Source organism: Eretmochelys imbricata, chromosome 4 (assembly GCF_965152235.1).
Source record: "Eretmochelys imbricata isolate rEreImb1 chromosome 4, rEreImb1.hap1, whole genome shotgun sequence".
Taxonomy (NCBI): domain Eukaryota; kingdom Metazoa; phylum Chordata; order Testudines; family Cheloniidae; genus Eretmochelys; species Eretmochelys imbricata.
Window position 1 is genome coordinate 32784507 of NC_135575.1, and position 144179 is coordinate 32928685.

The 144179-nt window shown below is 41.8% G+C and overlaps 1 protein-coding gene across 1 annotated transcript; it reads right to left on the reverse strand.

Moving 5' to 3' along the window:
- Positions 1-37542: 37542 nt before the first annotated feature.
- TACR3 (tachykinin receptor 3) lies at positions 37543-104132 on the reverse strand. Its single transcript, XM_077814397.1, has 5 exons — positions 103657-104132; positions 77420-77608; positions 76377-76527; positions 39183-39379; positions 37543-37858 (listed from the first exon to the last, which is right to left on the reverse strand). Exons 1-5 carry the CDS (start codon positions 104130-104132, stop codon positions 37543-37545), a joined length of 1329 nt encoding a protein of 442 aa, XP_077670523.1.
- Between the last annotated feature and the right edge of the window lie 40047 nt (positions 104133-144179).

A 144179-nucleotide genomic window follows, 5' to 3' on the forward strand; every position in this document is an offset into this window, starting at 1 on the left:
GAGCTGGGGGTTGAGCACCCCTTGGCAATTTGAAAAGTTGGCACCTGTGGGACTTAGGGTTTTTCTGCACTTGAAATGCTACAGTGGCTCAGCTGCAAAGCTGCACCTTCCCCGCTGTAATGCTTCAGTGTAGACACTTTGTACAGTGATGGGAGGGGTTCTTCCGTCACTGTAGTTAATCCACCTCCCCGAGCTCGGTAGTGAGGTTGACAGAAGAATTATTCCAGATCCCTGAGAGACATAGCTGTGCCAATGTAACTTTTCAGTGTTGACCAGCCCTTAAAGAAGGCAGATTGTATGCTACATCCTTGGAGGATGCTATACAGTACAGGGTACATAATTTTAAATATAAAATGTAATAGCTAAAATATGTTTTCAGGGCTCAGTATTGCAAACGTAACCGCTCTGTGGACACAAACATTTTATTTTGTAAAATATTATATTCTTTAAACAGGAATTTTAATAGAAGGCATCCTTCACCCAGGAGGCATAAATTTATCAGCTGACACTGCCTTTAAACACAACTTCTTCAGCACTAGTGTTTGAAACGCTGTTACCTTGAACTGGAGAAGGAATCAGGTCATCTGTGTTTACGTACCGTATGGGACATCAGGCACCTTGCCTTCTATTAAAAAGAGATTCAAAGTTGTCAGCGAGTCAATGACCCGTTAGCATGGAACTAATAAATGCCACTTCTAACAGCTGTGTGAAAGAGCCCAAAACAGGGAAACAAGTATGGGTGATTTTCCCCTCGGGTTACAATAGACATATATATTCGTCATGAGAGGAAATTGGTGAATTGAACACACAGCGTTGGTGGAGGTCTGAAAAGGTGGTTAAAATGAGAGGAAATGCAGTTATAGAATGCAGCAGAGGAGATTTAAACCAAAGAAAATAAGACATAAAAACAGCTCTTGGTGACCAGATCTGCTTCAAGGAGCTAAAGACAGAAATATTCTTCAGTTTTGCTTGATTCCTTGATCACAGTGAGAAAAAGAGAAACTGATTGTGTTGCTCTCGGCTTCTTCTTGGTGGACTTGGAAGTCATCCTAAATGTGGGCAACCATTTCTGTGAAATAAGATAAAAAATTCTTTTCAATAGATGGAGCTGTGTTCTTGAGGTGAGTGGAGGCAAAACCAATTTCTAGGCCAGAAGTTCTGCCAGGTATAACTTTGCTGTCTCTGTGGCAGAGGAGATGGAGGCTTTCTTTGCCTCCTTTTCAGCAGTTGAATAGAAATTCCTTATATCAGAACCTATTGTCAGTCACAGGTATCTATAGCAGGAGTCAAGGAGTGGATATAATGCCTCATTAATTCTTCTACTCTTTGGCTTCTTAGTTCGGTAGAGTTTTCTATAAGTAAATTATGAAGTTTGTCAGGGTGCAAGAGTTTTCAGGGGCAGAACATGATGGTGGTTTCTGTTCTTGCAGCAGTGAGAGCAGAGGTGAAAGTAAGCCGGTACGTCCCGGTATGGCGTACTGGCAAGAGCCGGTGCACCGTACTGTGGCAGCCCGGCTTCCCCAGGGGGCAATCTAAAGGGACTGGGGCTCCCAGCAGTGGCTGGAGCCCCAGGCCCTTTAAATAGCCCCTGGAGCCCCGGGCTGCTACTGCTACCCCAGTGGGGGAGGGAAGGGGAGGGGCACTTACCTTACAGGGTGGGCTGGGGCTGGCTCTGACCCCCTCAGCCCCCCCCTTCTGCCCTAGGCCCTGCCCCTTCCGGGGGCTGGAACTGGCCTCAGTGTACCGGTAAATCACTCTATTTACTTTCACCCCTGAGAGAGTTATTTCCAGAGGAAAAGGGTTTTTTCTTCTGTCCACATTCAGCCAGAGGATCCAGTCCATGGACAGGGTAGTAGAATATGTGATTCTGGAGATTACTTGTGAGAAACACAAGGATAGGAGGTTTTGGACTATCATATTAAAGGCATCACAGGAGTGGATTTCGGAGTCGCCTAAAACAATGAGTTTTCTGAACTTCATAACCATGTCTCTATCAGCTCCTCTAGGAGGTCTTTGGTGTCAAAAGGTTCACAAGATGCTCAAGTTAGCCTTGTCTTTGGATTCACAGAATAAGTGGATTCACTCAAAGGATTTTGATTTGAATGCAATTCTCTTATGTTTGCGGCTGAAAGGCAATAGAATGGCTACTCTACTTCCAGATTTTTCCTCTCTACGTTTGTGTTTGTGGTGAATTGAGTTTGGGGAGTAGTAGGAACAGGAGTGCTGGAACAATTTATATAGTGGGGGTGCTGAGAGCCATTGAACCAAACAGTAAACCTTGCATATCATGGAAACCACTTCAAGCCAGGAGGTGTTGCAGCACCCCTAGTTCCAGCACCTATGCGTAGGGGTGTGTGTGAGGTGAGCTAACACCAACTTTGTAGTCGGGTGTCTGTGATGCTGACCAGTTCAATTAACTGATCAGTGATAAAGTCTCATGAGGTTGAAGTCCCGGTGTTTGTAGGGCTTATGAGGTAGGTGTTTGCACAAAATTAGATATAACTGTTTATAGGAATCTATTTTCCAGACACTGTTATGATGGTAATGAAGAGGGAGCAGGTGAATGGCCACTTTAATTGGCAGTGGTAGTGACCTGTTGGTGTGCCAAATATATAGAGAGTTGAAAGACTGTTCAACTCCCCAGTGGACTGACGTAGGTGAGAGGCTGGGGAAGATCTGAGGTCTTACATAAACACTGACAGCATGGAGGTTAGACTTTTATTCAACTTCTGTACAAGCCCATCTGATTGTGAGTGATATGGGGAAGTTGGTTTATTTATTTTGATCTAGGCACAAATGTCTTTGAAGTTATGGCCTTGGTACGATACTACTGGCAAAAACAAACCAAAAAACCCAACCTCAAACAGGACATTCACCACAGTACCAGCTGCTTGGTCAGAGATAGAGAAAATTCCTGCTCAACAAGTAAAATAAACAGCCGGTACTTGTTCTCTTCTGGGGATGTAAGGCAGCATTTCTGGCATATTGAGTGCTATTCTCTCTCAGGCATGCTGTAACCTTTCCCTGCCTTCTAACTGCACAGCTGCAGCATCTGTTCACTTTCCAAGAATTTTCCAAATCTGTCTGACTAGCTTGAAGGGAAAGTTCTACTGATATTTACCTTAAAGAAAACCCTTTCCTCTAAAAGAGATACATATTCCGTTTCCTGTTTACTAGTGAACTATGAGTTAACAGAATAATTTATTACATCTCTATTACTATTAAAAATGCTTTAATGTAACAATTGCACATGAATAACAATTATGTTTGTTTAATTTTGGGTGCCTCAGTTTTTGGGTGCCCAGTTTTAAAAATCAGGCTGCTTTAAATTGCTCTAAGTTGGGTATCCAAACATTAAGGCCTGGTCTACACCAGAAAATTAGATTGGTTCAACTATGTTAATTGGGGTGTGAAAAATCCACACCTCCTGAGCAGCAGAGTTAAACTGACCTACATCCTGGCATAGATAGTGCTAGGTCAATGGAAGAATTCTTCTGAAGAAAACCTAGCTACAGCCTCTTGGGGAGGTGGATTAACTACCATCCATCAACCTAGGTAACGTCTACACTGAAGTGCTACAGCAGCACAGCTGTGCCACTGTAGTAGTTTAAGTGTAGACAAGCCCTAAAGCATGCAAAATTAGTGAGCACTTTTGATGCTCTGGGATTTAATTGCTGCTTCAGACCCACTCTAGTTCTTAGACTGAAAAGCAGGTCCAACTCTGATTTAGCAGATAAATACCCTGCTTCAGCTCCTCCCCCACCATGCCCCCATGACTAGAAAGGTGTTAACTAACCACTTCACTTTGAATGGTCCCTTGAGGCCATCAGCAGTTACCCTTTTCCTGAGCTGATTGTTTTCTTACAGCTTCCACATAAGATAAATGGTTAATAACCTGTCTTTTGTAACAATTTTTGTTTTCTGCATCTCTTTAGCTTGCCTTAGTACACCCTCTATATGATGTACTATGATTGCCAACACAGTTACTGCGTTTGACCTCTGTCCCTTCTGCACAATTTTCATAGGAATCCTCTCCCCCATATTTACTGTATTCCCCCCCACTTTACAAACAGCTGCTTCATGCCCTTATAACACCTTAAGGAAGGGAGATGTATGTCTTGGTCCTGAATATCTGACTCTCTCAGGTAGACTCCCTCTCTTAAATGCAATCAGTACAGCTGTTGTTGGCTTGTTTTCTCCTTCTCATTTACTAATTAATCACTCACTTTATCTTCTCCTGTGCTTTTAATAATCTGGTCATTGGTCAGTTCTAATGACACACCATATATTACCTCCTTTAGTTCAGTCAAATACTTTGGATACTGGCAACTTATATTAACTTCCCCAAGCATTTTAGTTTTTAGGACTTCATCAGCTTTTTCCTTGTTTTTACATTCACTAAAAGATCAGTATCTTGCAGCCTCCTGCCTCTTATAGTATTCCCTATGGGTTTATTAATCTACTCAACTACTTGAACAGGGTTAAGATTACCTAATCTTATTTCTTTAGCTAGGGATTTTACAATTACAACATTTTGCTTTATTTCCTTTCCTCAGCTTTGCTTTTTTGCTGATAACATCATTACCTGATTCTGTTTCTACTCTTTTCTTTTTTCCCTACTTTATATCCACTCTCCCTTTCTAATAGACTCTTCTTCAGTTTCTAGAGTGACTTCATTTGGGATAAAAAAAAATCCTCCATCTTGCACTAGCTTGGCCAGTCGCATGGCATGGTATGGAGTGTCTTTCTGCTCCAAACTTCCTCTGATTAAACCAATGGTTCAGCTCATTCCCAGCTGAGTTTCATCATTAATTAAGCCAGGCCTACCCTTCAGGAGCAGCCTTAATTGAGCTCTCCTGCTCCAGTTTACCCTTTTGTCACTGTTTGGGGAATACACCCAATCACAGGAACATAAATCCCACCAAAGAAGAACTGAAGGAGTGAAAAAACAGTTAAGAAGAGAACCAGGAGAAGACAGAGCCACAAAAGCCTAGGGGTGATAGGATTTCAAGAAGAGTATGTCTGACAGTGTCAAAAGCAGCTAATAGGCCAAGAAAGATAGATTTGGTTGCACTAGACCTTGGGTTAACCTAGAGTTTTGAAAAAGTAAAATTCAGTTAATCAGGACTGATTTGTATTCATTATACTTGAACTCAAGTAGTTTGTACTTACAAGCTCTAAGCTTCCATGGTTCTTAAATTCTGAATCACTGCCTTTAATAACCCCCCGCCCCTCCCCAAAAAAAAAAAACAGAATAAAACAAACCAGATTCAGATTCTCTAGCTGGAGCATTTATACTTGTATCCAGTGTTTAATTTGAAATGAAAGAGGTGCTAGGCTCAAACAATTTTTTTAATTTCATAACTGATGCAGCAGAGGTGCCAGGGCTATGAATTGCCAAGCCCAGAGGTGCCAGGGCTCAGTCCTGGCAAGCCCTGGCACAAATTAAGCACTGATTGTATCACAAACTTGTATTCAGTATAGAGGTATTGTCAACAGTTCACATTTGACTATAGTTCAACTCCTACAGGTGTAGTATCCCTACACTGGATATGATAGTCCTGTTGGGTGCTGGGAAGTGAAGCTGTATTCAGAAGACCATCAAAGGCTGTGTTTCTCAGAAGAAGGGATATTTAGAATTCACTGTGATGCTTTGTGGTCTTTAATTCCCCCAAAGGTTTCCAAGGTTAATGGATTGAATTTAGCAGATATTCAGGAGGCCATGTGCTCAGTTTTTCTGGATGGGATTGTTTTGGTGAGGAATATCCAAGAGGATTAAAGTTGTTTGGAGTTTGTGTTTAGCTTGCTGCAGCAAGCTGGTTTGAATTTTAAATCATCCAAATGTAACTTGAAGTCCCAGGTGCAGTATTCAGACCATGTAATTTCTGCAGAGGGTGGGTCCACAAAGCCGAGATAGATGCCCCAACACAGATGGCCTAATCTCTGAAAATGGTAACAACAGGGAGAAACTTTTTGGTTTCTTGTCCCTTATCACAGGAGATTTATTTCTGGTTTTGCTTCAATAGCAGAGCCTATATGAGCCAGAAAGAAAAGGGAACATGGTATGAATTAATAGCAACTTGCCAGAAAGTTTTCAAATTATTTAAGACAAGGCTGTAATTTCACTTTTACTATCATAACCAGAGCTACAAAGTTTATGCAGAAATGTATTAGAAAAGAGATCCAAGGGTAGGTACAGAAGCACCTTTGGATGTTATGGGCCAGTTCACTGATAAACAGTTAGGTGTAATAGCCCAGGTATAGCTAACCTGCTATAAAGTTAATAAGAACATAATTATATAGTACCAAGTCTTAAGATCTGGAAGCTAGAAGGCAGAATTTGCCCCCTTCTCCAAGAGGAGTTAAAACCATAGCCTAATACAGATTCTATGGGGACGTAAGTTCAGGGAAAGCAGCCTGATCCAAGGTTCCCCCATGCAAATTAGTATCTGCTGCTTTACTGGGTGTAGATAATGTCCAACCACTGAGGAAAGTTAATCCTGTCCTTACACTCCCTCATTATTGCAGGCCATTGCTGTAGCCCTGTGACACAGTCACCTTACCCTTCTTAGCACCTGGTGTTCCATGCCTTATTTTCCTCTTGCTTGGTGCCAGCCCTTTCATCTGCTGCTCTCGGATGGGCAGATTCCTGTATGTTCAAATCATAAAGTCCAAACAAAACAAAAAGTTCCACAAAACTAAGTTTTCCCAGCAGCTTCAGGCTGGCTCTTGAGCCCAATTCCAAGATCAACAGTCCTCCTGCCTTTTGTGCTGGGGGTGTGTGTGGGTTTCATACCACCTTCCTCAGCACAGCAAGCTTGAAGGGGAACTCAGGCTCTCCATCTACTCCGGGTTCCAGTCTAGGGACCCTATCACAGCCTATTTCTCCAACAGTCCTTTCCTGACTGGTCTCCTTCCTGCTCCCTAAAGGTCTCTCTCTCCTCAGATTCAGCAGGCTACATCTTACAGTAAACCTGGCCCTCGAACTTCTATCATGTAATCCTGGTACATGAGCCAACCACCACCCCAAACTCAAATCCATTGCCATGACAAGGCATTGGTGGGACTGAACCCAACTCCTTTAAAGAGTCATATAAAAAGCGCCTTTGTCTCCACTTTAGAAAATTGTATAGGAATGGAAAATTTGGGGATTGGAAAATCTAACTTGTTTGAAACAAAATAAAAATGATCAGTATTTTGCAGCTTGGCTGCTTTTTATCAGCCAGGCTGATTTGGATACCGAGACAGCTAAATCACCTAATAAAATGTTCCTTGTACCTTATTGTGAAAAATCAAATCTAACTTTGTTTTCCCTGGCTCTGCAACTTGCCTGTAACATTATTTCCATGGTTATATGATTGAAACAATACTTGGCTTATGTTCAGTGATTGTTTCTGTGCAGCTATACAATTTATTGCTTTACTTGTCTTTTTTTAAAGCTCTAAAATTTTTCTAAAGGATAATAATCTGACCTTTAGATTTCACTAAAATATACAGTATTCATTGCAAATTATGTGTAGGATCCAAAAGCTACAAGCCAAAATTCTGAGGCTAATTCGACCACCTGGAGAAACCTGTGCTGGTTCAAGGAGAGAATGTGAAAACGATTTTGGTTTCTCATTACCTTCTAAGGGAAGTAATTCACAACAGTAGATTGGTTTCAGAGTATTAGCCGTGTTAGTCTGTATCTGCAAAAAGAAAAGGAGTACTTGTGGCACATTAGAGACTAACAAATTTATTATAGCATAAACTTTCGTGAGCTGCAGCTCACTTCATCGGTATGCATCTGATGAAGTGAGCTGTAGCTCACGAAAGCTTATGCTATAATAAATTTGTTAGTCTCTAAGGTGCCACAAGTACTCCTTTTCTTTCAACAGTAGATTGTTTCCTATTCATGGAGAACAAGCATCACCCTCCTATCCTGTCAGTTCATGTTGTGAACTCAGCCTTTCCTCATATTTATACCTGCTACTTCTACTTCTCTTTGTTAGGGCTACCAGAATCCCAGGTCAGCCTCTCAAGATGCTGGATGATGAGCTGGAAATGAGATGGCTGATAAAGCAGCTAAACAGGCTCTAAGAAATGAGAAGGTGGATATTAAGATACTTGTAAGTATATAAGAATTTAAAAGTGTGGTCATGAAGGAGCTTGCAAGGTATGGCAAGAACTGTGTCCTAAGGAAACAAAAGGACAAAGGTTCTATGATGTATACCAGGGGTCGGCAACATTTCAGAAGTGGTGTGCCGAGTCTTCATTTATTCACTCTAACTTAAGGTTTTGCATGCCAGTAATACATTTTAATGTTTTTAAAAGGTCTCTTTCTGGAAGTCTATAATATATAACTAAACTATTGTTGTATGTAAAGTAAATAAGGTTTTTTAAATGTTTAAAATTAAATTAAAATGCAGATCTTATCAGTTTAGTGTGATCCTTGCCCTTGCTTTTCCTTGCTGAGTTTTCCAACGTCTGGCATGTATTTGGATATTTTAAGCTGCACACAAGCTTCTGAGTGATCAGTTGTTAACTGGCTCCAAGGGGGACAGAGGACAGATTTCATGTGTGAAAATACCTGTTCACACAGGTATGTGGATCTAAATGCTGAAAGCATTGCAAACGCAATTTTCTTCAGACAGTTAAATTTCACTGGCAGGGACGTCCAGCAGGTCAGAATAGAGGCCCCATGATCTCTCTCGGTAGCTTCAAGTGCACTCCACAGATCTCCAAACTTTGATGCCCACAGTTCTGAGCTTTTTAACTGAATGAGCTGTATTTCGAAATCTTCAACACCCATCCACTGAAATACAGACAAATTCAAGTCGGTTTCATTGAACTTTTCAGGTTTAATTAGAAAAGAAAGCATTGGGCCAAATCTCTGGAAATCTCGAAATCTGTCAGAAAATTCTGATTCCAGTTCTTGTATGTACAGTCTTTTCTCAACGTCAAATGCAGTGCGCTGTTCCACGGGGTGTGATAGTGATGTAAGTAGCAAATCAGGACTTTAAAATATCCCAGTACAGTGGAGCTGGAACCATTTTTAAGGTGGGGGTGCTGAGCTGCACCCCCTCTTGCCCCTGTCTGCACCCCTCATTGCCCCAGGCAGGGGCCAGTGAGCCACAGCTGGGGGCAGCTGCAGAGCCCCGGGCCAGCAGCCAGGACCCCAGGCGAGGAGCAGAGCCCCCCTGACCAGTGGCCAGGACCTGGGCTGGCAGCGGGCTGAGTGGGGCTGGTGGACGGAACCCCAGCTGGCAGGGGGACGGTGGCCGGTACCCCAGGCCAGCAGCGGAGCCCCTGGGACTGGTGGTCAGGACCCGGGCAGTGTGAGTATCACTGAAAATCCGCTTGCATGCCGCCTTTGGCACGCGTGCCATCGGTTGCCTACCCCGATGTATACTCACAGACTGAAGATGATACTGTATTATACTCCTTAGTCAGGATAGAAAAGTGAAGTAGTCATTGTTAGACTGTTAACAGGTAATTGTGCCTTAAATTAAATTATTAAAAAGACATAAAGACAGGCTGTGTACAAAACCAGAGAAACCGCTGATCATGGTCAATGGCACTGTGGGCAATGTTCTATGGAAAGAAAGTTTCTTTGTGAAAAAACTGAGTCGACTTGGAATCAAAGATTTTTCCCTAAAGGGACTCATGAGAATGTCAAGAAAATGGAATAATGCAAAAAAAGCCTTGCTGTGTTTCCTAAAGGATACTAGGCTGAGTGAAAGGATATATTTAAAAAATGTAACTGAAAATGAATGAAGAAAGTGGCGGTCATAGCCTCATATGTTGAGGCTGCTGTGCCCAAAGACAAACAAGGGTAGTATATGCAGTCAGTGAAGGACTCTGTAGGCACTATCTGGCACTAGGGAGTGGAGACACCAGTAGGGTCAAGGAGGAAGCCCAGGGGAAGAGTTTGTCTTGGGATTCTCTTCTGAACAGAGAAGTCTGGGAGGAGGCCAAGAGAGAGGCAGCCACTGGAGTGGAGCAGGCTCTGGTGAGAATCTCTAACAAAAGGGCAGTAACTGAAACTCCAGGTAGAGACCCCTGAGCAGCATTCAATCAGGGAATAGAGTAGGGGAAAGTTGAGAGGGATGTAAAGTCAAGCCCAGAAAGGGTGGAAGTGGGTTTTTGTTTATATTTTATGGCTTGGGATACTGTCTGGAGACTCCACGGAAGCGTCTGGAGAGTCCTGGCCCTGAAAGAAGGGTGAACCTAGAGAGGATGTTGGGGAGAAGGCCTGAGACAGGCTGGGTAGAAAGAAGTCCAGAGAGGTAGCAGCAAGGAGTCTGGTGTACGGAACCTTGACTGCCTGTCTTAGGGTACCTGAACTGCAACTCAGGGGAGTAGGATGGCCAAGGTTTCCCTATTAGTCACTGGTAAGGTGGTATAAGGCCCTGAGAAGCCCCTTAACATAACAGGGATAATGGCAATTTAGAGCCTCGAGAGAGGCATGGGAAGACCCCTGGGCCCAAAGTTGGGGCTAAAGAGTTTTGTGAGGACATTAGACTGTTGGACTTTGTCTCTCTGGAAGGGGAGAGACTTTAAAGTGACCTGCCCTGGGGGGCTGAGTCATGAGAGGAGACAGACCACTGTCAGACTGGAGTGTTGTCATCAGGAGAGGAGAGAGAAGAGCCTGTTATATAACACCCAGCCATGAGAATGCACTCTAGTGGTGAGTCCTCACCTCCCCTTCCCTCTTTCAGTGGGGGTCCCTCAAGGTGCCCTCTGGGGCAGAGGTGAGGGAACTCCTTTTCTGCCTCTACAGCCTGTCTCTGGGTGATGTCATCAGCATACATGACTTTGACTACTATCTTAGCTGATATCTTGCAAATCTACTTCTCCAACAAGCATATTGCGTTTCTCCCATGCTGCCCATCACAAGCAGGAGCCGCCCCTCCCCACAGTCAAAATCAATGTAGCCATCACTTTATCCTCCTAGACCCACCCCAAAGTCTCACCTATCCAATGATTCATACAGGAAACCCCCACAACAGCTAGGCAGGTGGCAAGCTGAGATCAGTGCTACTAACTGGCTAAGAATTGTGCACAACTCACTATATCTTTGGCCCTGTCTCTTCATCCCACAGCCAGGCCCACTTGTTTGTCTCATTCACCATGTCTTATCTTTTAGTCTGTTAGCTCTTTGGAGCAGGGACTTTGGATGTTACAGTACAAATGTTAAATAACTGTGTAATGTCTCCAACAGTGGCTCTGTAGTTCAGATTCAGGGAAAGTTGCTGGAAAGGAAGGGATCACAATGTGTATGTGGCTCAAGGGGTTAGAGCAGTGTCTGGTCACAGGTTGAAATCTCGTGTGTTCCGTGGTAGCTGTCTCAGATTCCGAATGTCCTCACTGGTGGCTGGTCTACCTTCCTCAGTGGCTCATCTCTCCTCAGTGTTAACCTACATCCTCCCTCTGCCAAGTAGACCTAGGCCCCACCTCCGTAGCTCAGGGTGTTAGAGCAGTGGTGTATGGGTGGGGATAGACTGGGGCTCCTCCCACTTCTCGCCCTTATCTGTCCACAGGAAGACAGTTGGTGAGTAATTGCTGCTTTCCTCATCACAGCCTGAATCACAATCTGAGCAGGGGGAAATCCCCCTTACTCCCCTGTGTGGCTGAGAAAGAGCTGTGACAATCTAGTCCTTGGATAACATTGCCATGAATTAGTGCAAGTAGCACCTGGATGCTGGTTGGGTCTAGTGTAGGAACATAAAACAGAGTGATTGGAAGGTAATGGGTTCCGTCACATAGCTGCAGAAGTTCTTTCCCTAGCAGCAAAGACACATTTAAACAAGAAAACTAAAAACTTCAACATTTCTTGAAGAGTTTCAAGTCATAAGCTTTACAAAGTCACTACCTAAGGCCCTGAAACTTCCTTTGACTGCTGAAGGATATGATAGCTTTGCTGAGGCATATCACCTGCGTTTTTAAACTCAATGGCTGTTTCTGCTTTAGCTTATTTATCCCTAAAATATCCTACTGTTGCGAACACCAGTCCAGCAGTAGTAGCAGCCGTGGGAGTGTTAGGTCTAGATGACATAGTGGCTAGGGACATAGGAATTACCATACTGGATCAGACCAGTGGTCCATCTACTCTAGCATCTTTTATCTGACCACAGCCAACACCAGATGTTTCAGAGGAAAAGATTCTGCAATACGAAGGTTTCTATTGAAACCTCCCCCTGCCTCCTGGTGGTTAGAAGTTGGCTTATGACCCAAATCTTGGGGGTTTATATCTCTTCCAGAGTTCTTGGTTTTTTGTTTTATATTTACTATGATAAAGTGGATTTCCTTATCTATATAAATGTCCAATCCTTTCTGACTCCTGCTAAGCCCTTGTCACTGCATCTGCACTGCTATGATAGCAACACTGCAAAATCTTAGGAAAATGAATCTAGTGTAGACAAGGCCAGAGAACTTGCTGCATTGCTCACTGCACCTCAGAGATCGGATTGGTCTAGTTTGTGGTGGCTCAGTGAGCCAGTTCTTTTGTGTGGTGACTCCAGAATCGGAACTGTCATTTAAAGGAAAAAAAAAAAGTTCTAGCTAGGACCAGATCCCTGGATCTGAGTGAGCTGTGATCCATGCAGGGTAGGGAGAAAGGTGACTCTCAGATTAGGGACCTTTCTGGTAGCTGCAGATTGTTGGGACACTGAATTCCAGGTCTATCTCCTCCTGCCTTCAGTCCATTCAGAAATGTCAACTACACCTGGAGGGGGAAGCAGGACATGCCGAGGGCCTGTGTTAGCTTTATGCTACCTAAGATTTCCCTTTGTCAGAACAGCCCTCCAACCCTGAAAGTTTCTGTGATTAGAAATTTATTAGAATCGTAAAGTGAATGTCCTTTGGCTGCATTTGCATCATTTCTGCATTCACTTTCTGCACGAGTTCACTGCCAGCAATGTCACCCAAAACCAGCATGTCTGAAATGAATATAATTGAAGGATGTTTATGCAGAGTGAATTCTGAGCTCATAATCATGAGTGTTTATAGTGGAAGTTTGTTTCTATGAATTCTGTTAATCTACGCAGGGAACAGAAGCATATCACATGAGCTGTGTGTCCAAGCAAAACAGGTCAGATTTAGAATAAAGAACCCGGGCACCAAATTGCTTGCAAAAGATCTGATGGAAAGCACAATGAGGTCAGAGAGTGTCTGTTTCAAAGACCACTGAGGTCAATGGAAAGATACAGGCAAGCTAAAAAGCAAAAACTATTCACAAACTATTTTTGCAAATAATTGTGATTAATGAATACATTTGAGGAAATTACAATAATCATTGTTTTATTATGGAGCCCAGAGACCCCAACATAGATTGGGTTCCCATTGTGCTAGGTGCTATACAAATACATGGCAAGAGACTCTCCCTGCCTTAACGATCTTAAAATCTAACTTTTCAGGACAAACAAAAGGTGGCAAGTGTTACGGAGTGTTAACTGCTCTTTGGAAGCACTAGACCTGAGAGCACTAAAAAATACATTTGCAGTACATGTTGGTGGGTGGACAACTTAATGAGCATTCACGTTTGGGCCTGGGAACTGGACATCTGCTTCTGACACCTGTATTTATGCCTATTCCCATCTATCTGGCTTCAATAAAAGCTGTTTGGCAGGTGTATATGTGAGTGTGGTGTGTGTGTGTGAGAGAGAGAGTGAACTTTTGACATGGATTATTTATTTATATAGCTCATCAAAGACTTAGTGCTTTTATTCAGAATGAGAGAGACTCATCATTAATCTTCTTTGAGACAGGCAGTGATTATCTTCTTAACTTTTCCTTTTTTTTAATGGTCTTTTAGATAAAACTGAATGCTCAGATATTTCTAAAGTTTCCAATGAAAAGAAATTAAATGGAAAGCCCTAGTGCACTCTGGAAGGAATACCTACATTAGGATGCATAACTAAGATCCTCATCAACTGTTTGCAACATTGCTATTCAACACTGAAATTCTTTGTTTGTCAAGTGCTACAGTATTTTTTGCACTGCAAGGGCTTGGTCCTCCTCTTCAAGACCATTAACAGGCCAGGACACAGCTACATCAGTGAACCTATGTCCATCCTCCTTTGGAACAAGGTCTCACCAAGCTTTGGACCAGAGCTGGAAAATAAATGTTCCTCGTTCCAGGAACTTGGCTGTGGAACAAAGGGAAATAAGAGTAATCCAGTCTGCCCACTTTCAGGGTGCAGGTAACCCTCCTTTTTAGCAGTCTTCATATAATAACTAGGTCAATGAAGTAGTATAAAAGGAAGGGGATTATATGTGCAGACACACAAACAATTCATAGTCTTACCAGAGAAGGGAAGGAGCCTCAGGAAGTATACTAGGGACCTCACAATTCAGATCTAATTTACATGGGAAAATGCTTGCACAGCATGGTGACAGGATTTTCTATCACACCCAACATACCCAAGGGATTTTCAAAAGTAAAGCAAACATTTGATTATTCACATTGGGCTGAAACATGGGTCTGACCCAGTGCATCATTTTCAGATAAGAGTGAGTTAATCACATATGCCAGTTCCATGTCTGCATCCAACCCTGTGTTCAACTGGTGGGAATGTTGGTGTTGCTTTGAGAATGTTTGTGCCTGCTTCTGGGTTGGTTGCTTCATTAGAGATGGTCCAGAAGGAGATGGCATATGGGAGCATACTGCCTTCCTCTTAAAGGCCCTTACAGCATGGTTTTACCAGATTTAAGTGCCAGCGGTCTTGGTCCCAGCCAAGCCTAGTTACTAGGGAGGCACACTATAGCAGGGATCAGCTGATTCCCTATAAAGAGCAGCAGGAAGAAGAAAAAGGGTACAAGAGGATACCTATTTGTTGGTCAGAATTCTTCCTCTATCCCAATGCTGAGTGCTCTTAGTGCCTCGTTAGTAGAACTGGTCGAGAATTGGAACTTCAATTCCATGGGAAATTCTGACATTTCCAATAAAAACCCCAAACAAACAAATAAAAACCTAGTCCAAATCTGGAAAACCCCCCAAATTTTCCATGAAAAGAAAATTCTGTAAAATTTTGCTTTGGAATTGTTGAAATATTTTGTTTAGACTTTAATACTTAATATTTTAATCAAATATGAAATATATACACAATTTAAAAATATAATATAAATCTTTAAATGAATCAACACAATAAAGTCAAAATGAAATGTTTCAACTTTTTCCCATAAGAAAGTTTTGCTGAAATTGACAAGCTTCCACAAAGTGTTTCTAGTTTGACAAAATTGCATTTTTTTGGACAGAAAACTGTTTTGTCAATTTTTTTTGACAAGCTCTACTCAGTCAGCAAGAGACAGCACTCTAGCATGCTCTTCTGCAAATACACCAACGAACTTGTAATGCTATCCACGCTGACACATTTCCATAGACTACAGAATGCAGTATTATCATTGAGATAAGATTATGTCCCCCCTGTAGGATGGAACAAAACATTTCACTCCATGTGCTTTGAACAAGAAGGTAACACTTGCAAATGGAATAAAGAGAGATTAATATCCTTAAACACACAATGGCTGATCCTCAGCTTGCAAAACTGTCAGAGCTCCAAAACAGTAATGAAAGATAAGATAGTTGCACGAATGCATACTATATATAGGCATTCATCTTTGAAAATCTTGGCATAAGTAAAATTCAGAAGTGACAACATGATAAAATACCACAGACATCACTTTTGAAATTTTCTTAGTCCTAGATTTTAAAAAATGAGTGCCTAAAGTGAGGTTCCTAAATAACTGACCTGACATTCAATAGCACAGAGCATCCAACAGTTCTCATTGACTTTTGAAAAAGAAAGAAAGAAATGGGGGTGGGGGGAAGAGACACACCTTTCAGTAGATTAGTAACATGAATTCTTTGAAAACCTTTTCTCGTCAGGGACACCTGTTGGGGTTGTTTGCTAATAAAGCTGGTTGCATTATTCTTTTTCCCTGTTCCTGAATTGCTCACAGATAATTTTTTATTTTTTAAAAAAAGTATTTATTTATAAATATTTGCTGAATGCTTTATGCAAACACATTTCAGGCTAGTTTTTTGTGTGTGAACTGTTCACTTCAACAATTCATTATTTGCTATTCATAATAGGTGATGACTGGTCACCTAAGTAACATGGTATTGTTTCTGTTCCCCGATTAGATGATTGAAATTTTTTAAATAGAAGAATAGTAATGATGATAGCAAAGAACTAAGAAGCCATTTTTATTGTGAATTTTCAGACAATAACTTCTGCTAAAAATCCAGATGCTCCTGCAGTTAATGAATACTTTCATGAGTAAACTGATGGTCATTTGAATGCTTCTGAACAAGTAAATAGTAAGGCCCTATGATGAAGCAGAGAAACTGCCAGCAAGCACAGGAAGAGTTAAAGAGAGCCGTTGGACCCAGTTAACCCCATCTCTTTATATGTGCAACCAATGCCAGGCCTGGAGGGGACAGACAAAGGAGGGAGCCTGGCTCCGGTCAGGGCTGAATGTTAGGGAGACAGCTAGCTCCTGTCTCTTCATCTGGTAGGAAGGGTCACTAGCCTGCCAGCTAAGGCAGCCACCAAGGAGTAAGTATTGTCTCCTCGGCCAAGAGAGACTAGGGAAGAGACTGGCAACAGGTAACTGGATGACTGAAGCACAGAGACATTGTGGGGTTCAGCCTCACCAAACTTACAGCTGTCCTGTCCGAAGGAGCCTGGGACTGTGGCAGGGTGCCACCCAAGTTCCAACGGGGGGTGCTACTGGAGGCAAGCCATCCCAGTGAATTGGATTATGGGGCCATGTCCAAAACTGAAGAGAGAGTGGTAGGAAGTAGCACTGGGAAGTGGATTTAGATTCCCTGCTTGGAGGGTCCCCTGTTCAGGGGTTGACTCACACGGGTCCCTAGGCTGGGACTTAGTGGAGAGGGAAGCCCTGGGTTCCCATACTCCACCACCTAAAAGACTGAGGCACCTCAATCAGGGAAGCAAAGGGCTGGAGATCGGGTGAGCCTACCACTGGCTGCCTGGCCCTACAAGCATTCTGTTAGACCGTCTAAATAGTGGTGCAATTAATTTGCCACATTTGCAAACTCTTAGTGGATCACTTTTGGAATTATTTGGGAAACTATTTGTCAATCTAACGCATTCCCTTTTGTGCTTGTATCTGTGCTAGAACAGGGCTCTGAAGCTGGACAATTGTGTTAAATGATTGCCATGTTCAAATGAGATTTTTCTCCCAAGGGAAATTAACTTCTGTTCATTTGCTTTCTATTCATAGCTTTTTCCAAATGTGAAATATAATTCAACTAAAATGTTGCTTTGATACACAGTGCTTCATTTTTATGCTGTTTGTTCAAAGGGAAATGAACAATAGGTGTCGATTGTTCTCTTTTTGTAATTAAAAAGAGTGGTGCTAATCACAAATTAGTGTACTGCATTGTAATTCAGCTTTCGTGACCTTGAATATCAATGACTCAGTTTTCCACAGACACACACACAAAAAAGTGTAAATCTTGTTTAGTCTTTTAGGGCTAGACATTCAAAAGGCAGTGCCACTTTTATGTAACTTTTGCCCCATATTTGTATACCTATATGTATTTGTAAGTTGTTGCACAAGGATGCTATTGAATGCTAATCAATTGCACAACATGCTCAAGATACTTCAAAACTGGACAGGGAGCTATAAATCTAAGCCAGCAAATAACATCTTTAAAGAGTGCATAGCTTCCTCTCAATCTTTCCATATGTACCCTACCTAACAGGTCTCTTTCTTTCTTCTGTCCTATCTGATTTTATGAGGAGAGTCAAAAAGAAGTCATGGAAAATCATATAAGTTATTTTTGCAGAAAGTGTGACTGACAGTTAAGTAGACCAGTAAAACAAATAAAATAAATAAATTCAATATTTAAAAGTGTGTATCAGTAAGACACCAGCACAAAAGTAACAATTTTATTACTCTTAAAAAAAAGTTTTTCAATTCATATTTCATGTGTCATCATGTCCTTTCACAACAGATAGCGCTCTGCTCACTTTGTGCACACTGCACACCCAAACGCAATGGAAGCGAATTCGGGCCTGGAACATGCAGACCTTGCATGGCATAGATCCTAAAGATGTCAACATGATCTTTTCCCTGTGCAAGGACTAAAGTAATGAAATTTAAAGCTGGTGAATTCTTTTGGTGAAACCATTTTGCAGATTTGGTATCACCAGGGCTGGCTCTAGGATTTTTGCCCCCACTTTTTTTTGTGGCCCCCAACTCTGCTCCTTCCCAACCCCTTCCCCAAATCCCCGGCCCCACGTCCTCCCCAGGCATGCCGCATTTCCCCCCACATTGCTTTCTGCCGCTCCCCCCCGCAACAGCTCCCCCCCGCTCCGCCTGCTCCCCTGAACACACTGCTGCTTCGCTTCTCACCCCTCCCTCTCAGGCGAGGGAGAGGCAGCACGTTCAGGGGAGCAGGCGAAGGCGGAGCGGAGGCGAGCTGGGGCGGCGGGGGCACATTTCTAGAGGCACCATGGCCGGCGCCAGAATGCCACCCGTAGAAATGTGCTGCCCCGAGCACCTGCTTGTTTTGCTGGTGCCTAGAGCCGGCCCTGGGTATCACCAAAATGTTTCACAAATTTGTTTTGGTTTTGCCAGATTATTTGTGCGTGTGTGTTTTTGGGGGGAGGTCCAGAATCCAGAAAAGTCAATGTTTTGTTTTGATGTTTTCAGAATGAACCATTTTGATTTTTCAGTTTAAAATTACTTTTCAATTTGAAACGTCCTTAAATTTTATTTTTAAATATTCGTAAACATTAAGTGCTCCATCTAAACAAAACACTTTGTTCAACCCAAAACTACTCTTTTAAAATACATTTTGATACACAAAACATTTGGAAAAAACCTGTTTTTGGTTCAACCCAAAACATTTTTTTAGAATTACCAGAGGAACAAAAAAGCTATTTGAACAACTCTAAAGGTGATGCATTGAACAGTATAAGCAATCTTTCCCCAGATTTTTAAATCTTATTTCAAATTATTTTTTTTTTAAAATATGGGCATTGATTATTTCTCAACAAGCTTATCCTCTCTTCTGTTTGTTTATTATTCTATCAAATAATTGCACTTAATTAGAGTACTTTAGTTTTTGTTGTATGCCTATTAGCCCCTCGGAAAACAAGCGTAATAATAATATCTATAAATAGGACAAATGTTCTTCAGTTACACGTCATATATTTATCAGGCAGCTAAACTGCAGTCTATGGCTTTTAAGTAGAGGTGAAAGTAAGCCGGTCCAGTCCAGTCTGGCATACCGGCAAGAGCCAGGACTCCGTGCCAGACTGGACCGGCTTCCCCGGCTGTGATTTAAATGGCCCAGTGCTCCTGCCACTGCAGGGAGCCCCAGGCCCTTTAAATCACCTCCGGAGCTCTGGCAGCGGGTCTTGGGCAGTGCTTTAAAGGGCCCGGGGCTCCCCGCAGTGGCAGGACCCCCGGGCCTACTAAAGCACCGCCGGAGCCCGGCTGCCGGAGCCGGGCTCAGGCTGGGATTTAAAGGTCCAGAGCCCCGGGGCCTTTAAATCGCCTCTTCTGGTTGAGGCTACGCTCCCACTCAGGACTCCGGCGTACCAGTAAATCCTTTAAGTTACTTTCACCCCTGCTTTTAAGCCGTGTAACACTTTAAGGAAAAAGTAAACCAATGAGGTTAAAGCTACTAATGGCTTAGCTGAGAGAGCAGCACTTTATCATCCATAGAATCCTTGAAGGGGGAAAAAAGCAGAAGTTAATCATCTTAAAAGTGTAAAATTATATCCATGGAAACTAATTACTTTTATTATCCCAGGAAGGGGAATTAATGATGAGGTGGAAATCAGATTTCTATAGCTTAAAGGGCAAAACACAGACAAAAATGACCTTTATAGTTTTGAAAACTGAAGGTGAACAGTAATTTGCAGGTGAATGGTATTGCTGAGTCATACTGGGAACTTTTGCTCCAAATACTTGTTTGAATTTGAAATGCAATGGTGTCAGTGGGAGTTTTGCTTGAATAAAGACTGAAGAAAGGTGGCTGGATTTTGCTGTAACTGAATGTGTGCCTTTACGATTATTTATATCTGATGCTAGAGAGCTTTTTAATCTAGCAGACAAAGGCATAACAAGATCCAATGGCTGGATGTTGAATTTAGGCTATGTCTACACTATAACCTTAAATCGACCTATGTTAGGTCAACTTACAGCCACCACATTAATTACTGTGGTGGCTGATGTCCACACTACCCTCCGTCTATTGGTGGTGCAGGTCCTCACCAGGAGCACTTCCACTGACTGAAGACGGGCAGTGTGGGGGACTGAGAGCCATAGCTCTCAGCTCTGCACACTCCTCACTGGGAGCCCAGCTGCTCCACAGGGCTTCTTGCCTCCATGCTCCCAGCTGAGACCAGGGGAGGGAAGCTGTCGCGGGCTTCTCGCCTCTGGCAGGGAGATCCATGCCCCGGAGTCCAATTGGCTGCTGTGCTCCCAGCAGGGAGCTGGGACCCCAGGCAGCAGCCCAAGCCAGGAGCCTGGGTGCCAGCCTGGCTTGGAGCGGAGACCTGGCAACAGCCTGGCTGGGGAGCCTGTAACTGGCTTTCTTGTTGGCAAGAATGACCACCAATAGCCAATGTAAGAAACACAGTGTCTACACAGACATAAGTCCTAGCACCTCTCATCGAGGTGGTTTTATTATGTCGGCGGGAGGAGCATTGCAGTGTGAATACCTCCACTGTTTTGTCAACAAAAGCTGCCTTTTGTTGACAAAACTGTGTAGTGTAGACAAGGCCTTAGAAAAATTCAAAGTAGAAATAAGAGATGTATTTTCAAAAGTGACTATAGTTAACCATTAAACAGCATATGAAGAGATGTGCTAAATTCTCTGTGCCTTGGAGTTTTTAAAGCAAGATTGGGTATCTTTCTAAAAGTCTAGTTCAAAGCAAGATATTGGGCTCAGTGTTGAAATCAGTTGGGTGAAATTCTATGGCCTGTGTTATACAGGAGGTCAGGCTAGATTATCAGCATGGTCCCTTTGGCTTTAAAGACCGATAAATGTATAAATATTACTGTGATGGGGTGTCTGCCCCACACTGGCCCATACAGTGAGTCAACAGTGTGCCCTTGTTGCCAAGAAGACCAATGGCATTTTGGGATGTATAAGTAGGGGCATTGCCAGCAGATCGAGGGACGTGATCGTTTCCTTCTATTCGACACTGGTGAGGCCTCATCTGGAGTACTGTGTCCAGTTTTGGGCCCCACACTACAAGAAGGATGTGGAAAAATTGGAAAACATCCAGCGGAGGGCAACAAAAATGATGAGGGGACTGGAACACATGACTTATGAGGAGAGGCTGAGGGAACTGGGGATGTTTAGTCTTCAGAAGAGAAGAATGAGGGGGGATTTGATAGCTGCTTTCAACTACCTGAAAGGGGGTTCCAAAGAGGATGGCTCTAGACTGTTCTCAGTGGTAGCAGATGACAGAACAAGGAGTAATGGTCTCAAGTTTCAGTGAGGGAGATTTAGGTTGGATATTAGGAAAAACTTTTTCACTATGAGGGTGGTGAAACACTGGAATGCGTTACCTAGGGAGGTGGTGAAATCTCCTTCCCTAGAAGTTTTTAAGGTCAGGCTTGACAAAGCCCTGGCTGGGATGATTTAGTCGGGGATCGGCCCTGCTTTGAGCAGGGGGTTGGACTAGATGACCTCCTGAGGTCCCTTCCAACCCTGATATTCTGTGATTCTATACAGGGTAATAGAGCCCTATGGAGGCTGCACAGGAGGCAGCCAATTAGAGAGGGGCTGTCAGGAGCAGCCACTCAGGTCCGGGGAGACCCATATAAGAAGGACTGTAGGGCAGAGCAACTTCAGTTGCTCCCTGGAGCTTGAGGATGGAGGACTGGCTGCCTTGCAGGAGGAAGAAAGCTAGCACCTTGGACAGAGCAGTGCTGGGCAGGATCAGGGGAGTGAGGGCGTGCTCCTGGCTGGCTGCTAAGACCGGCATGCTGAGGCCCAGAGATAAGGGTGGAGAAGGAGCTGGTGCTGTGGGGAAGTGGCTGAGGGAATAGACTGAGAGGTTGGAGGGGATGAAGCATGTGGATGCCATCTACAGGGTCCCTGGGCTGGGACCCGGAGTAATGAGTGGGTCTGGGTTCCCCTCCTTCCCCCCACTCACTACTGAGGAAGTGGCTGGACCATCAGACCGCAGTACTGTGCTAGTGATGGCAGGTGAGACACCACCGGGAGTTGGTGTACTGACCTGTGGAGCTGATTCGCAAGAGGACCAGCAGGAGGTGCTAGCATGGTGAGTTGCACCCTGTCACAATTACAAATGCATATATTTTAAAAAACAAACTGAAGTTTCTTTTTTTACCTGCCAAAACCTGAGGTCAGAGTTCTTTTTTTCAGTCCTTGGACTCAGACCCTGGCAGCTAAGAATGAAGAAACAAATCTCTAGTATTTAGTGTGCAAATGTATATGTTGCGTCCTAGATCCTCAGCCATGGCTCTGTCCTCCCTCTCCCCTCCATTTGCTTATGGGTAGAGAGGGGAGCATCAGGCATAGAAGTCCTGTTCTCTCCAGCATGCTCAGAGGTGATGTCTGGAAGCCTGAATGCTGCCATTGATTGCGATGGGGCTGGCCCTTACTCCTTTCTACTCCATTTGGGCAAGGGACAAGCTATCCTAGTTACTTTATCAGAGGGATACTGGGACAGATTGTGACTATTAGGCACTGGCCTGTGCTGGGGTTGGTGCAGGGCAGCGCCTCCCCATGGTATATCAAGGGATTACACCCACAGTTACACCCCTTAGGACTGAACATCATGCTACTTCCCTTGCATTCAGCCAATTATGTTGCCTGGTGCAGAGTGGAAAAAGGACATGGCCCCTACCTCCTTGCCCCATTTGGGGTGGCTAGTGCCTATGAGGATGTTGTCAGGGAGCAGTCTCTATCTTCAGTACCTGCAGCTGGATGCAACCCCTATGCCTAGAGGATGTACAGAAGAAGGGATAATGATACTTCATTTCCCATACACATTTGTGATGGCTGGTCTCTTGATTGACACACAAGGGACCTCCAGACATAAAATCACAAATTGTTACAGCTTAAGCTAAAGAGTCAAGGTGTGATGGGGCACCTGCCCCACTCTGTGCTCTAAAGGGTTATTAGAGCCCTAGGGAGGCTGCAGGAGGCAGCCAATCAGAGAAGGGCTGAAGGGAGCAGCCAATCAGGGCCAAGCAGGCCCATATTAAAAAAGGAGCTGCAAGGCAGAAGAAGACAGTTTTCTGCTGGAAGCCCAGGGAGGAAGGACTGTGTATCTGGAGGGCTGAGAGAACTGCCAGAACCCTGGACAGAGCAGTGCTTCTAGCAGGGATGGGGGGAGCAATAGAAAGTTCCTGGTGGCTGCTGGGGTTTGTAGGCTGAAGCCCTTAGGCAAGGGTAAAGAGGATGCTGGGGCCACGAGAAAGTGGCCAGACAATTTGCTGCAGTAACCACTAAAGGAAGTGGCTGAACAGCGGATTAAAGGTCCCCCAGAAGGGAGGAGCACAGTGTGTGTCACGGCCAGTGGGCTGTGTCGCTGAAGAGGATGCCACGGTCCTTGGAGAGTTGTGGGTCCTAGAGCAGTAGTGACGGTGGCGAGGCACCACCCGAAGAGTGCACACTAACATGCAGAGCTAATTCCCATGACAACCGGCAGGAGGTGCCAGAGTGGTGAGTGAACCCGTTACACAAGGCTTTGTAGCTAGGGTCTGTAACAACTCATATCCTCTGTGGATCATCAGACATTCACCAGCGGGTTACACGTTCACTTGGGGCCTGGTCTGACCTAAAGTTAATAGATTTGAGCATTATTAGCAACTAATTAAGTCAGGGTAACTCCAGAAAGACACAGTGTAGGCAGATGCAACACAGCTCTGAGGGTGTGGCCTTAATCTTGACAATAGCACAAAGTGGAGTGGGAAAGTAGCCATCAAGGGATTACCTGTCAGCAGGTTGCAACTTACTAAATATATCCTGTAACAATTCAGTTTCTTGTTAGTGTAACCATCCCTTCATCTTAACAAGGAATTCTGGTTAGTTAGTTCTGAGTTAAAATGATTTTTTTCTTCTTAAAGCTGTTACTTCCTTTACTCCATTAATTAGCTTTTAATATGCAGAAACCCCAGCTTCTCACACTTGTTCAATTTATTACAGAGAAGACAGAGATCTTTATTAACTCAGGGTTGAGCATCAGTTAGGCTTATCTTCTTGTTATACTGGTTCCTTTGCCATCAAAGACTGCCACCAGCATGGCTGGGGAAGCTGATGTTCAAGAAGTTTGGTTGTCCCAATGGATATGAAAGCTAAAGTCACTTAACTACACTGAAATAATCTGTCCACAGAAAGATTGGTGCCTAAATTCAACTAAGGGTTTCAACAAAGACTCTTCACTAATGGTTAGGTTGAGCTTTTAGATTCAGCCCTGAATACAGGGCGATCTATAGCTACACTACCCCAGTAGGAGCTCTGAGAAGGAAATATGCCCCTGAGAACCAGGATTCCTCCCCTCTTTCCTTTGTGCTGTAGGGCAAAGGTAAGAGATTACACCACTTTTCATTATGTGGCTACTTTGTCTTCCAGTGCAGGCCAGCTCTGCCTTTCCCTGTCCCCTCTCCACCCACTCGGTTATGGGGGAAAGAGAGTGTTTGGAACACAGGCTGAAAACAGAATCTGAGATGGTCCTACATGGCTGCACAAGTGGTGGGAGGCAGGGGCCTTACGTGTGTATTTGTACTGGGAAAAGCTGTGTATAAACGTCCAGTGAGAGGAGTTGGGTAACAGTTGGCATATAACTTAGTGGAGATGTTATTTCATTGTTGTCGAAAATATTTGTTCAAAAACTGCTAATGAAAACTCAGGCCAGTGCCAACGAGAGCTTTTGTTTTGCTACAAGTGTAGCTGTGTAATCTATCACTTCCTCTGGAGTTTGACAGAGTCAAGGGACTTCATTTCAAAGCATGTGTCACACAACTATTATTGTGACATTTCACCTAATCAATGATTGCTTCTAGTTACTGCATGGGCTGACTAACATCAACCCAAAAAAAAAATAGCCTTGAAAATGTGCTAAATTAAAGAAACATCATTTGTAACAGGAACCTCGGGGGGTGGGGTGACGGGGGAACCTTCAGGAATGATGCAACGCTCCTCCCTGACCCCCTCTTCTTAATATACCCTCTCACTATTCTGATTAAATTTAAGTACAGGTTACTTTCCATCAGATCATGTCCAAAAATACTTTACTACGTACTTTCCTTTGAGTTATTGGTTTTAACTCTCTTTCCTTGTAAAACATCATCTTAGAAGAAAGAGACACTTTACCACATTACTAAAAAACCACTTGCTAGGATTTTAATGTTTCAGCCAGTCAGACAAGACAATCTATGGAGGTGATAGCTTTTTATGACTCCATTGAGACAATGAGGCAAATGCTTCAGCTGAATTACACCGGCGATTTTTGTCACACAGTGTTACACATATCAAGCAAGTCAACACAATCAGTTCCAGATGCTGGTTCTCTCCTTCACTCTCTGAAGGGAGATGTAATGGGTAGGGTAGATGGCTCATTGTCCGGATCCTTGAGACGCGGGCCCCACCTTTGGTTCAGACTCAGTAGTGAGGCAGAGCGTCAGGCAGATATTTGATCCCTGCCAGTTCTGTTTGAGGGTTGGCTGGGTGATAACATGCAGCCAAATCTTGAGTCCAGCACCCTTGCTAAGTAGCCAGGTCAAGTGCTAGGTATATGTGTACTGGGGACATAGAGAGGAATCCTCCATGTTATGTGACAATGGCAAAGCATCACAGATATTCTTGTTTGTTTGTTGAAAAAGGGGTCTTGTGAAAAATTTTCAAATACATTTAAAAAAATATCAAAACCTTTTGAGGAGAAACACAGCAATGTTTGGTATTTTTGAAATTTTTAATTTTGAAATTGTGGCAAAATGCTCACCCCCAGGGCCAGATTAAGACCTTTAGAGGCCCTAAGCACTGAAAAGATTATGGTGGTTCCCCCCCCGCCATATGTAATTCAAAATAAAAACAATACTATATTGTAAAATTTTTATTTTGTGAAATGACACAAAACTTACATGTATGCTGAAATTAAAATAGCTTCTTTCTAGATTTTCTGATTGCAAAATCTTATCGCAAAATTTGGGATAAGTTCATCGAAGGTGACTCGACGAAGCACGTCTGCTTCCATACACAATAGGGAAAGTGAATCAAGTCTGTCCTGACACACTGTTGTTCTCTGAGGGTTTTTTATTCTTTTCAGCTGAGAAAAAGAGTGTTCTGCGGAGCAGTTAGTAATCATCAATGTTAGAAAAATACGTAGGGCCTTGTGAATATTGTTCGTCAGATAAGTCCATATCGTTTAGAAAAGAAAATCTACTTGATATTTTTTTGTACACTTCCTCTCCTTTTCATATGAGCTTCAAGTGTATCAAGTATATCGTAATAAGTAGATACGTGAAATTTGTCTCTAGGATTCAGTGCTGTGTCTGTTGCACTGGTATCATTTGCTTGTTTTTTCCTGATTCGCTTGCAGGACTGGGCTGCTTTGTCGTTAGTATCAGGCAAGATATCTTTTGATATGTCTTCAGATCTTTCAAAATCATTCCTCAAAGTGTGTAAGTGGTCTGCCAATGACTGACATTGGTCTGCACATGTTTTCAAATCCAATCCTTTTTCTTGGAGAGCTTGGCTTGTGTGGTAAAAGTGTTGTAAAATTTCATTCCACATGGTCAACATGAATACAAACTCTAGTTCTTGCATCTTGTTTGCAGTGTTTCTGCCTCTCGTATAGTTTCTCCCTTTTCTGATTGGTCTTCAGCTATACTTTCTAATGCATCCACAATCTTTGAGCAGGACTCCAGAATTGCACTTGTTGCCACTGCATGTGCCTCCCAGTGAGTATTAGAAAGAGATTTCAACACACGATCATTGCCCAAATATGTTTTAAGAACTGCCCATCGGTGTGTTGAGGCAGAGAAAAAGGTATAAAGTAACTGGACTCTTGAGAAAAAAACTTACTGCCACCGGACAACAAACATCACTGCGGCCAACAAGATTAAGAGTGTGCAGCATATGATATGAATATGGCATATTTGTTCTGTTCTAAAAGCTTCTTCTGAATTCCTTAATAATGCCCTGACATGATGGCAGCATTGTCATAAGATTGACCTCTGCACTTTGAGAAATCTATTTTGCAAACTTGGCACAGATAACACAGTACTTGATTTGCCATTTCTTCACCAATGTGGCTTTTCAAATTGAGGAATGTTATAAATCGCTCAACTGGTTTTCCATCTGTGGGAGACACATATCTTAGTACAATACTCAACTGATCAATATGTGAAAGATCAGGTTTAGAGTCGACAGATAAACTGAAGTACCCAGCAGTATTTATTTCATCCACAATAGCTTAACGAACTTTGTCACTCATTAGACCAATGAGTTCATCACATATTGTCTTGGATAAGTATGATGGGTTACCTTTGCCAGCATTCCCATATTTTGAGATATGGCCTGCTAAAAATGGGTCAAATTGAGCCACAAGCTCTAACAATCCCAAGAAATTTCCATTCTGCAATGATCCAAATGTGTCATTTGGTCCTTGGAAATGCAGACCACATTCAGCTAATGTTTGAATAACAGCTATAACACACTGCAAGACATGTTGCCAGTATTCACGCTCCCCTTTAATTTGTTCTTCCAATTTTTGTGTCAATCCAAAGCCTTGTCTTCGATTTAAATATGTCAACATTGAATCTCTGTGAGTAGTGCTATTGTCATGTTGTTCAATTAAAACAGTATTCCACCAGTCATTAAATCTATTTGCAGCAAACTGGGATGTTGAAGGTTTATATGCAAAAAGTTTGCAAACTAAACAGTACACAGACCCTGTTGATGGTGAATACAGTAGCCATTCTCGAGTGTATTTCTCACCATTCGCTTTCATGCCGAAAAATATTTTGTGGACAATATCTTGTTTGTTTTTTGTCATTGGTAAAAGTCTGACATGATTTCTCAAATGGCCCAGTGTGGTGTTGACCGTCATTTGGTCCACGATCTATCCAGTAAGCTACATCATTGGTACTGAAATCAACCCACATACCAGGATCTTTTCTTCTATTATTTACAGCATGAGCAGGTTCACTCTCTGACACATCCACACCTTCTAGAACAATGTCTGTTTTACTACCAGGAGTAGGATGATCAGTTACAGTCTCTGACACATCCACATGTTCTGGAATGATGTTTGACCCTTCTTCTATTGGTGAAACAGTCTCTGAAACACCTACAGGTTTTGGAACTATGTCTGTGCTACTGAGAGAAGATGTTGTTTCTGATGGATTCGCTTTGAAAAATTATGCCGGCTTCGGAAGATTTTGGAGAATTTCACTAGTTTTTTTGTTTCTTTTCTTCCGCCAGTTTACATTTCTGTGCTCCACTCAGTTGGTTACGTTTCATCCTGCCCCTTATCTCAGTTATCTGAACTTAAAAAAAAAAAATTACACAACGTATACTATTTTGTGTGTGTGTGTGTATATATATATGTGTGTGTGTGTATATATATGAAAGGGGGAAAAAAAACGAATCAAGTATGTATAACTCAGAAGAATATATCAATAATAAAACAAATTTATTGCAATACATGACAGGATCTTATTTCCTCACATTACTTCGATCTACGTTAGTAGGACGCCCCCCTGGTTTAGGTGGGGATAAGTAATAAAAAGAGAACAGAAAAACGGGGGAAGAGTGTGTCGTGGAGTGTAAGGAAGTCTAACAAAGTTTTGATTCATCCCATCCCTACTTTGATGCTTTTTTTTTTAAATATCAAATTTTTTCCAACCTCTCCCCCCCCTTTTTTGTGTGCGCCCCCTGCTTTGCTGGTGCCCTAAGCAGGTGCTTAGTCTGCCTATTGGGTAATCCAGCCCTGCTCACCCCAGAAATGGATGGGAGCAACAATGTAGCAGCAGATCCTCCTACCACACCTGCATCCTGCTGCTGTGCAGGGTGTTCCTATGGAACAGGGCATTGAATCCCCCCCCCTTAAATCCTGCTCTGCCCCCCATGCTTCTGTGTTTCTTTCTTCATTTCTTTCATGGTTCTTTCTCACTTGCTTCTTTCCCTGGACTCCCTTTTCCCCTTTTGATTTCTCCTTCTAGTCTCTCAGCCCCAGGCTCATTCTCCTTTACACTCATCCAAGATTACCTTGTTCTGTAGGATTTGGAATACTCCTGTGCTCTTATTAATGCTACCTAGCTGGAGGGATCAGTCAGCAGCTCTTAGCACTTATACAGTGATGAATATTTTTCTATGAAAATTTTCATTTCCAAAAATGTAGTTTAGCCTCTCTTCCCTCCCTACCCCGCACTTTCTCTCACTTTTAATCCTTAATAATAACCCTCAATCTAGGGCTGGCAAGCCAGGGAGGAAGACATACCTTGGAAGCTCTCCGGGAGGACCAGAGCTAAACTTGCAGTGAGTTGGTGAGCCACAACACCAGTGGTTGGGACAAGGGCTTGAAGCCCAGAAGGTGACGTTCCCCAGAGATGCGCAGCGATTGAACGGGATATGGACTGGAGTAGGAAGTGGCCCAGGGAAGCTGACTGGAGGCTGACACCATATGAAGACAGATGAACAGCCGAATCATCCTTACGAGGTCCTGAGTCAGAAGCTGGTGGAGTAGGGTGGGCCTAGGTTTCCCTACCCCATCCAAACCGTAGCCACTGGGCAGGACAGGTGCCATATTGGACTGTGTCCACTAGACAGGAACCCCTGCACCGTCCTGATCACAAAGCTGTATTGTATGTTGGAGTTCTCAGAGGATGCAGGATGCATCCGCATATGAAATTTTTGACTCTTGTAGTGTCACATCTACTGTGAATTCAGGATGGCTTGGCAAACCAACTGGGCAAGTTGTTCATCTTGGATCAGGAGTGGTCTGTCAACACAATGATACTAAGGTCAATATTTCAATTAGGAGGAATCCCTTTTGTGGAATTATTTGCAACCTGTCAGAACAGGAAATGCTGCCTGCTCTGGGGCAGGCCACAGCCCCGAAAACATCTCGCATGCATTTCTCTGTCCCAGGAACAAGGGCCTACTCTATGCTTCTCCTCTGGTTCTGCTGATTCCCAAGGTCATTTCCAAGCTGAAGCAAGAGCAAGGCAAAATGATATTCATTGTGTCAGCCTGAGCAAGGCAGCCAGACTTGCACAGATTGTCCGTCAGGGAACTCTTACCTTGTCTTTAGGCAAGGGCTTGATATCCTAGAATCATGGGGCAGATGTTGCACCTGAATCTTCAGTTGTTACACCTCATGGTCTGGTTCTTCAGTGGCTAAACCTAGTGGAGGGACACTGTTTGTCCAGAAAGGCCACTTAATAATAGGGAACTAATCCGCAAGGGCTACTTACCTTAGTGGAAGTATTTCTCTATCTGAGCAGCTAGCTATGGTATATTTCCTATGCAATCTATGATTCAAAAGATTTTGGACTATTACACTTGAGAGTCAGGTTTGGTGATCAGTTCTATCAAAGTGCACCTGGCTGCAATTTGTTTTGTTCTCATGTAATGGGTAGGATGGTATTCTCTAACCCTGTGTTCACATCTATCAGAGGTCCTACTCCACAGTGGGATTTGAACTTCGTTTTGTCAGCCTTTATGGATCCCCCTTTCAAACCATTAGCCACCTATTGGTTGCTTCACCTTTCAGGAAAGGTGGCCTTTCTAATAGCCATCTCTTCAGCAAGAGGAGTAGGGGAACTACATGCTCTAGTTACAGACCCTCCATACACTTTATATATATATAAAATTTTTTTTACAAGGACAAGGTGCAGCTTAGGCAGCATCCTAAGTTTCTCTTCAAAGTAGTATCTGACTTCCACCTCAGCCAATCTATCTGTATACTGGTCTTCTTTCCAAAATCACATGATCATAAAGATATCCAATAGCTCCATGCTTTGGATGTTCACTAAGCATTAGTTTTGTTTTTGTTTTTAATCTGGAAAGAACAAAGCCTTGTTGGATCTCTTCCCAGCTGTTGGTCTCCTGAATGGAACAAATGAGAGGACATTCTGTAACCACATATTTTCCAAGTAGATCACCAGCTGTATTGTCACGTACTACAAAATCACGGGTATTCAACAAGAGCACACTCAGCCTCTGTAGCATATGTGGGTCATGTCCCTATCATGGACATCCGAGGAGCAGCAACATGGTCTTCAGTCCGCACCTATCATAGACATGAATGAGGATACTACAGTCTGTCCCTATATTAACTATTTACCTAACATTGTCTCCATTCATAGAATCACAAAAATGTAGGACTGGAAGGGACCTCAGTTGGTCATCTAGTCCAGTCCCCTGCACTGATGCAGGACTAAGTATTATCTAGACTAACCCTGACAGGTGTTTGTCTAACCTGCTCTTTAAAACCTCCAATGACAAAGATTCCATAACCTCCCTAGGTAATTTGTTCCAGTGTTTAACTACCCTGATAGTTAGGAAGTTTTCCCTAATGTCTAACCTCAAACTCCCTTGCTTCAATTTAAGCCTATTACTTCTTGTCCTGTCCTCAGGGGCTAGGGAGACAAATTTATTGCCCTACTCTTTATAACAAATGTTTATGTACTTAAAAGACTGTTATGTCCCCTCTCAGCGTTCTCTTCTCCAGACCAAAAAAAATGGGTTTGTTTACAACTTTTCCTGTAGGCCATGTTTTCTAGACCTATAATAATTTTTTGTTGCTCTCCTCTGGACTTTGTCCAATATGTCCACTTCTTTCCCAAAGTGTGGTGCCCAGAACTGTACACAGTGCTCCAGTTGAGACTTTATCAGTGCCGAGTAGAGTGGAAGAATTACTATTTGTATCTTGCTAATACCTACCATAAAAGGAAAAAAGCCAACATCATTTTGGGAACAGTTTTACATTGTTGACTCGTTGAGTTTGTGATCCACTGTCACTCCCAAATTATTTTTCTGAAGTATTCCTTCCAAGGCAGTCATTTCCCATTTTGCACTTGTGCAACTGATTATTCCTTCCTAAGGGAGAACTTTGCATTTGTCCTTTATTGAATTTTATCCTGTTTATTTCAGACCATTTCTCTGGTTTGTCATGATCATTTTAAATTCTAATCCTGTCCTCCTAAGCACTTGCAACCCCTCCCAGCTTGGTATCACCCACAAAATTTATAAGTGTACACTCTATGCCATTATCCAACCCATTTATGAAAATATTGAATAGAACTAGACCCAGGACAGGTCCCTGTGGGACCCCACTTAATATGCTCTTCCAGCTTGATTGTGAACCATTGATAACTACTCGGAGTACGGTTTTCCAACTAGTTGTGCACCCCCCTTCTAGTTGGTTCATCTTGGCTATATTTCCCTAGTTTGTTTATGAGAAGATCATGTGAGACTGTATCAAAAGCTTTACTAAAGTCAAGATATACCACATCTACTGCTTGTCCCAATCACAAGGCTTATTTACCACATTCTCTGTCTTCAGGATCATTTGCATTGTTCTTGCTATCATCAGCATTTGAAAAGTGTATATAGAGTAGGAGGAAACCTGGCACATTTCTGACGTTGGATTGTCACAAGCCACTTCTAAAATTCTACATCTGTCTTTTTTAAGCTTAAAATAAGAGAGGGAAAAACAAAATAAGCTCACCACAGTCACACAGTTTAAAGTATACAGCATATATTCATATACTGATTTTTATTAATACAATGCCTATTTTTGTAAGAGCCACACTTTAAAAAAGACAGTTTATTCAACAACCATACATTTTCTATACATAACTTCCTTATAGACAGAAATTGTACATGAACAACGAGAGACTTTACAATACACACATATAATATACAAGCACAAAGTTACTATGCTCAGCTTTTTGTAGCCAGTCTGAACTCCCCCAGCTGAGTTGTGTTAGTATATCTTCATACTTGTGTGGATTTAGAACCTTAAATCAGGACATTTGAGGCAAAAAATGAAAATGGACATTTTGTGTGCATCACATTACATATACTGAACTAGGAGAAGGGTGGGGTTTTTTTTGTTTGTTTGTTTTTAAATTCTGCTGAAAAACAGGGCCTGTTCATAAATACAGGGACTTGGCATGTATGAGCAGTGACTTAAGGTCTGGTCCAGAAATCAGTGGGACTTTTTCCTTTGATGTCAATGGGCTTTGGATCCTGCCCTTGCTGAGAAGGGCATATGTGACACTGGAATTGCAAGTTACTATATTTTTATAATTTTCTAATATAAAAGAGTAATGGTTTCTTTAAATGACTTCTGCATTCACCTTTGGAGTGAAGTTCTTGAGATTAATGCAAAAGATGTCTTAATAGGGGGTCACAATAATGCAAAATTTCTCCATCTTGTACACATTTCTGCCCCGCACACTACAGCTCTGAGTTGGCTTGTTTTGTGTGACCGAGTCAAGGCTCATTGTTGACTCATTTAGTCTGTGATCCACTATAACTCCCAAATTCTTTTTTCTGCAGTAGTCCTTCCAAGGCCATCATTTCCCATTTTGTATTCACGTTACCTAGTTTCTCGTCTGTCACAAAAGACTCTGGCTGGTGATGTGACAAAATGGGTCACAAATTCATGAAAGCAAACCTATATTGCAGTATGCACATTTTTATGCATCTTGAAATATGATTTCACTTAAACCTTGTTGCCGCTCTGCCAAACAAAGCCATTTAAACATATTGAGATTTTTATAAAGTCAGCTCTCATATCCTAGACATTTTACAAAATTTTAATATTCATTGCACAAATTCTAACCATTGCCCTAAAATACCCCAAATCAATCTCCCATGTCCAGCTTTACCCACCCATAAGATCACCCTTTCCCCTAATGCCTGCAGAAAGAGAGAGGCATTGCAGTGTGCCTGAAAAGTTAATAAATGTCCAGAGCTGTGGCAATTCTAGGATTTGGTAAAAGATCTGTTTATAGAGCAACAGGAACTCTATCAGCAGGAATTTTTCATTTAAAGAGAGATTGTGAGAGAATTAGATGCATTTTAGAAATGAATTTTACTTTTTAAATCCTGAATTTCTAGTGTATATGAATACCTGGCAGAAGCTGAGCACATATCAAACATCTGTAGCATGTTTTGCTCCTAAAGAACCTCTGAGCCAGATTCTTATCTCAATTATTCCGGTTTAAATCCTGAATAACGCCACTGCAATCAGTGTAGTTATCCTAGACCTCAGTGGAGTAACTGAGATCAGAATTTGGCCTTCTATTCTTAAGGGATAGTTTGGTGATGGGTTTTCTTCCATTGGGGAAATTGTCACCTTTTTATCCTAGGAAAAACGGCACAAATATTTTTTTCATTGTTTTGTTTATCTGTTTTAGGTAAAAGAAAACATTACAGCATGGCATACTGACCTTTCTGCTTTGAATTTTTTCTTCTTTATTTGTGTATATTAGTTAAAAATCTCTAGGAGAAATCTTGACCCAAATGCCAAAGCTTCCATTGACTTCCGTGGAGCCAGGACTTCTCCCTTAGCTACCAGAACAGTGAGCTATAGTACATTCACCTAAGCTAATCCAAAAAATACACCTCAGAAAGATATTTGTTGTTACTGCCACATCTGAGATGACGATTCTGGTTAAACTCAGTAGCAATATTCTCATTTTAATTAAATATCATATAATGTATTCTATTAAGAAGCTGATGGTTCCATTATAATCTTTTTTAAAGACGTTTTCAGCTGTAGACTTTTCCTGACATTTACAATTTATCTTGTACAATTACACAATTGAAAACAAATAGTATTTTTTTAAAGTTACCAAACATACTTGTACAAATAAAAAATATATAAAGTACACCTATTCATGTTTATAAACAAACTCCAAAGTTTTCTGAAGTGTAATATCCATTGTGTCCTTTCTCTGAATTATTGTATTCTGCTTCAGCATAAGATCGTATTTATTCTTAATCATACTTCTGTGTCACAAAACCCTTTAGTCTTTTATTAAAAAAACTTCTGGTCTTGCGTGATAGAAGTGCTGTATGATTAAAAATAGATACTATGTATATTATAGAAAAGATTCTGTATATTATAGAAAAGAACTGTATTTGTTCCAGTTCACCCCAGATGTGTATTAGGTGGATATGGATCTAAACTCTGTCATACACTAATACTTCTGGACTATACAACCATTCTTGTTAAAGAAAAATGGGAAAATTCTGATATTAAAACCATTAAGGGGTTATGTTGGTGGTTAAGTGTGTTGGTAATGTGGCAGTTAGCCTGAACAGTGATAATACTGGATTCTCTAATGATTTCCTAACATGCTGTTGTCTCATCCACCTTGTCTAAGTATCAGAAGTTTTAGAAATTTCCCTTGCTGCCCAGCGACAATAGGAGTGCCACGTTAAAGATTCAGGATTGGCAAATTTATGGTCTGATCTCCAAGGTTCAGAGTGTCTCTTAAATGGTGCTGAGTGCCCTCAACCCCTGTTGGGCAAAATCCTGAAACTTTTACTCAGTTCTTATTCAAGCAATTAGACTTTGCAGTCTTCAGTGGCAGTTTGCCTGACTAAGGACAGGGTAAAAACTGGATACAGATTTCAAGATTTGGCCCAGTGACTTCAGTGGAAAATGAAGGTGAACAGAAGCTCTCAAGAGGTGCTCAGCTCCTTGGGCTTTTACCACAGTAGGTAATTATTAAAAAGAATACTTTTTAATCTAATATAAAAATATAGGATGCTTAGATTTTTGTTTCATATTCACAGACAAGCTTCCAAAAATGTGATCACAAGATTTCTACATGCACCCATAAGAATGCACATTATTGAAGGAAATGTATATTTGGAAAACTATGGTCTATGAGGACAAATTTCAAAACACTGGGATCTTGTTTTTTACCTCTACAATTTGCAGGTGCAAGTGGCTGCAGGCTCCCTGTACAAAATTTGTTAGTACAATCTAACTGGAGCTATCAGGTATTTAGACATTGAAATGATTTATTCTATTTTGTGGGTGCAGAAAGAGAGCCCCAATAAAGGCTGGATTCCAAAGTAAGCCCTTAGAGTTCAATGAACAGCACTGCAATTCTCTGAAGCACCATGGAGATCTTGATGATGGATATTTTTTTCATATGCCATAAACCTCACACACACATCTCAAATGACTGTTGGAATCACGTTCCCAGTGTAAAGAGCCCTACCCAAATGGATTAGGATTAAGCTACCATTCATCCGTGACTCAGGCTTTAATATGGAGTTCAAGTTTTGGGTTTGGAGTCAATTATGCCAAAATCCTGTGAACTGTTTTTAGGACAAAATGATGGAAAAAACTGGCAAGATGACATGATCTGAAAGGAGTTCTCTTTTATCTTGAATCAAAATATAATACGTTGGGTCAAAATCTTGCAAGAAAAAGCTGCTTGTGTGAGAGAATGGCCATATCTGAACCTGCACTGAAATACATCCTTTATAGTTTGGGATTCAACCCAAACCAAAACTGAGTTTGTATCTGGGGACAGAGCAAGCAAACTATTATTTATTACAATCACTGTTTTGCTTTTGCAGGAAAACAGATATCTGACCATAAGCTTCAGTTGTCTGAATTTAATTATGTATACTAGTTGGCCGACAGTCAAAATGAATACAAATGCAGTTATGTATTTTTATGTCTGTCTAGTAAGGCATTATTTTAGCAGTGCCTCACTGAGGAAGTGGCTCTTCCTACTTCAGCGGGTGAGCACTGATCCATGTTTAACAAAGATCTCTTGATACAGACTATGTTTTGTGACCTTCACTTTGAGGTTGCAGTCTGGTGTAGCTACTGAAAGACACTGCAACTGTGGGTCAAGTAAGTCCTACTTGCAGCACACAGGGTGGTTGGTATTCCTGCATGTGCAAGGGCCAGATCAAAGCCTATGAACCACTTAAGCCCTATTTGGGGTTTGAGTTAGTCTTAAGTGTATTTAAGTGGTGCACAGAGCTGAATTCCATCCACCTTGACTTCAATAGGATCACCCACATGAGTTTGTGTAACAGCAGACTGGATTTGGAACTTATCAGGACTTGATACAAAAGGAATTTTTAACCCAATCTTATGTAACTTTCCTCCTGTAGAATTCACAAATAATATAAAAATTCAGTACAGTTTGAACTGTAGTTATTTTGAAGCTGCCTGGTTACATTTCAGTCAGTAAAACTTAAATATCAGCAAGTCAGCTATAGGTCTGCATGTGATCCTAATACAGGAGCAAGACTTTTATGTTGTATTGTTTTAAATAATTCTTACAAACATTTCTATGTACAAGATGCCACTGTGTTTTTCCTACTCATGTAAACAGACGTCTTATAGTTCCTCTTTTTTTCCAAAGTACAAACGTAAGCAGGGCCAGTAAGTCGTATGGTATTTACAACCAGGTTCATTGACTGAATCTTGACTGCCATCCTGTAGCTTTGATATGGTTCTAAGATAGAATAGCATTGTCTCTTTCATGTATAATACTGCTCTTTTCACACTCATCACAAATTTACCCAGCGCCTTAAGAATACTCATCCACTGATGTATAGGGTGAGCTGATAAAACTCGAGGTTGTAGAGGTGGTTTTGGAATTCCTGCGTGAACAGCCATTAAAGCTTGTGTCCCGCGAAGCAGCTCTTTTCTTACGGGTGGACTTGGAATGATCTCCATCATTGGGGTCAAACACTACTGTTGTGCTAGACTCCATTCTGGATACTGTGTACAAGCTACTTTGTCTGGTGGGATGAAACCTGGCTGCCTTGAGCTCCAGCTCATCATAGCTGGACACCTCAATAAATGGGCACCAACGGAATGCTCTCTTGAAACCGGCTCGGAATCTGAAAGGAAAGATACTTCTTTGAAAGCATTCATAGGCAATGCGTAGGGGGTCATGCAGGGTGAAGTGCTCCTCCCCCACATATTTCTGCTCAGCCTTCCAGTGGAGAGGGAGAGAGGTTCTGTACTTCTACTGCACCTGCCCCCTGGCACCTGTTCCTGGCGGCCAGGTCTGGGCAGGGTGCAGAAGGGGAGGGACAGAGTCATGTCTCATGCTGGCTGAGTGTGGCCACTCCAGGTCACTGCCTCTGTGCAGCGCAGCAGCTGCCTGAGAGACAGCCTGGCTGGAAGGTGGCAGCTGCCTGCCTCCTCTGCTACCCACCCGGGTTTCTGGCTTGCTCAGCTCCTGTCCCTGGTAGCCTGACCTGGGCGGGAGTGGAAGGGGTAGGCTGCTGCCTCCCTAGCCAGGTTCTCTCTCAAGCTCTTGATGGCTTTAATTCAGTAATACTAATGGAATCATTGAAAAATTAGCAGGTATCAGCTGTGAAGAGGTGTAATGGCACATATTCTGAATAGTATTTATTTAGACCCTGATCCTGCAATCTGATCCAGGCAAGGTGACTCATGCCCATAAAGAGTCCCTTAAACCCTTAAACAGAGTGGCCTGATTTTTCAAAAGGGTAAGCACCCACAAATCCCATGGAAGTCAACTGCAAATGCAGCCCCCTTGAAAATAAGAACCTAGGAGTGTATGTGACTTTTTTCCCCCCAGTATCTCCAACTACATATGCTTCAGTACTGAGTAATAAGGCTATGAACATTCATTTTATCATCCGATTCAGACTGCAAGGTATAATAAAAATATTGTGATGTGATCAATAATACTATTAATAAAAGCTTTATTTTACATTGCATTCTGACCCCCACCTCGTAAAGTCATGCTATACATATCTTTGGAGTAATGATTAGTTAGTGGTGTATGCCGCAATCTATATGTTTGCTAACAGCAAAGCAACCTTAATTTACATTTGGTGTATTTTAAACAATTAGGGCCTGGTTCTGCAAGCCCTGACAAGTGCAACTTCCATTGATATTCTTACGTGTTCTGCATGTGGAACGTGGCAGGCGGACTAAGCCCCCCCTCCACCCCAAGGCTAAATTTTGCTCTTACATTTGTCAATGCCACAAGTGTTTATTGGAAGAATAGTATTAGCATGGAACAGAAACCTGAAGGAGGCTTTTACCTCACATGAGATATATATATTTTTTTCTCTCATTGGGAATCTTTACTAATGAAGTGAAAATTACTCTGTCTCTTTCACATTCAAATCATTTATGTTCTGGCTAAGCTCTCACACACCCAATAGTTTCATAATTCTCTCTTACCTCTTATTAAGGCAGCAGTAGATAATGGGATTGTACATTGTGGAGCTCATGGCTAGCCAAAAGCTGGCTAGGTAGATTTGCTGAATATATTTCCACCGATTTAAGTGTTGGTAGATCCCAGTAACTATGAAATAAATGTGGTAGGGCAACCAGCAGATTGCAAATGTCAACACAACGACAATCATCATTTTTACCACCTGAAAGAAGGAAGCAATAAGGCCATTTTATAATATATGTTATCTTGTGTCGCACCTAGTACAAAGGTGTCCACATCACAAGCACCACTGCGGCTAGCACCAATTGGACCTCTTCTTGATCATCTCCCTATTAAAGTTAGTGAAGTTGTAGCAGGGATGAACATTTTTTAACAGCATTTTTGTTTTTAATCTGAATTTCCTGTGTCTCCATTTTTCTCTGGAGAACAGCATCCTCCTCAATAATTGAACTTGTACCAAAAATTGAAAAAAAATTAGTGACTGAAGCTTGGACTTGTTCAATATTATCATTTCCCTAGGTCATTAGCCATAGACTACGGTTATCCTATTTTCCATTTAGCCGCCCCTGCATGGCCTTTATTGCCCCAAAGTCCGTTATAGAGAAGAGACTCCTCTCTAACTGCTAAACAACTATATCCCTAGGTCCTTGATGGGAGTTGAGTGATCAGTGACCCTCAGGGAATGCCCACCAGAAGCAATCTCCATTCTTAATTTAGTTTCAGATGGCGTACATCCAGAAGTATGACAGGCTGGTGATCTTCATCATCTTCCCTGGTTTTGTGTGGCATCACAGTCCCCAAATCACAATAAAAGACAAATGAAGAGAAGCTTTGGTCAGTGTGAAAGGCAAGGAGAGAAAGTCTTGCAAGACAGAGGAAGTAAGCATTAAACAAAAGTGTTTCTAGCTGCCATCTTGCCTGCTTCAGCTACAGATATTGCTAGACCAGTCATTCTCAACACACAATGTCAGAAATAAGCATGGTAGATTTTATTTTGTGTGTATAAAATGAAAACTAGCCTGATTAGACTTATACTGTACATCTGTTGGCCATGTATATGTATGCATGTTACAAGCAGAACTGGTATTACCACCTATATTTAGGGTTGCCTGTCACTTCCCATTATAAAAACCCTGTTTCCAGTTGCTTTCAACTTTTTGCCAAACTTTAAGCACAAGAGCTGAAATTTTCCATGTCAAGTATCTCTCTCATGCTGTTTTTTTTTTTTTTTTTTTTAAAAGCTTTAGCTAAACCTGTTCAACCTTAATCTGGCCCTGTGGTACATATGGATGATGGTACAGATTGTAATTACATGAATACATGCTCATGTTTTTCACACACAAATTACTTTTCATTAAATTTCTGCTACCAGATTCAGTGGGCTAATAGAAATATTGTGTTTGAAACAATCATAGTTCAGACTGGGTTATATTTCACTCTTTTTTTTTTTTTGTGGACATACTTTCCAGCTGTTCATCAGTGATGAAACTACTCCTGCAACTATAAATTGTACTGCTAGAAGACTTGGTGCATACTTGCACCATATGTTAGCATTGAATCCCCTGATTTTCAGAACGGCCTCCAGTTTTGCATCCACATTTTTGTGCCGGTTAGGAACTGTTATCATTTTGAACTTGCAGGCATATTTCATAGCACTTAAATGTTTAATTACTTGTAACCAAAATTAGTCAGCTAAAAACCTGATACAACAAATATTTTAATAAAATTACCCCTGAAAATACTTACCAGTGGAACAAAATAGGTGGAAAATAGGAGGTTGCTAATGAAAATCAGACCCCAATTCTTTATAGTCTAAAAAGTCAGTTTAGCATGTTATGCAAACAATCCATCTATACAGTGCTTGAGAAACTGAAGCAGCAGAGCCTTTCAGTAATGTATTTGGTTTAAACTGGCTGCACACCGATTCTCATACCCTGGAGCTGCAGGAATTGCTACAACAGTAACATTACAGGTTACCAATTCTGGCATCACTAAAATGTGTTAGCCCCACAATTTCCAGAGAAAGTAGCCTTTCTGTTTCTAACACCTAAGCTGTTACAAAAGCAGGTTAATGTGTAGACACTTAAAGGGCAAGTCAAGCCACTCTAGAGGAGTTGCTGATTTAAAAGATCGTCTGAAGGTCTCCCGAAGAAACACAAATAAGCCAGTGAATGCAGGGTCAGCTTAACCTGTTGCTGTCTCTGCCTTGAGTTTGGTATATGAAAATTTTGCACAAGCACTGTGGCAGGGGAGAAATTATTGAAGTGAATTGCTTAGATGGCTGTACTGGACTTGTACAAAGTTGACTTGTTTAGATGGCTAACATTCTTTCTGTTTAGTCTGCTACAGTGAAGTTGCGCACCACGGGAAAGTCAGGCAATGAAGCACATCACAATGTGATTGTATGGAGCTTTCTTGGTGTAATGATTTCAGATGCACAAATTTGTTCTTAATGAAAAACAAAACTACTATGATAGAGGTCTATAAAATCATAACTGATGTGGAGAAAGTAAATAAGGAAGTGTTCTTTACTCCTTCTCATAACACAAGAACTAGGGGCCACCAAATGAAATTAATAGCAAGTTTAAAACAAACAAAAAAGGAAGTATTTTTTTTCACACAGTCAACCTGTAGAACTCCTTGCCAGCGGATGTTGTGAAGGTCAAGACAATAACAGGATTAAAAAAAGAACTAGATAAATTCATGGAGGATAGGTCCATCAATAGCTATTAGCCAGGATGGGCAGGGATGGTGTTCTTAGCCTCTGTTTTCCAGAAGCTGGGAATGGGTGACAGGGGATGGATCACTTGATGATTACCTGTTCTGTTCATTCCCTCTGGGGCACCTGGCATTGGCCACTGTCAAAAGACAGGGTACTGGTCTAGATGGACCTTTGGTCTGACCCAGTAGGGCCATTCTTATGTTCTACTTGAATGTGATAAGGCATAGCTCAGTGGTTTGAAGCATTGGCCTGCTAAACCCAGGGTTGTGAGTTCAATCCTTGAGGGGGCCATTTAGGGATCTGGGGCAAAAATTGGGGATTGGTCTGGCTTTGGGCAAGGGGTGTGTTGGACTAGATGACCTCCTGAGGTCCCTTCCAACCCTGATATTCTATGATAAAAAAACAAATGTAATCCACTGTAACTCATTATGTGAATCCATTCAGTCCTCTTGCTCTATCCAAATACCATTAGATGTAACTGTTTCTCTCCTTAACAGTAACTGGTAGCTAACAAATAGGATCTACATTCATCGTTTATAAATACAAAATTTTGTATCAGTTTGACTCAGTTTAATGAAAAGTCCTGAAAAGAAGAAAGTCTGGCACAAGCTCCAGCAAAGAGTTAAGCTACAGCACAAGAAGGAGAATGAAACGGTACTTGTACCAAATTTCTCCCAATCTCCAGATTATACCTACACTAGAAATTTTAGCAAAAAAAACCCTTCTGGTGTTATTGCTCATTCAGCTCCGGAGAAGAAAGCATCTTAATAATTTTGTTATTTGAATTGTATAGAGTGCATCTAGCAATACAGAAATCAGTTTATTTTCTTTTTTTAATATGTATGTTTTGCTCTTTTTTGATATACTGCCATTTTCAGCTGCTTTTTTCCTTTGTTCCATGTTGTGTTACATTCATTAATGAACGATTGCCATTTGTGCAGATGGAAAAGATTTTTATGAAGCAAGCAAGCCAGGGAAGTACATGACTTTTCATTTCTACATAATCTCTTGACCAGACCCTCAACCCTATTCTAGCTGCTATGTGCTGTCTTGCCACCATAAATCACTAAGAAACCAGTGGGTCCAGCTGCTGGTGGCTTCCACCACTGTAGACTCCTAGCTGTTGAAACAGTCCCTGGGCTGGAGGGCAGTCGGGTATGCTTTGAGCAATCATGAGGTTGTGAGTAGAGCTGGTAGGAAAATGTTTTTTGTTTTTTTTTTCCTCATGAAAAACGTTGATTTTTCCCCCCCCCCATTTTTCTCAAAAATTTCTGCTGAAAAATTTCCACATTTTGGTGAAACATCAAAACCTGAAAACCTTTCAATTTTGGGGTGTTTGGTTTTTTTTTTTTTTGGGTGAAGTTTCCAATTTGTCTGCAGAAAGCAGGGACTCTCAGTGAAAAATTCTCTTTAGTTGAAAACCCAGTTTTACATTGAAAAACAGTTCAACCAGCCTTAGCTGCAAGCCATGTTTACTTTACCTCCCTCAGCTGCTCTGACTGTATCTCCACCACACCTGAGTATCTAACTCTTTAACTCTTGTGAGACATCTGCATAAAGACAATGTGAATAATGCAGGATTTCCTATAAAGAAATTTTCCACATTTGTTATATTACTTAGGGCTGATCTTGCAGATCCTCATGTAGGAACAGGATTTTATAATTGTACTATAAGAATAGAGGTACTACTGTATGTCTTGATTTCATTTTACCAGCCACCTCATTTGAATAGCAGAAAGGAATTACTCTCTGGGACATTGGTAGAAATGCATCTGACAGACTGCCAGTGTCTGTACTGATGTTAAGGCAGGGACAGACCAGAACAATCCTTATGACTGATTCTGGTCACCCTTTTGTTTTAGGATAAGTTATAATGTCTACTATGGTTTCCTATATGTATTATAAATTAAACACTCTAATTAAATATACATTTCTTTGTTTTAAGGTTTAGTAAGTAAGAGACAGGATCTTGTATTGTGTCTATGTTAAGGAGATTCAAAATAAACTGACACTGTTTGTATTCTCAAAGGTCTCTGTAAAAGACTGTTTGTGTGAATGAGGAATATATGCATCAGGAAAAGATAAGGTGTGAAGGCCATTGTTATAGCCAGATGGTCAAGGAAGAAGGAGTGAAGAGACTTAAGGACACCAGAGAATCATCAACGCGCATCCATAATGAAGGAAGGGCAGATTGACGACCCTGAGGTGAAAGCTAGTACCCCTAAAGACAGGACAATTGATTAAATCAGAACCAGGACAGGATAACCCTCTTGGAGGTGTATTGGAATGCTTACATCAAAAGATACACCAATTAAGAAGTAACTGGTCACAGACTGACACAGCAAAATCCATAGACTTCAACAGAGAAAAAAGACTGTAAGAACAGGGTGCTTGGCTATGGGACTTTGGGTTTGTCTTGCCACACTCCAGGAGTATCAGATCACAACTGACAGAGCCCTGCTCCCCTCTGCAACCAATCTGGCTGGCCACTAGATTGATCCAGACTCTGGACTGGTAACTATAAACATCAACTGGCAGGACTGTGTGTGTGTGTGTGTGTGTGTGTGAGAGACTGAAAAGCATATGCTAACTGTTGTATTCTCAATAAATGCGGCGTGCTGCCTTCTCCCCTATAAAGATCCCATGTGCTTCTTATAAGTATAACACTCAGTCAGGAGAGTAATCTTTACTCATGCAAGGAGTCCCGTTGGATTACTCTCATGAGTGCAGCCTTACAGGACCGTCCCTGTCTGATGAATCAAATAAAGATTTTATTTAAGGGCAATCCTCGACTATTTATACAGATTTCTCACTCAACATGGAGATTATATAAAAATGAGTTAGATTGTGTACTTTGCAGCCTTGCTTACTTCTTAAATCCTTTCCTCACACAAGTTGCAATTTCTCATTAATCAGCGGTGTGCAACACAGCAAAGGAAAGAGTCAGCTGAAATGTAGTATATCAAAAAGAACAAAATATGCTTATCTAGTGTGGGCAAGGGTACTTATGGGAGTGAGACTTTGCAGGATCCCCTGCCTTGTGAAATATTTGATGCTATTTTAAAAATGAATGGGAACTAAAGGATTCTGCTAAATTCACAAAGAACAGCAGCGATGTTTGGTTTGTTGTATTATTATTATTTATTATTTTTATTTTGCACCCATGGGAAGGGTTAGCCCAGGATGGCTAGACAAATTAGTCTGGCTGATTCAGATGTAACATACGGCATGGCTACACTATAAACTTAAGTCGACCATATGTTAGGTCGACTTATAGCCAGTGCAGGAATTATGTGGTGGTTCATGTTCACACTGCCCTTCTGTCTATGGTGCGCATCCTCACCAGGGAGAGCTTCCACCAATTTAAGAGAGACAGTGTGAGGGGCTGAGAGCCAGGGCTCCTCTCAGTTCTTTGTTCAGCTCCCTGCTGGGAGCCCGGCTGGCCCCTGGCCTCCTCAGTTCTCCGTTGTGAACGGGGCAGCCACATTTGGGCTTCCCGGTTCCCTGCTTCCCACCCAGAAAGGGACAGGTGCCTGGACACTGGGTGCGGATCTCCCTGCTGGGAACCCGGCTGCTACCCCAGGCTCTCGGCTCCCCATTCCCCACTGGGAGCTTGGCTACCACCCTGGGCTTCTCAGCTCTCTGCACTTTGCTGAGCTATTCAGTATACTTCGAACAAGATTCTTAGGCAGGTCAAAATCCTCCTCTCCAAACTGCACTGCATCATTTTATTGCCTTTTTGTTGCAAACCTGATCCTATTGTTTCTACGAGGTGAATGGGATGGGATTCTGATCTCATTTGCACCATACTGTGAAACTTCATCAGCTTCAGTGGAGTTACAAAGATGGAAGTAAGAATCAGGCCCAGTTATTAAAGACCATATCTCTGTAAGTATATCTTCATTTATCCATTCATGGATTGTTTAGCTAGAATAAAGTGATAAAATTGCAACATGCATCTTAAGGTTTGTAAGTAAGTGGATACTTTAAAGTAAAACTAAATCAAGTGTGGCTTTGCTTTTGATTTTTGCCTTGTTATAGCTATATATTAGAACCTTCTCATTGTTACTGATATTTTTCCCTCAATGATTTTCTGAAAGATGAAACCTGTGCCATTTAAGATATTAAGAGACTATAAATTTTGATGTCCTATCTCCCTATATAATAGACAGTTTTCGCTCTTGAAGTACTATAGTATACTTAGCAATCAACCTTTCTTTTGTTTCATCTTTACACTTAACAACCCAGAAGGAAAATTCTTTTGTAACCTGATAAAGTGTATTATTAATGAGATTTCTCATACCCAGAGAAGGTTAAAAGGAACCTCTGTTACAAAGTGATGAGACTTTTGTCTTTGGTTATGAAAACCAAAAGGTATGTGTCCTGCATGTTCCCTAAATCAAAGAATCATAGCACTTAGATGGAAAACACCTACTAGATCATCAAATCAATTCTCCTTGAAGGGAAGAAATTAATCCACTCTAGAAATGTTGCCACATTTTTAATTATGCTTGATTTTGCCATTTTAGTTTCTTTTACCATTGCAAACCCTACCCAAAGACAAATTGCTAACTGTACACAATAGCCTGCATTCTTTAATATTTCTCTCTCTCTCTCTCACACACACTCACTCACTCACTCACACACACACACACAGAGACAGGAGTACTTTTAGTGACAGCTGGTTGGTACCGATGACTATATTAAGTTCTTGGAGTATTATTAAGGCACCAGTAAGTATGTGTTTCTTCCCTTAACTATGTCTCATTCCATCTTGCTGCCTATCTCTTTTTAGGGATAAGGAGAAGGGAAAACACAGCAGCAAATGCAGATTATTTTCTCTGTCCTCCTACTGTTGTTCTCATTTCCTTTTTTCACTATCCCTTCCTCTCCTTCCACTTCCTTCCCCTGATTCCCAAGTCATTACCATCAGTGACTTACTCCCAGTGGTTGGTGCCTCTTCTCCCATTTCCCCATTGCTTGCTAACACTTGACTCTTCATACTCCGAACCCTTGGCTTGAACCTTCCATTCTCCTCACTAAGGCTAGATTGTGGCTTTGCCATAGCCCTCAGAAAGGGGCAGCAGTTAGTTGCATTGCTCCAGGGCAGACTGGAAGCCAGACGGTTACTCAAAGAGTCACAGTCTGGTTCCTGGTTCCTTCCTCCCTTCCCCCTCTTTAGGGGGAAATGATCTATCCGCCCTATACCAGGTTACTTCCACTCACATGCTGGCTGAGCTGCCTTGGCAGGCATGTTTGGGGAGTGAAGCCCAGGCTCTGCCCATTCCCCACCCGTGGCTACCATATGCTATGCTCTGGGTAGCAAGCCAAAGAAAAAAGGGGGTGTCATTACACCCCTTTCTGCCATGCACTTTGCAGGTGGGATGGACCACAATCTGACCCGTTTTAGATAATTAGCATTTGAGGCCATAATCATTACTGGTGTAACTCTACTGATGTCAATAGACTTATGCCACAGATGAGATGGTGCTTGAGAAGTCAAACACTGTTGGACATAATAAGGTTTACCATGACTTACTTTCAACACAATCATTCCTTTATTAGTCCACAGGCCATTTAGTGTCGGTTACATCCAAAATATCAATACAAGCCTATACATCCTTATATTCTGTACCCTAGCAACAATACTGTTATAAGTATTGGCTAAAATACCTACAACAGGTTCAGGCCTAGGTGACACCTTCCTATCATGGCGTACTCCAGAGTGGTAAGGAAAAGCTCTGCCGAAGAACCCCTAGAAAACTTTTCTTTTTATACTCTGTAACAAACAAGTGATAGCATTGCTGGTTATTGGGCCTACGCTAAAGTTAGCTGAAGCAGTTTAGGGCTGCATTCTGTTTTTCACCTTATTGAGCGTAGCCTATTTTTACCCAGCTACTGGACTAAGCATTTCTTTTCAAAACAAACTTATATACCTAATTATTTTACTGACCCTGGTACCTAATATACCATGTTTTCTGTATTTCTATTGCTCAGCACAAACTTTAAATAACACTGGTATTTCCAGGACCACTACAAGTTTAACACAAACTATCCCTCTGTCTCATGATCTCATTCTTTTGGTCACATGGTTTGGGCTAATCAGTCATGCCAAAATCCAAACTCAGTTTAAAATGTATAATTCACTCACTTAGTGTGGGCCTATATTCCTATAAACACTGAGACTTTTCACATAATTTTCACAAACCTAGTGATTTTGTTAACTTTTTAGTCTATATCAACAATGCTTTCATGATAATAGTAATGTACTCAGGATGGGAACAGTAAAGAATCACAAGGTTTGAAAGCACAGATAGTCTTTCAATCAGATAAGACAGGTGCCAATTTCCGCACTTCATAAGTTGTTTTGTTCTTCTGATTTATAAGCCACTTTCTGCCAGTTTTTTAAATAGCTATCTCTACATTTTATTTGAATAACCCAAAAATAAAAGTTCGTGATCAATTTTTTTGTTATTTAAATAGGAAACTTAAAAAAGCTAGGATCTTCTTGTAGACTGGTTTCACCATCAGCTATGCAACACTTCTGTTACTTAGTTTCATAAATTTGCAATAATCTCTTACAAACTGTGGTCTTTTTTACAAAATCAAAGCCATTTTGACATTTTTAGAAACAGATTTGGCTCCTGGCATTGTTATACTGCACTTCACTGATGTTGCTGGTCCTCTGGAATTAAAGCTGGTGATGTCTGAGTTTTGCCAAAAGAAAATTATCCAGTCTGACTCTTTATGAAATTCTGTCAAATAGAAAATGGACATAGAATTTCCTCCAGTCTTGATAATTTTCTGTTGGATTTTGCTTAAATGTCACAAACTTGGATTAATCCACAATATAAAGAGGGGGATGGGGGAACTCCAAATGGGCCTCCTGGAGTGGCATTGAGTAAGAAAAAATCAGAAGGAATCATAGAATCATAGAATATCAGGGTTGGAAGGGACCTCAGGAGGTCATCTAGTTCACTCCCTGCTCAAAGCAGGACCAATCCCCAACTAAATCATCCCAGCCAGGGCTTTGTCAAGCAGGACCTTAAAAACTTCTAAGGAAGGAGATTCCACCACCTCCCTAGGTAACGCATTCCAGTGTTTCACCACCCTCCTAGTGAAAGTTTTTCCTAATATCCAACCTAAATCTCCCCCACTGAAACTTGAGACCATTACTCCTTGTTCTGTCATCTGCTACCACTGAGAACAGTCTAGATCCATCCTCTTTCGAAGCCCCTTTCAGGTAGTTGAAAGCAGCTATCAAATCCCCCCCCAGCATTCTTCTCTTCCGCACACTAAATAATCCCAGTTCCCTCAGCCTCTCCTCATAAGTCATGTGTTCCAGTCCCCTAATCATTTTTGTTGCCCTCCGCTGGACGTTTTCCAATTTTTCCACATCCTTCTTATAGTGTGGGGCCCAAAACTGGACACAGTACTCCAGATGAGGCCTCACCAATGTCTAATAGAGGGGAATGATCACGTCCCTCGATCTGCTGGCAATGCCCCTACTTATACATCCCAAAATGCCATTGGCCTTCTTGGCAACAAGGGCACACTGTGGACTCATATCCAGCTTCTCATTCACTGTAACCCGTAGGTCCTTTTCTGCAGAACTGCTGCCGAGCCATTCGGTCCCTAGTCTGTAACGGTGCATGGGATTCTTCCGTCCTAAGTGCAGGACTCTGCACTTGTCCTTGTTGAACCTCATCAGATTTCTTTTGGCCCAATCCTCTAATTTGTCTAGGCACCTCTGTATCCTAACCCTACCCTCCAGTGTATCTGCCTCTCCTCCCAGTTTAGTGTCATCTGCAAACTTGCTGAGGATGCAATCCACACCATCCTCCAGATCATTTATGAAGATATTGAACAAAACCGGCCCAAGGACCGACCCTTGGGGCACTCCACTTGATACCGGCTGCCAATCAGATATGGAGCCATTGATCACTACCCGTTGAGCCCGACAATCTAGCCAACTTTCTATGCACCTTATAGTCCATTCATCCAGCCCATACTTCTTTAACTTGCTGGCAAGAATACTGTGGGAGACCGTGTCAAAAGCTTTGCTAAAGTCAAGGAACAACATGTCTACTGGTTTCCCCTCATCCACAAAGCCAGTTATCTCGTCATAGAAGGCAATTAGATTAGTCAGGCATGACTTGCCCTTGGTGAATCCATGCTGACTGTTCCTGATCACTTTCCCCTCCTCTAAGTGCTTCAGAATTGATTCCTTGAGGACCTGCTCCATGATTTTTCCAGGGACTGAGGTGAGGCTGACTGGCCTGTAGTTCCCAGGATCCTCCTCCTTCCCTTTTTTAAAGATGGGCACTACATTAGCCTTTTTCCAGTCGCCCAGGGCTTCCCCCGATCACCATGAGTTTTCAGAGATAATGGCCAATGGCTCTGCAATCACATCCGCCAACTTCTTTAGCACTCTCGGATGCAGCGCATCTGGCCCCATGGACTTGTGCTCATCCAGCTTTTCTGAATAGTCCCAAACCACTTCTTTCTCCACAGAGGGCTGGTCACCTCCTTCCCATGCTATGCTGCTCAGTGCAGTAGTCTGGGAGCTGACCTTGTTCGTGAAGACAGAGGCAAAAAAAGCATTGAGTACATTAGCTTTTTCCACATTCTCTGTCACTAGGTTGCCTCCCTCATTCAGTAAGGGGCCCACTCTTTCCTTGACTTTCTTCTTGTTGCTAACATACCTGAAGAAGCCCTTCTTGTTACTCTTAACATCTCTTGCTAGCTGCAACTCCAGGTGTGATTTGCCCTTCCTGATTTTACTCCTGCATGCCCGAGCAATATATTTATACTCTTCCCTGGTCATTTGTCCAATCTTCCACTTCTTGTAAGCTTGTAAGCTTCTTTTTTGTGTTTAAAATCAGCAAGGATTTCACTGTTAAGCCAAGCTGGTCGCCTGCCATATTTACTATTCTTTCTACACATCGGAATCAGAAGCTAGAGATGTGAAATAGCTATTAGGAAATCTAGTCCATCCCCTGCTGATGCAGGATTGTAGTGTATTGAGAGCTTTTCCTGTTTTTAAATGACTTAAGTGGGAACTGTGCGATGCTCCGCTAAGGTGGCTGCTTCATGATTTAGATCCATTAGACTTGCCTGCCTTTTTACATTAAAAATTAAATAGTAATCTTCTACCACTAAACTTCATGTTTAACCCCCGATTATGTGCCAAATGTGTGTCTCTGAGTCAATGAGGGTGCATGGTGTGAAAGTGAATGTAGGATTTGGCTTTGGATCATTATGTCCACCTTCAAGTACTTGAAATAGAAAGTTCAACAGATAAGTTAACTGGATGCAAGAGGCCAAAGCATTCTTCTGCATCACCAAAGAGGAAATCACTTTTACGCAGTTCACAGAATTTATACTTGCTATTTCACAGATGGCAAAAGGTTACTGTTCCTGAGGGGAAAAAGTTACACTTGAATAGGTGTTTCACTCCTTGGCTGAAATTAAATCAGAAATCATTAGAGCAGTGGAAGAAATGCAGAGGCTTTCAGTATAGCCATTTTGGAGGAAAGTGCAGGGTTCATGACCTGGAAGATGGACTTAATTCAACAAAATTGCTCAGATTAAGGAGACCAAGGAGCTCAAAGAGGAGGAACCAGCCTCCAGTTTTATGAGTTACCAGAGCAAATAGTGGGAGAAGACCTTATAGCATTTATCTAATCATACCTAAGTACTAAGTTTTGAATGGCTCAGCAGAGGTGTGCGGGGAGGGAAGAAGACACAAGTTAAGTCCATTTTTTCCCAGTGCACCCATCAAAGCATCATCCATAATTTTGCTACTAGGACAAGGGAGAACTGGAGGGTGAACTCTAGCATTGCTGATAGTGCTAATCAGGTCAGAGGGGTCATGTCTAAGAGTATGTCTACACTGCAATCACAGGCTGTGATCACAGCTCCTGTAGACATTCCCAAGCTAGATTTAATCTAGATCACTGAAGCTGTGACAGCACGGGCTTCAGCACAAGCTAGCCACTCAAGAGACTTGTACAGGCCACACATAATTCTGTTCTGCCACAGCTTCACTACTTCAGTACCTGAGCCAGCTAGATTAAAGCTAGCTCGGGTGTGTCTAAGGTGTGTCTACACTATGAAATTAGGTCAATTTTATAGAAGTCGATTTTTAGAAACCAATTTTATACAGCTGATTGCGTATGTCCACACTAAGTGCATTAAGTTGGCGGAGTGCTTCCTCACAACCGTGGCTAGCCTCAACTTACAGAGTGGTGAACTGTGGGTAGCTATCCCACAGTTCCCACAGTCTCCACTGCCCATTGGAATTCTGGGTTAAGCTCCCAATGCCTGATGGGGCAAAAACATTGTCGCGGGTGGTTTTGAGTACATGTCATCAGGCCCGCTGCCTCCCACCCTCCGTGAAAGCAACAGCAGACAATGGTTTCATGCCTTCTTTCCCATGCAGACACCATACCACGGCAAGCATGGAGCCTGCTCAGCTCACCGTCACCGTACGTCTCCTGGGTGCTGCTGGCAGATACGGTACTGCATTGCTACACAGCAGCAGCTCCTTGCCTTCGCAGCAGACAGTGCAGTTTCTTGGGTGCTCCTGGCAGACCTCGGTGAGGTTGATCAGGGGCGCCTGGATAGACATGGCTATCCTCCTCTTAGAGCACCAAATGGGAGCCAGATACTCCAGGTCATTCATAGAATATCAGGGTTGGAAGGGACCTCAGGAGGTCATCTAGTCCAACCCCCTGCTCAAAGCAGGACCAATCTCCAATTTTTCCCCCAGATCCCTAAATGGCCCTTCAGGGATTGAACTCACAACCCTGGGTTTAGCAGGCCAATGCTCAAACCACTGAGCTATCCCTCCCCCATTCTCTTCTTTAAGTTTTGTCTCATGGAGATTCAATCCTGCCTGGAATATCATGCGAGCTGGAGGCTTTTGCCTCAGGTTGCTCTCCCAGCCAGCAGCACCATGCAGTCGCACCTACCTCAGCCTACCCCTTGCTCCCATGGCTCAAGAAGCCTGTACAGTAGTAAGGAGCAGTTCAACTATAGGCTGAGCAAATGCAGAATGGTGGTAGAATGTGCCTTTGGACGTTTAAAAGCTCGCTGGCGCTGTTTGCTGACTACGTCAGACCTCAGCACAACCAACATTCTCATTGTTATTGCTGCTTGCTGTGTGCTCCATAATATCTGTGAGAGTAAGGGGGAGATGTTTATGGCGGGGTGGGAAGTTGAGGCAAATCACCTGGCATCCGATTTTGAGCAGCCAGATAGCAGGGTGATTAGAAGAGCACAGAAAGGCATGCTGCGCATCAGAGAGGCTTTGAAAACCAGTTTAATGACTGGCCTGGCTTCGGTGTGACTGTGTGTTTCTCCTTAATGCAAACCCACCCGCTTTGTTGATTTTAATTCCCTGTAAGCCAACCACCCTCCCCCCTTCGAAATAAAGTAACTATTGTTTTGAAACCATGCATTATTTCTTTATTAATTAAAAAAAAAGAGATAATGGACAAGGTAGCCCGGGTCGGGTGAGGGAGGAGGGACGGACAAGGCCACATTGCTTATTATAGCCACACTAAAAATCAAACTCTTTGAATGACTGCCTTCTATTGCTTGGGCCATCCTCTGGAGTGGAGTGGCTGGGTGCCTGGAGCCTCCCACCCCCGCGTTCTTGGGCGTTTGGGTGAGAAGGCTATGGAATATGGGGAGGAGGGTAGGCGGTTATATAGTGGATGCAGCGGGGGTCTGTGCTCTTGTTGGGTTATCCTGCAGCTCCAATAGATGTTTCATCATGTCCTTTTGCTCCCCTAACAGATGCTTCATCATGTCCATTTGCTCCCCCATTAGCCTCGGCATCGTGTCCTGCCTCCGCTCTTTGAGCTCACTTTATTTTTTCCTGGCCTCTGCCACTGAATGCCTCCATGCATTAAGCTGTGCCCTATCAGTGCGGGAGGACTGCATGAGCTTGGAAAACATGTCATCATGAGAGTGTTTTTTTTCACCTTCTAATCTGCAATAACTTCAGGGACGGAGTTGATAGGGGGAGCATAGAAACATTTTATGCTCTACGATTCTGGGGGGACTGCATGGTCACCTGTGCTGCTGAGTTCACCACGCTGTCCAAACAGGAAATGAAATTAAAAAGTTCCCAGGGCTTTTCCTGTGTACCTGGCTAGTGCATCGGCGTTCAAAGCGCTGTCCAGAGCGGTCACAGCGGAGCACTCTGGGATAGCTCCCGGAGGCCAATACCATTGATTTGCATCTGCACTAGCCCAAATTCGACCCAGCAAGGTCAATTTTAGCACTACTTCCCTCACCAGGGAGGAGTACAGAAGTTGATTTTAAGAGCCCTTTACATCAATGGAATGGGGTTGGTTGTGTGGATGCATTCATTTTAAAATTGACCTAATGCGGCTAAATTCGACCTAATCCTGTAATGGAGACCAGGGCTAAGTGACCTGCAATCCCATTGCCAAGCCCGGGCAAGAAAGCACAGCAAGAGGGGGAGAACAGCTTATTCACAGTTCAGTCAACTCCCAGTGTCCATTGTAGGCTCATAATAGCTCCTCCTATCATCCCGAGGGTGCATGAGGTGCTTTACTTCCTGCAATGAGCCACGGCTATAAAAGCCATAATTTTGGTCTATACTGTTAAAATGACCTTGATCACACTGTTCTTTTCTTTTCTTTTCTTTTTTTTACGTTTTTGATTTGTTGTTGTGATTCTAAATTTTGTACTCTACCTAGGTTGAAATTCATCCCTGTACAATGGGCTACCACAAGGCCTGTTCTCCACTTAAGCTCTCAGCATTGGACTTCAGTGGGACTTAAAAATGGTGCATGAGCCTTGGGCTGGCCCTTGGCACAGGCAGGCATTTTACCTCTAGAGAACTCTAATGGGTACAAATGGAAATTAAAAATGAACAGATAGGTAAATCAATCAATCTAGGGCATGCAGGTAAGCAGAAAGCACATTTCAGCTCTAGAAACAGGGCTCTCATCATGCGACCTCTAACAATGGGAAGTATTCCCTTAGAATGAAAAGTAGCCTGCATAGCTTGGTACTCCTGGAAACCTGCAGGCACCATGACTGGGGAGTGGTCATAAAGGCCTTCTTCATTTATTCACTAAATTGAATTAAGTGGCTGCTTTTATAAGAAAGCCCTTTTCCCAGTAAAGTTATACAGTAAGACACCACTTTAGATAATTACTGTGTTTCTTTATCATTTATTATATGAAAATGTCCAGGGGAAAAAAGTGCTAAACATTTAATAGAAGAGCTACTCTTTTTCTGTCCTGATGTGAACAAAACTGTGTTGCGTAGGATAAAGGCAGCACTTGTCTCTAACAGCACTTTTTCAGAATCCATGGCTTAATGCAGCTTGCAAAGTAGTTAGACCTCATCTTTTATTTCCCTCATAATTGTGCATTTGCAAAGGTAGTAACATCTTTTCTTCAAAAAGTTGAAGCAAAGGGGTTCATTACTGCAGAAACAAAACAAAAACACACCCATAAAGCATGTGTTCGGCGTTTCATTTAAATGGAGTTTGAAGTAAATTAATGTCAATGATGTTGGAGTTTTAGTTATTGTATTTGAAGTGCTCAGCTTCTTATTCTGATTCAGTAAGGCAGTCTTCTTTTTGGCTCGCGCATCCCCAGGGTGAAGACCGGAAGACCTGCCACAGGCGTGCTGCAGATAGAAGAAGACTGGAAGACTTACCACAGGCGGGCCCCCGGAGAGGAACACCAGCCGTGGACGTGCAGAGCTGCCGCCGAAGGAAAAAAATGGTGGAGTGCCATCTGGCAGCGCTCCTGGTGCCATGCACCGCCTGGGGTGTGCGCACCCCAGTTTGGAGACCAGCCAGGTGTCCCTATCTTAGTGGTAAGTAGAGTACTGCATCACACTGGTGCAAGAATCCCCAATGGAGCTGGCCCATCCACTAATGGCCAGATTTTGCCAACTTGCCAACATTAGTTTGAGTGATTAGTATTCCCATATGGTGACTTGTGGAGTATGGTACAACCCAACTTGAGGAAGGGTGGTAGGATCTAGCTCTAAGAGGGCCTGATCCAAAGCCTATAGAAGTCAGTGAGTCCTTTCATTGATTTCAGTGGGTATTGGATCTGTCCCAGAAAGCAAATACAACAGCATCTTGGATGGGTACAGAAAGTGCAACAAACTCAGTTGAGGGATCAGTCAAGGATTATGCCAGGACTGGAATTGTGCTGGCTTCTGTGCCTGGCACATAGGAGAAAGTCTGCTTGTAATCTCCCCGCCTGTGCAGGGCCATGTTTGAGCACAATCTAGCCCAGGGATCGGCAACCTTTGGCATGCGGCATGCCAGGGTAAGCCCCCTGGTGGGCCAGGCTGGTTTGTTTACTGGCTGCGTCCGCAGGTTCAGCTGATCTCGGCTCCCACTGGCCGCGGTTCACTGCTCCAGGCCAATGGCGGCTGCAGGGAGGGGCGCGGGCTGAGGGATGTGCTGGCCGCAGCTTCCTGCAGCCCTGATTGGCCTGGAGCTGTGAACCGCGGTCAGTGGGAGCCGCGATCGACTGAACCTGTGGATGCGGCAGGTAAACAAACTGGCCCAGCCCGCCAGGGGGCTTACCCTGGTGGGCCACGTGCCAAAGGTTGTCGATCCCTGATCTAGCCCATACTGAGTTTCACTTCATTCCAGTGAGCAGTTCCATTTTCACATGTGGCTTATCAATCACAGACTTGGGCCAGTTTTATGCTACACTTTTCACTTTATGTCTTAGTATAATAAATACCCAAATATTCCAAATATTGACAAGTAGGTATCATTTAGTTTTTGTGTAGGAATTTTGACTCTATTGTTAAGAAATGTCTGACTCAGTTCAGCAAAACACTTAAGCACATGCTGAAGTCCTATTCCTATAGAGTAATCACTTAAGCCTGTGCTTAAGTTAAGGTGCTTTACTGAACTGAGGCCTATGTGACGAAACACAATTTAGGATTCACATGTTGAGGCGGGATCAGTTATTCTGGCTTTGTCTAATATATGCTTAAAAATCTGGAATTAAAGTGATCCTATAACGCCTAATTCAATGTCTTTGTTAGCCCTGGTCTACACTAGGACTTTAGGTCGAATTTAGCAGCATTAAATCGATGTAAACCTGCACCCGTCCACACAATGAAGCCCTTTATTTCGACTTAAAGGGCTCTTAAAATTGATTTCCTTACTCCACCCCTCACAAGTGGATTAGCGCTTAAATCGGCCTTGCCGGCTCGAATTTGGGGTACTGTGGACACAATTCGACGGTATTGGCCTCCGGGAGCTATCCAAGAATGCTCCATTGTGACCGCTCTGGACAGCACTCTCAACTCAGATGCACTGGCCAGGTAGACAGGAAAAGAACCGCGAACTTTTGAATCTCATTTCCTGTTTGGCCAGCGTGGCAAGCTGCAGGTGACCATGCAGAGCTCATCAGCAGAGGAGACCATGATGGAGTCCCAGAATCGCAAAAGAGCTCCAGCATGGACCGAACGGGAGGTACGGGATCTGATCGCTGTATGGGGAGAGGAATCCGTGCTATCAGAACTCTGTTCCAGTTTTCGAAATGCCAAAACCTTTGTCAAAATCTCCCAGGGCATGAAGGACAGAGGCCATAACAGGGACCCAAAGCAGTGCCGCGTGAAATTGAAGGAGCTGAGGCAAGCCTACCAGAAAACCAGAGAGGCGAATGGCCGCTCCGGGTCAGAGCCCCAAACATGCCGGTTCTATGATAAGCTGCATGCCATTTTAGGGGGTTCAGCCACCACTACCCCAGCCGTGTTGTTTGAGTCCTTCAATGGAGATGGAGGCAACACGGAAGCAGGTTTTGGGGACGAAGATGATGATGATGATGATGAGGTTGTAGATAGCTCACAGCAAGCAAGCGGAGAAACCGGTTTTCCCGACAGCCAGGAACTGTTTCTCACCCTGGACCTGGAGCCAGTACCCCCCGAACCCACCCAAGGCTGCCTCCTGGACCCAGCAGGCGGAGAAGGGACCTCCGGTGAGTGTACCTTTTAAAATACTATACATGGTTTAAAAGCAAGCATGTGAAAGGATTACTTTGCCCTGGCATTCGCGGCTCTCCTGGATGTACTCCCAAAGCCTTTGCAAAAGGTTTCTGGGGAGGGCAGCCTTATTGCGTCCTTCATGGTAGGACACTTTACCACTCCAGGCCAGTAACACGTACTCGGGAATCATTGTACAACAAAGCATTGCAGTGTATGTTTGCTGGTGTTCAAACAACTCTCTGTGTTATCCTCAGGAGAGTGAGATATAATTCATGGTCACCTGGTTGAAATAGAGTGCTTTTCTTCAGGGGACACTCAGAGGAGCCCATTCCTGCTGGGCTGTTTGCCTGTGGCTAAACAGAAATGTTCCCCGCTGTTAGCCACAGGGAGGGGGGAGGGTTGAGGGGGTAGCCACGCGGTGGGGGGAGGCAAAATGCAACCTTGTAATGAAAGCACATGTGCTATGTATGTAATGTTCACAGCAAGGTTTACCCTGAAAGAGTGTAGCCACTGTTTTATAAAATGTGTCTTTTTAAATACCGCTGTCCCTTTTTTTTTCTCCACCAGCTGCATGTGTTTCAATGATCACAGGATCTTCTCCTTCCCAGAGGCTAGTGAAGCTTAGAAAGAAAAAAAAACGCACTCGAGATGAAATGTTCTCCGAGCTCATGCTGTCCTCCCACACTGACAGAGCACAGACGAATGCGTGGAGGCAAATAATGTCAGAGTGCAGGAAAGCACAAAATGACCGGGAGGAGAGGTGGCGGGCTGAAGAGAGTAAGTGGCGGGCTGAAGACAGGGCTGAAGCTCAAATGTGGCAGCAGCATGATGAGAGGAGGCAGGATTCAATGCTGAGGCTGCTGGAGGATCAAACCAGTATGCTCCAGTGTATGGTTGAGCTGCAGCAAAGGCAGCTGGAGCACAGACTGCCACTACAGCCCCTGTGTAACCAACCGCCCTCCTCCCCAAGTTCCATAGCCTCCAAACCCAGACGCCCAAGAACGCGGTGGGGGGGGGGGCACCAGCCAACCAGCCACTCTGCCACAGAGGATTGCCCCAAAAAAAGAAGGCTGGCATTCAATAAATTTTAAAGTTGTAAACTTTTAAAGTGCTGTGTGGCATTTTCCTTCCCTCCTCCACCACCCCTCCTGCGCTACCTTGGTAGTCATCCCCCTATTTGTGTGATGAATGAATAAAGAATGCATGAATGTGAAGCAACAATGACTTTATTGCCTCTGCAAGCGGTGATCGAAGGGAGGAGGGGAGGGTGGTTAGCTTACAGGGAAGTAGAGTGAACCAAGGGGCGGGGGGTTTCATCACGGAGAAACAAACAGAACTTTCACACCGTAGCCTGGCCAGTCATGAAACTGGTTTTCAAAGCTTCTCTGATGCGTACCGCGCCCTCCTGTGCTCTTCTAACTGCCCTGGTGTCTGGCTGCACGTAACCAGCAGCCAGGCGATTTGCCTCAACCTCCCACCCCGCCATAGACGTCTCCCCCTTACTCTCACAGATATTGTGGCGCACACAGCAAGCAGTAATAACAGTGGGAATATTGGTTTCGCTGAGGTCTAAGCGAGTCAGTAAACTGCACCAGCGCGCCTTTAAACATCCAAATGCACATTCTACCACCATTCTGCACTTGCTCAGCCTGTAGTTGAACAGCTCCTGACTACTGTCCAGGCTGCCTGTGTACGGCTTCATGAGCCATGGCATTAAGGGGTAGCCTGGGTCCCCAAGGATACATATAGGCATTTCAACATCCCCAATAGTTATTTTCTGGTCTGGGAATATAGTCCCTTCCTGCAGCTTTTGAAACAGACCAGAGTTCCTGAAGATGCGAGCGTCATGTACCTTTCCCGGCCATCCCACGTTGATGTTGGTGAAACGTCCCTTGTGATCCACCAGAGCTTGCAGCACTATTGAAAAGTACCCCTTGCGGTTTATGTACTCGCAGGCTTGGTGCTCCGGTGCCAAGATAGGGATATGGGTTCCGTCTATGGCCCCACCACAGTTAGGGAATCCCATTGCAGCAAAGCCATCCACTATGACCTGCACGTTTCCCAGGGTCACTACCCTCGATATCAGCAGATCTTTGATTGCGTGGGCTACTTGCATCACAGCAGCCCCCACAGTAGATTTGCCCACTCCAAATTGATTCCCAACTGACCGGTAGCTGTCTGGCGTTGCAAGCTTCCACAGGGCTATCGCCACTCGCTTCTCAACTGTGAGGGCTGCTCTCATCTTGGTATTCATGCGCCTCAGGGCCGGGGAAAGCAAGTCACAAAGTTCCATGAAAGTGCCCTTACGCATGCGAAAGTTTCACAGCCACTGGGAATCGTCCCAGACCTGCAACACTATGCGGTCCCACCAGTCTGTGCTTGTTTCCCGAGCCCAGAATCGGCGTTCCACAGCATGAACCTGCCCCATTAGCACCATGATGCATGCATTGGCAGGGCCCATGCTTTCAGAGAAATCTGTGTCCATGTCCTGATCACTCACGTGACCGCGCTGACGTCGCCTCCTCGCCCGGTATCGCTTTGCCAGGTTCTGGTGCTGCATATACTGCTGGATAATGCGTGTGGTGTTTAATGTGCTCCTAATTGCCAAAGTGAGCTGAGCGGCCTCCATGCTTGCCTTGGTATGGCATCCGCACAGAAAAAAGGCGCGGAACGATTGTCTGCCATTGCTCTGACGGAGGGAGGGGCAACTGACGACACGGCTTACAGGGTTGGCTTCAGGGAGCTAAAATCAACAGAGGGGGTGGCTTTACATCAAGGAGTATTTCAGGCAGGACTTCACGGAGGGTTCCAATAAGAAATGGTGCACCTAAGTTATTGTTCTTATTGGAACAAGGAGGTTAGCCTGGCCTCTGATTGATACATGGCTAGATTTACCTCACTGCACCTTCTCTGTGAGTGACTGCAGTGTGACCTAGAGGAATGAGTCCCCTAGACAGGGAGGAGGCAAATGAGTACAAAACAAATCTGGTGTATTTCTTGTTTTGATCCACTCCATCTATCTTTTACATCTTTGGCTGGCAGCAGACGGTGCAGTAGGACTGCTAGCCATCCTCATCTCTTGCCTGCCCGGCAGAAGATGGTACAGTACGACTGCTAGCAATCCGTATCGCCTGCCTGCTCACCATAAGACGGTTCAATAGGACTGACTGCAGGACTAAAGAGAATGACCTGGTCAAGTGACTCCAAATTTAGTCCCTGCGCCCATGTCTGCCCAGGCGCTCCCAGCCGACGTGGCCAGGAGCACCTCGGACATGACGAGAACGGTTACCAGTCGTACTGCACCGTCTGCTGCCAGAAGGCAATGGGTTGCTGCTACTGTGTAGCAATGCCGTACCGTGTCTGCCAGCACCCAGGAGACATACGGTGATGGTTACTTGAGCGGGCTCCATGCTTGCCGTGGTATGGCGTCTGCACAGGTAACTCAGGAAAAAAGGCGCGAAATGATTGTCTGCCCTTGCTTTCACGGAGGGAGGGAGGGAACGGGGGCCTGACGATATGTACCCAGAACCACCCGCGACAATGTTTTAGCCCCATCAGGCATTGGGATCTCAACCCAGAATTCCAATGGGCAGCGGAGACTGTGGGAACTGTGGGATAGCTATCCACAGTGCAACGCTCCGGAAGTCGACTCTAGCCTTGGTACTGTGGAAGCGCTCCGCCGAGTTAATGCACTTAATGCACTTAGAGCATTTTCTGTGGGGACACACACACTCGAATATATATAACCGATTTCTAAAAAAACAACTTCTATAAATTCTACCTTATTCCGTAGTGTAGACATACCCTTAGAGAGTCTGACTTCAGGTACTGACCAAAAGTTGTTGCCGCCTGGTGGTTGTTTGGTGTTCTACATGAAATGAGCTAATGATCTCAGTCTATTTCCCAGTGGACATTATCAGGCTCTAGTTAGAACTCTTGTCTAATTGAAACCTGCCTGTTTCAGGCATCTCCTTGTAGATGTCTAGCTATCAGCTCACACTGAACATGGCTAAAACACAGCTCTGAATCCCTACCACTACCTCCTTTTGTAGTCTTTGTGGACAACACCACCTTTCTACTTGTCACCTGGGCCCATAATTTGCTTATCTTATCACTCTTATCACTTGGACTCTCTCTCTCTCTTTGTCCTACATCCAGGCTATGTTAAAGTCTTACAGATTCTTTCTGTATTAACATATCTAAGATATCCTATCCATCCAAACAGTTAAACCTTGTCCAAGATCTCAGTTACTGCACCATTCTTTTCTCTGGCCAGGTCACATGCAGTCTTGCCCTGCTTGTATCCATTCAGAATGCTGCTTGCAAAGATAATTTTCTTAGCCCATTGTTTTGATCATGTTGTCCCTCTCTTAGCATCCTCCCTCTTCTCTATTCATCGAACATAGGCTACTTGTCTTTACTTACAAGGCCCTTCAGGACCTATCACCACTCAATTTGTCATCTCTGATTCAGTAACAAGTGAGACTCCTGTCTCTAATAAGACCATGATGCCAGTCACCATTGCTCACTTATTAAATCAAACAAGCACGTCTGTTTTTTCTCCCATGCTGCCCCTCAACATCTCCACAAGCTCCACTTAAACATCTACAAAACTAATACATTATCCTCCTTAAAACTCTCCAGTGCCATGATGTGTACAAAAAACTTGACAGTGGTTAGGCTGCTGCTGTGCTGAGACCCCTACTTGTCATGCTAATCAGTTTTGTTTCATAGTTTCCTTGTACTCCCCCATTTGTATGCGTCCATCTGTGTTGTCCCTCGTCTTGGACTGTAAGTGCTTTGGAGCAGGGACTGCCACTTTGTTCTGTGTTTTTACAGCATCTAGCATGGTGGGATACTGGTCCATGACAAGGGATCCTAAGTGCTACCATACTGGTGCTACTGCTAATTTAGCAGTCTTGACGGATAGGCTAAAGGCCCTGAAGAAAACCTGCAGCAGAGTTCTGTGCGGCTTGAAAGCATCTCTCTCTCTCACCAACAGAAATTGATCCAGTGAAAGAGACGACCTCACCCACCTTGTCTCTCTAATATCCTGAGGCCAGTATGGCTACAACAACACTGCACAGGCTAAAGGTGACAATCACATCCTGCAGAGTTTGCTCAAAACTTCTGCAGCACAGGAGCACGTAGCTCCCCTCTTACTCATGGTGGTCCTTTCTGCTTAGGAAAACATAGAGGGCTATGTGGGGAAGCGTGTACTGCTGCTTACTATGCTGCACCTGTTCTGTGGATAAACAGCAGACTCCAGGTTTCCAGAAGTGTCAAGTGGTACATTTTAGGAGCAGAACATTCACACTGATATAGAAAGGATCAGCCAAGCCTGAGTTCATTTACTTCCTCTGCAGGAAGGCAATAGTTATGGATAAATTCTAAAATTCATTGCCAAAAAGGTCTGTCAGGTGCAAGGGACAGATATATTAGGAGAAGGCAAATGATGCCTGATAGCCTATGAAAACGAGAAAGGATTAATCCCATCCTTTGAAAAATCTAAACCTGTACAATCATCCTAAAATATTTTGGTATGGGTATATTAATTTTGGTTTCTTTTAACAAATTCTAAGGAAATAATTTCCCATTCTCTCGCGTCTCATTTTTTTTCCTGGGCAATTACTGAGTACATGAAGAATGAAACAATAAAACCAAAAGTATGATGCATAACAGTGAGCTGCCTTTACAGTGGGTATTAGGTCCATTTAAACTTTATATACAATATGATGGAAAGGATTTAATAAGTTATTTTAAACACTTTAAAAGAACTTTCTCAGAGTAGGAACCATACAGCCTCATGTCATTTTAGGCTTGGGCCATTTTATCATTATGAGTAGTAAGGTTATTCATGGAACCTCAATAAAGTTCAAGTTAATGGTATTCAGGAACACCTGAATAGAGTTGTATATCTTGATACTGTATTTGTGTTTACAGTTCTCATGTTTTTAATGCCTTAAGGGAGCCAATTGTTGGGCAAAAATAACAGGATATCTGTTTTTATCATATCTTCACCATCTGGGAATTGTGCTCATGGTATTTTGGCCCTTAGTCATTAAAAAAGCTTGTGATGAACATAAAAAAAAATAAACACAAAGTTCCCTGGGCTGCAGTGTATACCACACACTGGTGCTGAAATGGTTAATTGGAGCTGGACCATTCAGTGAGGCCACCAGGTTGTACCTGGAGATTGAGCTCTGCTCAATGAAAGATAAGTGCCAGCTGGTTGCTATAAAGAAAAGAAGCCCAGAGTAGAAGGAGGTGAAGTCAAGTGGGAGTTGTGGGGAGAGAGAGAGAGAGCACGGTGAAGGGAAAGAACTCTGAAGTCCCTCTCTTGGCAGTAGAGTCCTGCAGGGTTGAAAAGGAAGCCCAGGGGAAGAGTTAGCCTAGGGATCCTCTCCTGAGTGGAGATCTCTGGCAAGAGGCCAGGAGACAAACAGAGAAGGCATTGGGAGTCCCTGCCTTGAAAGGAGGGTAAACCCTGATTGGCTCTGGAGCATGAGGAGAATACAAGTACATAGTGGGCCTAGGATGGGGCTGTGTGAAAAGCCAATAGACTGACTAAGGTAGGAAGAAGCCCAACGAAGAAGCAGGATTGGTCTGAATAGATGACATTGCTTGCTTATTATAGATTCCCTGGGCTGGAACCCAGTGGAGAGGGAGGGCCTGGGTTCTCCTACAGGCCCACTCAGAATGGTGGTGTGAAGACACCAGGGGCAAAAGAACTAGTAAGTTTGGAATTGGACTTGGTGTGAGGCTGTTGAACTCTATTACCTGGGGGAGTGACTATAAGTGACCTGGCTGGAAGGATGAGTCACAGAATCATAGAAATATAGGGCTGGAAGGGACCTCAAGAAGTCATTGAGACCAACCTTCTGTGCTGAGGCAGGACTAAGTAAACTTAGACCATCCCTGACAGGTATTTGTCTAACCCATTCTTAAAGATCCTGCAATGATGGGGATTTCACAACCCCACCTTTGGAAGCCTATTCCAGAACTTAAATACCCTTATAGTTTATATATTAGGAAAAAGTTTCTAACTTAAATCTCCCTCTCTGTAGATGAAGCCCATTACTTCTGCTCCTTTCAATGGACATGGAAAACAATTGATCACCATCCTCTTTATAACAGCCATTACAATATTTGATGACTGATGAGGTCCCCCCTCAGTCATCTTTGCTCAAGATTAAACATGCCTAGTTGTTTAACCTTTCCTTATGCCAAGTTCTCTAAACTTTTTTTATAATTTTTGTTCTCTCTCTCCACATCTGTCCTAAAGTCTGGATCCTAAAATCGGATACAGTTCCCAGCTGAGGCCTCACCAGTGGTGAGCAGAACAGGACAATTACCTCCCTGGTCCTACATATAACTGTCATTAATACATGCCAGACCTTTTTCACAAGGGCATCGTATTCACTCAAATTCAATTTGTCATCTGCTTTAAACCCCAACAGCTTTCCAGCAGTACTCCCACCTAGCCAGTTATTACCTATTTTGTAGTTGTGCATTTGACTTTTTCCTTCCTAAGTGAAATACTTTCACTTATCTTTGAATTTCATCTTGTAGAATTCAGACCAGTTCTCCAGATTGTAGAGGTTATTTTGAATTCTAAATCTGTCCTCCAAAGTGCTCACAAGCGCTCCCAGCATGGTGTCACCTGCAAATTTTATAAGCATACTCTCCGTTCCATAATCCAAGTCACTAATGAAGATATTGAATAGTACTGGACCCATCACTGACCCCTGTGGAACCCCACTAGACATGCCCTCCCAGTTTGACAGTGAACCATTTACAATGCTCTTTGAGTATAGTCTTTCACTTAGTTATGCATCCACCTTACAGTAATTTCATCTAGACCACATTTCTCTGGTCTGCTTATGAGACTGTCATGTGGGACTGTGTTAAAAGCCTTACCAAAATCCAGTTATATCACATCTATTTCTTCCCCCTTATCCACAGGCCAGTAACCCTTTGGCTCTGCACTAATCGTCTTCTTCTCTTTCAAAGTGTTTGTTGGCAGGGAGACCAAAATGCGGAGAGCCTGCTATACCACAATGAGGCAAGCCAGCAGTGAGTATGCTCTTCAAAAGTCCCTGTCCTGTAAACTTTTATTCATGTGAGCTTGCTAACCTGCATGAGAAATCCCATGGAAATTAATGGAGTGTTTGTAAGTCTGGACTGAACACTGGAAACACAGATGAGAAATACTTTCTATTGGAAAGATTTTTTTGTTTTGTTTTAAATTTTGATAGAGTAGAACAGACTTACATGAAAGCCTGGGAAATAAGAGATTTGTGACAGGATTCCGAAGCATTCCCCTGTGCCTGAAAAATAAGGAGTTAATAATTCCCCATGTGCTCCTGGGAGGGGCTGTAAAAGTAGCTGCTTTTCCAGACTCAACCCTCCTCACATCCCATTTGATACTTATAGATTCAGGATGTTTGTGGAAGCACTTTCATTGCTAGTCTAATCCCTATAAAGGATTTATGGATGTTGCACTGAACAGTAGAATTTTTATAGGCCTACAATAATCTAAAACATTTTTTCTACTTAAACTTCATGTGTTCATCCAAGTAACATTTTCTAATGTTAGACCAGAAATTGACAAAATGTTTGTAATTATTAATTATGGATCCAATAGAAGAAAATGTACAGTAGTTTGGCTGGGCTCTTTCATAGATCATGTACTGCAGTTAGTGAGGTGTAAATTATTTGAACCCATGGATTATAAAATTGCTTTAATCTAAAAAAGGCTGAAATTCATCCTTGGATGAAAAGAGTTTACTTACTAAATTGGTCCTGGAAGGAATATCCAGTTAGCATTGCCACTGCAGTGACATACCGAGACAGGGCAAAACTGAAACCAATCTGCACTTGAAAGAGCTTGGTTACTGTGAATATGTTACGTCATTGCCACCTACCATGGTGCTATCTCACCAATTTTATTACCTATGCCTCTCTAGTGTAGACAATGCTTTAAAAGGACAGATCAAGAAGACTGAATTTGTTGACTTACTCCATGGCTTCTGTGTTCATCCATCCTTGGTACTAATTTCACATACCATAAGTCTGAAATTAATTTTCGTTAAGTCCATTCATCTAGCTTCATTACCCAAGCCACCTGTTCTGCTTGTTCACATTTAGCAAACAAGGCATTGAAGTTTAATGGTTCAATTAATCCCATAATTAATTTTGATGGATGTAATAGGTAGCAGCATGAACTGCCATAATAGCCTCAGGTTTTGAGGTATGGTCTCTGTCAACCCATCGGAACAAATTCTGTTGTCCACTTTATGCTATGTAGTAAAAATGTCCTTTTTGTAGTTTCTTGTCTTGTAGCTAGGTCTTCTGTTCTTACCAACTCTATTCTTAACAAGTTTTAATAGTCACTGACCCTGCTTTCCAGCATGTTGCCCATCTACCATGTAATACTCTTGCTTTATTTGACTGAGATGGTGAGAAGGTTTGAGAATAAGTCTGGCAAATCTTGATAGGGATAATAATACCATCTCATTAATTGCAGCTTTAACCCTTTGACTTTTTCCTTTTCACACCCTATAGGAAGCTGTTCACATAATGAATACTATTATCTTTCCCTGACACATTTTAATAGCAGGCACATCTATTTATCATCTTTTCTACAGGTGGGAAGATTATCTTTTCATGTAAAGATTAGGTTTTACCTTACAGATGATGAAGCTTTTATTTAGAGAAAACATTTTTAATATATTTTTCAGAATAACAAAGGGCTTGTGTCAATGACATCTGTCTGAGATGCAGCATAGGAGGACAAAGCACCAAAAGTGATTTGACTTGAAGCATTGCTTTCCCAAGCAGTATGTTACTTTAGGATTAAAGAGATAGTGGAAAATGCGTAAGATCGTGGCATGTGTATGGCTTTGAAGCTTGTCTCTCTCACCAACAGGAGTTGGTCCAGTGAAAGATATAATCTCACCCACCTTCTGTCTCTAATATTCTGGGACCAACATGGCTACAACAACACTGCATACAACTTTTGAGGCTGACAGTTCCAGAAATAACTTCTGGGTATGGTAGTAGCAGATAAAACAGGAATAGCACAGGTCAAGGCAGGTGACAATCACTTGGCTATAAAACTTTGTAATGATGTGCTAGAAATGCACAATTTAATGTACTTCCAAGAAGGAAATAATTTCTCTCCCCAGTCTACTTAGACAAACTTGAATGGCATATGGACTGGCTCTTAACTGGAGGCAGGATCTAAAGCTTTCAGAGGAAAAAAAATACTAAGAATGCCTGCCACCTAGTTTAAATAGTATGTAAATTATTCTGAAAACAGAAACAGTAGCTGAATGAAGGGAAAGGGTCCTCCTCTGATCAAAAATTGTGAGAGCATGAAAGAAAATGTTGTTTAAGGTTCCAATGATGAGAATTCTAACCCTGAAGTATGAGAATTCAAGCATGTGAAAACTCTTTAGACTGCTGTCTAATGTCCGATGGTAGCACCCCTACTTCTCTTTACTATTTTGTGCAATTCATATAGGATAGAGTGAATGTGTATTACCAATGGATTCTCTGCAGTACTATACAATAGCATTGTATAATGTATATACACAAGCCTTGACACGGTGTCTGGACATGGCAACATGTCATTAGTCTGTGTGTGCTGATAACTTGGACAATCTGCTCTTCCTGTATGGGTTGTGTGGAATGCCAGAGAAAAGCCAAGAATATTTCCTGAGGATTCATTTGTTGAGCTACACTCATAAATACCTTCTCGTTTGTGAATTTGTTAAGGATCACTATCTTAATATTCTTGTTGTGATGGAGAGAGGGCTCAATTCTATACATAAGGTGAGGCTAACAGAATTCTGTCTGGTTACATGTGGAGAAGTGGCTATTTCTTAGTGTGCTTTATTGTCATTTTTAAAATTTATACTCAATATTGTTTTCAGCACATTACTGTAAAGTGTTTGCTTAGGGGTATCTTAATCTGAGCTTCTAGAGGTTCACTTGAAAAAATATATATTTAAAATTTCTTGAACTTGTCACTCTTTTTTATTCTGGGTGAGTTTTCCAATTTTCACCTCAGTAATTTAACTCTGCCTCAGAAACAAGTAATTCTGTCTTCTTTTTACATTTGGCTTCCCCACAGCGTATGGCTTCTCAAATTCATGTCAAAGATAAGAATCTTGACTTTATTAAATCCAAACAATCAACAAACTATTTGGAGTATCTTTTTCTCTCTAGACAGCAATCTTAGATATCTATGTTCTTGTATTCTGGGCTTCCGTATCACACACACAGTATGTTAATTAATCAAATAGAGGGTTCTCATCTTAGTGGTTATGGCATCTTTCCTCTTGTAACCACTATTTCAATATCTACTCTGCAAATTTTTTCATGTATTTGACACTATTGCACCTGTGTGCTTACCGATTTACTTCCTGGGATACTATGACACAGTGGGAAACGTTATGTATACTTCCAGGCTCATAGGACCACAAACACTTAAACATTTTGGCACAGGCCAAGTCTGGCTTTTATTTATACTGCAACGAAGAAAGAAGTTGAGTTGAGGCTGCGTGTTGACAGCGTCAGGAGAAGAGAGAATGTGGACAGAGTCAAGTGTTGGGGTCATTAAAATTGTCAAAAAACACACGCACAGTGGAGTATCATTATCTTTACCTATTAATTTTATGCTAAAGTTAGAGAAAAGATGAAAAATGCAGAGGGTTGAAGAATAGAATTTCCTATTCTTGGTCTAATCATTGGCCCAAGACTCTTCATCTTATCAAAACAATTTTTGTCACAAAAATGTTGTACCAGAATTGTATTACTATCCTCTCTCACAGAATAGATAGAAGCAAGTTATTACTTTGACCTTTACAGTATATGTTGGCTATTCCCTTTTTATAGTCTCTGTAAAGTTAGAAGAGGAATTGGAATTGATGAAGAAATAAAATAAAGAACACTGTAGTAGTTGAAAAGCTAGGGATGAATGTGCATTTTAATGCTCAGGTGATTTTGACACTAATACTTAATAGTTCCCCATATTTATACACTTATTAAAAGTTTCTTATCTACAGATAATTGGGCCTGGAAATTATTTTCTCATGAAAATGATTGTAGAATGAGAGCACAGCTGAGAAACATGAGTCATTCTCATGGCAAAGATTTTAATAAGAAGGAAAAATATCTCCCAAGTCTTGTTCTAAAGTTCAGATTGGTGTTGGGTAAACCTCAAAGGTTGGCCACTGAATTAGATTCAGGGAAGCATCCAAAAGTTCAAATGTGTATGTAGCGGTATCTTGTAGATCTGTATATGTTATTAAAAAAAAAAACATCTCACCCCATTTCCAGTAATTTCTGGTCTTGGCTTGGCCAGAAATAATGCGACAATAGCCTCTGTTGAAATGTTTCTGTCCTTTCCTCCTAGCTCTGGCTGAAACAGGAAGCTGAAAGATTCACAAATGGCGAGTGTGGGGAATCCAAGACAAAAGTCAATTCCTAATATCAGGGCAGGGCTTAGTTCAAGTTTTGAGCATAGACAGGACACGTGCTGCTGCAGCTGGTCAGGGGGTGACGGTGGGGGCCAAGTCCACTGGTCTATAGGTTAATTTGGCCCTGGGATGGTGGGTCCTCTTCTGTCTCAGAAATGGATACTCTCTAAAATTCACCCATATTGTCCTGAACTTTTGAAATGCCGTAAAGCTGAGGCTCTCCAAAATACCAGGAATGGTTTTACTCATCTCTAGCTGTAAAGTGATCTTCCTTGATTTCCATGTAATTTGGAAGTTACTTTGAGAAGAATGTGGGTATGTTGTAGTGCTGCATAGAGTCAGACAATGGGAATGTCTCCAAAGCTGTTGATAACTTGATACGTTGTTTAGGTGTTAACCATTTTCTTAGCAAACTTGTAATGACTTCTAAAGAAGTCTTGCAAGTGCTATTCATTAACTGCTAGCATTTTATATGCTTTGCCCACCATTCCCAATAATCAGTACCTCATTGCTTAATGTCAAACTCCCTTAGTGTTGTTGTAGATTTACTCTTCAGAATAAATTGCAATCAGCGCAAGCCCTCCCTGTGTTTAGGTAACTAGCCAAGTTTCTCTTCATTTGAATAAAGGCAGAGCTGTAGCTTTTTTTTTTTAAATTGAGTTTTGCAGGAAGAACAAAAAAGAACCTACTTTGGAGCCTGATCTATTAATTTGCCTTTGAGTGACAATTACAAATTCATCTTTCCAAATACCAGTTGCCTCAGAAATCATACCTGACAACAGTGTAACTGAAGAGCTGTCTAAGGGCTCCACTGATAACACTGCCGATGCAGTTACTTTACGTCCCATACACTATTAATCCTCTCATTGTACATTTGCAAGGCATGAATTCCGGTACATGCCCATTGTAGGCAGAGAGATAATATGGAGAGGCATAATGAAAAGAGGGGCTTGCCATCATGTTAAAAAGCCTTTAATGAATGAAAAAAGAAAAAGGAGTACTTGTGGCCCCTTAGAGACTAACAAATTTATTTAAGCATAAGCTTTTGTGAGCTACAGCTCACTTCATCAGATGCATTCAGTAGAAAATACAGTGGGGAGATTTATATACATAGAGAACATGAAACAATGGGTGTTACCATACACACTGTAACCAGAGTGATCACTTAAGCTGAGCTATTTCCAGCAGGAGAGTGGAAACCTTTTGTAGTGATAATCAAGGTGGGCCACATCCAGCAGTTGACAAGAATGTCTGAGGAACAGTGGGGGGTGGGGGGATAAACTTGGGGAAATAGTTTTACTTTGTGTAATGACCCATCCACTCCCAGTCTCTATTCAAGCCTAAGTTAATTGTATCCAGTTTGCAATTAATTCCAATTCAGCAGTCTCTCGTTGGAGTCTGTTTCTGAAGTTTTTTTGTTGAAGTATTGCCACTTTTAGATCTGTAATCGAGTGACCAGAGAGATTGAAGTGTTCTCCAACTGGTTTTTGGATGTTATAATTCTTAACGTCTGATTTGTGTCCATTTATTCTTTCATGTAGAGACTGTCCAGTTTGACCAATGTACATGGCAGAGGGGCATTGCTGGCACATGATGGCATATATCACATTGGTAGATGTGCAGGTGAACGAGCCTCTGATGGTGTGGCTGATGTGATTAGGCCGTATGATGGTGTCCCCTGAATAGATATGTGGACACAGTTGGCAACGGGCTTTGTTGCAAGGATAGGTTCCTGGATTAGTGTTTTTGTTGTGTGGTGTGTGGCTGCTGGAGAGTATTTGCTTCAGGTTGGGGGGCTGTCTGTAAGCAAGGACTAGCCCGTCTCCCAAGATCTGTGAGAGTGAGGGATCGTTCTTCAGGATAAGTTGTAGATCCTTGATCATGCACTGGAGAGGTTTTAGTTGGGTGAAGGTGACGGCTAGTGGCGTTCTGTTACTTTCTTTGTTGGGCCTGTCCTGTAGTAGGTGACTTCTGGGAACTCTTCTGGCTCTGTCTATCTGTTTCTTCACTTCAGCAGGTGGGTATCGTTCTTCAGGATAAGTTGTAGATCCTTGATCATGCACTGGAGAGGTTTTAGTTGGGTGAAGGTGACGGCTAGTGGCGTTCTGTTACTTTCTTTGTTGGGCCTGTCCTGTAGTAGGTGACTTCTGGGAACTCTTCTGGCTCTGTCTATCTGTTTCTTCACTTCAGCAGGTGGGTATTGTAGTTGTAAGAATGCTTGATAGAGATCTTGTAGGTGTTTGTCTCTGTCTGAGGGGTCAGAGCAAGTGCGGTTGTATCATAGATCTTGGCTGTAGACAATGGATCGTGTGGTGTGGTCAGGGTGAAAGCTGGAGGCATGTAGGTAGGAATAGCGGTCAGTAGGTTTCCGGTATAGGGTGGTGTTTGTGTGACCATTGCTTATTAGCACCGTAGTGTCCAGGAAGTGGATCTCTTGTGTGGACTGGTCCAGGCTGAGATTGATGGTGGGATGGAAATTGTTGAAATCATGGTGGAATTCCTCAAGGGCTTCTTTTCCATGGCTCCAGATGATGAAGATGTCATCAATATAGCGCACGTAGAGTAGGGGCATAAGGGGACGAGAGCTAGGAAGCGTTGTTCTAAGTCAGCCATAAAAATGTTGGCATACTGTGGGACCATGTGGGTACCCATAGCAGTGCCACTGATTTGAAGGTATACATTGTCCCCAAATGTGAAATAGTTATGAGTGAAGACAAAGTCACAAAGTTCAGCCACCAGGTTTGCCGTGACATTATTGGGGATACAGTTCCTGACGGCTTGTAATCCATCTTTGTGTAGAATGTTGGTGTAGAGGGCTTCTCCATCCATAGTGGCCAGGATGGTGTTTTCAGGAAGTTCACCGATGGATTGTAGTTTCCTCAGAAAGTCAGTGGTGTCTCAAAGATAGCTGGGAGTGCTGGTAGCATAGGGCCTGAGGAGGGAGTCTACATGCCAATGCCTGAGATGATGGGGCGTCCAGGATTACCAGGTTTATGGATCTTGGATAGCAGATAGAATACCTCAGGTCGGGGTTCCAGAGGTGTGTCTGTGCGGATTTGTTCTTGTGCTTTTTCAGGGAGTTTCTTGAGCAAATGCTGTAGTTTCTTTTGGTAACCCTCAGTGGGATCATAGGGTAATGGCTTGTAGAAAGTGGTGTTGGAGAGCTGCCTAGCAGCCTCTTGTTCATATTCCGACCTATTCATGACGATGACAGCACCTCCTTTGTCAGCCTTTTAGATTATGATGTCCGAGTTGTTTCTGAGGCTGTGGATGGCATTGTATTCTGCGCGGCTGAGGTTGAGAGACCACACTACATGATCCATTGTCTACAAGTACTCCTTTTCTTTTTGCAAATACAGACTAGCACAGCTGCTACTCTGAAACCTTTAATTAATGAGGCATTTCATGTCTCTTGCATACTTTTAAAGTCCTAAATAGCCATAGTTTTAAAGGATCGAAGGGATGTAATTGGACTATTAGCAACACAAAGTAAATACCAGCTACTCTTTGTGATGAAAGCTAGAAGCTTTGAAAATTGTTCATTTCATTTAGCCACTACTATCAAATGTGCTGAATTTCTTTGATAAAGTGGGAAGGCTTGGCTCCCCGAGTTCAGGAGCTTGCCTTTAATATTTCCTTCCAAACTCCCTTTGGGAAACTGCATTTGTCACGCACAGTCATCTCTCAGTTTATCTTCACTGTCAAACCCTTGGCACCATTCATGGTTTCTTTTTATGACCTAATGAGGAGGTATAGGGAATAAGCCAGCTAATTGCCCAGTAGAGTTTCCACTGCTAGGGTTTTGTAATAAAGTTCATTTTGTAAACATACGAAACTTGTTTTTGGATGGGTGATATTGTGAATGGCAGATTCATTCCTGCTGCCATGGGAGATAAGGACCCTGTTAAAGATCTAAACAGAGCACTATGGAAATGCTTTTTATATTCCTTGAACTGAATCTAAAGCATTTAGCTTCGGGGGGATACAATTAAGTACATTTTCCAGATTTCCTTAATAATTACATTTCACTTAGTTTAAAATTACCATGCCCCCCCTACCCTCCCCCGTTCCCACAAGAATAGAGTTAAGGCAATAACTGGTAAGAGTCTGTTAAAAGATGGTTGCTTGAGCAGGGCCTAACAGTTGCTTCTTTAAGAGATGCTGGCACTTTGCCCTCCAAAAAGGAGCTGTTCAAAGTTCTTTCCAATATTTTCCACAGGGTGTTACTAGTTATTAAGGACATGGGTCCAACTTGCAGGTGGTAGCCTAAACTTCCTTAAGCATCCAGGACTTGGGTGAGTGAAACTGTTTGCAACCTATACACAGAAGACATTGCATTCATCCCACTGTAGGGGGACCATATTTCCCAAAGGGAAAACAGGACACCACAGAGTTAGCCTGAGCCTTCCCCCATTCTCCCAGGTGGGACTAGCCCAAGCCACTTACCTGGGCCCTTCCCACCCCCAACCCTGAGTTGCATTGCTGCTTGCTCCCCCCTCACACCCCACTTTTTCACAAAAGTGGAAATTTGTTCTGTTTGCTCTTGCCAGCTGATCAAGACTATATGATGTATTCTGGGCTCAGAAACACTCTTGGTAGCCCTGACATCTCCCTTTCTAGGCCCTCTATTCTAAGGGTGTGATCACTTGTACTGTCTGGGAGCACTTCCTTCTATGTTCCTTTGTATGTTTTTGAAACAACTGAAGCACCCAAGAATCCATCCTATGGTTTAATGCATACTGCATCAGGACTTTGAGGGTCCCCCCCCCATTATTGTGGAGTGGTAGCAAGCCAGAGTTTTATATGTAGATAGCCAGAAAGCCTGGATGGGTTTAATTAAGGCTAATAGTTATTTACATTAACATAATTTTTGTATTCCAAGGTCACAACTGTCTAAGACACAACACTAACACTAGTAGTGAGCAGAATTTGGTGGTGTCCTCCTATGTGAATTTTAATTGTGATGGAGAGCTTGTGGCAGAGTTGGAATAACTGATTCACGAGTATTTCACAAAGTGTTTTTTGTTCAGTTTGTTATGACTCATGGGATTATGTTCATTATTCACAAATGTTTGGATAACTTTGGGATGACCGGTCAGACTAATTGAGTATGTGCTCACCAAAGCAAGTTAGAGTTCCATCATTGGGCCCAATGTTTGCAAATCCATTTTTAAAGAATTTTAGCACAAAAAATGAATAACAGAAGGGCTTATTTATTTGGTTACTATCCTACTTAGAATGTTCTGTCGTCCGCCTAAGAAGCGGAAACAATACAATCTGATCCATGTGACCAATTGCACAACTGAGTGAATTGTCAAAGTAAATGGTTCACTAACAACGTATAAACTGAAATATTGATTATACAAATAATTAAAACTAATGAAATACATTGAAAAAAATAATTGAAAGGATCAGTTGATTTTCACTGTAAAAGGTGCTAATTTCTAATGCATAGCATTCGTTACATGAATAGGTAAAGCAGCTCTTATCTGTGTACTGAAATAGGCCAGATCCAAAACCTATTAAGTCACAGAAAGATTCCCATTGACTTCTGCTGGATTTGGATCAGGTCAATAAACAGCTACTGTTCAGAGAATAAACAAAGCTGATCCCAAGAAGTTCCAGGATCATCACTTAAGTTCTGTTAATAAGGCAGGCCTTCTGTTTCTACATCTCAAGGACACAATTGTATGCTTGACTAAATGTTACTCAGAGCCTCCTAGAATTGGAGTAAAGAGTTAAAATCCAAACATTTACATCATTTGTTTGAACAGCCACCACATGATGGTGGTGGTGGGGGGAACCCTGTCAAAATCAATTACAATTTAAACAGAGCTCTTTTATAACAGTCTCAAATGCCATTCTGTTTGAAATAAAACACTTCCAATACTTTACAACGTAATTGCTAGTGATTTCAGCAGGAAAAAAAAAATCAATATAAATTTACTTAGCAAGGTTTAATGGAACAGTACCTTTCTCTTAGCTTTGAGCTGCTCGTGGTATTTGTCAGATGTGTCACCTGGAATCTCGCCTCCCCAAAGGGTAATTCCAACTATGGTATAAGTGATACCCATGACAAGTAGTGGAAAGCAATACACTAATACAATCACAATGACATGATACCTGCAATAAAAGAGCATTGAACTGATAAATGCTTTGAAAGGAACTATTCAGATAAAATTTTCTGAATGTTTGAGAAATAAGACATTTTCTCTACTACCTAAGGGGTCAGTCTCAGATGGAGTAAATGGTGACTGTTTACACCAGCTGGGGATTTGGCCCAGTATTTTGTTTTTTACTGTCCATCATGAAAGTCTTAAGTAAACTGCATTAAAAGCAGACGGAAAACTGTTTAAGATCTGAAGTCATTATTAAAACCTATAGTTCTGATTCTGAACTCATACTGGCTGCTATTTATCAGGAGTAACACAGTTACAACACTGTAAAATAGTGTCACTGAGACCAGTTTTCTGGGTAGACAAATATTGCACAATAAAGTACCCATAAACAACTTTTAAAATCCAAATATTTGAAAAACTGGCATCTTCAACTACTGAGATCAGTGTACAGACTTCCTCGTTTACCCTGCAATGCATGGGGTTGCCTCAAAAACCTATATAACATAAGTCCTAGTTTTGGTGGCAGTGTGGTGAACTGCTATTGAAGAGCAAACACAGAATTTTAACTTTGGTCCTGACAAGTAAATGAAAGAAGATCTCCTTCCATATAAATTTGTCACTCATAAGTAATGTACCATCCCAAACTCTTGCAGATTAAGGGCTAGATCCTTAGCTGGTGTAAATTGGTGTAGCTCCATTGTCTTCTGTAGAGCTACGTCAATTTACACCAGATGAGGATATGGCTGAAAATCTCTGTAACCCAGATTGTGAGCATGGGATAGGTATAGGGCTTGGTTTCTTGGCCTGCAAGTTATTCTTGCGATTCCTCTGCAAAATTAAAATAAGCCTGCAGTTTAGATATAGCCATGCCTGAGTATAAAAGCTGAAAAGCTTACGTAAAGTGCTGTTTTGGACCACCTGGCCATGCTACATAGCAAAGAGTTCTTCCAGGCATCACTTTGGTTATGGAGTAGAGGCACTGGGGAAATGCAAGCAGGAAAGCCAAAATCCATATACTCCCAATGACCACCTTCGTTACAGTTGCAGACAGTCTGGGCTTCAGGGGATCGATAATGGCCATGTATCTGTACAAAAAACAAACAAAAATCCTTCATGTGAGAAATCGTCAGTGATTACTGTGTTCCTATATCAAACCAGCTTGTCCAAAGGAGTGACAAGATGATAGTTATTTTCTTGTCTTGGGAAGGCCCAACGGTATTATATTCTTCAAATGATCAGTGACGTGACCCAGCTCCCATTAAAGTCAGTGAGAGGTGGGTTTTTTTTTCCCTCTTTTCTTTTTTCATTTGCTTCAATGGAAGTTGATTCAGACTCTTACTGTACGTCTACACTGCAATTAAAAAATGCTGGCTGGTCTGTGCCAGCTGACTCAGGCTCACAGGGCTTGGGCTAAGGGCTAATGTAGACATTTGGGCTAGGGCTGGAGCCTGGGCTCTAGGACCCTGTGAGTTGGGAAGGTCCCAGATCTTGGGCTGTAGCCCAAGCCCCAAAGTCAACACTGTAATTAAATAGCCCTGTAGCCCGAATCAGCAGGCATGGGCCAATCATGTGTGTCTAATTGTGGTGTAGACATACACTACAACACCGCATGTTCTGTAACTAAGAATGAGGTTGGGGGAGAACCACAAACCTAAAACCATGGCAAAGAAGGTGTTTTTTTAATTTCCAGCTAAAGGGAATAAGGAATGTTTTTAAAATGAACATTTTATGTTCCAAGTACTTTAGCAGTTTCCCCTACTTTTCTGTATCTAGTAAAAGGTTAAAAGGAGTTTTAACAGTGTGCCTGCCATGGTAATAAGGCTGAGGACTCTTGATGCCAAACCCTAAACCTTATTTTACACTGTTTAATCTTGGACAGTGATTGGGTTATGTTAAAACTTTGGCCTGTATATTCCATCTACGTTAATACAACAGTTGTCTCACAGAAATACCTGTAGTAATATAGCAAACCACATTTGGCTCGTGATCAAGATAGGATGCTTCAGTAATCTTTTGCTGCAGACAACAGATTTGTTGTTAATTTTAAATTTAACGACCAAATTCTAAAAGTCACAGTGGTGTCCAAGACAAGCATATGGCTAGAGTCTACTTTAAGAGCTGCGCTGTATCTAGAAAAACTGATACATACCCATGCATTTTATTAAGTAGGCATAAATTTCCTTCAGTTTCACGCAATCAGCAATACAAACAAGGCCAGATTGTGACTGGCCCTGCAAGGTGGGAGGATAGTGAGAGAAACTTTATCTCCTTGTTACGCCCCTGCTGAAACACCACAAAAGATGAAGGCACGCGTAGAAATGTGGGTCTAAGATAGGGAAATTATTGCAACCTCTTGCAATTTTATTAGTGATGTTTGAGACAGAATAGCATCTATCTGGCTCTCCTGTAACTGTGTTGGCTATACATTTAAGGTGGTACCTCATAGAAAACTATCAAATAGGAAAATACAGCCTTTCAGTAACTACAGTCTCTTCAGGAGGACACAGGATAAAGAACATGATGGAAGGAGCAGGGGGTCTGGGGAGAGGTGTACATTAAAAAGTGAAAATTAACGTAATCGTTCTGCCTTTTGATCTCTGAGTTGATGGAAAAAGCAAATCAGAACGAGGACCACCAGTCCACACTTGTATATTTAATGTGCTTTTTACATATCTCTGCTTTGATCTCTAAACTGAGTTCCAAATTAACACTTTCTCCACTAAATTCTCTGATCACCCTCCCCCCATTTCATTTACCAACACCTGAATAAAAGACTGATTCATGAAGGGTTGTCTTTCGTTACTAATTAGCATGTTGCAAGGCATGGGCCAACACCGTCTTTTAAAGAAGTATTTCTTTTTTGTGAAAGGCAAAATAGCTCCCAGACTTACTGAGTACGTTTATTTGATCTGATGCCCTAAAGTTTTCAAAGCCATGAAATGGGAAGCCTGGAACCGTGGCGGCTCTCAGAGCTTCTGAACTCCCTGCCATGGAACTGGGAGCCTGGAAGTCCTGGGGTGAGCATCGAGGTCTGTGGCTGTAGGGCAACCCTGCTCTGGTCCTGGCGACCCCAGGGCTATGAGGCTCCTGGGCCAGCTGGTTCCCTATGTTGTCTGACTCTTAAGCAGGCAGCCCTGGGATTTTGGAAGTCCTGGAGTCCCTGGCACAGGGCAGTCTGCATAGTAGGGCTGCCCCAGAGCTGGAGACCCTCAGAACCCCAGCAGCTGCTGCCTAAAATTGACATTCTTATCTATTTGAGTCAGCAGCTCCTATGATCCCAGGGAGCATATTTTGTTTTAGAAATACCATGTGTCAGTGTTCATGAAATGAAACTTTTTTGGATTCATGGGAAATTAAAATTTTTTTTGTTTCAGTCCAAATCAGAACAAAACCAAGTTTCCAAATTTCCCTGGAACTGGAAATCTGTAGTTTTGGCCAGCTCTGATCCCTAATTACTGATTATTTCTATTGGGTTTTGTAAACTATTGCTTTTTCCCCACCAGCAACTGCAGTTGTTGTATAAATTGCAAATCACAAGTAGACTAACAACATTAAAGGTGAAACTGTTACTCTCGAAGTACGTTAAAGGTGAAACTGTTACTTCCACATAGTATTGATCGGTTATGAAAATATTAATCATAGCCTCTAAAGGGGAAAAGAAAACCCAGGGGAATATGGCTCATTTATCATTAGCTGTTTTTGAACTCTTAAAAAGAAGATATGTCTTTTCAGGTTTCAGTGGCTTATCAGTTGCAAAGTTAAATACTAAGTCAGCAGCAAATTTATGACTAGGGATTATTATGGTGTTCTCTTCTCTCTCCTCCAGTGAGCACACCTAGCATCTGCCAACTCATCAATTTGTTCTTTCTTTCTCTTTCTACCCTCTGTATTGTCCCAACCTAATTTTCAGATGTACTGATGTCAAGGTTCCTTCCCCACTCTGAACTCTAGAGTACAGATGTGGGGACCTGCATGAAAGACCCCCTAAGCTTATTCTTACCAGCTTAGGTTAAAACTTCCCCAAGGTACAAACTTTTACCTTTTGTCCTTGAACCTTTATGCTGCCCCCACCAAAGTGTTTAACAAAAATAACAGGGAAAGTGCCCACTTGAAAACATCTCCTCCCCAAAATATCCCCCCCAAGCACTACACCCCCTTTGCTGGGGAAGGCTTGATAAAAGTCCTCACCAATTTGCATAGGTGAATACAGACCCAAACCCTTGGATCTTAAGAACAATGAAAAGCAATCAGGTTCTTAAAAGAAGAATTTTAATTAAAGAAAAAGAAAAAGAATCACCTCTGTAAAATCAGGATGGTAAACACCTTACAGGGTAATCTGATTCAAAACATAGAGAATCCCTCTAGGCAAAACCTTAAGTTACAAAAAAACAGGAATATACATTCCATTCAGCACAACTTATTTTATCAGCCATTTAAACAAAACAGAATCTAATACATATCTAACTAGATTGCTTACTAACTCTTTATAGGAGTTCTGACCTGCATTCCTGCTCTAGTCCCAGCAAAAACATCACACAGACAGAGAGGATCCTTTGTCCCTCCCCCCCCAGTTTTGAAAGTATCTTGTCGCCTCATTGGTCATTTTGGTCAGGTGCCAGCAAGGTTATCTTAGCTTCTTAACGCTTTACAGGTGAAAGGGTTTTTCCTCTGGCCAGGAGGGATTTAAAGGTGTTTACCCTTCCCTTTATATTATGACAACTGAGTACTAGCAAATCCCACTGAAGTCAGTGAGAGTCGCAGGTGCTCAGTACGTCTCAGAATGAGGTCACTAATAATTTTGCAGTAGTTTCTAGCACTACAAAATACATGAATTACACACCTGCAGAGCTGGGGGTGAAACGTACAGACCTCTGTACAGAGCTCTGACATTTTGATTTAATGGAAAAGGTATGTTAGCTATCAGCAACAGAAGGATTCTTAGTGTATATCTAAGCTGCAGCCAGCCAACAGAGTGAGTGCATGGAGGCACGTAAGTAGTATAAGCCTTGATTCTTCAATTGGCTGTGCATGGATGGACTGCTGTGCCCATGCAGGGGTCACTTTACTTCAGCAGGGCTCCAAGCAACAGGCCTGTCGATATGCAGTGAATCGAGGATTAGAGCCAGAGAATGTCCAATCTTGCTCCTGCTAAAGTCAAGGGCAAAAAATTCTCACTGACGTCATTTGGTTCCAGATTGGACCTCAAAAGACTTTTGGCATCAGTGGGAACAAGCAGATATGCTGTGCTTCTGAAAAGTCATGCTGCAAATGATGAATTAAACAAAAATAAATGGGTGTGTGTGTGTGTGTGTGTGTGTGTGTGTTTGTGAATCAAAAATGCAAATCAACAGAAAAGATTTAGTGCAAAAAAATTAACTCAATGCTTGTTCATCATAACAGCCAGTTGAAAACTGTTGCTATCCCATCCAGCATAAACACCAAATCAACACTTGGAAAGTAATTACAAGATAAGATATACATATCTAGAAATGGATATATGTAAATACAGCTAAGAACTGATGACAAGTAACCTAAAAAAAAAATTCAGTTAAGTCACCACCTGCAAGAATGACTTGTGAATTATTCATCCTCTGCAGTGAGTTCTGAATTTAGATTTCTGATTTTAAGAATCTTTCGGTGGCAGTTAATTCTTAACTTTCATCATTAAACTTTGCTATTTGGGTTGTTGTGACCATATTAGAGCAATCATATGCCTACTGAAAATTTTTCTAGGTATCAGTTTGGACTGACCGTACTCCTATTAAAGTTAATGGTAGTCTTTCCACTGATTTAATCAGAGTTGGAGCGGGCCCCAGAATACCAAAGCTGATGTGTAGTGGTTTTCAGAGACACTGGACTCCTCCTTCAGGACTGGTCTTATCTGCTGTGCTCAAAAGAGAGACAAATCTTGTTTCCTTCAGGTCCGCTCAGTTTGTCTGGCCAACCTCCAGGATTTACTGTATGGTACTTGCTTCTTAGTCTCCTAAATCAGGAAAATCTGTCTCACTCTTCAGGAATTATTAAAGGTCCAGTCCTCACTCAAATAACATTAATGAGAGGTTTTAGTCATTGAGTTCAGTGGGAGCAAAATCAGATATACTCTATATTTGTGAGAGTGTTGCACTCTGTTGGCTTGTTACTGCTCATATATAACATAAAATCTTTCTATAGATGATCCATAATGTAAATTTTCTGTTGGTTCATGTGTTTAAAGGCCTGTATAGTATGTTTGAAACTATAGGCCCAACAATTCAGTCCCAGCTCTGCAGGCATTATGTTCAGATAATAGGCTCTCACTAGCTCAGCCTTATTTAGATTTCATTTGGGTGAAAAGGAAAAACCAGTTTGCTTTGAAATGGTTAGTGCTAAGTCTCCTTAGCACATGTTTTTAAAATTGTGAAACAACTGAGTAAATACTTTTTTTCTCATATCCCACAACGTCAGGGAAACAGGAAATGTGTATGTCTAAAACAAGCTAAATGCCATCCCCCAATACAGAAGAAGCATCATTCAGTCCAGTGAAGAGTAATAGAACCTTCAGAGGATGGGGGGCGGGAAAAGGCAGCTAAGATGGATAGGGGACTGCAAACTGTGTGTTAGTAAATAGAGATCAATTTTCCTGCATTTAACGCATTATTTGGACAATTGCAGTAAAAATACATAGTCGTTTTAAAAACAATGCCAAGTTCCAAATTGAATTTTGCAAACACCCATCTGCAGACACAGTTGGAATCCATTAAAAGTCCTAAATGATTTTTCTAGCTTATTTACAGTTTGCTTGTGAACTCATGCAGGAGCGAGGGGGAGAATTAACCTACTCGGCAGAAGTTGGAACAGGTGACTGGGACGCTGATAGAGGAAAGCGATTAGAAGAAAATTATAAAGTTTGCATGAAAAGAGGTTCATCTGCAGCAGAGACCACTCCAGTTCTTCATAGTGCACAGACCCTTTCCCTCAAAGTTGTGATTGGTTACCCAATATTGTCCCCTGCATTGGTATTTGGATTGACTGGTAATCAAGAAACTCAAGGATAGAGGGGCAAGAATCCTAACGGTGGATGGATCTAGTTAAAAACACTGCAGTAAAGAATCCTCCAGGAGATGCGTGGGAACAGCAATACAAGCTCGCAACCTGGAGGTATCTAAGACATTTTCTAAATGACCAAAATAACTCCTTAACCTTTGCATTGTTTTATGTCCACCTACAACAGACACATGCAACCCTCGCCCTGCAAACCCTTGCTCATGAGAATAATCCATACTCAAGCAATTTAGTGTGTTTGATTTCATGGGACTACTCTAGTGAGCAAGGGCTACCCACATGAGTAACGGTTTCCAGGACTGTGCCCTTGGATGTTGAACTAGTGTTGCTGCCTGGTTTTTATGGCCAAAATTATCAAAAGCATCTGATGATTTTGGGAGCCCAACTTGAAAGACTCTAAAATGGCTTTGAAATACACTTCAAAATCTTTCATCATATGAATGAGCTAATATAAAAAGGGTCACACTTTATGTTAAGTGATCATTTATAAAGGGTTAATACATGATTAAAACATCATTGAATCATTTAACTGATAAATTACGTCAAGTCAATCAAAAGTATTTTATCTGGTTTTTAGCTATTTAGTGACTGGTTAGATTATAACTACTGAACAAACATCTATGAATTGTGATTAACCTTTCAAAATTATTTATAGATGTACCATTAGTATAAAGTGAGACCATAAAATGTAAACAAAAAAGGAGCCTCCCTCCATGACAGTGGAATTCTCAGGATGATTCAAATTATTGTTAGTGTGTATAAGTGTACACATTTATGCAGTTGAGCTTGATGCCCTAGAGTAGGGTGAATGTATCAGACAAGTAACAAAGTACAAATTATAATCAGCATGGCTTTCAAAGATGATGAGCACCTGTAGTGGGAGGCCATAAACACAAAGAGTCAGCAACTAGAGGATGCCCTAGCCTGGAATTTCTACATTTATTAAGCTCCCTGCCGTAACACATCCTGATCCTCTCTGGTAACTCTGGAGGACCAGAAATTTTATTAACACTCATGTCCCTTTATTTATAATAAATTCAAATATAATTATAAAGCCATGTATATACCCACAACAGTTCAAAATAAACTACAAATTCCTTAAAACTATTTCCATGATTATGTCCTCTTATCAATTGCATTTAAATAGTACTGAGCAGTATTCTAAAGATCAAGCCTTTGAGGAGGTTTGATCAGTCTTCCAGAGTGTGTTCTCACTTCTATTGAGTTTGTGCATGGTGTTCTCTGTGGAGGGGGCTCACTTCCTGACAAAATTCTCACAGGACCCAGATCCTCTCTTTGTTGCATTGAAAAATGTTAAAGATGAACCTGATTTCACCAGAGAAGGCCTCTTTGGAGTCTCCACTAGGAAAGAATTATAACATTCAAAAACCAGTCAGAGAACACTTCAATCTCTTTGGTCACTCGATTACAGACCTAAAAGTGGCAATTCTTCAACAAAAAGACTTCAAAAACAGACTCCAATGAGAGACTGCTGAATTGGAATTAATTTGCAAACTGGATACAATTAACTTAGGCTTGAATAAAGACTGGGAGTGGATGTGTCATTACACAAAGTAAAAAAAAAAACTATTTCCCTGTGTTTATTTCCCCCCCTTACTGTTCCTCAGACATTTTTGTCAACTGCTGGAAATAGCCCACCTTGATTATCACCACAAAAAGTTTTTCCCCCTTTCCCCCCTGCTCTCCTGCTGGTAATAGCTCACCTTACCTGATCACTCTTGTTACAGTGCGTATGGTAACACCCATTGTTTCATGTTCTCTGTGTATATAAATCTCCCCACTGTATTTTCCACTGCATGCATCTGATGAAGTGATCTGTAGCTCATGAAAGCTTATGTTCAAATAAATTTGTTAGTCTCTAAGGTGCCACAAGTACTCCTTTTCTTTTTATTCAATATAATGTTACTAGCTGGTGACAGTTAGCAAGTGAGATTGCACTCTGACACCAATTAGTTCTTCTGGGAGAAGGCTGACTGGGGTAGTTGAAGTTAATTACCTAATTAATTGAGGAGGCTGGGTGAGTTAAAGAGCCAATTAGCCCATCAGCTCAAGACTGATAAAAAGGGCACGGAAGGAAGTGAGGGAGAGAAGAACTAGGCTTGCTGAGCCCAGTCTCACTGACATCTCTGGAAAGGGAGATCTCTGGTTCTCTCAGGCCCTGGGGAAAGGGCTGGAAACACAGGGGACACTACACAGCATTACTGCACAGGACCATAAAGGTGTTAGTGGAGGAAACATAAATAAACAGCGTGGTGTGGATACGCAGTCACCGGAGTTAGTCATTTATGTTGCTAGAAGACAGGAGCAGAGTGCACCCTACTACGTAGCCCCACATAGAATCTTATTTGGTCTTTGCAGATATCCATCCTGGAATCAATTATCTTTTTTGGAAATCCAGTTACTGCTGCCCCTGTATCAATTTTAAATTTACGGTTTCAACCATTTTTATTCATGCTTGTGCACCCAGGTGTTCTCTGTTCTATTAAGAATATAGTCCCTAGAAGTAAGCATTCGCTGTTATCTGATAACACTCCCTCTTCTATCGTTTCCACTACTCTTGGTGATCTGCATGCTATTGCACAGTGTTCGATTTTGTGGCATCTCCTACCTTCTGCTTTGCTAGCTGGACATAGTTGCAAGCTGTGTCTTGTCACATATTCTATAGCTTTTCTAAGCTTCCCTCCTATTAAGGTTCTTCAGTCTCCCACTCTCCAGTCGTGCATTGTTCTTATGGTGTACATTTGGGTCTTTCTCTCATTACTGTGTCAGTTTTGTCTGAAGCAGTTTCCCATATACTGTTAGTATGCAAGTCACAAAGCTGTTTCTTTATGGCTTCTTGGATTCTTACTTTTGCTAGTGTGAGATCTGAGTCTAACTGAAGCTGTACTGATCAACTGGTGTCTCTTATTAGTTCTGCTAGTTTATATTCGAATGTTCAGCAAGACTATGAACTGCAGTAATAAAAGTCTGAGACTTTTCCTTTGAGGCTGGCACCTCCTACTAAATTTGCCCTTTCATATGTAATATTCTGTCTGCCTATGAAATGGGTATCAAAAGCCTCTTTCACTTTGGAGTATTTTATCTTTTCCTCATAAAAAGATAACATCAGAATGGCCATACTGGGTCAGACCAATTGCCCATCTAGTCCAGAATCCTGTCTTCCGACAATGGCTGGTGCCAGATGCTTCTGAGGAAATGAACAGAACAGGGCAATTTATTGAGTGTCCAGTCCCAGTTTCTGGCAGTCAGAGGCTTAGGGACACCTAGAGCATGGGTTCATGAAGGATGGACTATCCCCTGTCAACCCACTTATATTTTGACCTTTACAATGTGCCGTGGCAATGAGTTCCACAGGTTGATTGTGTATTGCCTGAAGAAATACTTTCTTATGTTTGTGTTAAAACCTGTTAATTTTATTGGATGACCAGTAGTTCTTGGGTTATGTGAATAGGGAAATAACACTTCCTATTTTATTTTCTCCAGGCCATTCATGATTTTATGGACATCTCTCATATCCCCCCCTTAGTTGTCTCTTTTCTAAGCTGAACAGTCCCAGTCTTTTTAAGCTCTCCTCAGATGGAAGTTGTTCCCTATTCCTAATGATTTTTGTTGCCCTTCTCTGTACCAGTTCCAACTCTAATATACCTTTTTTGAGATTGGGCAACCAGAACTGCATGCAGTTTTCTAGGTGTGGGCAAGCCATGGCTTTATATAGTGGCATTATGATCCTCCAATAGGGAGCAGCATGCACAGTATATCAGCAGCAGCATCACCCATGGCAAATATTAGGGCATTACATGGAATTCTTGTGCTTTCTCTGTTAAAACAGAAGTCATCTAGAATTGCTCAAATCTATGGATCTCAGCTGTCTGAGTTGCCAAAATCAGACTTCTCTCACAGACCCATTTGTACTATGGGCTCCATTGCTGTGCTGAGACAAGGCTCTGCCTCCGTCCTGCTGTAGCTTTCACAAGTCTCTTCCCTGATTTTCCATTTTCACTGCTTTGGCAATGGAGTGGGGGGGGGGGGGAGTGTCTCATCTTTCCTTTACTCTGTCTTTAGAGAGAGGGATTCATTCACTTCTGACACCATGTAGTATAAGGACATAGACACAAAGATCCATGCTTTAAGCAGCACCTAGAGAACTCCCTAACCAGGAAGTTCCTATGTTTAAACTCCCTGATGCACCACATCTTGGTCCTCTCTGGTAACTGTGTAAGACTAGCAACTCTATTGCTACCCAGAAATCCCACAGAGGTCCATGCCAGCTGTAGATGGTCAGCGCCTTTGAAATATAGGCTACTTCTCTTCTGGTGCTTAAACGTGGATTTAGGACCCACACTTTTGACACCAATTGGCTCAATCTCTGTCCAAAAGCAGAAGCGAGTTTAATACAAAACATCTACCATAAACTAGGAGATAAACACAGAGTGTTTGGCAGGTGAGTTACTTTACTTTTTCAGGAGGAGGACTGGAAACGTTCACATTTGAAATCATATTCTTTTCTTTAGGCAAAAATATTACACACATGTGCACTGTCAATAGAAAATGGTATAGTGTCAGCTTCTAGCTGGCAGATCCTTGAGAAGCACATGGACATAACTGAACTGAAAAAAAAGTATTCAGGAAGAAAAGCCCCATGGTTCTGCATCCTTGTTTCAAGAAGACAGAAATGTATCAACCTGGAGTGAAATATGTGGAAAATCCAAAATAAGCCTTGTAATTGTTACCATTATACTGTAAGTGAAGTTACTGAGAAAATGAGATTTGAGACACACTGTCAGATTTGAATTTCTTAGGTCAGCATTTGGTTTGAACTTGTCAGATATTTCCTGCTTCCGATAGGGAAATTTGAGGGGAGGGGCTATTGTAAACATTGTCTATATATCTGGAAAGATTGGCAGGGCAACCTCACTTTCCTCGCTACATGTAATAAAGTAGATATAAAAACAGTCTTGTTCAATGCAAAACAAAGAAGAAAACAAATAATGTTGTTTGTGCCCAGACTATCTATCTAGTTATCAATGAATCTGTTTGCAGGCACATTCTGAGTTCACAAAGCTCACGTAGAGTAAGACACCTAATCTTTCTCCTGTGTCTTAGATTGGCTGACCCTAATACCATGTCGGGGGGGAAGATCAGCAGAAGCTTATTTCTCTTGTTTTCAGAGAGAGAACACTATTACCCACCCCCCAAAATCATGAGCTTTTTTACAACAACAAAAATACATGTGATGTTCTTTTGTGTTTTTTGCCTTTTGATATTTGGACTCACATTTGTTTTTCTCTGCAACTATTAGGGCTAGAAATTTTAATTTTAAATGAAACCTGAGATACTCATATAATCACAAGACGGGGCTATAAGAAAAACACCAAATATCATGAGACTCATAATAAAATTGCTACACAGACAGGGAGAAGCTGGTTTTCATCTGAGCTCTCTGATTTAACTGGCAAATCAGGGAAAAAAGCCCACAAAGCCCCACAACATTTTATACCAGTGTCTGTCTCTGGCACGCAGTGACCTTGGCTAGCACAATATTATTAGTATTAATTCCATCAGTTAGTGCAAAGCAACAGTGTTTGTTTCATCAATGTAGAGATCAAGGCAATTATATATTTTTGTACAATTGTGTTACACTAGGGGCAAATAAAGTTAATTACCCATAAACTGCATCTTGAAAATAGCATGTTTTGGAAACAGCCGCTTCCCCCCATCCATCTCTTTGGAATGTCACTTTAGAGGACTCTAAAAGAAAATGTCTTCTTGCAAAATCCCAGAAGAGATAAATCCACTATCATATTTCTTACAGTTTAACAACAAAATATCTCTGACTACAGTGTCCCAGCCCCATAATGCCTCTACATACAACATATTTGAATAAAAGATATAATGGAAGTCACAGTACTGCTTCTATATACTCATATATGAATGCAATTATGATGAAAGGTAACTAAAATTTGATTCCTAGCCCCTATCCACATTTATTGTTGCAAAAGATTTGTATATGGCTATTCTTTCTATACATAAACTTTGACTTCCCGTGGGCAGATGGGAGAAAGAGCATATGACATTTAGCTTAAAATAAACAAAAAGTGTGTTTTTACAATTTTTTGAACAGTGACAACATTTGCTACTTCCAAAACCTAGAGGGGACCTAGGCTCCCAATTTAATTTCTCTTCTCTGCTTTAGACATACATTTTGCATTGTTTAAAGCAGGGGTTCTCAAACTTCATTGCACTGTGCCCTCCTTCAGACAACAAAAATTACTACAGAAACCCAGGAGCAGGGACCGAAGCCTGAGCCCGCCCGAGCTCTGCCACCCCAGGCAGGCGGCGCAAAGCCTGAGCCCCACTGCTGCGGGTGGGAGGGCCAAAGCCCAAGGGCTTCAGGCCCAGGCTTCAGCCCCTTGGGTTTCAGCTTCGGCCCCGGGTGTTGGAGCGTGGGCTTGGGCCCCAGCAAGTCTAACGGCAGCCCTGGTGACTCCATTAAAACAGGGTCGCACTTTGGGGGTCCCAACTCACAGTATGAGAACTGCTGGTCTAAAGCAATAATAGGCAGTGCTATTTTGGCAGTGGGACGGGAACAGGTCCCAGGGATATATCTCTGTCCTCCTGAAAGAATGCTACAGTAGGGTCAAATCCTATTTCCACATACCAAATCCAAATAAGTGGCACAGAGCACTAATGCCAGGGTGGACAGGAAAGAATCCTTCTTTCTCTTGTTGGTAGGCTGTGGAGCATCGGAGCTGTTGCAACCTCCACATTCACCCTACACAGGGATCTTGGCCAACAGATTTGTACAGTTGCAGACCTACTAGCCACATCTTGCTTGCTGCTCCTCAAACCTCCCTAGTTGCTATATAAATTGTTCTGTCCCTGATGCACACTGGTGCAAGTGGTGTGTTCTCTGTGCAATGGAACCATGATGGTTCTGCAACTTTGGAAGCCATCTGTGCTTGTGCAGAAAAAGCAACTCTGCCTCACATCTTTTATAGCCCTGACTTGCTACTCCACAGCCATCGCCTATTTCTTAAGCTCCCCCTACCAATGGCAGCAATGCTTAGACGATGTCATCATGTCCTGCACCAGCCTGACCCAATATCTTTCAGATCCAGCAGATGCAGTGGGTACATAGGTGACAAATACGAATGCATATCTTCACGGCACCTGCATACCACATCACTTCTGCAACCATGCAGGTGCCATGCAACCTTTGGCAACTCTACATGTCTGAGGATTTTTCGGTACATGCACATAGCTGTGATCCATAGACACTTCCATGGACCTCAGTTCACCATATTGTGAAATAAAAGGACAAAGTGTCCATATGAAATAGGTGATGCTTTAGCATGTAGCTTCCAATTTCATGCAAAGTTATACTACTTGAAAGGTGCTGGAGGTGAGTTTGGCAGGAAGCAGCGATGGCTGGCAAGGGTTCATTGCACATACATGCCTCAAGTGGTTTGTCAGGAGTAGAATTCAAGCAGAGATAGATATCAACAGGGAGTCTATTAAAAATGAAAAGCTCTGTTCTATATGCAAAACTGCTTGTTTCAGAATTTCTAATGACTAATACCTTTTAAGGGGATTAAATGATAGTCTGTTATAACAACCGAAGTTTCAACACCATATGTTTAATAGCTTGATGGGTCTGATTTCAACCCATAAAATCAAGGTATAACTTAAGAGTTCAGGGACTGAGATTTAAAATGACAGCATCATAACTAGTACCACATGTCTGACATTTGCTTTGGTACTAAATCAACATGTAAGACGCGCCATACGTTCAGTACTTGGATGCAATGGGAGAGGTACAGGCTAATGTAAAACAGATCTTTAAGCGAAAATGGGTATTTGTGAGGTTTTGAAATGAGTGACTTTTTCTGTGAGCGGGACAAAGAAATCAGTAAGGGTGGGATTTCTGTGGATGGGATTTTCAAAAACACTTGCTAGGTTAGAGCTGGTCAAAATTTTTCAGTTGAAACTTTTTTTTTTTGGAAAATGGCTTTTTGACAAAATCAGAAATTTGTGAATACATTTGTTTTGGTTTAAAAATTTGGGTTTTTGGGGTGGGAGGGTTTATCATAAACTAAAAACTGAATATTTTACACTTCTTGGCAACTGAAAAGTGAATATGTTCTGGATTATTTAATTTTATTTTATATAATTAGAAAAAATAGATTTTTTTTTCCTGGTGCAGGTAGGAAGAATCTTTTCCCTACCAGCTCTAAATTAAATCCCCAACTCCCATTGAAAGCCAGTGGGATTTGGGAATCCCTTTGATGCCTTTGAAAATCCCATCCTAAATGAACAATAACTTGTAAGTGAAGTGAAAACATTCCTAATTATATGGATGCAAACTTATAATTTGTCAGTTCATATGGGCCATATGCCTTCTAGATTAGTGTGTGAATTCCCCTCTATGCACCGAACGCCTGGACACATGATAGGGATGTTTGTCACCTCGGTGAACAGCAAAGGAAGAGGCCAGAAGCTGGGCAGGACAGGGCCATCTTTCTTTATCACCAATGGTAAATTAGAAGAAAGGATAATGCTGTTTCAAACTGTGTGAACATTTCCACTGAGCCCCCACCACACTAGAGGCCACCCAATGCAAGAGAAGTTACAGCTGCAGCTTTGGGCAGACCCTGGTAACATGGATTCTGAATTTTCCAGCCCCAGGCCAAAGACTCTGGGCTGAATTCCCTGCGTATCTCCACTGACTTCAGTGGAGTTACACCAGTGGACTTCAGTGGAGTTAAACAAACGATGAATTTTGTCCATGATTTCCCTTTTTAGAGAAACTCATCACTGGCTCCTTTAATTTCTCAGTTGCATATTCTCTCCAGAAGTAGTTGGCTGGACAGTACAATAACCAGTTACATTCACAAGGCAACCTGGTTCTTTGACTGTGAAAATGCGTGTCACAGTGTCAGTTTTTTATAGCAGCCCTTGTTTAGAGTTGTATTTGGGCACATGTGAGTGGCATTAATGAGCTCTCTAATACAAACATTTAATCTACTTAATATAACTCATAACTGTTAGAAGGTATTTCATTGTAGGTCTGTAACATATGAAATTGATGTGTGAAAAACACTTTAAAGGAGAGTTTTTTCAATATTTCAACTAAAAAGAGTGGGTCAGATCGTTAGCTGATGTACATGGGCACATGTCAACAGAGCTCTTCCATTTAAATCAGCTGAAAATCTGGCCCAATATTGTGAGGCTACTGCCCACTGGAGTCAACAGGAGTTCTTCCACTGCTTCAGTGGGATTTGGATCAGGCCCTTGGTCTCTTTGTCCAATTTAAAAATACAATCAAAAGTAAAGCCAGCAGCTACTCTCCATCCCCAAATCAAAAATAAACAAGCAAAATAAAAAGCCCAATAATATTCTCCTTCCTTACACACACACACCAGCCCCTATCATGTCTCTCCTTCCCCAAATGCCTGAGTAAATAGATGGGCCTGCCCTGAAGATCACTAAATCCTGGATATTCTGGACCAAGTGGGATAGCTAATGTTTAAGTTGAGGGCCCCTCATGGAACATTCTATTGGCAGCTCTTTCTTTTGTACTGAGGGGGCTCCATCTGGAGTACCTCTGTGGGTTACAACGAATGTAATGTGGCATGGAGGGTAAGCCAGTTTCTAAAAGAGGCTGATCTTAAGCCTGGTTTAGACACATCACTTAATAAACAGGCTGCTGCAGTTCACCCCACCCACTCCTGGCTTCAGTTTCTGGGTTGTGTCTGTAAAGTTTCTAGAAATTTCCACAGTCCCCACCATGAAGGAAGGTTGGAATAATCAGACTATTCACTTCTTCAGACAAATCCATTGATCGAGACTTTGTGGATGTTATGGTGGAAGCAAAGAACGCTGTTGTTGCTTCTCAGACAAGCACTGCAGAGAAGTTCAAAAAAGTCTTTATAATGCAATCTTAGGCAAAATTGAAATTGGATTGAAAATCTGATCTTTCAGGGACCTTGGCAGATAAAGCAGATTTCCTCTCTGATACTAAAAGTGATCTTTCTCTCACCCTCAGTTCTCAAAGATGAGGGAAAACTGAAGCTAGTTATGAAAAAGTGTCAATTTTCCTCACTGAAGAGCTGCAGTTTCCTTTGTGGTCTTATCTTTCATCCCAGGCTATTCTAATTTGCAATATGTCCTTGGTAATGTATTTACTTAGCCTTAATTTAATTCCTCAGATTAAACAGCTTCTTTTAAAATAGGAACACTACCCAGCAGGGTGCTGTTGAAAGAGTCTGGTAGAATCAGCCTTCCCAGCTCTGGAAGGGCTGAGGAGAGCTCTTTCTTCTCCTTACCCTCCTGATTCCACTATGCTTTATATGTTGTTTGTGCTTCATTATGTATGTATGCTAGAGATGGGCATAAAAGTATCATTCCCTAAACTTTGGGAGCAGTCAAAATCTGAACCTGGACTCAATACTGCGGCACATTTCTAGTATAAATAGCTTATTTCAGCAACATTATTATATCCTATCTTTTATTTCCAGCCCCATCAGATAAATGCAAATCTCACGCAATTGTGAACAATTTTATTTGGAGCAGAATACCAATGTTGTGTAATTTACATCCCAACCTGTAGGAAAATTATAAAATTAAAGATTTAGGGTTATCTTAACTTTGGTTAAGGAAATATATGTGTTGTGAAGAAAGGCACTCATTAGCAAATAGAAGAAAGGTCTTGAAAATAATAACTTATAAGGCCAGAAGAAATGAAGTAGGGAGGATGTCTGGTTCAAAGAATAACAAATGAGATAAGAGGAAGTTTCTAAAAGGAAGGCCTCTGCCTGAGAGGAAGAACTGCAGATGGTTTTAAATAAAACAAAGAGTATCTGTCTTAAAATGAGCCATCATAGCCCTTCCCAACACACACACGAGTGTTAAATCCTATGTGAACCCGGGTGCAATGGAAAAACTGTTGGCAATAAGAAGGAGGGGAAAAAAGGCCTTGGGAAGAAATGAGGTTTTAAATCTTGTCTGGATCAAGACTGGAAATAAGGGTGAACTATCTCAAGTTGGTTTTTAGTGAAAGTCAGTAATTGGCAATGACATCACTTGTTTATTAAAGGGTATAAAAAGGAAACTCTTAAAGGGTTCATTGCTAATACCTTTCTGATCACATCGGAGCGGACCAATATGGGTCTAAGCACTCCTGGGTTTAGCCTGTTGGTAAGTATCTTGGTCAAATGCTTATAAATGTTTTGTTACTGTATGGATGTAGTCAATTGCTTATTATTTAGGCTTTTTAGGCATGTTAGAGCAATTGTATAAGTGCCATTTGGCCTTTGGATTTAATAAATAATTTGTTTAAATTAGCGTTTGGTTTCCATGTTAATATTAATAATTTTGAATATTATTAATAATTCCAAGGCAACCCAATTCCTGTTAAAGTTGATTGAATTCCCGTTGGCATCATTGGAAGTTGGACCAGAACCTTAAATATTGAATCCACATAAATCTTATTTAAATTATATAAAATTGTGAAAAATTTGATAGCTATAGGTGTTCATCAGCACCTCAGCCCTGCGGGGTCAAGGCTAGAACGTACAAAAATTATTTTGTGCGTATGTGAGAGAGACACAGAGCTAGAGTGTGTGTGTGTGTATGTATGTGTGAGAGACAGAGTGTGTGTGTGAAAGAGAGAGAGACAGACACAGAAACAGTGAGTGTGTGTGTTTGTGTGATACAGAGACAGTGTGTATGTGTGTGAGACAGAGACAGGGTGTGTGTGTGAGAAACTGTGTGTGTGTGTGAGAAAGAGACACAGAGACAGAATGTGTGTGTATGTGTGTGAGAGAGACAGTGTGTATGTGTGTTATGAGACAGAGTGGTGTGTGTATGTGTGTGAGAGAGTAACAGAGTGAGTGAGCGTGTGTGTGAGAGAGACTGTGTGTGCTCTGGCTGCTATGTTGGCAGGAGAGCGTCTCCCGCCGACATAGTGCTGTCCACACTTCTGCTGGTGTCACCTATGTATTTTTTTCAAACCTCTTGTTGACAGAAGTTTTACCGACAAAAGTGCTAGTGTAGACATACTGTAAGACAACAATATGCCATGAAGTCAATTGGTGATGTAGAAGTACTGAAAATCAAACCCTGTGTGTCTCAGATTGGGCTCTCAAAAACTGACACAGTCAAAAGTAGAGGACATGTTTGAAAAAGAAGTCCTTGACTTCTCTATGCTTTACTGTCCCCATCTGGGAAATGGGGGGAAATGCTAATTGATCTCACTGAACGCTGGGAGGCCTAATCCATAAACTATTAATATTTGCAAAGTGGCTAGAGATATTCAGGTGGAATGGCACTATACAAGTAAATTTTTACAATGTGAATATTTTTGTTGCTGTGATAAAATCCGAGGAGGATAATATATTAAAGTGATATTCAAAGCAAGAAACCTATCTTTGACCTAGCTGAAAGAATTAACTATCTGGATACTCAGATATTCTCTGAATACAGATGTCAAAGTGCAGAGTATTTTAGCTCCTCAAAGGAATAAGTCCAACAGGCAGACATGACAGAAAGGGTAATTCATATGCACATGTAATGAGAGGAATGGGGCAAGGTATTGCTAACAGTCACAAAGAGAATTTGCATTCCAGATTTGTTAGCAGATCGCCTTCCTGAAAAAAACCCTCTGTACTGCAAATTTTGTTTTGGAGGATTGGTATGTTTCAGAATATATAACTATGTTGAGTAGATTCCATTTTGGGTCTGAACTTTTTGAAGCAGATGAAATGAAAAATAAAGATGGTTAGTAAAACATGGAAATATATGTGTGTGTAATATGCTATGATTAGACTTAAGATCAAACAAAGGTGAATCATGAACTGAATGCTTTGAAAATGCCAAAGTGGCAATGGGCTGGCCGTGTTACATATTGGGTCTATGGTATGAATCCAATGTTATCAATAAGGAAAAGAAAATAAGGAATTGAGAGACCTTGAGAGACCCCCTTTACACATTACTGCTGTCTGTGGAGAGCGCACCTCACCACATACAAAACAGTCCTGATATGAAGAATTCCAATTTCAGTCGGGTAACTTGCTGAGGTAGGGATGTAGCTACCCCTTCATTTAAGTCTGGAGCCTGAGACGACTTTAGCATCTGCGGCTCCAGGATTAGGCGACTGATTTTTTTGATGCTGTTAGAGAGTCAATGACTCGTTTCAGCATGTGATGTGTTGGCCGCGCTGGCCATGCTATGAGGATTATGATATCAGTATTTTTTAGCAAAAGAAATGAGGGTCCAAGTTATTGCACATAGGAAGAAGCATATTGAACCAAACTTCCATATAAAATCAATCATGTATTCACTTCCATCAAGACGATTAATCTTAAAGTATAAAAACCTATGAAATCAAGGATTTTTTTGTGTGTGTTTTCCCCCAAAGCAACCAGTACTCTTGATTGCACTGTTTAGGAGGAAGATTTTTCAGCAACCAGGCCTGTTGGGATACCATCACACCACCAGGAAGAGCTCTGCATGGCTCGAAAACTAGTCTCTCTCAGCAACAGAAGCTGGTCCAATAGAAGTTATTACCTCACTCACCTTGTCTCTGTAACGAAGGCAATACTGGTTTTGCCTAAAAGAAGGCTGTGGTATGGGCCTGATTATGAAAGGAGTAGGGATTTATTGGAAAGAAACAAGCTTTCCAGTTTCCAAGAGAAACATCAAGCATAGACTATTTACATGGAGCAAACAAAGAGCTCGAACACTATGTAATTAGTTCACAAGCAAAGGCAGTGATGTATGGAACATTAATATGTTCAAATAGAGTGTTAGATAAATTTGCTCAGCAGGGGAAGGGTGACGCAATAGAGGAAAAAGAAAATATTGAGTAGAATACAAGAACACAAGACATGGGCACAGAGCTGCACTTTTAAGAGTTTCTTTTCTTAAAGTGAATGGAGTAGCTCACTGGTAGAACAAATTAGTCACTTTCTGTTTAAAACAGTAATTTTACATTGTAGAAAATGTATTGGATTAATTGTTTCCTCTTTGTTGAAGAAAGGAGTGGTAATTAGGGCAATGGGATCTTTATATATTTTGCTTTGCAAAGAGGTTCCTGGCATCTACTGAACCCTGCAGTTTGGTTCTTGTGGGTTGGAGACAAATCACTCTTGGAGGCTCATTTGAAGCTCTGACAAAATGCCCCTTCCTATTCTAGACTGAACCCTTGTGCCAAAAGGACCCCTTACTACTCCCCAACAAGCCCTATAATGCCTCATGAATGGCCTGAGCTAAACCTTTTGAAATCAGCCAAAAGATTCCCACTGTTTCTTTTTTTATTAAGCCCTAAGCCATCTAAAGGTCTATTGAAATACGTTATGGGGGTTGTAGGAGGGAGTGGTAGCTATGGAGCATAATTCAGGGAGGGAGGGTCACTGGCTTCTAACTTTTGTAGTTACAGGCTCTGGCTAGTTTGAGGCTCAGTACAAGTATTTCACAGAGCTCAAGTCATAATTGCCTGCTTTCACATGAAATAGTATAGCCTTAGAGTGAGGGGATGTGCACCCCACACCACCCCTGAGAGGCCAGTTAGGTTATCCTGCCTCACCTGAGAGAAGGAGGGCCAGAGTTAACTGAGAATGAAGCCCAGCTGGAAAAAGGGGTGGACAATAGTATAAAAACAGGAAGCTGAAAAACAGAGGGGGCTGCAGTGGAGGGAGGCTCTAGTCACTTCCTGGGATGGGGGTGGTTCAGTGACAAGAAGGAAGTCTAGAGGGAGAGTAAGGCCTGAGTGCCTATCCTCGAGTAAGCAGTCTGGTAAGAAGCTAGGAGGGGGTGAAATAGCCATTGGGAGCAGAGTAAGCTCCTGGGGCAAAATGAGGTAGGGAGGCTTGGCAGGAAGGAGCCTAGGGATGAGTACTGAGGACCTTGATTGCTAGTTATAGGTTCTCTAGGTTAGAACCCAGAGTAGCGGATGGGATGGGCTCCTTTGCTAGCTACTGATAGAGGCATTAACCCCTAAGCTAGGATTGAACACTATCCGGAGATGGCCAGACTCTTGTCCTATGGGATTTTGTAACTTGAAAAGGGGTGTATTAAATCATGTCTGGTCTGGAGGGCTGAATTTTGGGGAGAGAGACCACTGCGGTAATGGAACAACTGTCAGCAGGGGATGCCATATGGGGAGAGCTGCTATGCCACACCTGCCCATGAGGAAGTGCTCTTGTGGTGAGTGAACCTCTTCATATGTAGGCACGATGGTATGAGTTAAATACAAAATAGAAACCTGAATCTCCAGACGAGGAAATTCAGAATGTAAGTTAAGATACTTATGTCAAATTTTGTGCATTCATTTCTCTGGAGGTCTTGTTTTGCTTTATCAGAAATATGAATAAGGTAGTAAAAAAGTTTATATATATATATATACACACATACACCCTCTCTTTCCAATACCAGTGTCCTGCTTCTGATGCCAGTGTTGGCCCTCTGCTGAGTAGTAGCAAATTCTGGGACCTTGCATGTTGGTTTTCAAGTGAAGGAGAAATGAGTGATACAGAGTAAGTCTATATCCTAAATGTAACTTGCGGTGTGTGTGTGTATAGACACACACACACATATATATCCTGGAACAGAGGCATCACAAATAGCACACAAGCAAATCACTCTTCAAAATCTTAGCCTATACTCCAGCACTTGGTTCCTGGAAAGCTACTCCAAATCCAGTGAGCACTGTCTATCTGCCACAGCTTCCTCCAAGGACTACTGCATATAAAAAGCTAATAACAATATGGCATTTCTTCAAAGAGCAAAAACTTCTTTGCAAACTAGGAAAAAGGACTTCTAATATGTGTAACATTGCTATCTGGTGACTCCTTACATACTAACGTGTTTATGAATCTTGGAAAAAGTGAGAGAATTATTATGGAAATGCTAACAGTATGTTAGTTGTGATTTTTTTTTAGGGTGTGTTAATAGTATAAATACACACGAAAAGAAAGAAATTAAAACCGAGATGCTACCTTTCATTATGCACATAAAATACCCAAAGCTTTTTATCCTGGGAGTCTTCAACATCCATGCTGACAATGTCTGTGGTGCTATGTTCCAAAACCTACCCATTTTCACTAGTATTGTCACAGTTAATTTCAAAGCCTAAACACATAGTAGTTCATAGGGTAAGCCTGATTTTTCTAGACTGGAAATGGGTATAGGGAACACACGTATTAAACTACCCAACCCTTCCAGCATGACCACACTACCATCTCCTCCTCTATGCTGAGATCAGTGTAGCTGGTGGAATGGGGCCATTGGTCATTAGACCCAAAGATTAGAATTATTATGATCATTCACTAGGCCTGGTACCAGAGCATCCCCTTACTGCTTTACTCTTGGAACCTCAGAGTTTTTCCTCCCCAACCTGAAAGAGGGCAAGTAGAAATGAAAACTGGTAGTGGGAAACAGCAAATAAAGTCAGACTTCAACACACAGCCTCCTTACAAGCGTACATGATGGCTGTGGGAGAAAACTAGATGTTTTACGTCTTCTCTGTTAGAGGCTGCTAAATTTACACTTTGGACTGTGAATAACTTCATTAACCCAAAATGTCTTCCTCCTCAACTTCTGAACTCGGCACCTCCTTGCTGCAGTGAATATCAGCTTCACTGAGGAGATCACCTTAGTCTGGGATGCTTATGTGGGTTCCAGTGACTTCATACTGAACACAGTATTGATAAAGCACATCCATCCAAGAACTTGACTTAGTCACTCAACAGAGAGTCCTAGAAATACTGAAGGAAATCCACATCACTTGAGACTTTGATCAATGCCCTTCTTGGTAGTTAATGACACCTGGGACAGTGAAGAATATCCTGTGGATACTAATGTATACAATCAATAAAACTTAGTTACAGGTATGCATTTTTGAGTCTCAGAACCTTGATTTTAATAGCTTCTAGTCATATGGGACATATACACTTCTGCCAAAGAAGCTGTTTGTTTAATGTCAGTCCTTGGGTAGCATTTCCCCCCAGTGTTTTAAATTTGATGCATTGGCATATGGTTCTTAAATATTTTTTTAACATTCTTTTCTTGACATGCTAATTATATTGTATTTTATTTCAGTGCTGTTTCCTAAGTGCCCTGGCACACTACATGGAAGTGATTTATAAATAAAATAGCCATAAAGTAACATTTGCATTTCTATAGTGCCTTTCATGTGGCAAAATCAAGTATATAACAGACAGTAATGAACTAGCACAGCACCTCTGTGAGGTAGGCATGAGAAACAGATCACTTCACCCACTGCTGAAATGCATACGTGTCCAATGTGGAATGTGACACCTGTTTAACAGCACTTACACATCAATTTAAGACAGGAAGTGAAGAATATAACATATCCAATTGATGTTGGTGGTATTTAGATTGGGAGAATTTAATTGCTGGAGTTAAAACTTGACCAAGATACCAGAAGCAACATCCTGGCTCTGACAGTAAGTGTGAGATCTTTCATGAAAGCAAGCAGGAATCCAGCATTATATCTCTTCTCTAGGAAGTGACCTCTTTGAGAACAGTGTCCTGTGAAGGACATGCTACCTATCTGGGTTCTATGAGGGGTTGGGCCTTGGATCCTCCTTGGGATTCCCAGCTAAACTGTTTCCTTATGAGTCTGCAGGGATGTGCTGTAGAAGCAGGTGGGGAAGGGTTAAAAGATATGAAGCATGTGCATTTGGGTGTCTGGCCCAGCTGTTTAGGTATAAAAGAAGGCAGCAGTGGCTGCAGCTCTCCTGCTTGAGCCTCAGAAGGAGGAGATTTTTGTCTTAAAAGACTTTTTTGATAAACCCTGCAGAGAGCTGAATATTTGTTTTTTACTGGGCAACAAAAGGACTCATTGAACAGTTGATTGCACGCCTTCTTCCACCAAGGGAAGACTGTGTGTTTTTTCTGGGTGCAGGTTCCTGTGGAGGAGGGAGATGTCTTCTGTTGACAGCCCCCATTCTGATCTCTGAGCCCAGTCACTTGTTCTCAGAAATAAGTTGGAGGAAAGAATGGCACCTAACGAATTTCTAACACTGTGTGCCTTTCAACCTGTTAAAACCAAGCCAAACATTTCAGATACGTTTTAGGTCCATCATGTATGCTTTAGGCAGTGTGGAGCAGGACAGGTGTTTTTTTTTTTCACTCATTCTAGAAATACACCTATCTCTCTTCCTTGGGGGCTTTGTAACACAGGACAACTTCATCTTTGATTCCAATCTCCTAGAATAATCAGCAATATTTGGTGTAATGCAATATCTCAATTTTTTTCTCACAAAAAATGCAGACAAGGCATATGGCTCAATATGAATAAAATCTTAGGGCCAGATCTTCAGTACCCACTAAAGACTCTTTGGAGTACTGAGGACATTAAATTAGCCCTAAATGGGCAGCTGGGGAATCCTCAGCCTTCATAAGGATGGCACACCTGGCTTTATTCCATCTGTTCTATGTCCCCTTCAGCAGAGGGGTGTGTGTTGGAGGTGAGGTAAAGTGAGTTGGTAGCAGGAGTGAAGTCAAAGCACAGTGTACTCTTACAATTTGGGGCTGGTAGAATGGCCCTCACTAGCCCCAGGAGCAGAGGAAGTGGAAAGGTGGCTTAGAATCACTCTTCTATCAGCCGTACCTAGCATGAGTTCTTGCAGCTGAGAATTCAGCCTTCAGACTTACAATTTAGTAGAACTCACAAAGAAGTATTATGATCTTCTGCTCGGTAGGAATGCTGCTGCTGTCTTTGCACTTGTTTTTAAAGCTTCATATGATTGAACCTTTTTAAAAATTCTCACCCCAAAGTTTCAGATTTTCTAGCAAGTTAAGTGAGCAAAACTACAGAACATGGTTTTAATAGCTTATGTACTCTCTTGCATTTAAAAGTTATAAATGCACTGCAATAACAAACACGTAGTAAAGAGTCTTAGAAATAACTACACTACCTATTGCTGCAGATCTGCATCTTAAAGCTACCAATTTTTCTGAACGTAAACTAAATTGCTTAGGCTCATGAAGGAAGTGCTGAGTCTCCCTTTCAATATAGTGTATGTGAAAGTGATCAGGAAGAAGGGAGCACTTCCTAAGGGAGAGCCACAGACTGATCTTGCAAGAGTCAGGGAACAATCTAGTGAAACATTTTTGTGAGATTTGATGGTGTCGTCAATAGGAACTTCTGTATCATTCCTATCCCACTAGCATCAAGAACACCAGGATGAAGTTTTGTCCCTATTCTATTTTCTCTCATGATCACAGCCTTCCTTGCTCTGATTATTGAAAAGGAAATCATATACTTTATTAAAAACATAATACCTCCTGTAGCCACACGTACTGGCATACACAAATGACAATGTAAATATTTTCATTAGCTAAGATCAGGAGGGGCAAAGCTGAAAGAAGCTTCCTACTAGGGGAGTTACTGACAACAGAGTGTGAGGTTGCTGTCCCTCTGCTGAGGAAGTAAACTACAATTCATAGAATATCAGGGTTGGAAGGGACCTCAGAGGTAGATGCTTCTCTCGGATGTGTCCTCCTCAGTGGCTGCCAGCTGCAGAAATAAAGAGGGAAATTTGAAATGCTTCCTCTAATCACACCATTAGTATAGACTCTCCAGCAGCGGGGTGTAGCACAATGGCATGGACTGTATGGACGGAGCATCTTCCTTGGTAAAGAGCACACCCAGAGCAGGTGCTGGCATAGCACAATCATTATTGAAAGGATGGGAGCAAAGACAGCTGCTGAAGTCATCACACAGGAAAAGAATGTGAAAGAAAGAGACTAAGGGAGCAGAAATAAAAGATGACAAGGAGAGAGAGACTGAGAGGTAAATCAGACAGAGGGGAAAAAAAAGTTAAAATGAGCATTAGGGAAGGATCTTGAAAAGGCACAGTGGAGTGTCAGTGCTGATCTGTCTAATAGACACAAGGACTGCAGCAGGATTTCCACACAGAGCACTTTGGGTACAGTGTTCATCACTCAACCCCCTCACCTATTTGGCTTTCTCTCTCAGGGATTTTTCAGCAGAGAGATTCTGTCTCCACCCCATCATCTTCACCTGTCCCCACCCTTCTCTCACCTGTCCACGGCAATCGCCGTCATGGAGTAGATGCTGGCGAAGACCGCAGTGATGGGGAAGAAGTTGTGGAAGCGGCAGTAAGCCTCCCCAAAGTACCACTCGCTGTGCAGGGCATAGATAAAGTTGATGACGGTGTTGAAAGCAGCCATGGAGGCATCCGAGAAGGCCAGGTTCACCAGGAAATAGTTAGTCACTGTCCTCATACGCTTGTGAGCCAAGATGATCCAGATGACAATCAAGTTGCCAAAGACGGCCACGGCCACCACCCCACCATAAGCCAGAGACCACAGGGCAATGCGCCAGGAGGGCTGCACAAATTGATTGGAGAAGTTAGCTGTTGCAGGTGCTAATGGGGAGGAGATGTTACCAGCCTGAGCTCCCAGAGGCTGCCCCCAGTTGCCTCCTGATCCAGAGAAGCTTGTGTTCCAGCCGCTGCTCTCATTTGCACTCCAGCTGGATGCAGGTATAGAAGTCATCTTGAATGTCCCCCCTTGTCCCAGCAATACGAAAGTCTTCCCCCGACTTCCCCTCCCACCCCACCCAAAAATAAGACAGTTGATCAACAAAATGAGACTCACTCAGTGGAAGTGAGAGAGGGATCAGAGCAGGCTTGAGCAACACCACATGTGGTTATGCTGCTTGAACTATAGAAGGATGCTACACTCGCTGGACCAGGAGAGCTGCTGCTTGTGAGTAGTACACGCCGTCCCCTTCCCTCTCTGTGCAGCCAGCTCTCTCTCTCTGCTTTGCTGAAGGGGATCAGGAGCTGAGGCACCTTTTATAGGATTGTGTGTTCCCCGGCGTCCTAAAGGGAGTGGGGTGATGACACTTTTTTTTCTCTCTTCTCCCTCCTCCCCTCCCCAGCTTTCATTCACTCTGAGCAGCATCCACTTTCAGTAGCTGTGAAGGAGAATAAATCCTCTCTCTCCCCCGCCCCCATTCCTTCCCTCTTCACTTCCCTCTTTACCTTTTCATGGTCATGCCTGGGGTTTTTTTTTGTAATACTCCTTTCCCCAGCTTTGTAGGGATCTGTGTTATTGGAATCAGTTGAACATTCCAAGTCTCGGATGCTAATAAAAACCCACTGTATTGTCATTTCCATTCTGTGTTCTGTCAGAACATTCTCTGAGAAATGCTGGGCATTCTGCTAAGGGCAGCAGCTAGTCTGGCTGACAGTATCGGTGGACATCAGATACATCCCTGATTTGTATTAACACATTGTTTAGAACAATTTATTAGGATCCTCTTTTTATGCTCTTATCTCTTTCCCCTCCTCCCCCCTTCACCAAGTTTTCCTTTGATTGCATGCTACTTGTTCCTGCTGTTACAGATCTAAAGCAGGATTCAGAGTAGCAGCCGTGTTAGTCTGTATCCGCAAAAAGAAAAGGAGTACTTGTGGCACCTTAGAGACTAACAAATTTATTTGAGCATAAGCTTTTGTGAGCTACAGCTCACTTCATCGGATGCATTCAGTGGAAAATACAGTGGAGAGATTTTATATACACAGAGAACATGAAACAATGGGTGTTACAAGAGTGATCAGGTAAGGTGAGCTATTACCAGCGGGGGGGGGGGGGGGGGGGGGACTTTTGTGGTGATTTTCAAGGTGGGCCATTTCCAGCAGTTGACAAGAACGTGTGAGGAACAGAGCGTGTGTGGGGGGTGGGAGGGGGAGGGGAAATAAACATGGGGAAATAGTTTTACTTTGTTTACTGACCCATCCACTCCCAGTCTTTATTCAAGCCTAATGTAATGCTGTCCAGTTTGTAAATTAATTCCAATTCAGCAGTCTCTCATTCAGACTCCAACTGCTGGAAATGGCCCATCTTGATTATCACTACAAAAGGTTTTTTTCTCTCCTGCTGGTAATAGCTCACCTTACCTGATCACTCTTGTTACAGTGTGTATGGTAATACCCATTGTTTCATGTTCTCTGTGTAGATAAAATCTCCCCACTATATTTTCCACGGCATGCATCCGATGAAGTGAGCAGTAGCTCATGAAAGCTTATGCTCAAATAAATTGGTTAGTCTCTAAGGTGCCACAAGTACTCCCTTTCTTTTTGCAGATCTAAAGCAATGACATTTTTCATGAGATGAAAAGAATGATAAATCTTGCTGCTTTCTACTGTCCTTTTTTACATGTAATAGCAATTCTGTCAGGAAACATTTATAAAGTTTAAACTAATAACTCTTTCCTCATAGAATAATCTTTGGATCTTATAAAGCTACCAGGTTATTCAGCAACTATTGACTTCAATTGATGACATGTTATAGCCTTTTGTGTAGAATTGAGAGTCAGGTAAGATTTTCCTAAACATGGGGAAATCAGCAGGATTTTATTTTCTTTGTACTGAAAAAAGATCCAGTAGTCCAAGTTTATTATTGTTTATATTGTAGAAACCCTACCTGCTCTGAATTCAGTGGGCAATTGTAAACATTTTTCATTTACCTGAACTTCTTGCACCTTTTATTATTTTGAGCAATCAGTATAGCTATCTTCATTGATTGACGTCAATTTCTAAACTGGATGAGGTGAAGCGGCTGGGTTTGTAACCTGGTGTAATGCCTAAACCCACGTATTTCTTAGCTCTTTAACTGCCGTTGGCATAGCGATTATGCTTCGTGCAGATGTTGATTGGAAGGCACTGTCAAATTGGTCAAACACCGACTATCTGAGGCATTGCACTCTGCAGGCAGTGAGTGCATTTCAGTGCCATTCTACTTAGGGTGACCAGATGTTCCAATTTTGAAGGGACAGAGCTGATATTTGGGACTTTATTTTATATAGGTGCCTATTACCCGCCACCCCCTGTCCCAAATTTTCACACTTGCTGTCTGGTCACTCTAATTCTACTCCATACTTCAACAATTTAGAACTAATACTTGGCATCAGAATATATTTTCTTTGGGATGTCAGAGATGAAGTATTACTTTGTGCTGTCTCTTGGCTGATGTATTTACTCAATGAATGTGGTATGTGTACTTGACTGTGGCCATGCCTTCACTGCAGAGTTAATCTGGGGGACTGGCATTTAGGTGCGAGCAGCCACACTTTAAAGCCATACTGGAGTTGTAGCATCCACACTGATACAGAACTCACTTGTGGGGTCATATCCAGTGGTTCTTAGCACTGCAGTTATTTGAGCTGTTCTGATTCATTGCCAGTGAATTGGGGGAGAACTTGTTTGATCTTCTGGGCACATGATGGGAATTGTGGGAAGGCATTGGAGGACAATCAACACTGGAGCAATTCAGCCTGAGTCCTCATTATAAGTGTGTGGGTTGCCTGTGTGTGACTATTAGTCAGGCTTAAGTCTCTAGCCCAAGATGGATGGGCTATCTCAGGTTGCACTGATGGGGGAGAGTTATGTTTGTGGATGGGAGCCAGGCTAGTCCAAGTTAATGTTGCAGTGAAGACAAGCCCTATGAGAGTCTGAGTCTGTTGCAGGAGTGTTGAAATGCTGAGTTCAGTGAGTAAGGAGTGCAGGATTGGCCAGCCGTAACAATTATTGCAGTCTTCGCTGTATTGACAGATAATGGTGCAAATGACTGGGTAGAAAGACCTAATTCAAGTGCGCTGACTTTATTTTTTTAAGTCTGTGTTTGTGATTCTGTAGTATATCTGTAATTTGGACACCCTCATATTCTCTCCTTTTCAAGGCCTCTTGCACACCACTTATTTATAACCGAATGATGTCACCCTTACACATGTTAATAATACTCTATAATGGACTCAGTGCTGGCTTTGCCACAAGCCCCAAATAAGGGGCAGCGGCACTGTTCCAGAAGCAAATCCAGAACCAGATTATGACTCAGAGCACCAATCTGGTTCCTGATTCCCTCTTTGCTCTCATAGGGAAGTAATCAACTCCATCCCTATACTGAGCAGATTACTTCCCCCCTCCACACTGGGTCAACTCTACAAGCTGGTGGTTGGGGAGGGGCGGAGCCAGACTCCATTAATTCCTGCCTGCTTGCTGCCTGGCCACCAGTGTGGAAGGGAGTGTAGTGGCCCTATGGATATTACTCTCCTCAACATGCTGCTACCCACAGACTTTCCTCTTACCCCACATCCCAGAACTGATATATTTGCTGTGTGTCAGCAGATGCCTGAAAGGGGAGATGAGTGTAAGAATGCCTGTCCAGTGAGGGAATTGGACCACTCTAAATCTGGACAACAGGGGTATGAGATTGGGGAGCCAGATCAAGTGTGCATGGATATGGGATTTAGGATCCCTTTGGGGATTTACTGAGAGAGTCTGGTTGAGACATTAGGGTACTATTTTGCATCTTTCTCTGCTTGGAGTTTCCCACACCCAGAGATTTAGAACCCTATGGGACTAGCAATGGAGTGGAGCAGAACCTAATGCTGTTACTTTCAATGGACTGAAGCAGACAGGTGAGTAAAGCTGTCTCCTAACAGCCACTTGGCCACCACGAGATCTAATCAGATTAATGAATAAGGACTGGGTTCTTGGCCCTTGACTAAGAGTTTGGGGTTAGCTGTATTCCTCATACACTCTTTATTTTGTTACTTTTATTTTATGCAAACATTTGGTTATTGTGTCTTTCCCAAATTAAAAGCATTTGTGCTTTCATATTCCCAAGGATTCCTATGTATTTGTGAATGGTAAAGAAACACCAAGTGGATCAAGATTAAATTCTCTGCATATGCTGCTGGAACATCCTTCAGGGCTTCATTATAGCTGCCCTACACCCCTTGTAGCTACTTTTTAAAAGCTCCAGCGCAGAAACCTTTCATACTGAGCATGCAGTGGAAACTTAAGTATTCATCCTGACTTCCATTTTGTGATCAAGTCTTATAAGTTATGCTGGTTCTTTGGGAGTTTGATTTCATCTTCCACAATTCCCTAGGCACCAAACGTCTTCACATCTCTCACAAGTCACTGCTTCAGGGAGCTGCACCAGGAAAAGTGGGTTTATATACCTAGACTGCAACAGTATGGATGTATAGCGAAACTGCACCCAACACAGCATAGCTACATACTGTGGATAAACTGCACCATTGGTATTTACATTGGTGCTGTCCCACCTGATCAGTTGTCTGTGATTCCATTCTCTAATCTAGACACAGCCTTACAATCTCACTCCTTTCTTTCATCTAACTCTCTGGGTGGAGTGGAGTGGAGGGGGGTGGGGCTTCAAGGAATTAACCTTTCAGAAGATACTTTGATACTTCAAAAGTCTTCCTCAGTTGGGTTGCTTCTTGACTGTTTTGAAATTCACTGTCTTTCATTCAGATTTTTACAGTGGAAGAATTGCCATCACTCAGAAATGCTTAGCGCTGTCCTACTTGTCATGGCAGCTTGTTTGCACTACACTATTATCATGAGCCTGTCAGCCTACCTGGGTTATGAACAAATAGTTTTATTGATTTTATTTATGGAGCTGTTCTTATCAAACAGCTGGAAATCTGTTGGGATGCCGATTCTTGGATGTTGTTCACATATGTGAAAATCCTGTTCTCTGTGCCAAGCCTGAGTAAGTCCGCAGGATGCGGGGGGATCTCCACAAGGGAGTGTGTGGGAATGTGTACGTGTGGGGATGCGGGGAGGGGAAGGTTCCAGGAATCATTCTGTCTAAGCCACAGAGCAACAGCAGAGCTTCTCTGCAGATGATACTTTACCTAATGGCTAGAATAGCCTCACCAGCCCCAGTACCCACGCTCCACAGTAGAGAGTGGACCAGGGGACTATGTAGTGACCAATCATCTGGTTCCAGCCCTGCCTTATCCCTAGCACCACTTCTTTGTCTCACAGGGGTACAAGTTCCCTGTGTGCTCCCTCTCTGCCCCTCCCCTACTATTTCGCTCCTAGGTTATGCAGCATCCCCCTAGCTTCTCTGGAAGGGTTCCCACACACCGGTACAGGAGGAGGCAGGATTTGTGCCTCACTGCAGAATCAGGGAAACTACTGACTGTCAGACACCAGTTATGTTTGCTCAGTGCCCAGTAAGGAAGGGTATAGTGCTGTAAAGATGATTAGAAACCACACCCATTTCTGTTGGTTTTATAATATTTCTAAACAAATGAGATCAAAACTGTTAATTTTTGGATATGGCTAAAGTGGACAGTCTTAATATGATGCAGGAAATCCTAACATAGTGGGGTTTTCATATGAAAATATGATAAGATACTTTTGTATACTCTATAAATTTTTGTACTTGCCTTGTCTACAGCATTCTTCTGCCCTAACTCTTCATTATATATATATATATATATATATATATTTAGACTGGTTCCGGATAAAGGAACAAATCCAACAAATAGTTTGAGAGAGCCGTTCCTTCTGTACGTCACAGTGCTATGTTTTGCTAAATCCACAGTGATAAAGGTGGACTTGAACAATGCTTTTGTTTTCTAGCTTAAGTATTTATTGAATGTAATACATTTCAAATGACTAGGATGTTCATTCAGAGTTCTCAAAAATAGATCAGCATGATGAGCTTAATCCAAAGCCAGTTGAAGTCTTTCCCTGTGGGAATCTTTCCCCTGACTTCAATGGACTTTGGATCAGGCCTTAAAAAAAGAGGGTATGTCTACACAGCAAATGGAAGCCCAGGGCTGTGAGTTTTGATGTTTCTAAACACTTTTTCCCCCCTATATTTTTTTGGCTGAAACTATTAACCAAATTTGACCTGAATTTGCAGAAAAAAATTATCCCAGTCTCCCCAGGAGCATTTGGCATTACAAGGAGTTTCTCAAAAGAAGTTTTCCCTGAAGACATTTCACTTCCCTTGCAAGGGTTTTGTCTGGAGAGAAACATTTACCAAAACCTTTCCTCCTTTCTGTGTCTAAAGAGAGAGAGGTTTCCCCAGGCTTTGTTCCCTAATACAGAGACTTATTTATGGGATAATGTTTTTAATGGGTGACTTTTTTTTTGCATGAAATAATCTTCAGCACAGAATAGTCACAGCCTCGGGATTGTCTAATTTAACACGTGCCACAAGCTCATTGATTTCAATGTGATTTCCCAGAGTGTAATTGAGAGCAGCGATTGTCCCAGCATTTTTAATCTGCTCCAGTGTTTCTGATTTGACAAATAAAACCACAATAGCAAGAAGCTGCCACTGTCTGCTCCCCAAAACACAGAATATTAATACTTTTGATAAAAATAATGCAGAGAAATAAGACTTAATCTGGCAGTTGGCTGTATCTGCTTCAGAAGCTTAAGTTTTCTGCATGTCCTTATCAATGTAAAATATGTTATCATTTAATTCTGGGACCCTTGGTGTGGAGAGTTCAGGGGGATACCAGAAGAGGCTCTGTACAGAAAGATTCCTTTGTTCTTGGCACAATGAGGTCATTTTGGGGGCTTGATATCAGCTTTAATATATAATCTCATTTCAACAAATTCACCACTGTTCAATTTTCTGCTGCAGAGCTGTTTATTTTCAAAGCCTTTTCTCTATTTCAAAAGGTTCTCTTTTGGAAGCAGCATAAGGTGGAATGTATTTGAAGTGATTTCCTCACCACCATTTCCTTTGAGGGAGGTCTGGGTAAATGCCATTGTTGGAACTAGTTTCTTTAATATTGTGCAAAGAAATCATTTACCTACTGTTATGACCTTATCCTTCTTAATTGCTCTTTTAACTATATGGTCATCCAGCAGATCCCATGACTCTTTTGCAGGTTAAAGGGGCTCCACAAACTGATTGATCTCTGCTTCAAATCCTAGGATGTATAAGAACATGATTGTGATGGCTAAAAACCAAATAGCATGAAGTCTGCAAGCATTCACCTGGGAAGTGCTTGTCCCAACACAGGTGGAGTTGTGCCCTAAGTTCATTCTTAAGGTGTGTGCATAAGCAGAGTTGCAACAGGTTGACAGAATTCAGAATCAACCCAGGTAGCTATTGTACGATTAAATAATTGTTGTTATCTGTATAGCATCAATCACAGCCACTGGCTGGTCAGCACTGATTTAGAATAACTCCATTCCTCCTGTAACATGTGATTGCACCAGTGTGTGTAAGCTTCCTACAAGACAATTGGATTTACAAAACTGAAGAGTTGGCACAAATGCCAGATTTTAAAAAGGCATTTTGGCAGCTAAAGACACAGATGAGTGCTTAGTGAGGTGCCTGAAGCCAATGGGAGATACGCGCATAGCTGCCTAGAGTGATTTTTAAAAAGCACCTATCTGCTTGTTGAGGTACATAAATACCTTTGAAAATCTTGCCTTAGGGCCTAATCCAATCCCTGCTGAAGTCAGAAACCTTTTTAATTGACTTTCATTAGTCAACATATTCATTGACTACAGCTCTCATTGACTTCCTTATACCTGTTGCTGACTGCAGGATTGGTTATCTAATGCAAGAGTAATTACATGACTAAGACATGAGAGGAAGGAGGAATATGAACTCAGACACACTGTCCCAGAGAGGACATACTGTAAGGCTGAATATTTGCAATCAGAGCTGACCAGGAAATGTCAAGTGCATTTTATGTCAATTTTTGGTCTTGTTCCAATGCAGAACAAAAACAACACTTTGAACACTTTTGTGAAAACCTAATGGTGTTTAAATCTGCACTAATGCATTTTAGTTCCTGCACACAGAACATAACTAAAGCAGCTTTCTTCCACTGTGCTAGAGGAATGCAGACCTAAAGCTGGTTTAAGCAGCTCCTTGAGGATTTCTCCTCCCTAGGTGGCCTTGGGGCTTTTCATGGAACTTTATACCATCCATACTGAGAAGCCCATCTGATGCAGATAATCTCAGTGAAGAAAGATACTAGTTCCTCACAGAGCATGATGCTGGACTCTGCTGCAGAGTGCAAGCATGTGGTGTAGTTAGTCATCCTAAATACCTCCTGGTGGGCATGATTTGGATTGTTCCTATGAAGATGGAAAGGAATGATCCTTTGGCCTTTGTATAGGCCTATTGATATTTTTTGTGTGTTTCAGCCTTAGTTTCTGCCATCACCACTTGATTTTCTGTTCTGTTCTCTTCATCTGGTGTAGAGTTTCTAAGAACCAGTGGAATCTGTGTGGGAGATGAAGCAGAAGGGAACATTTTGGGTGGGGGTCAAGATGCTGATTGTCCAGTCTTGTGTATGATGATAATGCCTCACTAAGTCCAGAGCTTCTCATTCCGTTGGTGGGCCAGAGTTGTCCCTCATTGCTTGGAGTTGTGCTCTGTGTCAAAATATAGCCCTAAGACCTGGACTGAATAGTGGCTAGCTACATACATGGGTTGGTCCAGAAATTGCCTGCAAGAGTTCTAAGAAGGAGAGAAAGGAAATGAGGTTTTGTGGTTTTGTAGAACTTTTGTGAACATGGACGCTGACGTTCTCTTTGCCATTTCATAAAAGTGTTGAGTAAGCTGCTGGGTAATACCTTACCTTCTCTAATGTAAATACAGAGCCATGTGTATGTTTATGTGCACATATTACAGAGAACCTGGTCCCAAATACTTAAATAATTTATGTATTGAAAATTAAAAGGGGATTTGCATGTTGTTATGAAATATGGTATTATGTGCATATAGTAGTGATCTATTCCTGTCAGTTATAAGTCAATATAGTTTAGTAACCATTAAGAAAATAGTGCTTCCTCCTTAATGTTCCAGTACTTTTATGTTAAATAAAATACTGAGCCTGATTCTCTGCTACCTTGCACCTGGTGTAGTTATTTACATCTGGTTGCAGTGAGAGCAAAATGAGTGTAAATACGACCATTCTGTCTTGGGTAAAAAGAAGGCAGTGGAGAATCTGGCCTAATAGCTTTGAGTATTGCATTTTGTTTTGTTGCAAAATTGGTATGAATCATGGCCAAAAGGGACCATTGTGATCTGACTTTCTGTACAACACAGGCCATGGAACTTCTTCAAAAGTCTACCCGTAAAAGATGCTTGTCATTGTTTCTGCGTGCACTGATTGCTGTTACGATTCCTGCTAAGGAGCCTCATTTTACTGCCTCTTCATTTATATAACCGCTGATTCCTGTTGGAAGCCCCTGTGTGGAGCACTACAAACAGGTTCTTGGTAAAATTACTGGTCTTGCTCCAGCATTTTTAAGGACATTTCCCCACAAACATTGGTTTAAGTGAGGCCTCTCACTGTCCTTCTGTCTGTGGTGACAGCATTATCCACTGAATACATCCGATGAAGTGAGCTGCAGCTCACGAAAGCTTATGCTCAAATAAATTTGTTAGTCTCTAAGGTGCCACAAGTACTCCTTTTCCATTTGTAACTGATGTCCTTCCCTTCCCTTGTTTCTCATTTTGTGCTGTGTTTACATTTCTTGGTGCACTCTGCATTCATTTTTCTCTGATACAAAATAGTCTTCTGTTACTCAAGCTCAGATGTTTTCCTGCTCCCTCCAGAGCTCTCTTTACAGTCTAAAGAGGAGTCATCTGAAGCCACGTCTTTGTGGCTTATTTCCAGGCATCTTTTGCTTTTCCTTTTTCTCTGTTTGCATATCTATCTCCCTCTCCCCCCCCACACATAATAAATAAGAGGAATTTTCTGTCCCATCCTCACCCCTTTTCTGTCAACTGCTTGTGCTAAGTCATCATTCTCGTAACATGCTTACAAAAATCCTGGAATTATAGAAGCCTAGAAATTAGAGATGAAAAAAATAGGGCCTGGTCCTGCAGCACTGAAATCAATGGGAATTTTGCCACTGACTTAAGTAGGAGCATTCTTGCTCCCATAGGCCCTGATTCAAAGTCCAGTGAAGTCAATGGATAAGGCCCATAGTCAGTGCAGATTGTTTGCTGTGGAACTTTATCTTATTTTAAATCCCCTCTGATGGGGATTTCAATGGCAGTATATAATAAACAATGAGTCATCCAGTTGTATTGCACAATGGGATGAGAGAGTATTGTGGAGGTACCATGCCCTATCGAGGGAGATGGTTACATCACACACTGGTGATCTTATCCACTGGTCAGTGTACATAATACCATTGGCAGGATCTCGAGGGATTTGTCCAACATCTCCGATTCACCAGCGCTTGGTTGCCAGTGAGTGTTGTGAATCTGAACTTTGATCCTTGCTGTTAGAGTAATAGGTTCTAGGATTTTATTGTTATTTTTAAATGCCCATGGCACTTTGTTGTAGAACCTGATCCTGTAAATAATCTCAAACCCTTGCTATTTGCCTTAGAGCTATATACAATTCCATATTATATTTTGGGCCCCCTTTCTCTCCAGTGGGCTTGGTTGCCTGGAAAAATACATCTTCTATAATACAATTCTGATTCCCCCTAACCAAGTTCTTTGTGGTGCTTCATGGGAGATGTAGTTTGGCCTGGAAGCTCAGCACATATGAGAGAATGGGATATCAGGTTCCTGAACTAGAACTCCCATGAGGCAATATGCCACTGTAGGAAAAATTCAAAATTAACTGACTTGAAACAGGTCAGTTCCACAAACTGAAATGAAACATTTTGACTTAGGAGGGTTAAATGACTGACAGTAATTGAAAGTGACAAAATGAAATGTCGTGACATTTTAAATGAGATTTTTTTCAGAATTTCCAATTTGATTATTTTATTTTAATGTCAGCTTCTTGCCCCGATTTGGAATGAAAACACTGAAATGTCAGAATTTATTATGGGATGGAAATTCTAAATTTCATTTGGCTCTGCTGTTTTCCTTCTAGGAGTATAGGAGCCAATGGTTCTTACCTCTGAGCATTCATCTCCAACTGCTACATGTGCTGATTTGCACAAAATCTGTGTCAGAAAAGTGTTCTTTTATTAAGCCTTGAACACCAGTGAATAAAAATGGCAGCCAGCCACTTTCCTCATCCTGAATACAGCTGGCACTTCATTAAAATTGAATGTAGCACACTTTCAAGCAGTTGTAACATGCATCTTAGAGAAATTGCATAAATGTTTTGACATTCTAAAAACTCCAAATCCATAGATTTTATTGAGAAGAAACTGGAATGGAATTCCCCAAGAATGAAAAGTGAATGGCAGAATATCAGATTGGAAAGTGCAGTGTCTGGGGTCTAATCCTAGAGATGAAAAGGAAAAATGAAATAAAATAGAGGCTTGTAGTTTTGACTCAGTGTCGGAAGGTGCTCCAATATTATGGTTATGGAGCCATATAATTATTCAGATTGACAGAGAAACTCACTTGGAAAACATGCTACTAGAATAAGAAATTTAAGTATCAATAGTGAACCTGAGCAGTAGAGCTTGGTAAGCTGGCTAAATTATCCCTTAACTGGCTTTCAGATAACCTTCTTCTGATTAATTCTACCATAAGGATCCCTCTTATAAAGATACTTGTACCTTGAATCCCAGGACTGTCTTAGTCATGGGTAAACCAGGGACTGTGTTAAATGATAAAGAGAAACTGGAATTTAATAGACTGTGTATTGGCAGTTTTCCATAATACACTTCCAGCCCAACCACAAAAGACGTTTGTTCTGTTCAAAAAACAACTTGATGAACTTTATCTATCCATCTCCCTTCAGGTCTTCTTTAAGGGCTAGGGCTAAGAATGGATACAAGTTACAGGTACATATTTTGAACACCTGAAGATGCAAAGGATTTTATTTTAGCAAAATAGGAGGAAGGTTCCTTCAAATAAGGAAGATTGTGGGGAAACCTGAAATGGAATGTAAGTGGCAGATGTTACTTTAATAGAGGCTTTCTAGCTATCTGTAGAGACCCTTGTGCTATAGGGGCACTTGAGCTTGGCTCATTTGATTTGGTTGTTCTGAATACGTTTTATGAAAAAATAACTCACCAACGTTTTGTTGTGTAATAACAATATTAAGCATTGAATGAGTTTGTCTTGAATGAGTTTGTCTTGATTTAGGGGTTGTTTCTTGCTCTTAGCATTACAAAGCGTATAAGGAATAGCCAGATGACATCACATCTAGACGTAATGTTCCCACTATTGTCTTAATTCTCTTGGTTCAACACTGGGATAGTGGCAGCTGTTTCCTTTATTTAAAACATTTTCTATAATTTTTTTCTTCAGGTGGTTCCTGAAGTGTCACGACAGATTAAATGTTTGCAGCAAAACAGGCATTTCATATAAAAAAGTATTTCTTAGAACATCCCATCTATAATCAAAATCATTTAGAGGCTAATACTGCTTATATTATGATACCTTGGCATTATAGCCATAGCCTGTCTTTGTCTACTTTATGTAAGAGTAAGTTTTCTGAAAAAAAACCACATTATTTTATATCATGTTGTGAACTGAATTATTCCTGTATTCCTTATTATGCCTGCCTTCCTGACTTATGGGCATAATAAATCTGATACTATAATTAAACTTTTTTAAATATTTGGATGCTTACATAAAACTGATATAATTTGAAAATGAAAAAATGAAAGTTTGTTTTGGTACCAACTGTCTGACTGTAAGTGAGATTTCTACTCTACTCTCCTGGTTTCTGTCCATAGCATGAAGACGAAGCAATAGTACTAATTTTCCTACGAACTTCCAACAAACCCATAGTCCCTTTGATATAATAATTTTAAAGTGGGGGATGAGCAAACTTTTCCTAGCGTGGACCTCTTCTTAATAGGAAACTTCCAACCTAGACTATGTGCCCTCCCATTCACACGTGCACAACATCATTGTATCAACTATAGTAGAGCAGACCAGAGGATGACTATTCAATTTCAGAACAACTTACAGAATTATTTATTTTCATTTCATTACAAAACCACATATTTCAGCTTTGAAACAGTACATTTTGTTGAAATTTCATATTGTCAAAAATGGTCCTACCACTTCTAAACTGTACCAATTTCTTAGAGGTATGCTAAGAGATTTTATGTAGTTATTTTAACTATCTTCAGAATAATGTGACTTGTTGGTTTTGAAATAGACTGATAGATTAAACTAATCTACATATGTAGGTTCTTTTCTGCAAACAATTGGAAAACTGGGTTCTGTTTCCATGAATGTTGTTCATTTGATTTCCTATATTGATTGCCTAGACTGCATTTTAGGTACTTTCTCTCCAGAATGATGAGAATGTTAATATTGCTGCTCAGTTCAATGCCACTTTGGGGGAAGATTTCCCTATGTAATTGAGTGTGTAATTGCGCTACTTCCAGTTTGATATAACATCTGACACCATGTCATATTTGCATTCAGAGGGCAAGTTGGTTGAAGAGAAGTTCAATGCTTGAAATGCACGAGCCCCCAGCTGTGACTGAGGCTGGGCCTTAACTAGAAATTTTCTTGTATGGCGGTGTCAGAGATTACCTTTTTTTTTTTTTTTTTGGCCACTATAAACTGTCTACTATAGGAAGCTTTTGGCAGTATAGGTATACTGACAAAACTTAAATGTAGACTAGGCCTGAGAATGCTTAGACTTCTGGAGACATAGTTTACATCAGGCATTCTCAGAGGCTTAGCAGAAGCTTCAGAATGCAAACAATACATGATCTAATTAGCATAATCACTTGGATTCTAGTAATGTTGCCTATTCTTACACTACTGTCTTTCTTTAATACAGAAGTATATAAAACAAAATGAAGCCAGGTATAAAGAGGCTATATCTATAACACACACACACACACACACACACACACACACACACACACACACACACACACACACACACACACACACACACACACACACAACTCAGCAACTAGTGTTAATTTTTCCAAACAGTATCCTTAAAGTTCAATCAGACACACTAAGGATCTACAAAGAGACCACGGGATACTTCCAAAATCAGATATCCCTGGGGAAAAACAGAAAATGAATCTCCTAGTGCCTCAAATCATCCTACCCCAGTGAGTCATGTCATAAAAAATGATGAAGCCAGAAATGGAAATATTACCAATATGGTGGACACCAAGCAATGGACAAATGAGGTAGAAGAACATTAATCAGTATTTGATTATCTTAACAATAACCTTTTTGAAAATGAGACTGTAATTGTTGTTGCTAATGAAAAGCTCAATACTGTCATTAGTTGCAGCACATCTTGTTTTAGATCTGTGGGTGAAGGAGGGGAAGAGCTGGCATAAGCCAAATAAGAGATCAGGAAGGCCGCAGATGTTCATAATGTGTTTTACATGAGTATTGTGTTTTGTGAAGGGAAATTTCAGTAAATAACTGAATTCATTTTTCCTTAAGGTAACTGCTCAGGATTTCTCAATGCGATGATAAATTTAACAAAATCGACAAAAGTGATACCATTATTGCTAATTCTTGCGCTATTAGTAGTTTGAAATACTATTTTCCTACAGTTTGTATTTGCTGGAGTTATGGTCCTGAGAAAAAGACAATGAGAGAGGGATTTCAGTCAGGCATTCTGGGAGCTATAGAAGTAGGGAACAAAAAATACGTTGCCTTTATTTCCTTTGTGTAATGGCTGCCTGTTGTGGCCTAACAGTGCTTTCCCAGAGACAATGTATATTTTATTGGAAAATGCTGCAGTGGTACACTCAGAAGAAATGCTTCCATGTGATCCAGAGTGATTTGAATTTGGGGCTCTTGGTGTGAAATTCTGGTCTCTTGATCACAGCCAAGTTTTCCCATAGGAAGCTGAAGAAGGAATAAAGTCAAACAGAATACATCCCATGGCATGGTGTAGAGCAACTGCACAGACTGGTGGAAGCTGCAAGTACCTTCCATACATCAGAGTAATGGCCATGATCCTTCTCCCCCAATACACACATTCACATAATTATGGCCAGTGGTTCTGTCCATCATGCCCTATGGTAGGGAGAAGACCAGAAGCAAGTGGCAGAGTTGGGTAGGCTGGATTTAAATCACACAGGGATTCCCCTATGAAAAGGTATCCCCAGGTAACCAAAGCCTTTCAAAGATTAGGGGTGAGATTTTGGGCCACACTCCATCTGCTTTGTGCTGCTCTAGAGGCAGAAGGGTATGGAAAGCTGCCTTAAGAGGTCAGTTCCTGAAATTTTAATGTTAGTACGAAAACCAGTTACAGTTCTGGGTACAATCTTGCCCTGGTATGCTAAGAAATTGATAAGTTTCTCAATTGTCTAAGGGCATAATTATGCAGATACTCTGTGGGCCTGATCCAAAGACTGTGAAAAGATTCCCAGGGATCTGAATGGACATGAGATCAGGACCCACCTGTCTAACACTCACTGAACATGGAGTATTATGGAGTGTACTCTATCTGTGTAAACAATTAGGAAAATATCCATGCATTCTTCTTTTCTAAACTGTACTTGAATGAATAATTCCTCTGTCAATTCTGTTTGTATAAGAGATTATTACTTGGATTGGTTAAAAAAAAAATCCCTCTAAACTGTTAAACAACCAGATTTTTGAGTAAATACAACTTTGTTTTAAAAAAAATCTGGAACATGTTGATTGACTGTCAAATCTCAAATCAAGAAGTTTCCAGTTTTTAAGCTAAAAATATTCTTGGCTTGTGGCTACCAACATTCAATTTTCAGTTTTTTCAATAAGAAATCAACTTTCCACAGAAGATATTAATGATTTTTTTCCCCTTGACTCTTTCCATGTAAAACAAATTCTGATCAGTCTAACTGTTACTGCAAAAGTATTTTAAACAGGGTAAAACTACTGGAACTTGTTTGACCAAGTTATGCTCTCACCTATGCCACCGTCTTAAGTGAACATTTATCAGGCAAAATTTAGGAAAAAAGGGCCTTCTGTGTTGTAATTCATGATGGCCCCATCACTGTGCATGTTAGGGAGCTATTGGAGAATTTAATGGTGATTCAGTAAAATGATGATTACTGCTGTCCGTCTCAAATGAAAAGATGTTTCTCCATTCAGGAACACTTTAAAGGGGAAGCAATTTTATCACTAACTCGTGTCATGATTATTTTTTATCCATCGTTTTGAAGGTAGTAGAACATTAGTCATCATATTCAAAAAACCTCTATTTCCTGTGTCGTCAAAGCAGTCTTTGTGAGCCTAAATTCATTTGAACTGAAATGCGATGAAGGAACATTTGTGGATTAATATTAAGAATAATTTTTTCCTACAGAACGCCTTCCGTGTAGCTCCAAAATAATTTTCCAGATGTAGTTTCTTCTATACTAAGTGTCCTATATTTCTTTTCAAGCACAAGTACGGAAATATTCTTTCTTTGGCTCTGCTTTACTCTTTTCCCCCCACTTATTTGAAACAACAATCCACTAGCAAAATGGGTTGCCGGTGTTTCCTCTTGTCCCCACACTGCCTCTATATCAAGCTGAATTATTTGAGGGAAGTCAGATCACTAGCAGCAGATGCCTTTTCTGCCAAACAAGTCTCTCTGATATTTGGAAGGGGAGAAAAGAACATAGCTTTGCAATTAGGGATGCACATTCATAGAGAGAATGTGGTCTGAACTTTTAGTGTGTGTTACAAGGTGTGGCATAGATAGCATAGCTCATGCATGTATGTTACCTTATTGAAGCTGCTTAGATCCCACGATAATATCTCTCACAGGAAAATAACTTACAGAGGCGGAGAATATATCTGTGTCACTGTACCCCATATTCTTCTTAGTTGTATGACTATAATATAATTATGATGCATTTTGTACAAGATGTGGTACGTAAGATGTCATTGGAAAAGTTATGATTTGCTTGGGAATCATAGCTCCAGGGGCAGGGGCTGTTGCATTTCCTGTCCACATTGAGGGAGGGGTAAACTCTATGAGCTTACGCTGTACAGTTCCCTGTGCAGTGCAAGCTGGTATAATTTTGGGTTTATACTCAAGTGGTGGTGGGGGGTTCTGGGGGTTATCTGGCTGTGGGCTCTCTATTGTTGGTTCATACATGCAGGCTCTCTGACCAGCCACCGTAATTCCAGCTGGGTGTGTCCCTGCCTGTGTGAATGCTGGAAGTGTAGGACCTGGAGTGGGGTCCGAGGCTTGTCACTGTAGCACAGTGTGAGAGGGAGTCCAGGCTGGTGGTTCAGAGGACTCAGTGGTACTCCAGTTCCAGGTGGCACCCCGGGGGAACCTGTCACATATGTGATTGACCATTTTCTCTTTCTTGTCTGAGAAAAATGCTCTAATTTCTTAGAAAAGTTTCTCATGCAGCTGGAAACTTCTAGATTTTTGAGAAATCCCATGAACAAATATTTATTCTTGAGCGGAGAACATTTCAATATTTCCCATCTTTTGATCATATTGAAAATGTTTGCCCCAGTTAGTTTATTATTATCCAGATGAACAGCAAATATTGGGATCATCAGTGAAGACATTGGGTTGCAGCCTGTTGATTTCATAAAATAATCCAGTCTTGATTTACTTTTACACAACTATTTAATTTATTCAATAGTTAAGATACAAAATATCTGACAATCAGTAGCTGAAGTTTGTTGAAGGCAAATTGTGCTTCAAGGCTGAGATACCTCAGGCTCTCCTATTGGGGCAGATGTGTGCTAAGCAAACTGGAAGTCTGGCTAGTTCCCCTTGTTTGGGATGCTGAAACTACTAAGGGACGCCCCACAGCTGCTCCATTACTGTGAAGAGAGGGGACATGGGCGTAGGTAGGTAGAAGAGGTTGCAGGTGCCATTGGGTATTCATCTCTAGTGAGAAAGTGGGCTTAAAAGTTGGGCCAATAAAAGATACTACTTCACCCACCTTGTGTCTCTAGTATCCTGAGACCAACACAGCTACAACACTCCATACATTCCTCTCTATTAATAGATTGAACACCACAAACCTGGGTAATTTTCTTCAGCTGCTTTTATGCAGATTACTAGCCAATTCTTCCATGCTCAGAGTTTGCCCAATTCTTCCTTCGCTCCTTTCTGGGAAGGCATCTTAGGTCTTGGCTCCACTTACCAGGGGATTGACGTGCAGCAATCGATCCACCAGGGGTCAATTTAGTGCAGGGGTCCCCAATGCGGTGCGCAGGGGCACAATGGCGCCCGCTGGGGCAGTTGTGTGCGCCCGCAGGAATGCCACCACCGAGCACGGCTGCCGGAGAACCGCCCTCCAAAATGCCACCGAGTCATGTTGCCATTTCTCAGTGGCATTTCGGCGGTGGGGTGCCTGGCGCCCGCCAGTCTTCTGGGAATAGGAATATGCTATTCCCACAGAGAGGTTGGGGACCACTGATTTAGTGGGGTGTAGTGAAGACCTGCAAAATCGACCGCCGATCGCTCTCCCGTCAACTGCGGTACTCCACCTGAACAAGAAGCATATGGTAAGTCCACCCACCGTGATGTAGACACTGCAGTAGGTCGACCTAAGGTACATCGACTCCAGCTACATTATTCATGTAGTTGGAGTTGCGTAACTTAGGTCAACTTAGCCCCATCATGTAGACCTGCCCTTAAATCACCACCGCTCCTTGGGATGCTTTCCTCTGGTTACCCACAGCTATACTGACTGCAAATCCCTTTGTCCTGCTTCTCTTGTCATTAATTAGTCTGGTGCCAAATATTTCCTCTGTGTGATCTTTTCCCAGGCACCCATTTTGTCTCTCTGCCTATCAGCAGTGCCCAGCTTAGAACCTCTTTTCTTCTCCTTCACACAGTACTGCAAGCTTCCCTTACTCTCACACCCATCCCCTCTCTACTCCAGCACCTCCTGCTATCTTTTCCTCCTAGTCCTCCTACCAAGCAGATACCTGCAGAACTCCCAGGCAGAAATGGTGCTGGGGTGGGGTGGCGGGGTAGGGGGAAGCATACAGAAAAACTTGCCATCACCTGCCTGTGGCTCTCCAAACTAGGTCAGCATGTGGAAACTGGGCTAAGAGCCGTTCTCTCTCTCAATCCTGGGTGTGTTAAAGAAGAAAGAGCCATGATGCCAACCTGCCCAGAGAGCAGCGCATGTCACAGGGTGATTGGGCCCTTTAAGAGGTAGTGAATAGATCCCCACCTGTGCTTCACTCAGCTTCCCTTCCTAGGTGGGGAAAGTTAGCACAATCCTATGACAGGTTGATCATGTGGCTAAAAGTCCCAAACATAGGGATAAAAGAGATGCTTCCAGAGATGCACAGGGAGAGAGACTGAGTGGTCAGCTAGAGAGAGGCTGGCTCCAAGAAGCTGACCAAGGGGCACAGCCTTACCGAGTTGCTGACAGAGGCTCCAGAAGGAAGGCTGTGAGTCTCCCCGACACAAGGAGGGGAAAGTGATGCAAGTTACTGACAAAGGCCCCAAGAAGAAGGGCTGTGGGATTCCTGAACCAAGGAAGGGAGGACCTCTTCCTTATTCAGAGCACATCCCTCAAGAAAGGGGGTTATCAGACTCCTGGCTTAAAGGAGAACAAGGTCTGGAACTAAGGGGCTGCATTTTCATAGGACTTAATAAATAAGAACCCTCCCCCCCCCCCCCCGGGAGGCTCTTACTTAAGTGTTCTAATCTGTGAGCAAATCATTTCAAGAACCCTGCTGGAGCTGAGGGTGGGATACATGCAGAACCATGCCATGCTGCCAGGAGGTGTGATCTGGGATGGCTTCCAATCACAGGGGAATATGGGCCTTCAGTTAAAAAGTAGAAAGAACCAGAGGGGAGCACCTGTGCTACTTCTAGGATGTCAGGAGATGATCCTGTGGAAAGGGATCCCTTAGGGACTTTTATATACACTCCCATTTCCTATACTGTTACCATGCTGCTCTTCCAGTGGCTCCCTTTGTCTCCCTCATTCACCTTGTAACTTCACGTATTTCCTCATTCTTTACCTTGTGCTTGAAACAGCCAGTTAGATGCCAACCTCCCTTCTCTTCTTTCAGGAAAAAAATATCTCTAGCACAGAGCATTCCGGCTAGCAAGGCCATACACAACTTCATGCTTGTTTCCTATGACTTTGTCTTCATAGCAAAAAAGGGAGTTTTTACATCAAGTAACTATGCTGATGTAAAATCCTGCTGGAGTCATGTCACAGGCAATTTCTACCTCCATGTAGCTAGTCAAGGTACCCCCAGGTGAGGAAATGAGTGTAATTTAACCTCAGCTACTAATTGACATAAACCCTACTTGCGCCTTGTGTCCACTAGGATTTTACATTGAGCTAAGTTAGCTATCTGGAGGTAAAACTCACCTCTCCCTTCAGTAAGGACATATCCTAAATGCAATGTCTATGTTAGGCTTTTAGCCTCAAGTTAATTAATTGCCAGTTAACTTGAGTCTATGTCTTGGTTTGCTTTTACACTGAGATAGATAACTTGACTATACTGGCAAAACTTTTCCGTGCAAACTAGGCCTTCGTACTTCAACAAGTATTTATATATGAATCCCATTCATCCTGTTCCTAATGGACACATAATTAAGAGACAGGAACCTGAATCTTTACTAATAAGAATAGTGTTTTTATTTTTCAGTAAAATATTCATCTCTTTACTTTTAAAAATCAGTACATGCATATAAAGCATAACAATAACACTATATCACTATGACCTATTACTGATAAGAATGCAAACTGTAATTACCAATATCCTTTCAATGGCCTTTTCTGTTCCAATCTGTTTTTTTTCTTTTTTACCTTGAACTTGTAACTGTTCCTGAATCCCAATCATGACACAATACAGCACTGTTTAAGGGAAGTTTCTAAAGGAAGAACTATGGTTATTATATCAATAGGCACAGTCTCGATCCGACTCTTTCTAGAGGGCAGAGGCCACTATATGTCATCATGCATTCCTATCTGAAAGCGTATCCCTCTCCCTGTCCCTTTATTTAGTTTTATCTAACAAGCTATTGCAAAACCTTTTCAGAAATAAATTCTACCAGGAGCCCAACTGTGGAGAAATGTATTTACCTTTGCAGCATTTCACTAGTTGACATACAAATTAGGAAATATATTTCATGCTTGCCCTTATTTTGCTATTATGACAGGCTTATGAATTTAGTTAGATTTCCTGAAGCAGAAGTTAAATAATTTAAAATCAGCACAGGTAGAGCTAGGGTTGGGACCCAACAAATGATGCCCAAATGACCCACTGAAGTGGCTTGGCTTTGATGTGCTCCCCCATTTTTGGGAACGGGCGGGGGGGGGGGGGGGGAGGACAGAAGCCTATTAAAAGGCTCCTGACCCTGTGGTACCACCACTAGGGGTTGGAAAGCAGGAAGTCAGGACTGGGAGTTAGCACAACAATGTAGTTCTGGCCCAGTATGCTCCACTCTCACCCCAGGGTGAGCTACAGGGATGAACACATTTAAAAGGAGCCCCACACCACTGATAGCCAGTAAAGGCAGGGCTAACAACAGGATCAATCCCCAGTGAACGTATTAAAAGGAGTCTGCTGCTGGCAGCAACAGTAATTGGATCAGTACTGATGTGAGAGGAGAATGCTTATTTAAAATACATTGGGTAACAATAAACTGGTTTCTCTCCAAATTGAATCTCTTCTTTTCCCTGCTGTTTGTTTTCTTTCCTCTGCAGAACACCCCCTTTCCCACAGGACATTGCTCCCTTGCGGGGAGATGATAGCTATCATTCAAATCTAGACTCTTGTGGGAATAAAATCTTTTTTCTAACATAGACACACTCCTAGCTCACCAGGGGATACCACACTAATGGTTATGTATGTCCAAAGTTGACTAAACACAAATGCCTTATCTCCACTCCCATTTTAGTCACTGGAGTAGCTGCACATGTGCAAATTATTCTCCACTAATGTGAACCGTCTACACTAGGCGTTTGCATTGTTAGCTAAGGCCTTTTCTATATGGGTTTGAAGTCTTTAAATCATGATTTGAGGACTTCAGTAACTCAGCCAGAGTTTAGGGGTCTACTGCAGGAGTGTCTGGGCTAGGTTCTGTGCCCTGCATTGTGCAGCAGGTCAGACTAGATGAGCTGGATGTCCCTTCTGGCCTTAAAGTCTATGAGGATTGGGTCTCAGCCCTTTCTTTATGTAAGCAGTGGAATAGTCCCACTATTGTGGGGAACTTTCCTGGCTTCTGTGCTACCCCAGTGAAGTGGGCTAGCGAAAGGATCTGAGTCCTTGCTTCCACTTCCTTTAACCCAGTGGCCTCTCTGCCCTTGAGGACGCCCCTTCCACTCTCCTGTCTGGCAGAGTCCTCGTAACCCCACCAAGGCTGGGCCCAGGATTCCTGGGGGGCTCGACCCCCAACCCTGCTGTGGTCACCTAGGACAGGGGCTAGAGTGTCCCCACTCTGGGGTACTCTGTCTGCACTGGGCACTTCTATGATCCACTGATTATTACATACAATTTGAAGCAAATGCAAGTTATTTAATCAACAATTAATTTTAAAATGAATAAGGGGAAATGGGAAAGGTTAAAGGAAACACATCAACCTGCTCTGTGGCAGGGAACATCACAAAAAGTGTCTCTGGAACATCAGGGCAGTTCACAGTCTGTTCCTTGTAAGTCCCAGGCCTCCTGCTCAGGCCCTGGCTGTGTTGCAGGGATGCTGTGGGTTGGACACTTGCTCTGGTGGTGGCCACACGCTCTAGGTGGCAGGGCCCTTCTTCTCAGCGTTGCCCCCGCCCTGTTGGGGTTACCAATCCCCCTTTGAGTCTGGCCTGCAGAGCCTCCTGGCTGAGGCGTCCCCCTGTGCTGGGCCCACTGCCCAGGGTCCCCCCTCGCTCTCCCCAGCTGCTCATGACACCCAGCTCCAGACTGCTCCAGCCCCAGCTTCACTCTGCCTCAGCGCTGCTGCTGCCCTGCCTCCAGCTCCCTGGGCTGCTTCTCTGGCCCCTCTGGTTCTGGATGCTGCAGCTCTGCTCCCAGGACAGGTCTGCTCTGCAGGCTGCTTCTGTGACTCTGCTCCCAGCAGTGACCTGCTTCCTGGGCTGCTTTTCTGGCCCCTCTGGCTCTGGTTGCTGCAGCTCTGCTCCCAGGGCAAGTCTGCTCTCTCTGGGCTGTGCCTCTGGCTTTGGGGCTGCAGCTCTGCTCCAAGGACAGGGTCTGCTCTCTCTGGGCTGCTTTTCTGGTCCTTCTGGATCTGGCACAGCTCTGCTCCCAAGCTCAGCTCGGGTCCCTGCTTTCTCCTTAGCCTGACCCCACTCTGTCTGACCCCGGCAATTCCAGCTCACATGAAGGACGGGACCTCCCTGGCCTCCTGACTCCCTGATTAGCTTGCCCGCCCTGTCATTCAGGCTGACCTTGAGCATTGGCCTCTCCCCATTGTTCCTGGGGGCTGTCAGTCTCAGGGTCCCGATTCCCCATTGACCCTTCCCCTTTGAGTACTGGGAGCTAGCAACTAAACTACCTCCAGTGAATGTTAGTAAGAGAACAACAGTCCCCCTACATTTACTTCGTCAGTAGTGGATATTCCCCATTTGAGGGAATCCACTTTGTGGGAGAGTTCTAATCCCCACCTTGGAGGAAGCCAGCAATATTTCCTCTCCTCCACGGTAGGCCAGTAAGTCCTTCCTGCCCTTATTGGGAGTCTGGGTATATGCACCCCATCACAGTACCAATTAGTGGACAAGTTACTTCTCTCTCCCTTCCTGGGTGCATTATTAACAGTAGTAAATATCTTTTATTATTGTTAGTGCGCAAAATCTGTGTGGGGGTTGGGGCTCCTTTATGCTTGGTGCTGTAAGAACACAGAATAGGCAATCTCTGCTCCAGAGGGCTACACTTTGATATATTTTCACAACACAATGGTAGTTCTTATTCAACTGCCTATGGTCTATTCTCCCTTTTGGTTTTGAAACAGGTGAAAAAGGAGAATCTCAAATCCATACTTATAGGTCTCCCTTACTGCTCTTAAAAGATCATTCTACCAACCAAATCTTAGAGTATTTGGTATTTCCTGAACAGACATGCAAGAGTCCCGTGGCATTCAGCAGTGCTGTACGAATGCAGATTTCTCTTTAGTCTCCACAAAACCAAGTCGAACAGTTCCAATATAGTAGCATATTTGGCAAAGGACACTTTAAAAGCAAAAGGGATTCTCAATAATGCTTGTAACATACATTCTTAAATACGAGTTGTAACATTCATTCTGATAGTAAACCAATCAATACCTCGGTTTCAAGAACTATTGAGTCATCACTTTTACTGCCTTTTTTTTTTAAAGTGTCGGGGTGACATTGCTGATAGTTTTAGCATATCATGCCAAACTGTCATCTATTTCTCTTTTAATTATCTCCTTTAACCAAAGAAGATAACCATCTTCTACTATGTACTGTCAAGTCTGATCACTTTCAAATGACCAGAGTAAATGAATAGAAATCAACCTGCTAGGAATATTTTGACACTTGTGTATAATTAACCACCTAAATTATGCCCCCTGGCAATTTTCCAAGAGTAGGAATAGCCGTAATATCTTAATGTGTTAGGCAGATTTGTTCAGTTAGAACACCCAACGGAATGTTAGCGACAGTGGGATTGCTTCTGGAGACGAATTTCAAAATGATACAGTTGATTATCAGTACTTCCCAGAAAGGAGGTTGTACAGTTTTTTAAACCTATGTCTACAAATGCTTTACTTACTCAAAAGAGAGCAAGTGTATAAATAACTTCCTATAATATTTGGATATTAATTTTGACAGCAAAATCATTCACACTTCCTTGGCACAGTTTGTGTCATTTTATTAATTATGTGGCATGCCCATGGTGCAGATTGTCCTTAAACTACAGATGAGGGAGTGTGTTGAGTGGTTACAAGATCACTGCTGAGTAAATACTATAGAATGTTGTAAATCAAAGTGCAATGGCATCTATTAATTGGACAGTGTCATCCAGTGCAGAGTAAAACATCTAAGATCAGAATTTCAGAACTGGTTAAGCCCTTTTATTTGGCGTAAAGTGGCAATAGTAGGGGTATGATCTTGATATTTGTATATAACCTATTTCAGGCGAAACACTTACTAACTCAGCAATGACAGTGTGCTTCCAACCCACTAACTAAAGGCTTGGCACAGATGTAATTTATCAAGTGAGGTGTAAGGGGCTATAAGACCATGCCCATTTCACAAATAGAACTGCAAACAAGCATAATTACTCTGGGTGAATATGACCAGAGATAAGTGAATGTAAGTTTATAAATCTTGTTTTATAGTGGTATGACATATGAACCATGTTCGGGAACTCTTTGGCCTACGTATCTGCCAGGGTTAAAACTTGATCCTCTAACAATGTTATAACTCGCTCAATCTTCAGCTGCACACAGTAGGGAGAAAGGGGAGCTGTAAAGGAGTCATCTGGGGGTCCCTAGTCTTGTGCTGGTTCTATGCTATCCCTGACATAGTTTATGGCAGCTTCAGTGCTGTAAATTACGTACACTAGCAATGGTCCCAAGGTGGGATAGCCACTACTGCTACTGGCAGTATTAGCAGGTCTAGAGGGTGTGACTTGGGAGGGTGCTTTGTCCAGTCTAGTTTTAAATGTTGAAAGCAATGGCGCATCCACCGCTTTTTCTGCGGTTGTACTAATTTACCTGGCAGTCTCTAGTCTTCCTTCTGTGCTTTATTTTTCACTTGAAAGAGTGTTATACCAAGAAAATAAAAACCAGCAGGATCTTATTAAAGGGGATAAGGCAATATGCCGCATTTATTGTGAATACAGAAAGAATCATAGTAAGCAGTCAGTTATATCTATAACATTCCATTCAATTTCACATCCATTCACACATTCATTCATACACGCACAGGTTCTGCAAGGTTGTTATCATAGTTACCAGCCTTAGAGTTGCTCGTGCCAAGCCACTGGCCAGGTGGCCTGGACACGAGGAGGGAGCAGGGCCTTGTCAGATGCGCATCTGATGCTCCTGGAGGTTGGTTTGCAGAATCAGACCAAAAGTCCTCAGTCTTCAGGGTCTGTTCTTATAGGGATCAATCCTCATGTATTTGCCTCGTCATGCTGTTCTCAGGTTTGAAGTGATAATCAATGACTGTTCTCATGTTTGAAGTGATAGTCAATCATACAGATGGAACAGCAATGACGGAATGACAATATGTTGTTATCTTGCTCTTCGGTTCTTTGGCCCTCCTGTCATTGGGGCAAGTATGCCCAAAGGGTTATTGGGCTATCTCGTCCTCTGTATTCTTCAGCCAAACAGTCTTATTTTAAAGCTGGCACATCAATCTTTAATTTTTCATTCTTTATTCATTCATACATACAATCACACTCCAATGTATATCCTGTCACATCTGCATTTTATCACCTACCCATCCTTTAACATAACCATTCTAAAATCAGTGGGACATGGCAGACTTCAATAAGTCTATTCATCCCACTCGTTACATCTAAAAGTAAACAAACAAGATAAGCATGCAAGAGTGCGAGGGTTCACAAATCTTATTCTGGAGTTCAGGAAAACAAAGTTGTATCAGCCATAAAGGACAGTTGTTATCTTGTTACTTTTAGAACAAACTCTTTTTTTCTGGATTTTTTTTTACAATTAGCACAGACCTTGCAAACTGGCAGGCCTGTTTCAATTAGCACAAACTCAACAGGTTGAGAGAGCAGGCTGAGAGACATATTTCTTTCTAATGGTCCTTCCCCAGATATACTGTGCTAGGTTTTGCCCTCAGTTACAGTCATGGAAACCTGCGGATTTCAGTGAATACAACTGAATGCAGAATCTGGCTCAACTCTTGGTAGTCTCTCTAACAGTGATTGACAAAGAGGAATAATCCTCATAAGAACTGTGAGCAAGGAATTCTGACACCTCTTTGGTATAGACTGCATGGTTAATTGAACTAACAAATAGCAAGAGATAACATACAACCCACACCAGCAAGGTGCAAAGTGCGTGAAGATGAGGCCACTCAATGCATTGTAGTATTGGGCCCAGACAGCAAGATTAACTGGTATGCTCCAGATATATTGTGCCACTCTGGTGGTGCACAGAAGCCATAAAGCTGGCTTCAGTGGCTGGCTAAAGCAGGTTTACAGCTGCTTTTCTCACCAGAGTGGCACAAAAAAGCCAAATCATACCAGTAAACCTGGCTCATAAGCTGCAGTATTGCTGTCAGAGTCTATACACACCATGTTGGCATGGCAACCAATGGGTTAACACAAAAACCAGTCTGTCTGTTCAGCCAGAGCTGATTGGCAGCCCTAGAGCAGGTGAGGATAAAAGTTCTGTAAGGCAGGTAGGTGGGGGTAGCTTCCAGAGAGATTGATGGACTTTGGAAAGAAGCTTCTGCTGAGAAACTGGTAAGAACCACTAGAGAAGCTAACATGAGAGACACAACAAGAGGTTGGAAAGCCCACAAAGGTAGGAAGCGGCTGAGGGAACAGCAAGGGACTTGAGAGAGGCTAATTCTGGCTGTACTGAACAAGGGCCTGAGCTGGAACCCAGTGGACAGATGAACCTGGGTTCTGCTATCTCTTCCCCAGATTAAGGAGGGAGAGGGAAAATAGTAAAGGACCGAGTGTTAGGCAGAGGCTGGAGGAGAGAGTCTGATGCTGTTGAAATGTGAGTTCCTTATTTTGGACTTTTCTGTGTACTATGAATGAGGATTTACTAAGAATGTAAGAATGGCCATACCTGATCAGACCAATCATCTGTCTGGCCCAGTATCCTGTTTTGTGATCGTGTCCTATGCCAGATGCTTCAAAGAGAATGAATAGAACAGGGCAAGTGATCCATCCCCAGTTGTCCATCTCAGCATCTAACAGTCAGGGCATAGGGTTGTATCCCTGATCATCTTGGCTAATAGCCATTGATGGACCTATCCAAGGACTTGTCTAATTCTTTTTTGAACCCAGTTATACTGTTGGCCTTCACAACATCCCCTAGCAACGAGTTCCACATATTGACTATGCATTGTGTGAAGAAGTACTTTCTCTTGTTTGTTTTAAGCCTACTGCCTATTAATTTCATTGGGTGACTGGTTGTTATGGTGTTATGCCAAGAGATAAATAACCTTTCATTATTTACTTTCTCCACAGCTTTCACAATTTTATAGACCTCTGTCATAGCCCCCCTTTGTCTCTTTTCCAAGCTGAACAGCCCAATTTTTTAAATCTCTGCTGATATGGAAGTTGTTCCATACCCTTAATCATTTTTGTTGCCCTTCTCTGTACCTTTTCCAATTCTAAATATGTCTTTCTTTGAGATGGGGCAACCAGAACTGCATGAAGTATTCAAGTATTCATGGCATACCATGCATTTATATACTGGCATTATGATAATTACTGTCTTATTATCTATCCCTTTCCTAATGGCTCTTAAGAGCTTTTTTGACTGTTGCTGCACATTGAGTAGATGTTTTTGGAGAACTATCCACAACTCCCTGATCTCTTTCCTGAGTGATAATAGCTAAGTTTGACCCCATCATTCTGTATGTATATTTGGGATTATGTTTTCCAATGTACATTACTTTGCATTACTGAGCAGTGACTTAGCTGGAGAGTTAGCTCATGTAAGATGGCAGATGGCCGTGAGGTCAGAAGAGCTGGAGGGGTTGTTAGAGTGAAAGGATATCTGTCGTACTGTGTACATAGGGAGGCACTCTAGAGGCAAGGGTGTGCTCTTACAATTGCCCAGTGTGTTTATATGGGAATTTCTTTCCATTAGAAAGCACCCTATAGCAGTCTAGGCAGCTGTCACCACATTGTGCATGTCTTAGGTCTTCTTCTTGAATTCTGTGCACACCCGCCAAGTATTAATTATTCCTTGGCTTCGTACAAGTATTTGTTTAAAAGGAATTAATAAAAAATAAATAAGCAAAAATGTCAGAGAAAGGTACAAAGTAACTAGAGAAAGCAGCAAATATATGTAAGACCAGGGCAAAGAGAAGAAGAGGCAGACAAGCTAAAGATGTAAGAGGACAAATAATACTTATAACACAGGATAGGAATTTAAAAAGAGCTCAAGGGAGTTAGGCATCCTTAAAATGAGTTGGATCCCTAACTCCCTTAAGTACTTTTGAAAATATTTACTCACAATCTCTGGTATATTTTCAAAATAAAACAACAATATAAAAAACAGTTTAGCTCTCTGATATGTAGGGTGAAGTTTCCTTTGAACTGTAGATTATTTCTGCCTTTTGGTTGTTTGAGATATCTTAGAAATGGTGGTGTTGGGGGAAAATATGTACAAAATGCTCCAGTGAACAGAGATAGGAATTTTCCTGAATCACCTTTAAAAATAAATCTCTGCTATTCTTAGGACAAAGAGTTGCCGTTTGGAGACCATTCACTTTTGAAGGAAAGTTTAATTTGCTTTGAGCTAAGTCAAATCTTCCAACACTCCTCTACTCAGAAAGTACTTTTGAAATTTTCAAAATCTCTCCTTCCAAAGTTGGTCTTTTGTTCAATTTGCTGACACATTTGTTTGCTAATAAAAAAGCACAGCTAGACAGATCCATGCAGACTGTCTTTAAGTAACATTTCATCACTCAAGTGCAGTTTTATGGACTTGTTGGATTTATTAACTCTTAACCCTTTGCTTTGTAATAGATGAATAGAAGCTTACTGCCCCCCTTCAGCCCCACCCCTTTCCTCTCTTTTTAGGGAGCATGAGCTAACTTTTCCCCCTAATGTAGCTCCACTTTTTCTTATCTTTGGAGTTGTTGGTCCTCTCATCACAAGCATGGCAATGAGGTCTGTGACAGAAAGAGCATAGGGTTGCATATAGCCAATGGCAACTGAAAAAACAAGCTTTGAAACACAACCAGTGTATTTAAAATAAAATAAATATTTTGGTTCATTTCCTTAGCTGGTATAAATTGGCCTAGCTCCATTTGCTTTCAGTGGAGATGCAACAGACAAGCTAGGTGAGATTGGACTTTTATTGGACTTACTTCTGTTGGTGGAAGGTGCATCCCTTAAAATTAGATATGAGCCTGAACCAAAACACAGCACCCGAACACTCCTAAACTTATCAAGTTTTGAATCAAGATCTGAATCTTTCATCCTGAGACAACTATTTAACATCTGGAGGACATTCTCCCAGAACATCGTGAGGCTAAGTTAAATATGTAGCTTGAAGCGCTTAATAGTGTCCCTTGCTTTCCATGTGATTATACAGTGAGAATATGAATGCAATGCTTTTATTAACATACCTAGTTTTATAGGTGGGACAGCAATTTAGAAACATCCAATGGGAGTTGGGTGCACCTATGTGGGTAGAATTTGTTTTAGAGTTAGTCATATAGTCATAGGACCTGACACAGCTACATCTGAGACCTTGAAATGTTTGAACCTTCAAAGCATTTTAGGCACGTTAGATCTGGATCCACAAGGAGACTTGTGTGAGAGAGGAAGGAAGGGAGAGCCTTCCTTAACTTTCAGCCCAGTGGTTAGGATACTCACACAGGATACGGGAGATATTGATTCACTTCCCCCCACTGCCTGTTAGGAGAAGGGATTTGAACAGGGGCTCTCCACCTCCTGGGTGAGTGCCTAACCTTGGACTAGAGTCACTTAAACTTACTCTGACCCAATTAATATTAATTATTCCATTATTTATAGTTGAACAACTTCAACAAGAGAGACAGACCCACATACGACTATCCCACAGTCCAATTTTCAGATTTCTCTGGGAGTTCAGTACCTTTTGAGGCTCTGGGCCCTAGCACATCTGAAAATTCCACTAGGTGCCTATCTGCATCTTTAGGCATCTAATACCTTTAAAATCTGGTCTACTGAGATTGTGACTCTTGCTGAAGATCTGCTTTCTTCTCTTCACCTGTGTGATCAAGTTATTTTTAATTTTGTTTACTGAAATTGTCTGATCTGAATAGAAATGATGTAATTAAACTTTTAGTAAAGACATTTTCTTTTCTTAGGATACTCTTAAAATACCATACTATAACTTTAAAAATACAGACTAGCACTCTTAAAAAAACCCTAAAAAATCCCAAAACAAAGCAAAACACCACCACCACCACCCTAAAAAGAGCAATTCAGTGCACCTGAGAACAACAGGTTCTTCACCAAGGAGTCAAAGGAATTCAGAATGTTATCAAACATTACAGTGTGAACATATGCTAATATGAAAATTATTAGAGCTTCTAAAAGAACTATGCTATTTTTTTAAGCTTGTAAAGTTATGCCATGCAGGCCGTCAGATGTTTTGTCTAGCTATGCCAAAAACAAAATCCAAGACAAGTGGGATATCAAAATGTCCCAGATCCTGCTATGCATAGTTTTATATGGCAATAAAATGAGGCTGCATTTCCTTCAAATGTGGTGATTTTGCCGCTATTAGTGTGTGCGCATTCTGTCATCTGATTGTTCAATCTTGAATAAAATATACAGCCAGTAGATGCATAAAAATACAATTTCTTTCATGGGAAAGATAATGCATTCCAGTTTATAGAATACAGTTTATATTATTTTACCTTTTTTATTTTTGCTGCTGCCCTTCTGTCAACTTTGGGGTGCAATCCAGACCAGTAAGGGGTTATCACCACCTGGGGTCTAGGAGCCATCTTAATTCTGTCTCTTGAGTTGAGACTCGAGACAACCCCCACTTGTTTGCTTGATAGCTTTGTTTTTATGGCTAATACATAAATTGAGGTAAACCTACATTCCTTTGTCTAGTGGACAAACCTTCCTTTACCTAGGTTAAGCTGTCTTTGACTTAAATGTATTCTAGTAACATTATACAGAGGGAATTTATAACTTCACGTATGAGGTTAGCACATCCATTTTACAATATTAGTGACCAGTGTGGTGTTAGTTTTTAAATACCTTACAAGGCATATTTTGTATGAACATCATTGCAGTGGTGAATACAGAGGTGCTTACCATCACAGCTTCCCTGGTTGAATTCAGGACTTCATTGGGTTTGACTATTGGCCTGACTCAGAAGCAGTCAGCCATTCGGTCAAAGCCAATGATATCATCACCAACTACTTCTTAAACTGGAAGAGCAGAGGACTTGGAAATCAGTAGTCAGAAGGACAGAGCTGGGGACAGGATTATCCCATTAAGAAATATGATCCAAGGATTTACATTTCTGTTGGTTTGACACTAACTCTCAAACTTCTTGCTGCCTGCTCACCTGCCAGAGACTCTAATGTGTCTAGAGAGCTGTGTGTTTTTATGTCTTCACTTTAGGCTTGAGTCCCGCTCTGGAATTAATTCAGGCATATTGACCACTTAATGCAGATAATAATAATTATATTATTAGCTTCCTTTTATTAAGGGACTCAGAGATGGCTGAGTGGCAGTGCCTAGAGAGTGAATATGATGCCTTTGGGTGGAATAAAGTTAAAGTACGAGACAGATCTTCAGCAGGAGTAAAGCAGCATAACTATCTCCAGTTTACCCAACTTGAGAATCTGGCCCCCTACTTACAGGCTGAGATCCTAGCTGCATTAAAGTCAATGGGAGTTTTGCCATTGACCTGGGTTAAAGCCACACTTTCAGCCATATGAATATATTTGGTCAAAGAAAGATTCAGTTTTCAATAAGAGTACCTTGGCATTTACGAGGGCACTACTGTTTACTTGCACTGTGTGAACAGTTTTCTTTCATTTGAATGACAAGTTAGACAGGTGCTCTATTCATGATTTGTAAAATGATTTTTTTTACTTAATTTCCTTTTTCAAAAGCGATATTTTTGGGGTCAAATTACAGTGGAATTTTAAAAGGGGGTATGTTTCCATCTCATTACAAAATACTGCTGCTCTCTTATAGAGGAATCTCATTAATAAATAAAATATAAAATAAAGTAGAACGGTGTTATAACAAATGACTTTTGGGCAAACATCTGGTTGATCATTGCAGTTGGATCTTGACGTATCTGTCTTTTTTACAATTGAAACTTCTAACAAACATTTCCTGAGAGAGAGAGAGAACAGTGCTCAGTTATGGCCAAGATTTAGAAAAGCAGACAGTGAACAGGAACAATTATAGAATATTAATCCATCTCTTAGTAGTGGAGAATGTCCTTTTTTCTTTTCTTTTCTTTTCTTTTCTTTTCTTTTCTTTTCTTTTCTTTTCTTTTCTTTTCTTTTCTTTTCTTTCCTCTAGGTGCACTAAACACAACAGATAGCCAGGCATACTTTGTTTCAAATGCTGGGTTGTGTATGCCATGTAAATTCTAAAGTTTTGTCAATTGGTAGTCACAGCAGCAGGTTACTTCTGTTCAACAGGCATGGAGAAACAAAACAGCTCAGGCTTTCGGGATTTCATGAGGTGACAGGTTGCTTAGGAGTTAAAAGTTGCAATGTCAATATCCCATTGTGGATCTAACCCCTAACTCCAATGCTTATGCACTTATAAAAGTTCCACTGGGCACCTAGATACCTTTGAATAACTGGCCCCTAAGGCCTTATCCAAGACCCACTGAAGCCTATAGGAATGTTTCCATTGACTTCAAAGAGCTTTTGATCAGGAATCTAAAGAGCTCTGGTTGAGCTCAGTTTTGGCGTGGGGGGAGTTTTCTCTGTCAAAATCATTGAGATCAGAAAGGGTGTGTGTGTGGGTGGTGGTGGTGGAGGAATAATATCCTCTCGACATGCTGAGGTCAAGCTTCTTATTGCATATCTTTCTGAACACAGTGTCGTTCTGGCTTTCCTGACTGTACAATCAAGTGCATGTGTTGCTGTTGCAAGATAGTTGGTCTCTGGTGAGTCACTTGGCTTGTAACAGCGTAAAACTCCATGCTGTGTCCAGAATAGGTCGCTTCATTTTCTTTAACTTTGAACAAAACTTTATTAGAATAAGGAAAATATTATGATCTCAAGCTCCCCTCCCATCACTGCATTATCTAGCTTCTGCCTGGAACTTTCCCTAGCTCCTTTCTTGCCTGGCTTACTCTGACAGAGTTGATGCAGCAGTACACATCCTCTCATCTTGTTCTTTTTTTCCTGTGTAAAGAATTTTGAACAGAAATAATATTTGTCAACCAATTACCGATCCAGGTACTGCACTGGTTTATCACTCATCCAGAACAGGCCATCTTCCATCCCTGAGAGAGACTGCCCTGGTGAATGTTCTTGGATTATCAAATTCTAAATGCATAGACTCCTGCAGAGCAGGGTAAAGACTCTTCCCAGCAGATTTATCTTTGCTAAGGCTGTGATGTGAGGACCAATGCAACTATGGTCACATGGCACTTCAGTTGGGATTGGAACCAACTGCTTACCTCTTCTGAACAGTATGACTTGAGCACTCTCAAACAGGTGCAAATGTATAGTGCAGCAATTTCCAGAGACAACAGCTACTGTTGTGCAATATTTTCCTTATCCATTTTTTTTAGGACTGGGGTTCATGTGGTAAACTTTGGGATGCAGTATGACGTTTAAAGAAGAAAGCCTGAGTCCTCTTAGATTTGGAATCTCTCAGCCTCACATCCATTAAGCAGGGTCTGTTAGGGTGAAGACTTACATGTTCTGTTCTGATCTGATCCATAAGCAGTTGAGCTGATCTTACTCCAGGGGATGAAGTACAAGTTGCCCTAAAGCTAAGCATAGATAATTCTTCAACAGAGATCCCATATTATCTCAACAAACTTCACATATCATTCCAGCAGGCCACTTCCAAATGAGTGGTAGAGGTGGAAATAAGAAGGTTGAATTCATACTGTGTCTTCAAAAGCATAGAGTTCGGAGCTGACAAACTGGCCCATTGTCATTACTGTGACACGGAGGCTCGTTGGTGCCAACTGGCAAAAGGTTCATTGTTCTTCACAAGCAACTCCTGTCTCAGACCTGGCAAACTCATTACACCCACTACACTACTTAAATAGTATTTATCCATAAAGGGTAGTATGTGAGCTCTCTACTGAAAGTTTCTAATTTATTGATACTCATAATCATTGTGAGCTGTGTGCATGGGTAACATTTAAGGAATAATGTAACTATATTGAAAACTATGCCTTATGGTCTTGGAGTGAAAGCAAGTCACCAGTTTATGTAACATATTGCACTGTTGCAACAACCCAGAAAAGTCAATGGAAAATCACCAAACACAAACTATAAACATTGAAACCACACGGCAGTGAAAAGGAATGATAGGACAGCCATGGGATTACACTTTCTGTATATGAAGACCACTGATTTGGTATAAGGGGAAAGACACTCTGCAGCCATTCACTGAAAAAGCACCTTGAAGACTGGGGATGCTTCATGAAAGATTGGGTTCTGGATCCTAGGGGCCAGCAAGCACTACAAAAGATTGAACTTTGGAGTGAGAATCTACTTTATTGGCTAGGAAAGGTAATTACTAAGTGTAGGCCCTAATTCATATCTTATGATTTTGTTTTATATGTCTGTCTCCATCGCTCACTTGTTTCTATTTCAGTTTCTAGTCTTAAGTAAACTTCCTTTTGTTTTACTATAACTGAACTCAGGTGCTGTGTGTGAAACAGAAGAAGTGGTCCAAGGTAAAACTGCTAAACTGTAATACGCTGTTCTTTTGGGAACAGAGGATCTGGGATTTCTGTGGGTATCCAGTGATCAGGGGCTGGATATCACATGGGACACTTTGAAGGGACCCGGGGGCTGGGGTTTATCTGCTGTCAACCAGGAGGGCTGGTATAACCCAGAGGAGAGTGCTTAAGTGGCTGATAGGCTGATTGTGTTGGGGAGCAACACCCAGCTGACACAGGCAAGATTCCCTCATGCTGGAGGCAGATGGGCAACAAAATGACTCTCGGCTTGCGGTACCCCAAAAACCATCACAATTACAATTTCTTTTTTATTGCTAAAATGAGATGAGATGCCTTTTAATTTTTTATGATCAGTTGACTTGTGAGGGGCAAAATTTCTACAAATCTAGAAAAACAATCAATGTCTGCAAGATACTTCTCTTTCAAAAGCCTTTCCTCTAGTTGCAGGTTGTATTAATTCAAGAACCCCCTGTCTGAATAATTTCAAATTTGGCAGAAAAATTCTAACTCAGTTTCATACCTAGTTCGGCCGTATGATGGCCAGATCTCTTTGTCTAGACAGTCTTAGGGTAGGAGGGAGGGGAATCAGCATTATAATGAAAACTCAATAGCAACCTTCATTATCAAGTGGCTACTTCAACTCCATAACTTACACTGTTAATTTAATGAAGCTCTGATCCCATGAGGCCAGCTCACATATGGAAAACAAACAAAGCACCATCACTTCTTTCCTGCTTCACAGATCCAGAGCCACCACAGAGGAGTAAATTTATCTGAGTTTATAATCTACTACTAGACTCAGATGGGTGACGGTTGGATTTCCTGGACAACTCACCAACCTGCAAAGACATATGGACTAATCAGCAACACCAACTTTATTTCCAAGGGACAAGTATTAATTTATAACTGGCTTCATTTAACACTTCCAAGAGCAGGAGCAGCCTTTACCTGCAGCTGAATTCCCCTTAATAGGGGACAAAATTATTTCATGTCTTTGAAAACCTCATCAGAAATGGCTTAGTCTGCTGATTCTTAAACTGAGAGCCTGCTGTAGATCATGATTTATGGGAAAACACACAAGTGGAAATGAAAACAGGGCTGTAGAAAGCAACTCAGAGTTGCATCATCACTATTACTAGTGACAAATAAAAATGAGTTACACAGCATTATGAACTTGACAAACCAAACCTTGCTGTAATATAGTAGAGGGAATGACTATGTTGTAGTATGGTTTACATAAAAGACATACCTTTAACCAAGTTTACAGAAGAGTGTTAGATGTTTGGGATTTTTTAATTAAAATGTGAGGCTTCCATAGGCTTTTTTCCTGCATCAGGTAATAGATCTTTTGATTAAATCTCTCAAATCCCCGTTGTGTTGTTCTCTGAAAGTAAAGTCTTTATTTTCTTCTCGATGTAGCAAATACTTGGGATTAAAACTCTTATTAATCTTTGACTGTTGCCAAGTTGATCCAGATGTGATGTATTGATAAAATGTTTTTTGTCTACAAAATTGTTCTAACAATTTAATTTTGTCAAGGAGGACTCTGGGAGGCTATAACATACAGGGACATCACTTATGGACTGGAGAAACTCATTTCTTGTTCCATGTCTTCATGGATGTAGAATATTGTCTAAGGAATTCTTTCCAAATTAATCTGGTGAAGAAAGAGCCTTTTATCTCTCTGGCACAAGTATGCACACTTTCTTTTATTGGTGACAATGAGAAGGAAATCCTGAGCTGGCATATGTGCTTACCATGTATTCTAGCAATGCCCCTATGAATTATCACTATCTCAAGAAGACAAACTAGCATTCCTTAAGCAGTAGCTTTTCAAACTGCTCATTGGTTTACCGTGCATATACACCCTAATATTGTTCATTTTGTTACAAGACTTCACACAGACCTTTTAAGGTAGTTAAAGGTGTAGGAAGTGGGTTGACGGCATTCTATAACTTCAAATGGAAGGGTGTTTTTAATAAAAAGTTGATATACCCTCTGACACAATACTAAGGATTAAGGAATCATGGTGGTGTTGGTTTTGTGTGTGTGTGTGTGTGTGTGTGTGTGTGTGCGCAATAGGTTGTCTGTGGGCAGCCCTTTGGAAAATAAACCCATTCCCGCTAGTGATACCATGATATCTCTATGTGGTTTGTGGTCAAAGAGGGGCAGCTTTCAGCCACTATTGGTCAAATACTAGTTGTTAAACAAGTTTTGTTTTCAAACACTTTCATGAGTAGAAGTGCCTGTGTGTGTGTGTGTGTGTAACAGCAGTAATAAAACTAAATTGGACTCATAAAGTTGTACTCTAATCTGTGTAATCACGTTTTCATCGCTGTAATTCTAGTCCCCTCCCCTTTGACCCTCCCATTGTTTAAATCCACTCTTTATAACTTGACTTTTAAAATTACATTGTAAGCTTTCTGGGTCAGGGACAGTGTCATACAATGTACTTATACAGCACATGAAGAATTGAGCTCTGATCCTGTCTGGGGCCTGGGGGTGCTGCCATAATACAAACAATTTCATTATTGTTTAAGCTTATACTATTTGTGTCTATCATTAGTTTGTGGATACTGGAAAACAGGTGTGTGTGTGGAAAAAGTACTTGAATTGTGATAGTTTCAAGAATTTTATCACACATGAATATTCCTCCAAAGATTTGTATCAAGTGGATTATTCATTACACATTTATTTGTCATTATTTTTCTTTAATTTAAAAGATTTCAGTCTTCCAATTAGGAAGCCAAAGTAATACCATAAAATAGAGAGAACCATTCACACAACATGAATACCCAAAGTGGAGAGCTTGTAACTAGGGCTGTCAAGCGATTAAAAAAAATTAATCGTGATTAATCACATGATTAAAAAATTAATCATAATTGCACTGTTAAACAATAATAGAATACCATTTATTTAAATATTTTTGGATGTTTTATACATTTTCAAATATACTGAGTTCAATTACAAATCAGAATACAAAATGTACTGTGCTCACTTTTACATTTATTTTTTGATGACAAGTATTGGCACTGTAAAAAACCAGAAGAAATTGTATTTTTCAATTGCTACAAGTACTATAGTGCAATCTCTTGATCACAAAAGTTGAACTTACAAATGTAGAATTATGTACAAAAAAACTGCATTAAAAATAAAACAATGTAAAATTTTTGAGCCTGAAAGTCCACTCAGTCCTACCTCTTGTTCAGCCAATTGCTCAGACAAACAAGTTTGTTTACATTTGCAGGAGATAATGCTGCCCACTTCTTGTTTACAGTGTCACCTGAAAGTGAGAACAGGCGTTCTCATGTACTGTTCTAGCTGGCGTTGCAAGATATTTATGTGCCAGATGCGTTAAAGATTCATGTCTCTTCACGCTTCAACCACCATTCCAGGGGACATGCATCCATGCTGATGATGGATTCTGCTCGATAACAATCCAAAGCAGTGCAGACTGACACATGTTTATTTTCATTACCTGAGTCAGATGCCACCAGCAGATGGTTGATTTTCCTTTTTGGTGGTTCAGGTTCTGTAGTTTCTGCATTGGAGTGTTGCTCTTTTAAGACTTCTGAAAGCATGCTCCACACCTCATCCCGCTTAGATTTTGGAAGGCACTCCAGATTCTTAAACCTTGGGTTGAGTGCTGTAGCTATCTTTAGAAATCTCACATTGATGCCTTCTCTGATTTTTGTGAAATCTGCAGTGGAGTTCTTAAAATGAACAACGTGTGCTGAGTCATCATCCGAGACTGCTATGACATGAAATATATGGCAGAATGTGGGTAAAACAGATCAGGGGACATACAATTCTTGCCCAAGCTGTTCAGTCAGAAGTAACACATCTTTACACGTTTTTAACGAGCATCATCAGCATGGAAGCATGTCCTCTGGAATGGTGGCCGAAGCATAAAGGGGCATACGAATGTTTAGCACATCTGGCACGTAAATACCTTGCAATGCCGCTACAAAAGTGCCCTGTGAATGCCTGTTCTCACTTTCTGGTGACACTGTAAATAAGAAGAGGGCAGGATTATCTTCCATAAATGTAAACAAATTTATTTGTCTTAGCAATTGGCTGAACAAGAAGACTGAGTGGACTTGTAGGCTCTGAAGTTTTACATTGTTTTGTTTTTGAGTTCAGTTATGTAGCAAAAAAAATCTACATTTGTAAGTTGCACTTTCGCAACAAAGAGATTGCAGGTTAGTACTTGTTTGAGGTGAATTGAAAAATACTATTTATTTTATCAATTTTACAGTGCAAATATTTGTAATAAAAATAATATACACTTTGATTTCAGTTACAACACAGAATACAATTTATATGAAAATGTAGAAAACCAACCAAAATATTTAATACATTTCAATTGGTGTTCTGTTGTTTAACAGTGTGATTAA

Excerpts from the sequence above, each read along its gene's own strand:
- TACR3 (XM_077814397.1), bottom strand. The coding sequence starts at position 104,132 with ATGACTTCTATACCTGCATCCAGCTGGAGTGCAAATGAGAGCAGCGGC. Across the intron at positions 76,528-77,419 it reads GGTCCAAAACAGCACTTTAC|GTATCATGTCATTGTGATTG; the intron begins GTAAGCTTTTCA and ends CTTTTATTGCAG. Across the intron at positions 37,859-39,182 it reads TACTGCTGCCTTAATAAGAG|ATTCCGAGCCGGTTTCAAGA; the intron begins GTAAGAGAGAAT and ends CTTTCCTTTCAG.